The sequence below is a fragment of the Culex pipiens genome, chromosome 3 (assembly GCF_016801865.2).
Source record: "Culex pipiens pallens isolate TS chromosome 3, TS_CPP_V2, whole genome shotgun sequence".
NCBI lineage: Eukaryota > Metazoa > Arthropoda > Insecta > Diptera > Culicidae > Culex > Culex pipiens.
Window position 1 is genome coordinate 21,554,562 of NC_068939.1, and position 144,179 is coordinate 21,698,740.

General features: G+C 34.6%; 2 protein-coding genes and 1 long non-coding RNA gene across 3 annotated transcripts; all 3 read left to right on the top strand.

Moving 5' to 3' along the window:
- Positions 1–216: 216 nt before the first annotated feature.
- Positions 217–66,098, top strand: LOC120412873 (protein bric-a-brac 1-like). The gene is made up of 3 exons (XM_039573504.2): positions 217–458; positions 48,822–49,788; positions 65,317–66,098. Exons 2-3 carry the CDS (start codon positions 48,847–48,849, stop codon positions 65,920–65,922), a joined length of 1,548 nt encoding a protein of 515 aa, XP_039429438.1. The 5' UTR covers positions 217–458; positions 48,822–48,846; the 3' UTR covers positions 65,923–66,098.
- LOC120412872 (uncharacterized) lies at positions 24,889–27,719 on the top strand. The gene is made up of 3 exons (XM_039573503.1): positions 24,889–24,937; positions 25,386–26,411; positions 26,479–27,719. Exons 1-3 carry the CDS (start codon positions 24,889–24,891, stop codon positions 27,717–27,719), a joined length of 2,316 nt encoding a protein of 771 aa, XP_039429437.1.
- Positions 66,099–82,006: 15,908 nt separating the features above from the next.
- LOC120412886 (uncharacterized) lies at positions 82,007–82,534 on the top strand. The gene is made up of 3 exons (XR_005604877.2): positions 82,007–82,093; positions 82,153–82,222; positions 82,282–82,534. It is a non-coding gene; the product is annotated as an uncharacterized LOC120412886 (long non-coding RNA).
- Positions 82,535–144,179: the final 61,645 nt, after the last annotated feature.

Consider the following 144,179-nt stretch of genomic DNA (forward strand, 5'->3'; position numbering starts at 1 on the left):
TAGAACAATTTCTTAACACGTGGTAGTTTTATGATAAAAGAAAAAGCATGTCTAAAAATATCAATTGATACCGTTACCACCTAACCATCTTGACACCGACGACGGTGACGACAGCGCGCCGACGACCCACGACCACGACGACGATGGCAACGTTCTGAGGAGCATCAAGAGAGACAGAGAGGAAAAAAAGAGCAAACAACGCACTGTGGCAGGCGGCGTTTGACGTTGACTCGAGATGCCAGTGTGATAGTGTGCGCGTCGCGAATAGTAGGCGAGTGATGTCAACAGGTGTTTTGGCGTCGTTCGTTCGGGAATTTTGACAGTTTTGAGCGTGCATTCCTGGTGAAATTGCGTGCAAAAGTGGTTATTTTCGTGCGTGACAGTGTGGGCTGCTGTTTTGGAGCGGAAAAGAGCTGAACCGGGGTGGAGAACGTCGGCAAAACATTGAAATTAAGCCGGTAAGTTGTTCTAATTTGATTTTTTATGCGAATGCGCTAATGTCAGTTTGAATTATGCAGATGACTTTCCTCTCGGAGTGGTTAACGTATCAAGTTTGCAATTTATTAAATTCTACCGCATTAAAATGTAAATCAAACTAGTTTTATAGAGTTCAATAATACGCCGATTCTACAGACAAGGCACGACAAGATTCCTTCCAAACATTTATGCTTCTTCCCTCTCGCACACATTAAAACAATTCTGGGTGCAACATATACATATGTAGCGCAACTTAAGGGGGCAGATGCAACGCAACATTTTGGGTCGACCCGAAATAACTTCCTAATTGTTAAAAAAAAATGTAATATTTAATTTTCGGAGTATTTTTTATTTTTTTGAAAAGGTCTAATAAACAAAATTTTTAGTTTTTGATTTTTGGGTGTTTTTAATAGCCCTGACTTAAGGCGGTTTCAATGACACCCAAAAAAAACAAAAAAAAACTGAAAATTTGGTTTATTGGACCTTTTCTAAAAAAAAACTTCTGATTTTTTCAACAGAAGTGTTTTATAACAATTTGGAAATCTAATTAATAAAGTTAAGACGAAATCAATCATTAATTATTACGACAATTCTCCTTGAATTCTGGGTATAGATCTTATTTGTATCTTTTGGGTTCAAACTTTTTTGGGGCCTTCCCTAAGACCAAAGAAACCATTTTGTGACATTCGTTCACCCATGCAAGTATCCATACAATTTTGGCAGCTGTCCATATAAAATGGTACGTCAAAAAATCAAATTTTTAGCTCCATGGAATTCTATTGTGAGATTCCTACTCGAAACTAGGTGTCCAAAAGCTTGAGACAGTGTAATTGTCAAAATTTAAATGTTGAAAAATTAAGCAAACAAAAAAATTCTGATAAAGAAAAATTATACTTGAAATATTGGAATCATGAATTTATTTTGTGTGAAAAGCAAAAAATCGGCCAATTTCGTTGAGCATTTTTCTTTAGAGCATTCTAGGATAATTTGAACTCAACGAATCAAAATGTGACATCCTTTCACTGAAATAAAAAAAAGTAAAAAATTCCTATATTCTACGTATTTTGATTTCTTGGCTTCTTAAATAATTCAAAACTCCAATTACTACTTTGCAACTGCCGTGTTTGTTCATTTTTTTTAATTTATAAGACTATTTTCACATTTCCAATTCGTATAACTTTTCGTGGATCAACTCGGATCTTATTGCACCCTTCGACAAAGTTGCAGAGGATTGAATTTCCTACAAGAATCTCACACTTAGACAAGTTTTGAAGAGATGTTTTTCCCCAAACATTTTTGCGAGTTTCCTTCTATAAACTTCAACGATGAATAGCGACCCCTAAATTTTAACCGAGTTGGCTCAAAGTTGGCACAGTTACTTAGTTTTGCCAAAAGAATTTAAATCGCTTGAGATTTTTTTAAATTGTAAATTTTTCTGGTCACCCTAAAAATTACTCTTACCTTTTTTTGAAAAGGTCCTACAAGCTATTGTGTTTCATATGTTTATGGGAGCTATTCAAAAAAAAAAAAAAAACTCTAGAAATACAGAAGTTTGCAGCAACCGAGAGAACCTTGCATTTTGCTAGTGTTTGCAAATTTCAGCGTAGTTTGTGGTTGCCCCACCATGCTACATTTTCTGTTGTATGCAATGTGTCACACAATGTTGCACACAAGTTAGAAGTTTTTTACCTTGAGTTGAATTTTATTTACAGTTTTGTTAACAAATAATTATCTTTTAAATAGAAGTACAGAAAAAAGCAATGCTATTTTTACTGAATTTTTTAAACATAAACAGTGGCAACGACTTAACGTCTAAAAAATAAGATTTTAACAAATTATTGTGAATTGTTTTAAACCCAAATTGTCTGAAGTAGTGGCGTAATGCTTTTTAAATTAAAATTTTATTTTCATTTTTACAAAAGCAATTACAAACTTTTGCTGTTATGTTTAAGAAATAAACACAAAAGCTATTGTTTATTTATTGAATTAATAATGCTAAAAAATGCAATTTTGAGATTTTAAAATTCGGAACAAGTATTATTTGCTATACATTTTCTCATTGAAATAGCAAAATAAATAAAAAATGTGAACCTTTTTGCTATCAAAAAGCTGACACAAGTGACAGAGCAAATCAGAACCCTTTTTTGGTGCAATTTCCTGTCATATTTTCATCAAAAAGCCTGTCACCCTCTCATCATAAAAGCTCAGCTCAGCAAATCAAACCCAATTCAAGTCGGCAGCGTAGCGCAAGAAAACGAACCAATTATCACAAATACAAAAGAATGTGTCACGCCCTCGCCCTGACGAAGCGACTCGAACCAACGAGCGACGACGGTGGAAAATGCAGTTTTCCCAGGGCTTTTCCCCCCTTGAAACGTGAAAAGAGGAACCTAGGCCAATCAAATATAGCATTGCCGAAATGGGAACGTCACAGGCTCCTTTTTTTGGTATTTTTTCCAAAATTGTGGGTCTATTTTTTGGACCGCGCCATGGTCGTGATGGGCACTTTAGGACCGTGCCCGTGACGCGTACGAAAAATGAAAGATTCTCGTCAAACAACATCCGCTTCCTTTTCAAATAAGTGTCATCGGGGCTTAATGGGGTTGTTAAGGTTGTTGGATGGTTAGTTATAAACAAAATTCTTTTTTATTTTATTTGTTATTTAAATGACTTTGAGTTTCTGTACTTGAATTTATTTCCATTTTACATTTTACATTTTACATTTTACATTTTACATTTTACATTTTACATTTTACATTTTACATTTTACATTTTACATTTTACATTTTACATTTTACATTTTACATTTTACATTTTACATTTTACATTTTACATTTTACATTTTACATTTTACATTTTACATTTTACATTTTACATTTTACATTTTACATTTTACATTTTACATTTTACATTTTACATTTTACATTTTACATTTTACATTTTACATTTTACATTTTACATTTTACATTTTACATTTTACATTTTACATTTTACATTTTACATTTTACATTTTACATTTTACATTTTACATTTTACATTTTACACTTCTTTGAGCTTTTGTTTTTTGAAAAACAACTCTTATCAAAGAATAATTGCTTATTTTAGACATTTCAGTAAAGGGGCGTTCTGTATTCCGCAAAACAGATAAAAAGAAAATTAACATAACAGAAGAGTTTTTTGGAAATCAATTTCAGATAACAGAAAGTGTTTTTTTTTTCTTCAGTTTAGTCTCATCCATACGTAAACCTTTCCCTAGACACCAAATTAATAAAAACAAATCTTAAACATACATCAATTTTTTGATTGTCGCATACCATTTTTGTATGGAATTTTTCATAAATATGTATGGAAAATTACATGCATAAATTGATAGCTTCTTTAGGCATATGGAAGACACTATTAAAATTTCAAAACACGGTTTTTTTTTCAAATGTTATAAATATTAGGGGTTCCCCTATGTCACAAGATTCGAAAAGTGGTCGGTCCAATATTACTGGATATTGACATAAATTTATTTAAAATTTATAAATAATAAAAATATGCTAAGAATTTCTCACAACGCTTTATAAAAGATGTGGAACATACAATTGAATTGATGTTTAGTTTATATAATATTTCTTTTCTGACCGTCCTATTAAGTTACCCCATTATTCAAATCTCAGCGGAGGTGTCCGATACCGTTGCTGCTGCTGCTGCTCAAGTGTGCAGTATGCGTTTTTCGTCGTCGTCGTCGCCGTCATGCGATTGCATGTTTTTGATGTGATGCAAAAGAGACGTATTGTTCCTGCGCCTCGGCCTCGGTCATGCCACGTGTGAAAGCCCCTTCCCTCCCAACCTCCCTTCTCCAAAACTCCTGGAACGATATGTTGATGGTAACACATGTGTCACCTTGCAGAAAATTCTTCTTTTGTCCCTGATGGTGGCACACACGCACACGGCGGTGCTTGTTGAACACTTTCGCGACGACGTCAGGCCAAGTGTTGTTGTTGTTGCTGTGCCTGTGTTGTTGAGAACCAAAAGTCACCGAAAACGGCACCAACGATGACGTCCATCGACTCCGGTCGGAGAGACCGGTTTTGGGGACATGAACGCACACAGGGAAACAGTTTTCCGGGGCCATTTTTCGGGAAACGAGATGACGGGTACTTAGCAAAGCTATCCATCCATCTCCCCAGACGCAGATCTCATCACCAGGAATGCGGCGCTGCGAGCGGACATGTGGACACCACGACCCGGGACAGCAGGACCCGGGGAATGGTCTCAGCGCGCCCCACGAAACAAGTGGCCGAGCTTGAGCTTGAGAAGGGGAATTTCTGGATTTGATTTTTGAAAATGACAATTGGCATTTTTCGTAAAATGTTTTTAGAAACCTAGTTAAAGAATAGTTTCAAGCCTGATTTTGGTTCAAAGAGTTGTAAGTAGTACTCAAATGTTAAAACTTTTGATTCGTGCTTCGAATTAAGTTTAAAATGCAATTTAAATCTATATGTTCATGAAGAGGTTTGAAATATTTTAGGCAAAATTCAGAGTTTTTAACAATCTTACCTAAAATGTATATGTATTTTGTGGAAAAGCTTAAATTCTTAGTTAACTCAATGAAAACATTGTTTTTTTTTTTCTTTAAATTTAAATTTTGCAGAAAAACCTTAGTAATGATACATTTGACAAATAAATAAATTTAGAACACTTTAAACCTGATTTTTTTTTCAAATGGTTTTTATTTACGTTCAAAGCATTACAACATACAGGAAAATTTCAGCTAGCAAATTTTCAAATAATTACTAAAAATCTTCTCAAACAACATTTTATAATTCCATCTTAACTGTCTAATATGTTCCTGAAATTTCGCTACTGTTCCACTCTTCAAATTGCTCAAATTAAAACGCATTGCCTCTGCCACTATCCACGGGTATGAATCTTCAAGCAATTTCAATATGGCGACTTTTATCAGAAGAAAGTGAGGCATTTTCACTAGTTCTCACTGTTCTGTGTTCTGCGTGCACGTCCGCAAATATCGACCACACACATACTAACACAAAGCGCCACCAAGAGGCAAAAGGTAGTTACGAATATTTTTGGCACTTTTGTTAAAAAATATGCGGTTTTGCAAAAACAAATAACAAAACCAACTTTTAAGTGTAGTTCGACTATCAAACTTGTAATTCGTTGCTGATTTGTTGGGATTTTTTTTTTAAATAAATAGTTTTTTTGCAGCACCCCTTTTGGGCGGACATTTCTGTTGTCACCTTTTGGTTCCTTGGATTTGCCATGGATAATTTCACAGTGTAATAAACAGGGCAGCTACCACCACGCGGCGCCACCGTTTTGATTGGGAAAATGATACAGGTTTTTCAGACGAGTTTCAATCCCGTGCACTAACCATGAACAAGCCTTGTGTCTTTGCGATGTTACAATTCTCATTTCTAAGATGTCTTCTGGATCTTCTAAATTTAACTTCAAACGTTTCGAAACTACTTCTACTACCCACTTCCATACTAGCTTTGACTGACTACAATATTTAATTCTATGTTCTGTTGAATCCACAGTTTTGCAAACTTCACAAAGGTTGTCGCTTACACCTTTTATCTTCAGCCTGAACATTTTGGATCTGTTTGGGATTATGTTGTTGTACACCAAAAAAAGCGTTTCTTTGGCATAAGAACTAATAAAGTTCTTACTGATATTTTCCCAAATGTGCTCCCAAAAAAGCTCCGGGTTTTCACACTCTACTTTAGGTACAATTTTCTTTTTTTGGAGCAAATATTCATAAATGATTTTGCAACTATTCAAATAGACTAAATTTAATATATCCGTCGCGAGGTTCAGCCATTCTCGTGCATTTCTTGTGAGTGTTTTACTATGAGACTGTGCTAACATAAAACGATCTGCGGTGTCCGGTTTGTTTAAATCCGCGAAAATTATATTTTTAATAAATAGCGCTTGCATTTTTGTTTCGGGATCCACAAGAGAAAGACCTCCCTTCTCAATAGGAAGATACAACTGGTCACGATTAACTTTAAAAATAGAATTCCAAATAAACCACCCACAACTTTTTTTCAGTTCTGCTATATGCTTATTCGTTGGGGGGAAAACCTGAGCCAAATACCAAATTAGGTTTAAACAAGAACAACTATGAATGGGCATTTAAAATAATAATGCTTAACGCAACATTTGTTTAAACCTTGTGTGACCAACCCAAGTACAGGTATAATATAACAATCTTTAAACAAACATCACCAGTTGAACAAGATGTCAAAATACATCAAAATCCTATCAACCAACTCGTGAAGATCACCTGCAACAGGTAACCCGGCAAAGCTACAAAAAAAACAAATTTTTAAATAAAAAAAAAATCTAAATGAAAAATTAGCTCTCCGAGTTATAGTTGATTCGAAAAGTTCATTAAATTTTCCATTAAATAATTTGTCCTTCTATGTTTTCAGTTAAAATATGGTTTTTTAAACGGTTGCCATTTCCCGTTACAACAACCATATTTTAACTTTTTTTTCGATGAAAAATGCGTTTAGGATTTTGGGTGCGCAACAGGGTTACAAGAAAAATTGAAAATTTAGGAAAATCTTGACAGAATAAAATGAGGGCCTGTGCAAATTTTGAGCCAATTCGGTTCAGGTTTAAGGTGGTAGATGATGTCTTTCACTTTTGGGGCAATGACTGTCAAAGATGGTTCTGAATTCAGAGTCCAAAAATAGTAAATTGAAATGAAATAATTATCACTATAAGTAAAATGCTTTTACAAACATTGAGCAATTCTCAACGAAAAAGGTCTTTTTTCTTCAATTTTAATTTTTGTAATTTTTAATCTGGCTGAAACATTTTTGGTACCTTCGGTATGCTCAAAGAAGCCATTTTGTACCGTTAGTTTGTCCATATAATTTTCCATACAAATTTGGCAGCTGTCTATACAAAAACGATGTGTGAAAATTCAAAAAAAATATCTTTTGAAGGAATTTTTTGATCGATTTGGTGTCTTCGGCAAAGTTGTAGGCATGGATACGGACTACACTGATACACGGTAAAAAAATTTTTGGTGATTTTTTATTTAACTTTTTGTCACTAAAACTTGATTTGCAAAAAAAAACACTATATTTTTTTATATGTTTTAGAGGACATCAAATGCCAACTTTTCAGAAATTTCCAGAATGAGCAAAAAATCTTTGACCGAGTTATGCATTTTTTAAACAATACTGTTTTTTTTCAAAAAATCGAATTATTGGTCGCAAAAATTTGTCCACTTCATTTTTCGATGTAAAATGAAATTTGCAATCAAAAAGAACTAAAGTGAAATTTTGATAAAGTGCACCGTTTTCAAGTTAAATACATTTTAAGGTAACTTTTTGAAAAAAGTCACAGTTTTTCATTTTTTTTAAATTAGTGCGTATGCTTGCCCATTTTTGGAAAAAAACTATTTTTGAAAAGCTGAGAAAATTATCTATATTTTGCTTCTTAGAACTTTATTGATACGGCCCTTAGTTGCTGAGATATTGCCATGCAAAGGTTTAAAAACATGAAAATTGATGTTTTCGAAGTCTCACCCAAACAACCCACAATTTTCTAATGTCGATATCTCAGCAACTAATGGTCTGATTTTCAATGTTAAAATATGAAACATTCGTGAAATTTTGCAATCTTTTCGAAAAAAAAACATTTTCAATTTTCTAAATCAAGACTTACATATCAAAAGAGCGTAATATTGTATGTTTGACCCCTTTGAAATACTAGTCTTGGTTTAAAAAATTTGAAAATATTTTTTTCAAAGAGATCGGAAAATTTCACGAACGTTTCATATTTTAAGATTGAAAATCGGACCATTAGTTGCTGAGATATCGACATTAGAAAATAGTGTGTTGTTTGGGTGGGCCTTAGAAAACATCAATTTTCCTGTTTTAAAACTTTTGCATGGCAATATTTCAGCAACTATGTTCGTATCAACAAAGTTCAAAAGTGAAAAATATTGAAAGTTTTCTCAGCTTTTCATAAATATTTTATTCAAAAGTGGGCAAACATGTGCACTTATTTAAAAAAATGAAAAACTTCGACTATTTTCAAAAAAAATCACCTAAAAATGGATTTAACTTGAAATCGGTGCTCTTTATCAAAAATTCACTGAAGTACTTTTTGATTGCAAATTTGATTTTACATCAAAAATGAAGTTGAAAAAATGTTGCGACCAATTTTTCGATTTTTTGAAAAAATCAGTATTGATTAAAAAATTCATAACTCGCTCAAAGATTTTTGCACAATCTGGAAATTTCTGAAAAGTTGGCATTTGATGTCCTCTAAAACATATCAAAAAATAAAAAAAATAAAAATAGTGTTTTTTGCAAATCAAGTTTCAGTGACAAAAAGTTAAATAAAAAATCACCAAAATTTTTTTTACCGTGTATCATTTTTTTCCAGTGTAGTCTATATCCATACCTACAACTTTGCTGAAGACAACAAATCGATCAAAAAATTCCTTTCAACGATACAGATTTTTGAATTTTCATACATCATTTTTGTATAGCCAGCTGTATGGAGTTTGTATGGAAAATTATATGGACAAACTAATGATGCTAAATGGCTTCTTTGGGCATACCGAAGGCACCAAAAAAGTTTCAGTCGGATTAAAAAATACAAATAAATCGAATGACCGAAATCTGAGAGACTGTAAAATCGTCAACTTTTCATAAAAGTTTTTGATTTAATTTTTTGACAAAATTGGTCAAAATTTTCCCGCAGTTCTAGTAAAAGGTGATTTGAGGTGTTATTGTCTATAAGATCTGCTCGATACTCGATTACAAATATTTTTGTAACTTTTTTGGGGTTGTTTTAATTTAAGTTTACATTTCAGATGTTCATTATTTCTAATAACAAAAACAGATTTTCAACCGGACTTGTTGTACTTCTGATTATTTGCCCATTTTTGTTTACATTGAACCCTATAATTTTGCTAGTGTTTAAATAAATTTAATAGGCATACATTCTAACTAAACACAGCATGGTTTAAAGTACTGTACTTAACATTACCAGCTGTTCACTTTCTCCTTTCCATGCCACCCATCCAAAAGTCACATTCCAGCAGCCATAAGATTAATTAAACTGCATATTTAATGTGGACCAGTCCCGAAAAAAAAATCTCCGCAAAATTCGCCTGATTGTTTCCTTCTCTCACTCACCATTCATTCACGCTGTGAACCCGACAAAAAATCCCTCGAAATCAGATAAAAAGCGGAAATCACACGCCAATCGGCTTAATACATTATAATATTAACGGTGATTCAATAGCATTTTATTGGTGACATAAACTGCTGTAAATGACTGTTCGGCGTGTTTCCCCACCCGCACCGCGGAGGCAGGCATCGCGGGGACAAAAACTGGCCCGAAAAAAAAATACGGGGCAAAAAAAAAGCCCCCGACAGAGATTGACCATGCAACCACATAAACCGATGTTTGGATGCACCGAGGGAATTCGAAATTGGGCTCTCACCCTCGCTCGCGCATGCAAAAATGCACTCACAAAAAAAATTGCAGCACGGGGTTCCAATTGATTGCAATGTAAAATTTGGAGGACACTCCCGCGGCCAGTCAAAAATCACGGGACATGCGGACGGTGGGACCATCGGGATTGTCCGAACATGGTGTTGAGTAGGTGTTATTTTTGATAGCTGGTCCAACACCCATCGTGGGCTCCTGGTCCGGCTGCGCGCTGGTCGTGGAATTGGCCACCGAAAAACTGGTCGATCGGACCAGCAGCCTGACCAGCAGAGAGGGCCACTACTTCATTGTACTGATTCCGGTGGATGCCCTCCAGATTGTATAAGGGGTGCAGCTGTTAGCTTTAGTGAGTTTGGACTAAATTGATTTTCAACCAAATTTTCAAAAATCTTTTTTTTTTCATAAAGTGCATCGTTTTCAAGTTTCAAGCATATAAAGGTAAATTTACGTTGTTTTTGCAATTTAAAAATACTTTACGAAGGAAAAGCACCCCTGCAAAATAATTTATCAAAATGGTGAGGAAATTTCCTACAGGCAGACGTGCATTGGCACGCTCTGCACTGGCACTTCAAATTTAGCACTCACACCAAGTTCAAAGCATACTACTCCAGCCCAGTGCTAGTGCTATTAATTAGCACTCCCATTTAGCACTCATAGGATTTTTTCCTTTTTTAGTGAGTCTTTTTAATAAAAGTTCTCAAGCAAATTTGATCATCGGTCAACGGCGGGAATCTATTACAACTGCAACATACCTTTTTCTAGATTCTTCCATAAAAATTTAATCTCAGGGCCCACAATATCTTCAGAGAATTAAAATTCAAATTCTGATCCCATCAACTGCCAGCCAGGCCACGTCCCTATCAAGTCTCCAGGTCACCTGGAACTGATTTTCGGGTCCTTCACTCCGATAAACTTCATTATTCTTTGCAACTCATTATTTTGATTCCAGGACAATAATCTGCGTTGATAAAAAAATATTGTTACGTTTTATGCTACAGCAAAAAAAAAGTTTACCTTGAAGGGATCTGAACCATGGATCTTCTGCTTTCATTTCTTGAACACTGGCACTGCACCAAATTTACAGATAAATGTTGTTGTTGTTAGTTTCATCACATTCTAGACAATGATGACGGTAAATTTCAAATCAACAAATGAAAAATCAACCTAGTTACCATTTTTGCTCGAGTGCCAGGGCGAGTGCTATGATTGAAAGCGCAGTGCTATCCGTTCAAATAGCACGCGTGCTAACCGCGTGCAGTGCCAATGCATGTCTGCCTACAGGTCCTTTTTTTTGATTTTGTTGTTGGACTACAGGTAGCTGAGGTACAGCTTCTTAAAGTTAACATTAAAATAGTAGTTTATGCAACAAGCTGCAAAAAAGATTTTTTCAGCACGAGTCGTACATTTATCCAACGAGATTTACCGAGTTGGATAAATACGACGAGTGCTGAAAAAATCAACATTTGCAACATTTTTTGCGATTCCAAAAAACGCTTCTTGAATGGAATTTCATGTCAAACATCTAGGGGAAATATGCCCTTTCTAATCAAACACCTATTATCGTCATATTGTGAGTTTGAAGCTCAATTAAAGCTCCAAAAATACTATTTAGGCTATACACTTACCAGCAACAGCACCGCCTCGAGTAAGCAAGCAAATTTAAGCCATTTACGGGCTAAAAAGATCAAATTTAATGCACTTTTGATCATAATTTCTATTTTGCAAGACCATTTCTCATCATTTTGTTGGCACACACATCCACACGCAAGATGAGAGCTTAACTGCTTAACGAAAGTCGCCATCAATATCTTTTCACTTGCGCTAACGTTTTCAAAGCGCTTAAGATATGAAATTGCTTTCAACTACCGGCAACAAGTTCTTTTGACCATAAGTTAGTCACTCACTTGAAAAATAATCCCGAAACATGTAAATAATTAGCAACCGCCACCAAAAAAAAAACAAACGCACCAAGTCTTTTGACGTTTGACTTCTGACGACCCATTCCAATCGAAGGCTGAAGAAAACCGAGCGAGAAGCGAAGGCAAATAAAGAACAAAGGGTGGCCACCAACACCACCAGCAGCGCCTGTTGGAGTGAGCCAGTGATGCCAGGAAACTTTCGCTATAAATGCTACTTTTCGTGAGTGTTCGCTTGAAATTTCATCACAATTGGCAGCACTAAGCAGACCCAAAGAGCGCTGGAAGAAAAAAGAAATAAGCTGAAAATAGGAAAATGGGCGTGGCCCGATGCATTATCGATTGATTAGAATACATTTTGGAAATATTTTTTCAAATGCTTGTAAAAGGAAAAGAATAGCTTGTAGTAAAAGTGGAAATAAACAGAAATGTTCTCAAAAGGTTGCTCTACTTTGGTTTATTTTGTTTTAGTAAATTTCCAGATTATCCAGCATCAATCAAACACGACCGCTTATTAGGCTTAAAATGGGTATATTTCCCCTATGTGTTTAATAAATTCACCGCTCAAAACAATAAAACATTGAAAAATCTTACTTTTCGATACTAGTGTTGAAAAGCTCAACTAGAACTTTTCAGCACTGGTATTAATAGGTATGAATTTTCCATTCTGTTATTTTGGGAAGGAAAAAGTAGGCCGTTTCGTTTCTCAGAAGGACAGGAAAAGTTGACGGTTTGGCAGTGGAATTGCAAAAAAAAATTATCGAAAAGATCTGAAAATTTACCAAAATATTAATTAAAAAATCGAACAAAAAGTTTCCGAGTTATCGCGAGTTGCATGCCTTATTTGATGACACTAAGAAAAACTTACTTTTAACAAAATTTTAACTTCAAGAGAAAACCAGCAGTGCGACCAACAAAGTCTAAAATGGAAAACTGTACGATATTTCTCAAGATATTTCTTCAACCTTACGAACATGTTTGTTGGGGAGTAATTTTCCTCCGTAAAGTATTTTTAAATTGAAAAAATAAACATAACTTTTTCGAAAAATTCCAACATTTTATCATTATTTCTGAGTGGTTTTCTAAGATTTCGCATGCATTCCCTATGCCAAACAAAATCATTTTGCATCATTTGTTAATCTCTTAAGTCTCCATGCAATTTTGGGGCTGGTCATACAAAATGGGTATGAATATGTTTGAAATTCTGTATTTAGAGATGGGATTTTTTATATCTATTTGGTGTCTTCAGCAAAGTTGTAGATTGTTATTAGAGCTTTTCAGAAAAAAAAAACAATTTTATTTAGCTTTTTTTTTTTTTTTTGGAATACGCCATAGTGCATACCAGCACTGGTTTAGGAGATATGCATTTTTGAAAAAAAAAATGATTTTTTGAAATTCTCGAAAATCTGGCCCAAATATTTTTTTTTTAACGAATTTGCAATTGAATGCTACTATATTTTTTTTGTTAATGTATACCGTTTTCAAGATAAAGACTTTTCGGTGTAAAATTCATTTTTTTTTTTGGTTTTTTGGGTTTGAAAAATGATTGTTGAAAAAAGGCACCTCTGAAAAACATATTTTTGAAAAGCTAAGAAGCTTTCATATATTTTTGTCTAAAGCATTTAAAATACAGCCGAACAATGAATTCGAATCCATGAAAATTATTTTTTCTATGTATCAATTAGAATTGTAATTTTCAACTGACGATATCTCCGATTTTCAATGTGAAAAATTTGAACCTTTGTTAAATTGCATTTCAATAAAAATATTTTTCTTATTTGGTCTAAATTATCAAATTGGTAAAATTATCAATTTTTAGGAATGGTTAGGAATGGTTTTGAAATATAAAAAAATACATTGAATATCGGATCAGTTGATAATTAGAGCCTTACGAGTTGACACTTTAAGTAATTTATTCTCATCAATTCGATTTTTTGTGAGGCTGTATCTCAGAATCAAATTTCCTAATTTTTGAAATCACAGAGAAAAAACATGAAAATTTTCTCAGCTCTTTAAAAAAAATCAGGGGTGCTTTTCTTTTATAAAATATTTGTAAGCTCAAAATCTTATAAAAATCGAAAATTTATACCTAAAACGGTCCTTTTGTAAACAAAATTTGATGGTTTTCGAGTACAAATTGAATTTTGCCTTAAAAAAATATTTTTTGTTCGGATTTTCGATATTTTCAAAAAAAATGTAATTCCTTAACTAGCATCATCGCGCACTATGACTCAAAAGATTCATTTTTTCCCTAAATCATGTCAAATCAAATGTAAAATCTTCGTGTGGTATGGATATTAATCGGTATGTTACACACATAACCTGTTTGACAAAGAGCATGCTTAGATAATAATTTTGAAAAATAACGCTTAAGGACAATTTCAGCTCAAATCAGAAATTTTTCTGGTACTTTTGTACCCGACTCTCTCGGATTTCAATGAAACTTTGTAGACATGTTATACTATAACTATATAAGCCATTTTTTGTGTATATGGAGCCAATAGTACTCGAAAATAACATTTGAGGCGTAAGGTATTTAAATATTTTTGTATTTTGTAATTTAAAAATTACTGTATCTCGAAGCCATTGCATCGTATCAAAAAGTGGTCAAAGACAAACTGGTAGAAAATTGGACGGGCTTTCTGAAAAAAAAAATACACTGAAACAAAAATACACGCCAATTCTATGAGATTTTTCAGTTTTTAAGTTAAAAAGTTAAATTTGATGGTGATGTCACGATTTTTTTCGCTCAAATTTTTTGAAGAAATAGCCTTAAATTTTACAAAAAGACGAAAAATGCAGGATGCTATATCTCTCCTGAAAAAATACAAAAATCATTTACTACAACTGTTTTTTTTTTGAAAAGTGGTCTAAACGTCAAAATTTTTCAGAATCGATTTACATAATAGTCTCCATATTGACCATTGTCCTAAGTCCAATCCTTGGGAACATACAGCTGTTTTAAAAATAAAAATGTTGAAAAAAATAGTTTTTTGGTGGTTTTGGCAATTTTTATATGACAGACTTGGTTTTTCTGTCTCGTAAATATTTTTACCAGAAAGCTCGTCCCATTTCCCATAAGTTTGCCTATGACAGCTCTTCAATTTGACTTGTCTTATTATTTACGTAAGCTTATTTACTATAAAGGTTTCTGCCACACTTAAAAAAAATATTCTATTTACAGTTATGAGCAGTGTAATTTAACTTATATCTGTAAGCCCATACATTCAATTGAAATGATGTCAAAGACAAACTTTTAGGAAATTAGACGAGCTTTCCAGTTAAAAAAATTTATGAGACAGAAAAACCAAGTCTGTCATATAAAAATTGCCAAAAACCACAAAAAAACATTTTTTTCAACTTTTTTTTTAAGCCGCTGTATCTTCTCAAGGATTGGACTTATAACAATAGTCTTAATGGAGATTTTTATGTAAATCGATTCTGAATTTTTTTTACGTTTAGACCGCTTTTCAATAAAACAATTGTAGTAAATGATTTTTGTATTTTTTTAGGAGAGACATACCATCCTGCATTTTTCGTGAGTCTTTTTTCTAACATTTAAGGCTACTTCCTCAAAAATTTTGAGCGAAAAAAAATCGTGACATCACCATCAAATTTAACTTTTAAACATAAAAACTGAAAAATCTCATAGAAGTGGCTTGTTTTTTTGTTTCAGTGTATTTTTGTTCAGAAAGCCCGTCCAATTTCCTACAAGTTCGTCTTTGGCCACTTTTTGATACGACGCAACGGCTTCGAGATACAGTAATTTTTAAATTGTAAAATATAAAAATATTTAAATACCTTACGCCCTTCTCAAATGTTATTTTTCAGTTGGTCAAACTGAAAACGTACCAAAATCGTGCGTTTAAATTTCTATGTTCAAGGTTTCGATTTGTTTTATCGTTTAAGGATTTTAAACCGATTTCGAACAAACTAACTTAACTCCACGGTTCCAAATTAGACTACCCGTGATTTTTTTTTCCGGCCCCGCGCACAGAAGCGTTCTTCATCCTGGCGGGGTAAATTGATGTCAGAAGTTCACTTTTTACTATATCCAGAGGTACCTTCTCCCCCGCTGGCCATCGTGGTGCCGGTCGAGCGACGTCCCGGGTGGATAGATTACCCACCAGATCCCGGGGACTTGCTGTCCTCCGTGTTGTTTGCCATTGCAATTTTATATATTAACATGCAGGCCAAGCTGGTCCCGTCCCCGCGGAAAGCCTTCGAAGATCAGCAGTGGCCGTTTGGTCGGAGGAATTTGACAGGGGGGCTGTGGTTTTGTGTGCCCACCAATTTTGACGCGCAATCCCCGCGCCGTTCAACCCGAAAATAGCCAACTCTGCTGGCTTGTCCCGATGCCACTTCAACAATGTTTGGTGGTCTTTTGGAGGGAACGCCTGGGAAAAATTTGTTTGTTGATTAAAGTTAAAAGTTTGACTTGAATAATTTTTTACATGAAATTTCAGAAAACTAAAATCGAATTTTTAATTTAGTTTTTTTTTCTGAATTATTCCTACTTTGCCCCAATCATCTTCCCATACTTTTTTCCCCCACGTGGTCACGTGGGTCCACCACACCCACGTTGGATGCGTGCTGCACCAAGAGGGGGGCCCCATTTCATCCTCCCAGTTGCATCCCAGCAATTGCATCACACCGAAGTTTTTTTTTCGCGGAATGGTTCATTCGATGGAGAAAGACGGACCCGAATTAAGTGCGGGAATTCGGTGCACTTTATTTTCGCGCCGTGATTTGGAGTTCGTGGAGTGCGCGGCGCGGTGTTTGTTTGCTGTGCACTTATTCGGCAATCACATGGCCCCCCACTCCACGTGGTCAAGCCGCACACACACACACACACACACACACACACGAAAAAAAAGGTGCATGTTTTCGAGGATCAACTGAGGCTGTGGCATGCTGGTTGACTCTGCACGGGAACGGACCGGACTCTGTTGACCGCGAACGGCACGTACTTTTTTGTGCAATTTTATGACAATTGATTTTTCATGCAATCTGATACGATAATTCTTTCAGTGGATTATGATCCGTATCAATTACAGCAAATGATGGACGTATGTGTGTGGCTTTTAGTGGGGGGCTATTTCGGGTTTTTGGGGCAGGAAGCTTTTTTGTGCATGTGTGGAAATGAATTACATAACGCCAAACAGTTTCATCTAGTGACTTTATTTTAAGATTTTTTTTTGCTTCCAACTATAATAATTAACAAATAATTCGAAATACCTTGCCTCTCGACGAAATATATATAGTCTCGACTGTTTTTTTTTACAATTCTTGTTCATTTTGCCCCGATTTGCAATTGATGAGTTCTTGAAACTATTGTACTTTTGAGCATGAGCCTGGTTGACTGCAAATGAGCTGCTGCTTCGTTATTGGCAGATCAGGTGAAGTTAAACAATTAATCGAAAATGATCAGTGGGAGCCAACCATCCGTTCACTGTTTAACCCCTGAAGACCCCGACTTTACTCGTCAATACCCAAGAAGCCTGCAGTTCAACAAAAGGGAGGAATGTAAGTCCGATAGTTGAAGCTGCAGACTCATCAAGCACACAGCTTTTCGCTTTATACCTGTTGACACCGCATGAGACTCGGGATATTTTTTTTTAAGTTAGTAGTTAGATGCCTCCCGAGCTCCGATGCTATGGGGATGATTTTCATAATAAACTCGTCGGCGAGCCCTCCGAGCTCCGATGCTATGGGAAGGTCTTTCGCATCAAAACATAGTTCTTTCTCGCGCATAGTTCTTTCATAATAATTGGCACGACGATTACCCGGACGACTAAAACCGACAGCGAGCCTTTCGATCAACGATGACATAGGAAGGACTTTTTTGATTATACCAAACAATTAGCATTACAATCAGCCAACAACATAATCCTGTTCGACTTCCGCGCGATTCAACTTTCCACAACCGACTGAAGCAGCAAAACAATCAACACTAATAACCCACCAAAATGACCCGAAAAACACGAATAATCCTGTTCGGCGTCCACGCGTTCCAACTTTTCACAACCGACTCTGAAACTATTGTTCTTTTATCCTAATGAAACCTCTTTAAAAAAAATCAATTTCCTGAGGTTTGAATATATCTGGAGTTTTTTTTTAAAGGTCCCATAAACCAAACTTTCAGTTTTTGCTTTTTGGGTGTTTTTTTTTAATATCCCTGACTCAAGGCGGTATCAAAAACACCCAAAATGCAAAAACTGGAAATTTGGTTTATTGGACCTTTTAAAAAAAAAAAAACTACAGATACATATCTTCTATTGAAAATTGATAATTATTACACAAACCAAATGTTGATTAGCAGTATTCAAATTATGTGTAAGGATTGATTTGGAGAACAATATGAAATTAAAAGATTGCATGTAATGGAGTACCCGATTCGAATGGTAGAAATGACAGTTCTCCCATAAGGAATACATTGTAGAAAAAAGCAAAAACTGCTCGAATGGAAATGCTCCATTTTCAAAACTTGTTTTCATTGTTTTGTCATGAGTCATGGGGACTCTGGAAAAGCTATAAATATATGACATATTCAATGTATTATTCACCATTGCAGTTGTTTGCAATCATTTTCATTTTAGTGATTTTGGTGATTTTTTGCGGTTTTGGTGATTTTGGTCATTATGGTCATTATGGCCATTATGATCATTTTTGTAATTTTGGTAATTCTGTTCATTTTGGTGGTTTTAGTTAATTTTTGTCATTTTAGAGATTTTAGTGATTCAGGTGATTTTCGTGATTTTGGTTATAGAGGATTTGCAGCAAAGCTAAAAGACACATGTCGCCACCTATAAACAAATAGCGCAAACCTATTTTTTCCTTCATAATCAACATTTTTATAAAATTTATGCCAGATTCCGATGAGAAAAATTATTTCCAACAATTTGGTGTACTTTCCAATATTTGTTTGATTTTTCTATTAGAAAACTGTAAATTTAGAAAAAGATAGTAATTTGGACTATTTGGCCACAAAGTCTGTCAAAAATCAATAAAAATTGTTGAATAAACGTTAACACATCTGTTATCAACTATATAAATGATTATTTCATTGATATATACGGGGAAACTCATTTTTTCGTGTCCCAAAACATGTTTTTTGAAGAAAAAGTTCACAAATTTTTGCGCGCCCAAATATTGATGTTAATTATTTTAAAGCAAACAAGTTTTCTCGTCTTTTGCAACCAGTTTCATTAAGATTGATGCAGGGAATCTTGAGAAATAAGCAATTTTGTTCTTCAATTCAGCAGAAAGGAATACGATTTTTGGCAAGTAACCTCATTTTGGCGCCACCTACATTTGAAACAAAGTCGCGCTGCAAAACCACAATTATGGTTATTTTGGTTAGTTTGGTGATTTTGGTGATTCAGTAGATTTTGTTGATTTCGGTGGTTTTGGTTATTTTGATGATTTCGGCGATTTTTGTGATTTTCTCGATTTAGGTGATTTTGGCGGTTTTGGTTATTTTGATTATTTTGGTGATTTCGGTGATTTTGGTGACTTAGGTGATTTAGGTAATTTATGTGATTTTGGTTATTTTGGTGATTTAGTTGATTTTCGTGATTTTGGTGATTTCGGTGGTTTTGGTTATTTTGGTGATTTCGGTGATTTTTGTGATTTTCTTGATTTAGGTGATTTTGGTGGTTTTGGTTATTTTGGTGATATCGGTGATTTTGGTGTTTTAATGATTTTGATGATTTTAGTGATTTTGGTTATTTTTGTCATTTTGGTGTTTCTTTAAATCTCTGGGATTCCCTATGAATATATGACATTTTTATATAAATGTCAAATAAATGCCATATATATATACTCTAGATATCTAGAGTATTTTTTCAAAACAGCCAATGTGCCATGGGTTCCCTATGTTCATAGGACCTTCTCAAAAAGTAAGCGAGATATTAACTTTTTCTTAACAGTTTGTGATTTGCAATCATTCTTGGAGTAAGAAATATCTATTATTTGAGGTTCTGGAAAAGTTAAAAATTCGAAATTGCGATTTAAGTGGCAATGCAGATCATTGATTTTCTTTTTTTTCTGTTGATTGAAGTTTTAATGTTTTAAAGCCCTAGATTATTGATCGTGATTATTGATTTTATATGGTTAAAAGATAATTAAAAAAAAATTGCTAAAATAATGTTTAAATGAATACATTTGTTTTGCCTTCCTCACTGAGCCACTGGCCATAAACCTGGTCTAAAAATGAACTTTTTGTTAAAAACCCTCCTACATGTATACCTATCGACTCAGAATCACTGTTATTTAGAACTGGATAAACTAATTACAGGGAGAATATGAATTTGCACAAGAATCTCGAAATATTTTGATTAGGTATTCAAATGATGATGAGAATTTCAAAAAAAATCTTCTGGAAAAAAACCCTCTATTTGGAACGCATTCGTCTACGGCTTGAAAGACATTTGAAAACATTAATTAGGCTTCATAAAAGATATTCCTTTAGGCCAATAACGGATCAAAACTAGAAATAATAAACAAAAAAAAAAGTTATTTTATTTTTCTAAATCAAAACACCACCTCTTTCCCAGCATTCCCAGCTGCAACAAGTTATAATTTTATCAGCCGTAGAAAAAATAGGGGGATTGAGTGATTGAAATATCCACCGAAAATCGCCTAAAACGTCGAGGTGTCTCGAAATTTGCCCGCCAGCCATGGCAGCGATGTGCAACGTCTTGCGGTTGCACTCACCGTTTTCCCCTAATGGGCTCTCCTCCACCCCTTTCTGGAGTGCGTAACTGCGGTAGCCAACCGTATTCCCCCTTAATTTCCCCCTGTCGAGGAAAGTCGGCCGAAAAAGGGCCACGAGAAACCGGTTTGACTGTGCCGGCCCCCCTGCGGCACCCAAAGCAAGCCGTGGTTTCGATTTTTTGCGATTATCACATTTTCGGTATATAATAATAAATTTATCAAAAACTCAAGAATGCCCGCCGGTTGCTGGAAACTGCCGAAAAGCGGGCGCGGCGTCGATTTTGAAGCAACTCGGCGCAGAAAAACTGGTCTGGCGTTCGAGGAGGTGAGGCTGGCGGTTGAAATTGATTTCATTTTTTGATATAAATACGAAGCACTGTTATTATGTGTGATGTGGCGCAGAATGATGCTTCTGGTGTTTAGCACTGGAGTGAGGATTTGTTGAAGCTGTTAAATGTTTTGGGGTATCAAGTATCGAACTTTGAAAAATGGAATGAAAAAAATCACTTCATTGTTTGTTGCAACATCGGATTTGAAATCAAAAAGTATTTTACAGATTTTTGGATGAAGTGCCAAAAGGTTAAGCCAAACAAAATTAGATTTTTTAGATTTTTTTGCATACACAGAAAAAAAAGTTGAATTTTGGAATGTTGAAAATTTGGTAGGCTGAATATTACCTCTTTATTTGTGTAATATTACATAAAAAATGTGTAAAAATGTGAACCTGATGAATATTCATCAAAAACTGATGAAAATTCATCATTTTCTGGGGTAAAATTAATCATATTTTTTGCCACAAAATCTGTCACCATTTCCTGATGAATATTACCATCATTTTTTTTTCTGTGTATTTTGCATATTTTTTCCATAGTATTGATGGTTGCCGATGATTGCAAAAACTTGTTTCGATAAGTTCAGAAAACTTCTTATAAATTTGTCTATGAAACTTCGTAGATTGAACCTCTGATTAAATACAGCCACAAAATGAAAAAGTTATATGAATAATTTGGTATATTGGTTATCATACTAGTACAGTCATCCCACAAATTCGGAACACTTTTGTGGTAACTTGTTAATAGGATGCAAAATGCAACTTTTCTATCGGCTCTGCTTTTTTAAGGACCTTTATTTGGACATAATCTAGCTATTTCACTAGAAAAAGTAGTAATTTTTGAACAAAAAACTTCATTTCAAGACTATTTCATCCAGAGCAAATTGCCTGTTCCATGATTGTGGGATGTTATTGTGCCTCCCACAATTGTGGAACACCTGAATTTTACTGATATTTTCACAAAAAAGTCATCAGACCATTCATAAAACATCACAAAGCTTGAGTTTTATTGGTTTCAGAGCGTGAAGTAATTTTTTGTAAAAAAATATTTACCCCTGGAGAGAAATAAAAGTTTGTTTACATCGTAGGAAAAAAGTGTTCCGAATTTGTGGATTTCAAGGGTCAATGTTTTTTTTTTTTAAACTCGATATAAAACGTACAAATGTGCAGCCGGTCTATACATCAACCGAAAGAACTCAAGAAAAGCTTTCACATGAAGGTTAAAGCAAATCATTATGCTCAATTATCGATTTTCTATGATTTGTTGAACATTGGCATATCTGTAAACTGTTCCGAATATGAGGGATGACTGTAGCACAGGGGTGCCCAACCTTTTAGCCTTGCGGGACAGATCTGATTTTTCTAAAACAGTGGCGGGCCGGAACTAATATTTGATAAAAGTTGAAAAAAAAAAGATTTTTAACCATTGGGTTCTTTTAAAGAAAATAAATAGAAGAACTAGTGCTGCAAATAGGATTCATATATCTTGATTTAAAGAATGAAAAACAAAGATAACTTTCAAAAATGTGTTTATTTAACTTATTTCAATTTTTGTTTGTTTAAAATTGAATGGTATAATTAAATGCCTTGATATAATATTAAAAAAAAAACATTCTAATTTTTATGGTCGTTGCAATTTTTGTTAGTTCAATTTCCTCAACACTACAATATAAAAAAAATAGTGAGACATAGTAAAATCTATTCAACCAAAATTTTGATTCGAATATCCTTAACAAAAAAAAAAAAATTTCGCGTTGTTGTGCACCTTAATTCAAATAAAAAAAAAATTGAATGATTAAAAAAAAAACACAAATTTAAAAAAGTATAAAAATAAATCTATATATATAAAAAAAAATTCGACTGTTTAGTTCGAACGCGAATCAATTCAACACGGAACGTCGGATCGAGGTGCTCTTTGTTGCGTTGGGTTCGTATAAGTCCAAGGAAGGTATTTACGCCAAAAAGTTACAACTTTGGCCACTCTGGAACCGATTCCGGAAAACCTGCAGATTCTATGGGAAAAGTTACGTAAAATCAAATTTAGATCATAGGAGGCTCAAGAAGCAAAAAAGTAAAAAAAACGTCAACAAACGAAAAAAAGGCAGAACAAAGTTTGTCGGGTAAGGCTTGTGATTTTATTTTTTTTTACTTTTTTAAATTTGTGTTTTTTTAAACCATTTTAAACATTTTTTTCGCTATTTTTCGAAATCCAAAGCTCATCAAAATATATTTTTTGCTCCCTAATTGCTTGACTCATTTTGAGACATTTTTAAATATTCAGTATGAATAATTTGCATTTTAAAGCTTTTCTCAAACTGAAAAGTTGTTCTGGAAAATACATTAGTTTTGGCTTACATATTTATTTAAAACATAGAAAATAGAAAACAACTTCAATTTAAAAAAAACACAGTTAAAACTGAAAAATATTTAAATTTAGTGTCTTTTTGTACATTTTTAGACAACAATCCAAGTTTTTTCATAAATTTCACAATTTTACGAAATGGACAAGTTTTCAGTTTAATAATAACAATAAAGAAATTATAAGGATTAAATTCAAACATGAAGAATGTTGTATAAATATGTTAAAATTTGATCTCAAGCTTATTTTGTTTATTTCAGACAATCATTTTTTTTTATTTAATATTTCATGAACAGCCTTAAGGACCGTTCATAGAACTATTTTGAAAAGCCGTCGCGGGCCGGATGAAATGGCTTCACGGGCCGGATCCGGCCCGCGGGCCGGACGTTGGGCAGGCCTGTGTAGCACCAAATTTTCAAATGATTATATTTTTGCAACTATTGACCCAATTTTCAATGTCAAAAAATTAGACATCCGTGAAATTTTCTGATCTTTCCGATGAGGGTGAGTTTTCAAAAAGACGTAAGAGCCACCGTGACCTCCAGTACTAATGTTCGTTTTTCTCCAAATTGAAACAATATTTCATTTGTTTTAAGTTTAGGGCGATTGAAGGACGTGTAGATTAACAATCTCAAGCATTTTTAAAATTATTTTTTCGTAAGTAGGTTGAATACCGATGCAGAAAGGTATTTGTTTACCAATGGTCCTTACGTCTTTTTGAAAACTAATCCGAGATTTATTTTTTAAACTCAAGACTCAAAATCGCCCTTTTCAAGGCCCAATTTGACATCTCGAAATCAAAAATAATTATTTTTGGGTCTTTACAAATGTTGAGTATGACATGAGTAAATTGAAAGATTTCAAAAATATGCTCATTCTTTAAAAATTAGTTCTCCTGTCAAAATCAAGATTTTTTCTACAGGTGGTAGAGGACGTTCCAATGCATCTTCTAAAACTTTAAAGTCATTAAGAGCGAGTCCACGAACAGGGCATACCCCTTTGTATGGGACGTCGTTTGGACCTCACCGATCTGCCTGAAATTTTCAAGGGTTGTTTGTACATATAAAACTAGCATCTGGCCAAAATATGAGCACTCTAGGTCAACGGGAAGTGGGGCAAATCGAGACACAAAGATTGAAGGTTCAAAAACGTCAAAAATCTTAAAAAGGCTATAACTTAGGCAAAATTCAAAACTCAAAATCCATCTGAAAGGGCTTCAAAAATGCGAGGGAGTTTTTGTCATTTTTGTGAAAAAACAGCATAATTTTGAAACTCAATATAATTTTGCCTAAGTTACAGCCTTTTAAAGATTTTAGACGTTATTGAACCTTCAAACTTTGTGTCCCGATTAGCCCTACTTCCCGTTGACCTAGAGTGCTCATATTTTGGCCAGAGGCTAGTTTTATATGTACATACAACCCTTGAAAATTTCAGGCAGATCGGTGAGGTCCAAACGACGTCCCATACAAAGGGGTATGCCCTGTTCGTGGACTCGCTCTTAATGACTTTAAAGTTTTAGAAGATGCATTGGAACGTCCTCTACCACCTGTAGAAAAAATCTTGATTTTGACAGGAGAACTAATTTTTAAAGAATGGTCAGCGAACGACTGGACAACGCGTACCATAGGTACATTATGTACCGTAGGTATAAAATAGACCCACCAAGTGGTCCTTTAGCCTCTTGTCCTGTAACTCCGATACCCTGGCCTCCCCGCGGTGCTGGCCGGGATACTAGTAACCATTGCAGAGATCGGGTAACCAACCCCCGGTGGAAACTTTGGTAGTATGCTGACAGGGTAAGGGGGGCTCCACCCTCTTCGGAGGGTGCAGCTGTACCGTTAGGCTTCGAGACAAAAGCCCCCGTTACGGTGTCGAGAGAAAACCGCAGCTGGGTCCCGGAAGCTGCAAGGTGGCAGCCCCACCCCGAGACTAGGTATTCGCAGCCCTGGTTAGGCGGCATACCGAAGTAAATCACCAACTCAGAAAAACGAAAGAAGAAATTCAGGACGGATTAATCGGCATCAGACCAGGCGATGTAAAAAGGACAACGATTGGAAACTCGGTACTTGGAACGTTCGAACTCTCCAAGATCCTGCACGTGCTGGCCTTCTTGCCCGGGAGCTGCACAAGCTGAACGTGCATGTGGCCGCCATCCAGGAAGTGCGATGGCCCGGTCATGGAGAGCGAGAATTCACGGCGGTGGACCCCATCGCCAACACCTCTTTCAAGTACCACATCTACTACAGTGGCGGCGAAAAGGCGATGCACGGAGTCGGTTTCGTAGTGATTGGGGATCAGAAGAACCGAGTCATCAAGTGGAAGGTGGTGAATGACCGGATCTGCGTGTTGAGAATAAAGGGCAAATTCTTCAACTACAGCCTGATCAACATCTACGCTCCGACGAACGACAAGCCCGATGACGAGAAAGACGCTTTCTACGAGCGTCTGGACAAGACCTATGGAGAGTGCCCAAGACACGACGTGAAGATAGTCATCGGAGACGCAAACGCGCAGGTCGGAAGGGAAGCCTTCTTCCATCCTGTCATCGGCAAGGAGAGCCTTCATCCTCGCACGAATGACAACGGCCTACGTTTGGTCAATTTCGCCGCAGCCAGAGGAATGGCTATCTGTAGCACCTTCTTTGCGCGCATGAACATTCGGAAGCACACCTGGCGACACCCGAATGGCGAATCGTGCACACAAATCGATCACGTTTTGGTGGATGGTCGACACTTCTCGGACGTGATGGACGTCCGATCGTACAGAGGACCGAACATCGACTCTGATCACTTCCTGGTAGCGTGTAAAATCCGAGCTAGGCTGTCGAACGTGCTGACCCCGCGGACTGCGAGGGTAGCGCGGTTGAACGTCCAGCGCCTCGCGAGCAGCGACGTTGCTGCAGAGTACAGTCGGAAGCTTGACGAGCGGATCAACGAGGACGCGCCTACGGGTAACCTGGACGAGCAATGGGGAGCCCTCCAGAGCATCGTCAACACAACGGCTACCGAAGTGTTCGGCACGACCAGAGGACGCAAACCCAAAGGGTGGTTCGATGCGGAGTGCCAGCGAGTGACGGACGAGAAGAACGAGGCCAGGAAGCGTATGCTCGTTAAGGGTACGCGCCGAAACTGTGAGCGATACAGTGAGTTGCGAAGAGCAGAGAAACGACCACCGCCGAAAAGAACGGGAGTACGACGAAACGGTACTTGCCGAAGCGGAAGCACAGTACAACGCGAACGATAAGCGGAGGTTTTACGCAACTGTCAACGGTGTAAGAAGGAAAACCACGCCTTCCCCTGTGATGTGCAACGACACGGAAGGCAACCTGTTGACAGACAAGACTGCGGTGGCGGCTAGGTGGAAGGAGCACTTCCAGCAGCTGTTGAACGGTGAGGCACGAGAGGGAATCGTCGAGGACAGGATACACGTTGAGGAAGATGGAAAAGCTGTGGACCCGCCTACGTTGGAGGAAGTAGCTAAGGCTGTTAAAGAGCTCAAGAACGGGAAATCCGCGGGAAAGGACGGACTTCCGGCCGAACTTTTCAAGCACGGGGGTACGCGGATGACCGAGATTCTGCACCAAATCATCCTACGCATTTGGTGCGAAGAACAGCTTCCGACCGACTGGTTAGACGGGCTCGTCACCCCAATCTACAAGAAAGGGCAAAGACTCGATTGTGCCAACTATCGAGGCATCACAATCCTCAACGCAGCGTACAAAGTACTCTCCCGCATCCTGTGGAGCAAGCTGAGACCGATGACCGAGACCTTTGTCGGCGAATACCAGTGCGGTTTTCGAGCGGTTCGGTCAACGACGGATAAGATGTTCACTCTGCGACAAATCCTCGACAAGTTCCGGGAGTACAACCTGCAAACACACCATTTGTTCATCGACTTCAAAGCGGCGTACGATTCGGTCAAAAGAAACAAACTTTGGAAGATTATGGTAGAACACGGCTTTCCGGCGAAGCTTATAAGACTGATTCGTGCAACGCTCGACGGAGCAAAATCAAGCGTGCGAATAGCCAACGAGACATCTGAAGCTTTCGTTACGTTGGATGGATTGAAGCAGGGCGATGCTCTCTCGAACTTACTGTTCATCATAGCGTTGGAGGGTGCTGCGCGAAGGGCAGGCGTGCAAAGAAACGGAACACTCATCACTAAATCGCACATGCTGCTTGGATACGCTGACGACATCGACATCATTGGTATCGACCGTCGTTCAGTGGAGGAGGCGTTCGTCCCTTTCAAGCGGGAAGCTGCGAAGATCGGACTGACCATTAACACTGCCATGACCAAGTATCTGGTTGCTGGCAGAGCGCGTGGCAGTGCAGGTGATGGTGTTTCGGAGGTGGAAATAGATGGAGAAAGATATGAGGTGGTGGATGAATTTGTATATCTTGGTACACTCGTGACGTCCTGAGCTTAGGACTCTGAGTCAAATATGAGCAAAATCGGTCATCATTTACCCAATGATACTCCGAGGTGAAGTTTGTATGGGAAAAATCGAAAAAATGTTTGAAAAACCCAATTTTTTTACGGTTTGGTCTCAGTGTACGCTACTTCCATCAAATTATTTCCAAAAGTGAGATTCCTATTGGAAATTTAATGCTCTACAACTTTGTAGAACATTCCAAAGCTGCATCGAATCGAATCAAATTTTTGTATTTTTTAATCCGGCTGAAACTTTTTTGGTGCCTTCGGTATGCCCAAAGAAGCCATTTTGCATCATTAGTTTGTCCATATAATTTTCCATATAAATTTGGCAGCTGTCCATACAAAAATGATATGTGAAAATTCAAAAATCTGTATCTTTTGAAGGAATTTTTTGATCGATTTGGTGTCTTCGGCAAAGTTGTAGGTATGGATATGGACTACACTGAAAAAAAATGATACACGGTTAAAAAAATTGGTGATTTTTAATTTAACTTTTTGTCACTAAAACTTTATTTGCAAAAAACACTATTTAATTTTTTTTTTATTTTTTGATATATTTTAGAGGACATAAAATGCCAACTTTTCAGAAATTTCCAGAATGGGCAAAAAATCTTTGACCAAGTTATGATTTTTTGAATCAATACTGATTTTTTCAAAAAATCGAAATATTGGTCGCAAAATTTTTTCAACTTCATTTTTCGATGTAAAATCGAATTTGCAATCAAAAAGTACTGAAGTCAATTTTTGATAAACTGCACCGTTTTCAAGTTATAACCATTTTTAGGTAACTTTTTTGAAAAAAAGTTGCAGTTTTTCATTTTTTAAAAATAGTGCCAATGTTTGCCCACCTTTGAAAAAAATATTTTTGAAAAGCTGAGAAAATTCTCTATATTTTGCTTTCTCGAACTTTGTTGATACGGCCCATAGTTGCTGAGATATTGCCATGCAAACGTTAAAAAACAGGAAAATTCATGTTTTCTAAGTCTCACCCAAACAACCCACCATTTTCTCATGTCGATATCTCAGCAACTATAAATCCAATTTCAATGTTAAAACATAAAACATTCGTGAAATTTTTCGATCTTTTCGGAAAAAATACTTTCAAAAATTTTAAATCAGGACTAACATTTCAAACGGGCCAAACATTCAATATTACGCCCATTTAAAATGTTAGTCTTGATTTAAAATTTTTGAAAATATTTTTTTCGGAAAGATCGGAAAATTTCACAAATGTTTCATGTTTTAACGTTGTAAATCGGATTTATAGTTGCTGAGATATCGACAATAGAAAATGTTGGATTGTTTGGGTGAGACTTAGAAAACATGAATTTTCCTGTTTTTTTAACGTTTGCATGGCAATATCTCAGCAACTATGGGTCGTATCAACAAAGTTCGAGAAAGCAAAATATAGAGAATTTTCTCAGCTCTTCAAAAAATTTTTTTCAATGGTGGGCAAACATGGGCACTAATTTAAAAAAAATGAAAAACTGCGACTATTTTCAAAATAGTTACCTAAAAATGGTTATAACTTGAAAACGGTGCAGTTTATCAAAAATTCACTGAAGTACTTTTTGATTGCAAATTCGATTTTACATCGAAAAATGAAGTTGAAAAAATTTTGCGATCAATATTTCGATTTTTTGAAAAAATCAGTATTGATTCAAAAAATCATAACTTGGTCAAAGAATTGCCCATTCTGGAAATTTCTGAAAAGTTGGCATTTTATGTTCTCTAAAACATATCAAAAAATAAAAAAAATTAAATATAGTTTTTTTTGCAAATCAAGTTTTAGTGACAAAAAGTTAAATTAAAAATCACCAAATTTTTTTTACCGTGTATCATTTTTTTCAGTGTAGTCCATATCCATACCTACAACTTTGCCGAAGACACCAAATCGATCAAAAAATTCCTTCAAAAGAAACAGATTTTTGAATTTTCACATATCATTTTTGTATGGACAGCTGCCAAATTATATGGACAAACTAATGATGCAAAATGACTTCTTTGGGCATACCGAAGGCACCAAAAAAGTTTCAGCAGGATTAAAAAATACAAAAAAATCGAATGACCGAAATCTCAGAGAATTGCTCTCCTAAAATAGGTCTAGGAACAATAATCAGCTTGTGGAGGGAGGTTTTGAAAAATAGTCCCATATTTTGGGCACCCTAATATCACAATAATTTTTGTATAAATGTGAATTTCTTTGCTAAGTTAGACACGCAATTGGTTTTTTCCTTAAGATTTTATCTTGAACAAATGGTAAAGAAATAGTAGCAAACACCTTAAACACATAAAGGAAGAAAATGTAGTCGCAGAAGAAAGTTATAACGAATAAGATCTTAAACTTCACTTTTTCTGAATTGATTCGAATTTGTTTCTAAATGAAGGTGGGGAATTGAAGTTCTAGAAACATGCCAAGAGGAGAACAGAACGAAACAAGTGGAGAACCACTGTTCTAGTGAATTGTTCAGTACAAAATTATGCAAATCATCTACTCGTCAAAGTGGTACCAGACTTTCTCGCATTTCATCCATTCACAGCAGCTGCCAATCACTATCCCCTAATATACACAATATAATAATGTAGTTGACCACTTTTGGACAACCGGAGAGTGAGCCGACCAGCCCGGGATAATTATAATCGTTTATTGCCATAATTTATACAAAACACATGACACACAGCCGTCGCCGCCACCACCACCATCATGTTGGGAAGGTGTGACGTCTGTCAAATGATTGTCATTGAGCGCGGGGACTGGCCGTAATAGATCAATGCACGCCGGCACACCTGATTGAATTACCGGTGAAATCTGGAGGGGGGGTTTGTCCTGGTTTCGAGGGAAAGTTGGTAGAGGACGAGTGTTTTAGTGCTAGCTTATGTAGGCCAATTCAGACACTTCACTTGCTGCCAGTGCAATATGGTTGTCTATGCACTAAATAGCCAGACGACAATCGATGTGGCACTATTGCCGGCCAGACAGTGAGCATGGAATGGCAATTTTAATTATAATATTGCTGTAAATATTTGATGATTGGGTATGAACAGTGGAAATTTATTAGCCTGCCGATGATGACGACTGTCTAACGAGCTGGTGTGACAGATGCTTTTTCAATCAGTATAGCTAGTTGCACTGATTAGTGAACCATTTGAAATTATTTTTAGCTTGGTTTCAAATATTTGCAAAATATTCGCAATTTTTTTTTGTCCGCAATCATCAACTCCACTACCGGTGCAAATCATACTGGTCTGACATTTTTAAGCAGGCACAAATTGAGCCCATTAGAGATTGCACCAGCCTCAAGAACACAGTTCTTCAAAGCTCAACTCCGTTGACGTAACAATCGTCAACCGTCACCGTCCTCTGTTTGACATCCTGAGCAGTATCCAGGCTCCGGAAACGATTCCCAGCTCGCAACCTTTTTGCCTGTTTTGTTATTGTATTATATTTTAAAATGGAGAAAACGAATCGAGCCCGAAAAGAACGCAAAGCGCACCGCATCGTCGCATCGTCCAGGGCCAGGATCAACATCGAGAGACGATGCCCGCAAAAGGACGTTCCCTGGCCAGCTCGTCGTCGTTGGATTGGAAATGGAAATTGGAACCCCAGCGGTTCTCCCCGGGTTCGAAATTCGAGGATTTATTGTTTCGTGTGTTTACTCACTTGCAGTGGTGGGTGGGTGGAGGCGGTAGATTTTAGTTCTGATGCCTAAATAGAACTCTGAAAAACGGAAAAGCCGTGCCCTGGCAGTCGACTTGGTCGATTTCGTCGTCGTGGCCAGGGAAAAGCCTTTTTCCTCTTTCTCCTACTGCTGATGGGAGAGGTAGGGGAAATATACCCATTTTAATCACACTAAGCCGTTCGACCAATTCTCATCACTTTTGCCGTTTCTGCTATTAAATCAACATTTTCAGATGTTTCAACAATGGAGAGTTGCTTGCTCACTTTTATTTGAGCTATTTATTACTTTGGAACAGTCAAAAACACTTTATATAAGCTGTAATTCAGGATCAAAGTGCTGATAGGCCGATAATAGAAATAGGCTGAGAAAGGGTATAGTTCCCCTAGATATTTCACCATCGCCATCGTTATTATCAACAAGAGAAAACTAGAAATGCAATGTTGAACGATATGTATGTGTGCAAACAAATATTATACCAATGGGTGCAGGGGGTATAAGGAATGGGAGATTGGGGCCAGAGCATCGCGAAGAACACAATGGTGCAATTTTATGAATTTTGACCAAATTTTACTATGGTCAATCTTGTTTTGATTTTTTGGATTTGTATGCAGCAAATTTCGGTTAAAGTCACTTAAATCCAATAAACAACAACTTAAAATAAGCCTTGGAGAAACTTCATTCGACTACCCAAAATTAATAATATTTGAAAAATATATTTGATTAAGGAGAGTTTTTAAGAACTTCATTTCCCTCATTAATTTTGAACAAATTGGTATTAATGCAGACATATTACAGATAAAGGTTTTATTATTATTTATAGATTAAATTGTTATACAAAACAAAAAAAAACAATGTTATTTGTTTGACCACTGTATTTTAAAAATTTAATGATTTTATTCAACCCGAAAAAATGCCTAAAAAGTTTAAAACTGGCAAATTTTACGAAATATTTTTTCAAACCGCAATAAAATTACATTTGATATTAAGGCAAAATTAAATAAAATAGAAAAGAGGTCATCTGTTCATACTCACTTATTTTTTAAAAACCGTTAAAGCTAAATTTCAAATTTCCTGATGCTTGATTTAAAAAAAAGGCAAATAATATCACGTTGCTTCATACACCTTTACAGTTTTAATACTATCAAAAATAAGCAAAAGAAGGTTAAAAATCTGATGATTATATCTATGTTTTTAAAGAACTGTTCATATTTGAATGAATACAGAGAAACTTTTTTTTTACACAGTAAAACAAATCATAGTTTTATTACATCTAAGAAAGGGAACATCTTTTATGTCAGAAGAAGTGTGTAATTTTATCCCTGAAAATGTGTAATTTTACCACTTTTCACACATTTTTAGTCTAAATTGAGGTAAAATAACATCATAAGAAAGGTAATATTAAACCCTCCCAAAAAAAATCATGTGTAGGCGAAGGCATTTCGCTTTTTATATCGTCGATTTCTTGGAAACGACGAAACATTTTTACAATCTATAAAAAGCTTAACGCCTACGTTTAAAAACAATTTTTTTTGTTCAAAAACTCACATAAATGAATATCAAACATCTTTAAAAAAATATGAACTACAAATTATCAAACAAAGTTTATTTTTTATAAGGACTGCTCGTAATTGAAACAATCTAAAAACTCAAATATATGCTCATTTTTCAAAATCCATAAAATTGCCACTACCAGCGAAAAGTATAACAACTATTGTATAATTCTTATCTGATCTGATCTGTTTCCAAATTTTGAAAATTTTCTATTTACAGGGTGGCTTCTCAAGTCGGGAAATCGGGAAAGTCAAGAAAACGCCGTAATTTGTGATTTTTTTGTCAAAATGTCGAGAAAAATCGGAGATTCTAAGCATACTTTTTTGAAAATTATGTTATAACTCTTGATTAATTTTGTTTTTTTTTATAATTTTACTTGTATTTCATTTACCTCTTTTTTAGCACTTATTTTCAAATTAATTTTTGAGGTTTTTACAAAAACATATGTTTAACGAATTTGTTTCTTTAAACGTTGTCTCAACTGGATTTTTCATTGCAATAAACATTTAAATACTGTAGACTCGATAAATCAATATTCATTTCTTAATATAATATTCAAAAGATAAAAAATTTGAAAGGGAACATGTTGAAACGTTCCACACAAGTTTGAAAATAAATTCTTTAAAAAAAATCTCATCAGAAAAACTCTTTTGGGAATGCAGCCAGATATGTATCTGTTTGATCTAAACTATGAAATAATGAAAATTATCTATTTTAGACCTTTTCAAAAGTTATGCCTGATTTTAGAATTTTGAAATTGACCCGAGCCACAAAAACTTCATGTTTGGCAATCTTCCAAATAAAGCTTTTTTTTTGAATAATATTTCATATTTCAGCTTGTTTCAAATTTTTTTTGAGGTGTACAGACTTTTAAAAACATCATTAAATTGATATTTTATTAAAATATCAACCGAAACTAATTTTGTTGGTCTTCAAATGCTTCAAAACGCAATTTCTGTGGGATTTCCATGACTATAAGTTAATTTATTTGAATTTTAGACGAATTCACAGACATACACAGACTTGTTTACAGACATTCAGAAAAACCAAGAGGTATCCTTGGTATTAGAGTTTATTTTTGTTTGTCAAAAACTAAAATTTTCACACAATACCGTATTTTTTCAATTGGTCAAATTTTCATAATTTGCAATATTGGTATGAAACGAAGCGATATTTTGCATGCTTTGTTTTTTTATAGTTTTGATATGTAAAACATGCACAAAATTCCGTATTTTTTTTCAAAAATACTAAAATGTGGACGTCAAACAAAGCGAAATTTGGTATGCTTATTCACTTCATTAGGGGTTATTATGCTAAAAACTAAAAATTTCACAAAATACCGTATTTTTCAAATATTCTAAAATTGTCAATCCATTTTGTTATTTATGATTTTTTTCCAACAAAATGCGGTATTTTGTGAAAGTTTGAGTCAAAAAAATAGATGAATACAAAGCATTCAAAGTTTTGCTTGGATACCCTAATAAAATGAAAAAGCTTAAAAAATTTATTCGTTTGATGCCCATATTACAAATTATGAAAATTTTAGTATATTTTTAAAATACGGTTTTTTAATGAAAGTTTAGTACAAATTTTTGCTTCGTTTAATATTAATAATGCAAATTTAGAAAATTTAAGTGTTTTCGAAAAATACGTTATTTTGTGATAATTGTAGTTTTTTTCTTTACATCAATAAAGTCAAAAAAGATACAAAATTTTGCACCGTTAGACATCCATATTGCAAATTATGGTTATTATGTTAAAAACTAAAATTTTCACAAAATACCGTATTTTTTCAAATATTCTAAAATTGTCAACCCATTTTCTTATTTATGATTTTTTTGTTTTTTTTTTCTACAAAATACGGTATTTTGTGAAAATTTGAGTCAAAAAAATAGATGAATACAAAGCATTCAAAGGTTTGCTTGGTTACCCATAATGCAAAATAAGAAAATTTGATGGTTTTCGAAAAATGCGTTATTTTGTGAAAATTTTAGTATTTTTTGAGAAACTCTAATGAAATGAAAAAGCATAAAAAATCACTTCGTTTGATACCTATATTACAAATTATGAAAATTTTAGTATTTTTTTTTTAAATACGGTATTTTAATGAAAGTTTAGTATTTCTCAAAAATTCTGATAAAGTGAAAAAGTATACAAAATTTCGCTTCGTAAAAAGTATGTAAAGTATGCAAATTTAGAAAAAATTAGCGTTTTCGAAAAATTCGTTATTTTGTTAAAATTTTAGTATTTTTCTTAACTTCAATAAAGTGAAAAAAAGATACAAAATTTCGCAGTGGACTCTCTCCTTGTCGATATTAAAGGGTTCGTCGAGAGTGAGAGGTAACAAATTATAGATCAAAAAACAAATTATAGATCAAAAAACAAATTATAGATCAAAAACAAAGTTTTTGACAGCTGGACTGCCCATAATTGAAAATTCGGCTATTATGCCAAATCAAGTATTCCGAGAAAAACGCGTTTTAGTGTTTGACACAAAATCTCCGTCAAGGTAATTTCCCATAAGAATGGCATATTAGCCGTTTGGTTTTTCGCATCGGCAGCCAAGTCTAGACACTATTTCAGTAAAATTCAAGTTCCAGAAGATGCGTTGGAACGTCCTCTACCACCTGGTGCTAATATCTCGTTTTTGCCAAAAGTGGATATTAGCCGTTTTTTCAATGGTGGGCAGTGGAGCAATATTGATATCGAGAAGATCGATTTCCAGAGAGTCGACTGTATTTTATGAAATTTTCTAAAAAATTATGGTATTTTGTGAAAATTTTAGTTTAAACAAAAAAAAACTTTAATAAAGCAAAAATGCATACAAAATTATGCTCCGTTTAATACTGATATTGCAAATTATGAAATAACGATTTTCGTATTTTCGAAAATACGGCATTATTTGTAAATTTCTGCATTAAAAAAACTGGTAAAATGAAAAGCATTCTAAATTTCGCTTCGTATTACAAATTCTGAAAATTTTAGTATTTATTTGGTCAATGATAAAAGGCTATAAAATCCTTCAAAAATTGAACTTTGTAAGTTGACCTACCTTCAATTATCAAACAAAGTTTATTTTTTATAAGGACTGCTCGTAATTGAAACAATCTAAAAACTCAAATATATGCTCATTTTTCAAAATCCATAAAATTGCCACTACCAGCGAAAAGTATAACAACTATTGTATAATTCTTATCTGATCTGATCTGTTTCCAAATTTTGAAAATTTTCTATTTACAGGGTGGCTTCTCAAGTCGGGAAATCGGGAAAGTCAAGAAAACGCCGTAATTTGTGATTTTTTTGTCAAAATGTCGAGAAAAATCGGAGATTCTAAGCATACTTTTTTGAAAATTATGTTATAACTCTTGATTAATTTTGTTTTTTTTTTATAATTTTACTTGTATTTCATTTACCTCTTTTTAAGCACTTATTTTCAAATTAATTTTTGAGGTTTTTACAAAAACATATGTTTAACGAATTTGTTTCTTTAAACGTTGTCTCAACTGGATTTTTCATTGCAATAAACATTTAAATACTGAAGACTCGATAAATCAATATTCATTTCTTAATATAATATTCAAAAGATAAAAAATTTGAAAGGGAACATGTTGAAACGTTCCACACAAGTTTGAAAATAAATTCTTTAAAAAAAATCTCATCAGAAAAACTCTTTTGGGAATGCAGCCAGATATGTATCTGTTTGATCTAAACTATGAAATAATGAAAATTATCTATTTTAGACCTTTTCAAAAGTTATGCCTGATTTTAGAATTTTGAAATTGACCCGAGCCACAAAAACTTCATGTTTGGCAATCTTCCAAATAAAGCTTTTTTTTTGAATAATATTTCATATTTCAGCTTGTTTCAAATTTTTTTTGAGGTGTACAGACTTTTAAAAACATCATTAAATTGATATTTTATTAAAATATCAACCGAAACTAATTTTGTTGGTCTTCAAATGCTTCAAAACGCAATTTCTGTGGGATTTCCATGACTATAAGTTAATTTATTTGAATTTTAGACGAATTCACAGACATACACAGACTTGTTTACAGACATTCAGAAAAACCAAGAGGTATCCTTGGTATTAGAGTTTATTTTTGTTTGTCAAAAACTAAAATTTTCACACAATACCGTATTTTTTCAATTGGTCAAATTTTCATAATTTGCAATATTGGTATGAAACGAAGCGATATTTTGCATGCTTTGTTTTTTTATAGTTTTGATATGTAAAACATGCACAAAATTCCGTATTTTTTTTCAAAAATACTAAAATGTGGACGTCAAACAAAGCGAAATTTGGTATGCTTATTCACTTCATTAGGGGTTATTATGCTAAAAACTAAAAATTTCACAAAATACCGTTTTGACCTACCTTCAATTATACATATCGACTCAGAATCAATTGTCTGTGTATATGTGGTGGGATGGATCAAAAAAATTTCACTCGATTATCTCGACATTGGTTGCACCGATTTTGTCCGTTTTGGCCTCATTCGATCCGCCTAGGGGTCGCTATTGAAAATTATGAAACTTAGTTAAGTACTTCAAAGGTTATACAAAAAAACGATTTCAACTTAAGTTTGGAAGATTGCAAAATGGGTGGGTTTTGTAAGGATTCTATTCGATTTTAGAAAGTTATTTAAAAGAGGTATTAAGTTTTAAAAAATCCACGTTTTTATGGATGATCCCTAGGCCAGTTCGTCATTCGAGAGTGACAGGGCAAGAAAATAATTTCTACGCGGATATGCAAAGTATTCATAAAGGAAACTTCGGCCAAAAATTTATTTTAAATGACATCAAGCTTAACATTCAATCTCACAGTGCCTAATCCGTCCGTGAGGAAACGGTCAGCCGTTTTCCACCCCACCCGGAGAAAGCCCGTCCGGGGGCGCCTTTTGGTCGCTTTTTCTGAACGTTTTGGGTGGGTGGTACGTACCACCCTACTCCCTTGCACGCGGTCATCGACGACGACGGTCACTCGTGAGGTCCTCCCTCCCAATTCGATACACGGAGATGTGTTATTTTTCGATGGACAAATTGATTTTAGTTTCCATCTTTCCGGAGAACCCAACCCGCCAGTCCCCGTCGCTCGGAAGACCAGGTTCCGAAAGGCTTTGGCCTTACGCCTCTTTTGGAAAACCAGCGGAAGGCAGCACAAAACATCGTCTGCTGGACGACGACCAAGGCTGTGGCCGGTCAACATGCTGCTGATGGTCGTCGTCGTGTCCCCAGCTGTAGATGGCCCGGACATTGGACACAAGGCACATCAAGGCGGGTGGTGCGTTTTTGTGTGCGAGCCCGAGTTTGTTTCGGATCTCGAAGGCCTATGATTGATTCTTTTCTCTCCGGTTTTTCCGTAGTCTCGCTGTGATGTCTCTCTGTGTTTGTGCGTCCCCAGCTGCTGCGTCGTTTCAATGAATAAATAATTGCTTAAATTGTACACATCATATCTTCTAAGGCACGGGAACCCATCAGGACTTGGCTTAGAACTAGGACGGAGTCCTCGCTCACGGATGTGTGTGTGTGTGTTTGTGATCTTTTGTTTCGTTTTTCGGCCGAATGTCTACAATTCGAATAGCATTTGCTATTTTTATTGAGTTTTTGGCAGGTGGTGCGGGCGCTCGACGGATTTTGCATTTCGAGCTTTCAAATAAGTTTGCGGAATGTTTGTTTTACGGAGCCTAAATTCGCAGCCTCAGAGCCTCGGCTAGAAACGCTCACACATCATAGAAAGGTACCTCTTTGAGTGATGAATACGTAATGGAAATGCTTGCTACCTGCATTTCATGTGACAACCGAGAGAAATCGATTTGGCCTTTCATTTGAAATCAAACGGAATTGATACAACATAGATTGTTCAAAGTTCAAATAGTTACCTTTCAAGACAAAAGGCTTTTCTAAAAAATCATGTCAGATCAGCTTGGACAGATGAACGAACATTCCTTTGCATATCTTAAGAGAACAATCGGTTCCAGTTCTCAAAATAAATAACCTGAGCAATTCTCTACCAAAACCGGAAATGGATTTTATTTGTATTTTTTTATTTGACTCAAACTTTGTGGGGGCCTTCCCTATGACCAAATGAGCTATTTTGCGTCAATGGTTCACCCATACAAGTCTCCATACAATTTTGGCTGCTGTCCATACAAAAATGGTATGTAAATATTCAAACAGCTGTAACTTTTGAGTGAATTTTCTGATCAATTTGGTGTCTTCGGCAAAGTTGTAGGTATTGTTGAGGACAATTGAGAAAAAAATAGGTACACGGAAAAAAAAATTTGCAGATTTTTTTATCAACTTTTTTTTCACTAAAACTCAATTTCCCAAAATACGTATTTTTTGATTTTCGAGATATTTTGATATGTTTTAGGGGACTAAAATCCGCAACTTTTGAGCTATAGAAAAACATGGTCAAAAAATCTGCCGCCAAGTTAAATGGGCGTAATATTCAATGTTTGGCTTTTTTAAAATGTTAGTCTTGATTTATTTTTTTTTCAAAATATTTTTTTCGAAAAGATCGGAAAATTTCACGAATGTTTCATGTTTTAACATTGAAAATCGGACCATTAGTTGCTGAGATATCGACATTAGAAAATGGTGGGTTGTTTTGGTGAGACTTAGAAAACTTCAATTTTCGTGTTTCTTTTTCTTAAAGCGGCTGTATCTCAGCAACCCGAGGTCCAATCTACAATGTCTCTTAGACAATTTTATAGCACATTTTCTGAACTATTCAGAAAATTCAAAACAAATATTTTCAGAAATGGTCGCTCATGGTCACTATTTTTAAAAATCGAAAAACTGCAAATATTTTGCTAAAATCAAACTTTCGGTGGCTATATCTTGAAAACGGAGCCCTTTATAAAAAAATGTAAAGTAGTTTTCGATTGCAAATTCAATTTTGCATTAAAAAATAACTTCAAATTTGTTTTTGCATGAAATTTGGATTTTTTTTTCCAAAAATCACTATTTTTCAAAAATTTATAACTTGGCGGTAGATTTTTTGACCATGTTTTTCTATAGCTCAAAAGTTGCGGATTTTAGTCCCCTAAAACATATCAAAAAATCTCGAAAATAAAAAAATATGTATTTTGGGAAATTGAGTTTTAGTGAAAAAAAAGTTGATAAAAAAATCTGCAAATTTTTTTTTCCGTGTACCTATTTTTTTCTCAATTGTCCTCAACAATACCTACAACTTTGCCGAAGACACCAAATTGATCAGAAAATTCACTCAAAAGTTACAGCTGTTTGAATATTTACATACCATTTTTGTATGGACAGCAGCCAAAATTGTATGGAGACTTGTATGGGTGAACCAATGACACAAAATAGCTTATTTGGTCACAGGGAAGGCCCCCACAAAGTTTGAGTCTAATAAAAAAATACAAAAAATAAAAATGGTCGAAATCGGCCGATTTCGTAGAGAGTTGCTCACCTTCCTAAAGTGTTACACTTATAAATTAACCCTCTACAGCCATTTTTTGTTTTTTTTTTGCGGACCGAAAGTAGATAAAAATTTAAATAAAAATTCAAAATCAATTTCTGTTTTTATTTGAGTCAAGTCAAATAAATTTTTCGACACATTGGCTCAATTCTGATGGCAAATTCAGATTCAGCGGTCTAAATTACATGGAAAAACATATATTTGTACAATTTTCGAATTTCGTTAGGGTGGTCCCATATGGTTTTCCCTTGAAAATAAGACTTTTTCAAGTTTAAAGAAAATCACATCTGAGATTTTTTTCAGCGTATGTAGTGCTGGATCTCCTCTATCAAATGCAACCTGGCGCTCAAAACTTGGCTTGCGCCTTTTCGAGATATTTGAGTTTTTAATTTGCATCTTTTTAACCTTAAAATGCCTGTATTTTTTTACCCTTATGTCCCAATTGACTTGTCAAAAAAAATAAATAAAAATGTTTGTTTTTTAGAGCATCAATATCACTTTTCTCTAAAACTTAGCCCTGCAATGCCACGTTCAAGAAATTGTTTTTTTAAGGTTTGCTCAGATGCTTTCTATAAATTTGCTCGTAGAAGGCGTAGATTAAGAAATACAATTTGGATGTCTAGGAAGACCAACAATTTTTTTGAAGAAAAAAAATCTCAAGAATATTCCTGAATAGTTAGATTTTCAATCAACCTAATCGTGAACCACCTTAATTTTCAACCGAACCGAAATCATGCTCGGAAATTATAAATTATTTTTGAAATTTTAAAATATTTGCAGAATATGTAAATTCTGCACAATTTCTGTAACCAACCGTATTTTTTTAAGATTTCTAAAACATGTTGTGTAATTATTGTAAACATGTGAGATCATATGGCGAAAAAACAAAGTTGAATTGCTCTTCCAAACAAAACGTATATTTGAGATTCTTCTTGTCTATGATGTATGTTTTCATTCAATATCTCATTCGCTCGGATGCAAGAAGCGGTCTAGATTCCAATATCCACCGCTGTGACAGCAACGCTAGTGAGCACCCTATCTTTCTAGCTCGCCAGTTTTTCTAATATTTGAAGAACGGGGCCTGAAAAGCAGGACTTTGGACATCGATCCGCGGACGCTGCATTTATGTACAGCTACTAGCGATGCACACACACAGTCGAATATATTTACGCGCCCCGCTTGGACAGCTCGGACAAATAGAATTTCAAAGGATTAGTTTCTTTGGCCGAAGCTCGGCGATTCTCTTTGGGGACGAAAATTTCCGCGCAGCCTATCGGGCGAAAAAAAAATCACAACTTCAGCAGTGATTTTTCCACTTTTCTTTCCGCTGTTTTTTCCACGTACCGAACATTGTCGATTTATTCCTCCAAGGATAAACATGCCGCCAGGTTTTGGCTCTCCGCTGTAAAGGACTAGAGAAGTGCAAAAGCAGGCCGTGTGTGTTATTTTTCCACGTGTGCTCTCGATGTTTACCTTGGCGATGATAGCGGAAACTGCACACCTGAGCTTGAGGCAGCTCGTGTGCGGAATCGAGCCACAGAAGTGGTGATTTATCGCGATGGTGAGAAGTGCATTTTTGGCGGAGAATATTCCGAGGATGAAGTTATAATAAACACGAATGTTCTCTGACTTTAGAATCGTTTTATTAAAAGCGGAAGGGTCTTTAAAGAATATAGATCAGATAAGACAAAACGGCTTACTTTTAATCGCCTAAAACAGTACTAAAAAGTACTTAAAACTAAAAGCATCCATTTGTGTGCCGAAATGTTCAATATGAAAATTTTGCTCCATTATTAACTCTACTCCAAGATGTCAGCGTGTCTTTTCACCGCGAAAATTTAACACCTTATTCGAAAAATATATACACTATTTACACGACGCCGTGCCTTCCGATCAACGATGATATAGGAAGGGCTTTTAAAATCACAAAACAATTAATTAAGATTACAAAAGCACAAAAACACACCAATTACTCAACAAAAATTACACTCAAGACATGCTCAAGAATTATTGTTTTGATAGGAAAGCGCGTGGCTTCGCCGCCCGCAATCAACTGAAGCAGGAAACACAATTAACACGATTGATCCTGTCAAGCAATCGCGTTGCCCCACTGCCCACAATCGACACACACGATTCACGACCACATTTTACACTTCCATGTTAATTATTGTTTCACTCAGCAATTTCACATGAGAGTTGAAACTTTTAATTATTAATTGGTCCAAAAATTGTCCAAATAATTTGATATTTTATTAATTAATTCGGCCGCTAGGGTGATCAATGCCAATTATTGGTTATTCCAAATATTTTAATTTTCAATAGAGTGGCAAAACATGTTTTCATTCGTCACTGAGGTGAGGCTATAATCCTGCTCGAAAATGAACTTTTCATAAAAACTTCGTAGATCCACTTTCATGTAAACATATCGACTAAGAATCGAAAACTGAGCCAATTTCTGTGTGTATGTATTATATGACCAACAGGCTCCCATAGATCGAGATTTATACAAATTGAAGTTTCGATAAATAGTTCAAAAGTTATGCATAAAAATGTGTTTTATCATAAATCCGGATGTTAGATAAATGGCCAGTAACTGATTCAAAAACACTCATGTTACACATCGTTGGATAGGTAATCGAAAGACCTTTCAACGAGTCCAAAACATTGAAGAATCTGGTAACCCTGTCTCAGGTTATTACCACTCAATCGGCGAAAATTGTTTTTTTTTTGCCAAAAATACGGGTCTAATTATTTCAGCCTAGGATTCCCCGGAAAAAATTGAGCCCGATCGGAGAACTTTTTCTTCGAATCGTGCTGTTTGCGTGGGGAATTGCTGTATGTATGTATGTATGTAACTATGCAAAAAATAATTCATCCGTCAAAACAAAAAACCAAAAGTGTCGTCTACGAAAATCGAACCGGAGACCTTTGACATATAACACAATGACTTATCTGTCTCGGCCACCATAGCTTGGTGAACAGGAGTGGTCAGATTTCGATGTATGACACTTGTTGGAGATTTATTGTTTCAATTAACAAATGAACTCTTTGTTATGGTGGTGTGAGTTGGTAGCATTATTCTCTCGATTTTGGCGCTGAGCCCTCAATAAATTTTGAGGGAACGATTCTCTTGACTCGGAATTTTTGGTGTACACTTTTTTTCGATCAAATGAGCTTTCTAACACGCCCAAATTGTTGAAGATTTTACAACCCCATCAAATGAAAAATATAAACATATCAATGCAATGTAAATTGATTACACAGCAAATAAAGTAGTAATCCAGCTGCGTGTAAAAGGCCTGGGTGTAAAATAAATTTTGCATTATTCTATGAAATTCTGTGTAATATTACACCATGAAATATGTAGCCCATCAGTATGGGAAACCTACTTTATCGAAATGTCAAGCTCACATATACGTTTATCCTTTCCATTTTTTATCGGTCTGATGGCCGAGCGGGCTAAGGCGCCAGTCCTTACTGTAGGTGCTTGGTTTGAGTCCCGTCTGTTGCAACTTTTTTTTGGTGTTTACAAAAATTGTACATGCAGCGTGTAATATTAAGTGTCTTTTTTGACGAAGGTGATGTGCATGCTTTTGCATGCGATTTTACCATCGGATTTTTTGCTGTGTATATAACGTTTTTTAAACATCCCTTTTTATAATTTGGTTTCTTGACGTGTGTTTGCATTTTTTCCGTTTGGTAAACGAAAATTTTCTCTTATTTTCCTTTTTAATTCCCTCAATCACTTCAAACACATATTTCCCCAAAAGAAAAAAATCATCCCCTAGTGGTAACAAACCCGAGCAAGATAAAATTACGTCAACATGAAAATTAAATTTTAAAAATTCAGCAATAAGTGTATGCAAGTTAAAAAATTTAGTTTACCGTCCCCCTGGCGGTCGGTCGGTCGGTTGCACCACGCTGACTTGTATGTGCCAATGCCTTCAGCTTCAAAACCGACCAACAGAATATCTCCGTACAGGAATCGACCACACCTTCCCACAGGGGTCTCTCTTTCGAGCAGACCGAACGCGAAATAAAAAATACGACCGTTGTAGGTTATAATTTATTTAGCTCCATCTGTACATATAGTTTTCCCGACTTGCCCGAAAAATTTCCTCCTCTTTTCCCCCGTTCCCCCCATTTAAAAGTTCTGGGGAGGGAAAAACGTGCGCGCATTTCACGAAACAAATTAGTCAAACGAAGCAGTTTTTTTTCGATCTCTCTCTCTCGTGTTGCAACATTGACTGGCTTGACGGCAGAGCGAATGTGTCGTGTGCTGTCCTTGTAAAAAGGAAAGCTGACCAGCAAAACTTCTAGGAGGAGAACATTCTAAGCGAAATCGAACGTGAATGAGCGGCAGGATAGAAGCTGGAAGAAAACGGAGGGGGGGTAAAGCCAAGTGAGCATCAACCGTTTCTTTCTTCATTTCGAATGGAAAATTTACCATTTTTCAGAACCAATTGAAGGACACTGGCGCTGTTGAAAGAGCCTTGCAGTTAGTAAGGGAGAGTGGGTTAAGTTTAAGAAACTAAATCTAGTCAAATTTAGAAAACAAACATGTTAAAAATTCATATAATAGCTGAACAGAAAAATTGTCAAAAATAAATAAGCAAAATAAAAAAGTAAAATGAAAGTGTAAGAAAAGCCCCATTTCCATTACATTTATACCGAAACAAGTCCACCAACGATTCGAACAGGACAAAATCACCGGGCCGCACGTTGGCGTTGCCTCACAAAAGTGAAGGAAATTGCACACAAAAAGCGTCCGGTAAAATTGAATAAACATCCCTAAACACACCGGGAGGAAGACCATCAGGACAGAGTTCGGGAGAGACGAAAATTTGACAAGAAAACGGAAACCCAGCTCCTCTGAATATTCTATCGACAACACAACCCAGTAATAATATTAAACTGCAATTTTTCATTGAAATCGAATTACTGCGGCTCTCGGAGGGACGAGCGCGAGCGCGAACTCGTTGGAGAGAAAGGTTCTACCTTTGGGCGATTTCTACAGAGGATGATAAAAATTTGGTTATTTTTTGTGTTGCATATTTCCCGGCAATGGAAATAGATTGCTTGAAGTGAATAGTATTTCTGTGGTTGCCTAAACATTTATAGAAAATACTTTCCAGCTCAATAATTGAACACTACGAGACCCACCTACGATCACATCGTCATTGTTGGGCTATCTAGTCGCACGTGCATTTTTGGGACAAATTGAGTTAAGAACGCCATTTTGTGCAGCTCATCATGGTTCACCTTTTGACCTTTACCGATCCCCAAAATTCGCTTTCAATCTCAAAATATTTAATAAAAACCGAAAAAACTCCGTGCATTGTTGTCACTCTTCATATGAAAGAAATTTCAATTTTAGTCGTGCTATCTTGACACAACCTGAAAATTGATGTAAGTGCGACAACTGGCCAATGGTATTACAGATCAGAACGCGTTTGACACACGTACTTGCCCGACTACCGTAAACATTTGTAATTATAACTCGGGACTCCGGCAACTAAATTCAACCAAACTTCGGTACAATACACATAATGATCAACCAAACCAAATTTGTTTGTTATTGTTTACATTGCGTGCGCTTATCAAGGTCAAACATTAAAACGCATTTTTCTCGGAACGTCAAAAAGTGACAGCGTTGACTTATCATTTTTTCACCTGTGCATATAATTGTTTATTTTTAAACTATGAAAAATTCTACTGGTATGCAAGGTTGCCAGGCTACAATAAAAAAAAATGCCAAGTATCGAAAAGAAATGTAGAATAAACTGGCAGACGAAAATCTAACAATTATGAATCAGGACAGCAAGGGAGGATATGAATTAATAAAAAAGCTTGAAAAAAAAAATGATTTTAAATGCAACGCGTTCACTTGAAAAAACAGTTGTTAGAAATTGCAGAAAAATCTGTCGAAATCTGTCAAAATCTTTCACAGAAAATATTTATCCTTTATGACAAATGAAAAATTTGGCATTCTCAGATTTATCTGCTAGAAAGTGCTAAATATGGAAGAAAACGTTTAACAATTTATTTTACCTGATATTTTAAATTGTTGTGGATCTTTTGTTTACTCACATTGTCAGCAATTATTATTTTCTTGTGCTCTAATTCATATCAAATTTGCGTTGGCCTTCTTATGTAATAGGCTGTCAAATTTTGAAGTCATGTCGAGGAATTTTGGGTGTTCACTTCTTAAATGATGGATTATAATTTTAGGAACAATGTTTTCTTAGACAAAAAAAATATATAATACTTTCTCGCACCCTCTCTTCAATATACTGGAAAAAGTAACTTTTTTGAATAAATTTTCTAATACCCGAGCAGACGGAAATAACTTTTGAATAACATTTTTTGATATTTGAAAATACTAGGCCAATAACATGTTATGTTATTTATAACAAGATTTGTAATTCGTCGTTATGGTTTTTCTGTTATTCGATTGTTATTGTAATAACAGAATAGTAACATCTAAAGTTATTCTTCGAACAAATCTTTGTTATTATTTTTTGTTATTTTAACAACTAATCCGATCATCCCAATAACAGTTGGAGGTATTTTTCCATAACAAAAAATGTTATTCCAAAGTTGTTTGGCTTTCAACCAATATCAGACCAATAACAAATTTTGTTATGATAACATAAACTGTTATTAAACTCTTATGTTAAAATTGATTTTTCAAGAAGATTCCATAACAATTTCTATTATTTTAACAGTATTTGTTATTGAAATGGTATGGATTTTGTTATTACCGTCTGCCCGGGTATCGCTTGGGATCAACACAAAAAATATTTCAATTTGGTGTGTATTTTGCTTAAACAATAGGTATTGTCGATAGATTAAGATGCACTATCAATTTTAGATCAAAATTTCAGTTTTTGGCTTCTTCAAAGCTAATTAGGGGAAAGTGGGGCAAGTGTAACAAGCTAAGGAAATGCTCGTTATAACACAATAAAAAATTTAAAAAATCTGTCGGATTTTATTATAATCATCTTAATCTAGGTCTTGACTAAGACTTTGATAAAAAAATGTTTTTAGTAAAATCCTGTTTTTTTATGTAAAAAAATGATTTTAAAACTTTTGATTTTCTGTACGTTCCACTCAACTAGTGGGGCAAGACAAACAACACGTTGGGGCAAGAGGAGCAATGCATGAAAAAACATGTTAATTTGTTAACAATTGAATTATTATTCTTTAAATTTAAGATTAAATAATAATAATTTACAAAAAATTTGATCGTTTTTACGAAAAAAAAAATTACCTGGATGATAAATAGTAAATTTTCATAATATCTCTATATTTTGCATGGTATTTTTTTAACAATTGTTTATCAGTTTTTAAGTATTTTTATGTATATATTTCCCAATAAAATATGTTTTTGCAGCAGCTCGTATTTTTTCCATACTAAAAATCCATATGCCCCACCTGAACAAGATTTTTTTAAATGCTATCAACAAAAATAACCAAAAGTTAAATCATACTTTATAAAAGGTGCAAGTCATTGAAAGGGACACTACAGATCTAGGAAAAAAATAGATAAAATGAGCCTTAACACAAACCCTAAGCCTTATTTTGTACTTTCCAAATATTATAAGAAAACAAAGGTTTTGAAAAAAACTTCATTTAATCTTATACCCCGTGGCATTTGGTAGTAGAATCAGCTAATTGCATTGCTAACAACAATTCCTCATACTAGAAAATAATCAAAATTGTAAAAATTACAGCCGTACGAGCGATTGTTCCTCTTGCCCCATATGTTCATCTTGCCCCCCCTAATGTTGAAAATAAAGGAATTTTTCGAAACTTTTTTTTTCCCTCTGAGAAAACGCAATTTCGACCCTCCAGTGCCGAGATATTTGAGTTTTAATGAGAAAAAAGTGCCAATTTTCAAAATTTCTCAGAATTCAGAAGCAAGGCTTACTAATTACACGATGTTGTAAGCATATGTCTTAAAGGTCAGGGTATGCTTTCTTATAGTAATTTTGGCCGCTGAATCCGAATCTGGAATAAACTTCATGTAAACAGTGATTTTTTGCAGCTACGCCCATTTGGAATGTAATTCGCAGCAAATTAAATCGCTTGCAAGTTCGGTCATACTTTTTTCAGGTTTCGTTCCACTTTGATTGATATTTTACTCACAGAACTTTTTATGTTTATTTTTTCACGTTCATTACAAGCTAAGGTGCAGAAAAAAACAATACCCAGATGTTCAAATGCTTATGTGCCCTTCTCAAATGTTGCTCCAGTTTAAATCAAATTAAAATCAAAGCAATCTTATTGCACTGAGTGTTAGAATCAAAATTTACATTTCTAACAATCAATATCACGTAAATTTAAATTCTTATTTATGAAATTCAGCCTAAAAATAACGAAATCATCTCTTTCGTGTTTTGTTTTGCAGTGACTCCTTGAAATCCTCCTCCGAAATGCCTCTCAACGGCATCAACCTGTTGATACCGTCCCAAACGTTCACCATGACCAACGCCAACGCTGCCTCGATCTTGCCATCCGCCGTCACCACCGCCACCACCATTCAAACCCCGCAGCAGCCGATCCAGCAGCAGCAGTTCTGCCTCCGTTGGACCAACTACCACTCCAACCTGTCAACCGTGTTCGACCAGCTGTACCAGGCGGAATCGTTCGCCGATGTGACGCTAATCAGCGAAGGTCGCCCGATTCGGGCCCACAAAATGGTGCTGGCGGCCAGCAGTCCCTACTTCCAGACGATCTTCAACGAAACTCCGTGCAAACATCCGGTGGTCATCATCAAGGACGTCCGCTTTGAGGAGCTGAAGGCGCTGGTTGACTTTATGTACCGGGGCGAGATCAACGTGGCCCAGGAACACATCCGGCCCCTGCTCAAACTGGCCGAGATGTTCCAGATTCGCGGTCTGACGGAGGTGAGCCACGAGGAGGAAGCGCTGGAAACGACGACCCAGAATGGCGGCGTCCCCGTCGAACAGTTTACGATCTACGCCGCGTTCAGCAACGAAGAAACCGCTCCGGCCGGGAAGAAACGCTCCTCGAAGGAGCGCGAACTGTCGCGCAAGCAAACGCTCGAAACGGTGGACGTGCCCGTCGAGTGGCCCTCGGAGGAGGCTGCTGCTGCGTTGCCCTTCCGAATCAAACCTCCTCGCAAGCGAAAGTCCCAGCCGGAGGCCGAAGTCGACGAAAACGCCATCAACAACTTTGAGCCGAACAACGCATTCCAGAACATGCCGTCGTCGGTCCCGTTGCCAACGGTGATGGTGCAGCCTCCGGCGCCGTCCCCGGTGAAGCTCGAAGTGGCCACTTCCTTTCAGCAGGCGCCACCAGCAGAAGATACCAACGACACCAAGATGAGCTTGCTCGATTCGACCAACGAAGATGTGAGTAATGCCGTTTGACCCCGGATCTTAACGAACCCCCCTGGAAAGTGCATTTCCCTCCTCGAAAAAAAAAGCCGGAAAAGCTCGCATCGAGTGTGGAGGCAAATATTTTATATGCATTCTAGCTGCCGAGCTGCCGAAATTAAACACGCATCGGCTTCAACAATTTTGGGATCCAATTTCGAGGCCCCTCGTCAGGTAGAAAGGAACACCGTTTCGGCGCATTTGCGAATGCATTTGCGTCTTTTGATGGGCTTCGCAGCGGTTTTCTGTTTTTAGAATAGGGGAGCACCGTCCTTCGACGCAAAAGGGGATTTCGGGCGATGAGAATAGAAGTTGTTTAATTGTAAGAGTGAATTCGGAATGCTTTTTTTGGAAAGAGCAGGAAGACTTGAAATCAGGGGTGAAATCTGCTGTTGAAGTTCAATTTTATAGTGATGGTCCTGCAAACAAACCAACTTGGATCAGTCCCTGTCACCGCCCAGCAGGGATTCGCTCGCTCACCATGCCGAACCGTCGTCTTCTTTGGAGCCAGCACCGGTCAACTTCCGGCTAGTCCACCGTGCTCGCTACACACACCGGTGCATCGTGAAGGTGGATGAAAAATTATTCCCCTTTCGGAAATCGGGGCAAGGAATCGCATAAAGTATTTTCGCAGATGTGAAGTGCATTTGGTCGTTGAGTCCCGAGTCTACATGGGGGCCACACCGGTGGTGGGGGGGAGAGAGTGTGTTTCGCATCGTGCATCACCACATATCATCGCCGGGGAAAACATTCCGTGCCGGCTACTGCAATTGGAAAATTGCATGTGAGCCACCCTCGAACCTAAGGAGGGAACACACGGGCCGAGAAACGCATCGCAAAACCACATTCAAATCCTGCTTCCTGCCAGAAACGGACCCAACGACGAGAGTGCAGCGGGCCCTAAGATCCGGGCAAGTAGTGGGTAGTTCAGCGGAAGACCGACCTGCAGCACCGATGGGAAGAAGCCAATATCCTTACCGAAAACGGGTCCGGGAATCCGAAGCGCACAGCCAAATTGGAGGAGGAGATTGTTAGGGGAGAGTTGGGTTTGGTTAGGTTTGGTAAATTATTTCGCGTTTTTTTGATTTTTAATATTTTTTTTTTATTTGGATGAAGCTTTGTCCATACAGCTTTTTCAAATTGGAATGCCAAAATCACGGTGCTCAAAATACCGCTATAATCAAAACAAATTTAATCGGAGATTTTGGTGTCAATCGATTCCTTACACCATAACGCACCTCTGAGCAAAAATGAAAACATTTGCTGATGTAGTTTTCGAGATGCAGCCTTTTCAAGATGTTACGTCCGATTTACAATAAGAATAAAACAATCTATAGAATTTGCGCACTTTACAGAATATGCATTTCGAGATAATGATGGATTTTGCTTCATATGTAGTTTTTGAGACACCGCCATATTAAAATGCAGTGCGTGGCCGAATGGTTACGCTGTCCACTTTGTAAGCGGATGATTCTGGGTTCGATTCCCATCTGCTCCAACCTTCCATCGGATGAGGAAGTAAAATGTCGGTCCCGGCCTTGGTTGTTAGGCCGTCCAGGTGTAGGAGTCTTCTCCATGCCATAAGTACAAACAACACACCAAACCAAGCCTACTCCGGTGGAATCGCTGGCGGCGGTTGGACTCGCAATCCAAAGGTCGTCAGTTCAAACACTGGGGTGGAAGGTTCCTTGGAGTAGAAAGAGGTTTGGGTGCTCTCCCCATTCAAGCCTTCGGACTCCTAGGTTCGAGCAGAAACTTGCAATAGAGACCACAAAAGACCCGGGGGTCGTTAATGTGGATGGTTTGATTTTTCATATTAAAATTTGATTTCCGACTTTGTGTAAGAAAATCTATATAATCGGCGTGAAAAAATCGGAAATAGCGGCTGTATCTCAAAAACTGCATTAGCAAATAATTTGTAACTTGAGCAAGAGATACTTAACAGTCATATGAAGCAAAATCCATCATTATCTCGAAATGCATATTCTGTATAGTGCTCAAATTCTATTGATTGTTTTGGTTTTCTTATTGAAAATCAGCGAATGTTTTCATTTTTTTGCTCAGAGGTGCGTTATGGTGTAGGGAATCGATAGACACCAACATCTCGGCTTGTATATTTTTGTTCATTATAATGGTATTTTGAGCAACGTGCAAAATACGAATTATTTAATTTTTGATTTTTTCTATTTTTTTAAGGCTGGTACAAATTTTATTTAAAGTTTTTGTCCCCCTCATCCCCCTTCAAATGGGCCCGAAAATCAAGAGGCAAAATATTTTTTAGGCTTCAAAATTTCAATGAAAATTAAAGTTCAATCAGCTGAAATCAATTTAAAATGCATTCATTTGCGTCTAGAATCATTTCTAGCATGTTTGGGTTTATTCAAAAATCTCTTGAATTTTTAAAAATTTCCAATGGACAGCACCGCAAAAAAATCGCTAAAATTTTTGTTTTCGTCAAATTTTACATTTTTTGAAAACTAATGATTGCAAAACAACTGAACTAGTGTAAAATTCACTTAAAAACACGTTTTGCAATAAATTGTTGAGACTATGGCTTGATATTAAAATTTTTATATTGCTGAAAAGATTCAAGTTACAAAATAACCTTCGAAAAAGCTTAATTTATACTTACAAAATATTATTTTGTTTTTAATTTTTCACAGCAGCATTTAACTGTGAAAAGGTATAAAGTGGGTCTCGTGGCGCAGGGGTAGCGGCTTCGGCTGCCGATCCCGATGATGCTATGAGACGCGGGTTCGATTCCCGCCTTATCCACTGAGCTTCTATCGGATGGTGAAGTAAAACGTCGGTCCCGGTTTCTCCTGTCTCGTCAGAGGCGCTGGAGCAGAAATCCCACGTTAGAGGAAGGCCATGCCCCGGGGGGCGTAGTGCCAATAGTTTCGTTTTAGTAGTTTATGCAACAAGTTGCAAAAAGAGAATTTTTTCAGCACGAGTCTTACATTTATCCAACGAGGTTCACCGCAATTCCAAAAAACACACACAGAGTGAAATTTTATGTCAAATTTTCATGTATTTTGTCAATAAATCGTTTAAATAAAAAAAATGTTGAAAATTGTCACTTTTCAAAACAAATGCTGAAAAGTTCAACTTTTCAGCACCCAGTTGAGTGCTGAAATAGTAGTTTATGCAACAAGTTGCAAAAAGAGGATTTTTTCAGCACGAGTCGTACATTTATCCAACGAGGTTCACCGAGTTGGATAAATACGAAGAGTGCTGAAAAAATCAAGTTTTGCAACGAGTTCCATACAACATTTTTTGCAATTCTGAAAAACACCCATTGAGTGAAATTTAAAGTCGAATTTTCATGTATTTTGTCAATAAATCGTTTAAATCAAAAAATGTTGAAAAGTGTTACTTTTCGAAACAAGTGCTGAAAAGTTCAACTTTTCAGCACCCATTTCAGTGCTGAAAAGTAGAACTTTTCAGCATTTATTTTGAAAAATGTTGCTATTCGATTCTGTTATTTTTGGTACAGAAAAGTAGGCTATTTCGTCGTTCAAGAATGACAGGAAAAGTGAGTAGTTTCACGACGGAATTGCAAAAATAATATTTTAAGTTTCCAGTAAAAAATATTGAAATTTGATATTTAGGTAGTTTTTATTTTTATTTTCAGGGACAACAACTAAGCTAAAATATTTTCAAAACATTTTTTTTTTTTACATTTTTGACCTCTTTTTTTTAGGTCTAATATTCAAACATTTATTTTTTTCGATAATTCAAAAATATTTTTAGTAATAAAAAGTTGTATGAACAATGTTTTTTTTTTCATGTATCATTTTCCGAATAGTCCTTTTTTGATTTATGTTTTGTGGTTCAGATTAAGTAAGATTAAGATTAAGTAAGTGTCTTATGAATAAATCACTTATGAGCAATTCTCTGAGATTTCGGTCATTCGATTTTTTTTTCGTATTTTTAATCCGGCTTAAACTTTTTCGGTGCCTTTGGTATGTCCAAAGAAGCCATTTTGCATCATTAGTTTGTCCATATAATTTTCCATACAAATTTGGCAGCTTGCCATACAAAAATGGTGTATGAAAATTCAATAATCTGTATCTTTTGATGGAATTTTTTGATCAAGTCTTCTTCAAAATTGTAGGTATGGATATGGACTACACTGGAAAAAATGATATACGGTAAAAAAAAATTGGTGATTTTTTATTTAACTTTTTGCCACTAAAACTTAATTTGCAAAAAACACTATTTTATTTATTTTTTATTTTTGATATGTTTTAGGGAACATCAAATTCCAACTTTTCAGAAATGTCCAGGTTGTGCAAAACATCTTTGACCGAGTTATGAATTTTCGAATCAAGACTAATTTTTTCAAAAAAACCGTAATAGGGGAAAGCCGCTCGACCAATTCTCAACACTTTGCCGTTTTCCGCTATTAAATCAACATTTACCGATATTTCAACAATGTTGCTTGCTCACTTTAATTCGAGCTATTTATAACTTTGGAACAGTCAAAAACACTTTTTGAAAGCCGTAATTCATGAACTAAGTGCTGATAGGCCGATAATAGAAATAGGCTGAAAAAGGGTATAGTTCCTCTATTTGTCGCAAAAAATTTTCAACTTCATTTTCCGATGTAAAACCAAATATGCAATCAAAAAGTACTTTAGTGAAATTTTGATTTTTTTTTTTGTCCGCCTTGTGGGCAGATATTGGGATTAGTTCACCTCGACCGTCCTAGCGACTATCTTTTGTGATTCCCTGTTATACTCTTAAGGCTGCAATTTTTGCTCGAATCTTATTGAGAAGAATCAAGCTATCTGTTTACAGTCTTTTTTCCAATGCACATATACACTGGTAGAGTGCGCCTGAACGCAGTGCGTTGAAGCGTGGTTTGTGCGAAAGGAAGAATTCTCCTCTCGTGTTTTTTGAGTCCGAACACTCTTCGTATCTGTTAGCGCATCTTCGGCTAGTTGGCCAGTCAACTATCTTCCGAAGTGCACAGATCAGCCGAAGCTAAGTAGTTGTAGTTGACCTAGCGAAGGAGAAATGAGCAACTTTTGAAGAATTGTTGTGGCTCGCAGGCTGTTGATGTCCAACTTCAAATGATGAGGACGGACGGGGACTGGAGCGGTCCCTGTTGGCTATTTTTAGATCTCTCCCCTTTGTCATCAGTTTTTTCGGCTCTCTCGTATTGACCCGACTGTCGTCAGTTGGCATTGGAGCTCTTCGCCGAGTAGTCCATTTTTGACTAACTCGAGGTTTCTCCAAAGCGCAGACAGCAGGGAAAGAAAAACCTGTACTGATTTTGCGGGATGACCAAAGCTCCAAAGCTGCCACCCGAGGATTGAACCTCTGACCTTCCGCTTGTTAGGCGGATCCCGTAACCACTCGACCACGGGAGGTTGGAAATTTTGATTACGGGATTGAATGATTAGCTTTTAAGTTGCAACAAATTGCGTTAAAACAATGTTTTACACACAACAAAACTTGGGCAAAAAAGCAGGGAATATAACTTTAATGTAACAGCTTAAATTATTTTTTTTCCAAAACGTTGGTCAAATCACATAAAATTAGTAAAATTACTTAACCCGAGATTTTCTGATTTTTTTGATTTCTCCTTTCACTGAAAAAAAAAACAATTCTCGAAATCGGGAATTAAATTCACGAATGCGAGAGCCACGAAGGAATATATTCACGTTTATAGTGCAAATGCACAATGCACGTTATATTTCTGTGTTTAATAACTTAATTAATTGATTTTTTTTTCTATGTTTATTAACTTTATAAGATTGGAAATCTGTAAAAACAGATTTTTGACGGATTTTTAAGTGACCAATTACTGAAATAATGTTATCTTTCCAAAAGAACAGAGCTCAAAAATGTAATCATTTGTAGAAATTCGAGACTAAACATTCTGCTTTTGTTAGTTACCACACGAACGAATGAGTGCAACGCAAATCCACTCACACAGTCAATGGAATATTAACGCCTCTCTCATTCGCAAAGAGCTCGTTTGTTCTAACTGTAACGCAATTCCGATCACCTTCCCCATGGCTGCTTTCAAATCATTGCTGTTACCACGCTGCACCACACAAGCAAGAACGAGAGAGAGATGAGAAAGAAAGAGAAAGAACATGTGCCTTCGGGTCGCGCGGCTGCTTGGGTGTCGAGCTCTGCATTTGTTCGTTTCAACTTCGTGTGCGTTCTTCGTGATGCCGATCAAGCTCTTTAAAATTTTGGGCAATCACTGTCATTGACCTAGAGGGTGACGAGCGGGAATTCCAGGGAAAAAATTTCTGGGAAATCGACAATTTTTGGACCTCTCGATTCCCGGGAAATTCGGTCGAGACTCCCGGGAAATTTTACACTTATAAATTTCGAAGCAAAATTATATAAACTAATCAGAAAATTATTTGAAAAATTCTAAATTGTTTAGAATATTGGAAGTTCAATGTTCGATGTCCAAGTTCGAATAAACCAATGCTTCTCTGATCTTCTTATTCAGAATGTTTAAAATTTGACTAGTCGAAAATTCCAATAACTATAATTGAGAGAAGCCAAAAAAAAAACATTGGACCTCAAAATTTATCTTGAAACATACTTAGCAGTTACACCCCAGAAATAAAATGCAATATTTTTTTATTGAAATATTTTTATTTATTATTTCTAAGAAGGAAAAGGTTTTTTAAAATAAATTCAATTTCCATATCCTCTCTCGAGCATAGCAGTCCTCATAATCTGTTTTTTTTGTCCCTAGGGTAATTTCGCTGTATCCTTTTATGATGTCAATTAGTCATTTTTTGTTTCACGTCAATAATATTTTGGAAAAAAACACTCTATCAATCTTAGTAAAGTTAAGGTCCACTAATTGTGATAACTGTAAATATTGCTTCAATTAATATTTACAGTTGACCTTTAAAAGAAAAAAAAAACAAGTTTAAATTGTTGTTTTAAGTAGTTGTTTATCATATTGCAAATATCCCGATAGTGGGAAATTTTATATTAGCTATTTTTTTTTACTCCACAAAAATCTAGTTAGTAGTAAATGCAACCAGCTTGTGAAACTTTTGAAAAATCACTCAGTGCGAATAAAGGTTCGTTAACATTTTAAACTACAACTTTGAGTCCCAAATAGCACAAGGAACGATCGTGTATTTGCAGATTCAGAAAATAGAATAAGTATGAATTAAATGTAACTTAATTGATTGAAAAGAAACAATATTATTACATTTCCTTTTAAATTATTGCTACTATTGGCATAGAAAAAAAACTTTTCCCGGGAAATCCCGGGAAATGACCAAATTCAACTCTCGATTCCCGGGAAATTGAAAATCTCGAGAAACGTCTCCCTCTACATTGACCGTTCCCCTTTTGAGCATTGATCAAGACTCAGATTTCAGTTTTTTTAATGAACTTTTTTTCTCAAACTACTTAAATCAACTACGATTCAATAATTGGTTTATATTGTCCCGAAAAGATATGTTCAAGAAAAAATCGCCCAAAAAGCGATGCAAATAAATTTAACCATTTGTTTGTCTTGTTGCTTTGGAAAAATGATTAAACCGAAACCGGTAGTACCGATTAAATCAACCCCAATCTCCCCCGGTGGTCCCAAAACCACCAACCGGGCCTCACACCGGCCTCCATTCCGGACTGTTTTCGGCGATGACGGCTCACGACGGCTCCAATATCCACCTTTTCTGCTGACCCCGGCTGGAGAGAAAGTCAAGCTGAGAATCCTCCAAATACGAACTGCTGTAAGGAGCGAAACCCAACTGCTGCAGTGAGTGCATCCGGGCCCGGATGTTTTAATGTGGTCAGAGTGCGTTTCCGAGTGGGGTTCTGTTGCCACGGAACGGTCTGGCCTGCCCCCCTCTCTAAAACCACTCGAAAATGCGCCTCAATGGGTCCCAGAAGGCATCCGGCGTCGTCGGCGAAAACTTATCGACAGCTTTTGGCCAACATTTATAGACTAGGTTCTTCAATTTCGGGTGCAAACTCGGGCTCCATTTGCCCGTTGCCAAAAGTGGGGCCTTCCGTCATAATGAATTGCAACTCTCCCCGGCAGGATGACGAGTGCTGGGCCTCCTTCCGCAAATACGAGAAAGTGAACATTTTTGTGTGTTTATTACCATGTGTAATGCAATTTGGCTTTCCGGGTTCAAGCTGGGTTTTGGGTTGGTTGGACAAAGTGTGATGAACATGGGGTCTTGATAAAAGATTTGTTATCCGGTGGGGCACTGGGATTTGATGATGGAATGCTTTTTGGTGGAATTGTCGGAATTTGGAATTTATTTCCATAAAGCGTAATGGAATTATGGTATGTGATTGTTTTCATTTAAGCTGAAAAATTGTGGAATTTCATTGAAAAATATTTAAAGAAATATTGAAAAATAATCAAATAAAAAATACAGTCGAGAGAGTCCACTGTATTTCTTTTTTTGTTTTCCTTTTTGAAGTTTTTTTTTTTTCAAAAAAAAAAACATTCATTTAAAAAAACTAACTCTAAAAGTAAATCATCAAATTCAATAAAAATATCCATCAGAAAGATAAAGAAATTGGTGGTAAGAATTTTCTGATCGATTTAGTGTCTTCCGCAAAGTTTAAGGTGTATGTAAGAGCTATTTAGAAAAAAAGAACTGATCTCTTCAAAAATTAAATTTAATTGACTTTTTATTAATAAAAGATGAGTTCCCGAAATTCGCATATTCAGTATTTTTTGTTTGGCCATAAGGGTGAACTACGCCGTGTTAGGGTGGTCAAAAAAATGGCAATTTTCGTAATTTTTCGCAATAACCACTTTTTTTTAAATCATATCTCCGCGCCATTCAATCCGATTTTAGCTGTCTTAGACGCAACAGAATGGTTATTTGTTTGGCTATTTCAAAAATCTAGCTTAATATTTGAAAAGGTCGTAGGAAAATTTAAAATTCTGTTTGGAATTCTAGCAGTCGACTGCTAGAATTTTTTTTCAGAAAATTAACTAAAAATTTCTTGTTTTTAGCTGAAATATTGTGGAATATTCTGTTAAAAACTGGCTGGAACATAGTTTTCAACTATTTTTCAACAATTTTTTTTCATTGTATCAACCGAAATATTTTTGCATGCTGCAAATTATTAGTGGTTTATAACAAAACATTTCTTAATTATCAATAATTTATATATATTTTCTTTAATTATCTAACGGTAAAGGCTGGGCCGAATTTCTAGCTATATTTTAATTAATGTCTTACTTGAATACAGAAAAATATTTGAACATGTAGTCAATAATAAGCTGTTGTTGGCAATATTTTTATTGAATTTGTAGTAAATTTTGTAATAATGCCTCACAAATTAATGGTGAGTGTTTTTATTTTCGCATTTATTCTGCCTAAAAATTTAACGTTTTGTACTAATTTGTTTTTTTTTATATTAATTTGTTTAATTACTGTTAAAAAGCATCAACACAAAACTTTTTTTTAAATGTTGTTATAAAAAATGTTAAGTTTAACTAATGTTTAAAAAAATTACGTTGCATTAATCTAAAAAAATAATATAAAAGCAAACTACAAATTTCTCGTGAATTACTTAAAAAAAGAAACCGAGCAAAATTTTCACCAAGTTTTTAGCTTATATTTTAATTATGGAGCAATTCCACCTCAAATCAGGATTTTTTCTAATACTTTTGTACCCGACCCTTTCCGATTTCAATGAAACTTTTTAGACATGTTATCCCAGGCCTATATAAGCCATTTTTGTGTATATGGAGCCAACAGTACTCGAAAATAACATTTGAGAAGGGCGTAAGGTATTTAAATATTTTTGTATTTTGCAATTTAAAAATTACTGTATCTCGAAGCCATTGCGTCGTATCCAAAAGTGGTCAAAGACAAACTTGTAGGAAATTGGACGGGCTTTCTGAAAAAAATACACTGAAACAAAAATATACGCCACTTCTATGAGATTTTTTGATTTTTAAGTCTAAAACCTAAATTTTAAGGTGTTGTCACGATTTTTTTCGTTCAAAATTTTTGAGGAAATAGCCTAAGATGTTACCAAAAGACTGACGAAAAATGCAAGATGGTATGTCTCCACTAAAAAAAATACAAAAATCATTTACTAAAACTGTTTTTTTTTTTGAAAAGTGGTCTAATCGTCAAAATTTTAAAAACCCCATAGTGGGAATCGATTCCGCAGACAATTTTACTTAAAAGTCTCTATATTGACCATTGTCCTATGTCCAATCTTTGGGAAGATACAGCGGTTTTAAAAATAAAAATGATGAAAAAATGGGTTTTTTGGTGGTTTTTGGCAATTTCTATATGACAGACTTGGTTTTTCAGTCTCGTAAATATTTTTACCGGAAAGCTGGTCCAATTCCCCATAAGTTTGCCTTTGACAGCTTTTTGATTTGACTCGTTTTGATATTTACGTAAGCTAATTTACTATCCAGGTTTGAGTAGTGTGGTGCTTTTCGGGACGCGCAGTTCTGTTTTTTTACCTCCTTTTTTTTCTTTTTTTTTCACTTGCGTTCGTTGGCCGATGAGTTTTTTTTTTTGTGTTGTTCTCTATTTATAGTTTTCTATAAAAACGTACCTATTTTTTTTTTAGACTAGCAAGTCGTATTGCTGGATTAAGCCCTTTCTATATCATTTCAATAATCATTTCGATAAATGAAGCCCTTCCTACATCACCGTTGATCGGAAGGCACGCCGACGGAGAATTTCTGGAGAATCGCGGTCGAATTAATACTATATTTAAATCCCTAGATAGCTATCTTTCCGCAGCCGGCTGCCTAAGATTTTTAAAATTTCAACCGATAAACAAATTGCTTATGGTCGCATCACCTACCACAGTGAATCCTGACCTCATACCCATCTTACTAACCCCTCAAAACTCATGTGATACTTTGTCGGAGACGCAGTCGATTTGGCGGTCCCATCACTCAAGTATCGGACTAACATTCCCATCCACTTCCCCGTGTCTTACCTCTGGTCGTGGCCGGCGTCGGTATTGATCAGCATGATAGGGACCTTTGAAAATTGCGAAGGGGTGATGATTGGTTCCTACTTTTCATCTGTGGTCCACGGAGCAATGTTTGGGGGTCCTGGTCAATAACGAAGTAGCAGCTACGGGTAGACACCAATGCTATGCTATGCTATGCTAATTTACTATCCAGGTTTCTACCACACTGAAAAAAATATTCTCTTTTCAGTTATTAACAATGTAATTAAGCTTATAACTGTAAGCCCTTACATCCAATTGAAATGCTGTCAAAGGCAAACTTTTGGGAAATTGGACGAGCTTTCCGGTAAAAATATTAACGAGACTGAAAAACCAAGTCTGTCATATAGAAATCGCCAAAAACCACCAAAAAACCCATTTTTTCATCATTTTTATTTTCAAAACCGCTGTATCTTCCCAAGGATTGGACATAGGACAATGGTCAATATAGAGACTTTTATGTAAAATTGTCTGGGGAATCGATTCCCACTATGGGGTTTTTTTTTTAAATTTTGACGTTTAGACCACTTTTCAAAAAAACAGTTTTAGTAAATGATTTTTGTATTTTTTTAGGAGAGACATACCATCCTGCATTTTTCGTCAATCTTTTGGTAACATCTTAGGCTATTTCCTCAAAAAATTTGAACGAAAAAAAATCGTGACAACACCTTTAAATTTAAGTTTTAGACTTAAAAATAAAAAATTCTCATAGATGTGGCGTGTATTTTTGTTTCAGTGTATTTTGTTTCAGAATGCCCGTCCAATTTCCTACAACTTTGTCTTTGACCACTTTTTGATACGACGCAATTGCTTCGAGATACACTAATTTTTAAATTGCAAAATACAAAAATATTTAAATACCTTATGCCCTTCTCAAATGTTATTCTCGAGTACTATTGGCTCTATATACACAAAAATGGCTTATATAGGCCTAGGATAACATGTCTACAAAGTTTCATTGAAATCGGAGAGGGTCGGGTACAAAAGTACCAGAAAAATTCCTGATTTGAGCTGGAATTGCTCTATGTTCTTTAAAATTAAGTGTTACCATCACTGTGAAATCATCCGATAAGTCATCATCATCTACAACGGTCTCAGGTTTAGTTATTTTTTTGTGGTGGGACACAGAATTTTCACCAAAGTGAACCTTTTGCTGCAAATAGACATGAGAAATTTATTAGTAATTTTATACAAAATTCTTAACTTCGGCTATAAACTGTAACCGTTGGTCACAATTCTTGACGAAGGAAAGTTTCAATTCAGTATTTTTATTACCATCTCACTACACTTGACAGTGGGATGGGGCAAATCTTTCAGTGTATGCGAGGCTGAAGCCCACCAATTTCCCGGTGGGGTGTCCTGACAGCGCAGCTGTTGACATATTGGGAATTGGTGGGAAAATGGACTCGGGAAAACCGAAAAGAAGGCTCGATCTGGGGAAGATCGGCCTCTTGTGATCAGTGTGAGCGAAGGAGCTCCTCCGACGGCGTCCATCCGGCACGAGAACCAGCTGAGCTGCGCGGTAAGAGTGCCCCAAACCACCTACACTTTACACAACCCACACCCACACAAAACAAATCACCCAATAAAGTGCTGAAGTGGAATCGAAATCGTGTTTTTTCTGTGTGATGAAAGTCTCCCTTGAATCTGCCTAGCAGTAATGCCGACCCTGAGTGATGAGTAGTCAGTAGCTTTGGTCTACGACTACTTGGGAAATGGTCTCAGCCCTGAAAAGGACTTGAGCTAGCCTAAAACCCCTTGATACGGAAGGACAGTTAGTTTCAAAACTGAAAAAAGGAACGTAAATACATGTAATTATAATGAGGAAAGAAGAAATATCATTAATGCTACTTACCAAGCTTGCATTAATTTAACAACTACTTTTGGAAACACACTTTCACTGCATTTGATTCAATTTATTCAAGGTACTCCGATTCCTGAAATAGTAGTTTATGCAACAAGTTGCAAAAAGAGGATTTTTTCAGCACGAGTCGTACATTTATCCAACGAGGTTTACCGAGTAGATAAATTATTGTGCAAAAATAAACCCAAATTTTGTTGGATTAACCAACATTTTGTTTAATTAGCCCGGGCTACTCTATCCCGGCATTTCCCTTCTACTGCCCTCTCATTCCATCAAAAATTCTTATAACGTTTTCAACTCACTCGCATTAGAGGTCCTCATGGCGAAGGTCGTCCTCTTGCTCTTCATATTTTATCACCTGCAAAGAATTCATCAACAAACCTAACGTCATGATTTTAAATCCGGACACTTAGTACCATATTATTTTTGTTATAGCTGGCAAAAAATCATGTAATAAGTTGGAAATGTAAAAATATCATCAGGATGTAGTATAAACAGTCAGTTTTAAGAGAATGCATGCAAAATATGTCTTTTCTAACAATTTTTCATCAGAATTTGAAAATTAAAATGACTTGTTGTGCTTCGAATTCCGGACACTGTTAAAAGCTGATTCGAATTCCGGACACTCGATTTTACTTATGAATCGCAAAAAATTGGACTGAAATGTTAGTGAATGGCATTCTTTAGGTCTCAAATAAGCTGTTAACACCAAAACAATCAATAGTTTATATAAAAAATGGCTAGAATTTAAGAAAATCAAAAACATAAAATTCTGCTTTGCCTTCCTGGTGCTTCGGACGCCTATGAAATATTTCAAGCGAAATGTTTCGCATTTTTGATAAACTTTTAATTCTATTTTATTTAATTGTTTTGGCATTAACTACAGCGTTCAAACAAACTTTAAATGAAAGTTGATGTTAGAATTCATCAAATAACACAGTTTTGACACTCATAATGATAAAATGACACTCCAAATAATTGATAAAACAAGTTGAAGTGTCCGGGTTTCGAAGCGTCCGGGAATTCGAATCATGACGTTACTCACCAATTCACAAACTCAACAAATAAACCGCTCTTGTTTGAATCCTGACTTCAAATGACAGACGTAAACAAACCCAAGTTGGTCTTTTAAATATTTAACCAATTGTTAATTTTATTCTACCAACAAAATTTTTGATTTTCCCAGAACCAAAGCTAACAGTCGAGCACGTTCATTCGAGTTCGGGAAATCTGTTAGCTTATTGCCTTTAGCATTTTCAACAAACAGGTCATTAAATTAATACTGAATTTTGGTTAATTTAACTGAAAATTGGCAGTGACAAGTACGTTTTTGTTAAAATTTACGAAAATAAAATCAACAATTTTAATTGTTAAAATTTCTGGACACAGTCTCTCCGTGAAGGGATACACATTTTTTCAGTGAGCGTTATTATTTTCCTGAGTAGTTCTAACCTATACCTACAACTTTGTCGAAGACTCAAAATCGATCGTAAAATGTCTTTTTTATGCTTCATGTTAGATTACCTTTCAAAGATTAATTCAATACTAATTTACTAATAGCCTGAAAAAAATGCGAGTGAAATTCAAATCAATGCTACGACGACGATTAAACCATCAATTTCTTGGTTGTTGATCCGACACGCTATCAACGCTCCATGGACGCTTGATGAATTGTGAGGGGCAGAGCACCAACATATTGCTCTCTCTGAAGTGTTGCTCGGGGACGCGCCAGCATTATATGTGTAGGTGAGGACTACAGATCGCTGATATATTTACACACGGACAAAAATGATGTACGAGTGAGCTGCAAAATCGAGCATTTTTTGTAGCAAATCAACTATAGCTGATTTTGATGTATTTTTTTTTTCTCTGAGTGTAACAACCGGGGGCAGTCCCGAAAGCCACGAAAGGCACAATAAAAACCCAATTTCGACTGCACTTTTCGATTGCATTTCATCAGCACGTAGGTATATGGAATATGCACTAAGCTCGCCAAATGAATCCATCGCGAGCCCTCATCGAACAGGGTTGTTTGTGGAGTGCCCTTTTTCCGAATATTACATTTCAACATTTTATTCACTCGATTGCGTGGTTCACGCGCGATGCCCCACATTCAATTTGGGATTGTATCCCGCAAAGAGCTGCTCCACGAGTGTCCAACTCCATGCATCGATGAAAGCGAGTGGTTTGGGGCGAAATTTACTTGATATTTTTTGTAATTGAATGCGAGGCTTGAATTGGCAAGGAAGTGCTGACGCGGGAAAAGAGCTTTTTTGCGTTGTTGAGTGGGCTTTTTTATTCAGCCTTGGGTTGATGCTGGTGCCCGCTGCTGCTGCTGCACTTCTCTAGTTGCAACATATTGTCAAAAATAGAGGACTCTATAGTTAGTTTTTGGATAAAGGGGAAAAGCAACAAGGTTGCCATCGAATTTGAGTTAGGCTCTGTAATCGTATTTTATTCATAGTTTCACCTTTCTGGGCTGTTTTTTGTTTTGTGAGAACTAAATTCGTCAAACTTTGTTGCAGAATATAAGGGCTTCGTAAATGGGATTAGAACCGCTCCATGCTGAATTGTAGATTAGTTATCAAAGATTTTTTTTTCTTCTGTAAGATCTTTTGTTTTGATTTTTGTGCATTCCCTTAAATTTTGACATGATTTTCTGTTTCACCCATTGCACCCAGATCTCCGCCGCCAACTCCCCGGACCCCTGGACGGCGTCAACGACGACGACAGAATCTTCGCGCCACCACTCGAACGCGTCCGCCAAGCAGCAAAAGGCCCCCGCCTGGAACTGGTCCCAGCTGCAGGAGGCCATCGCGGCCGTCGTGACGCAGCGGCTGCGCTTCACCCAGGCGTCCGCCAAGTACAACATCCCCAAGGGCACCCTGTACGACAACATCCTCGGCAAGTCGCACCGGATGGCCGTCCTCCAGGAGCTGCCCCTCGACCCGGCCGAAGAAGCGGCCGTGCTGGACTTTTGCTGCGACACGTCGATTTCGCCGTACAACAAGCGCACCAAGAAGTCGCTCAAGAGCATCCTCGAATTTCTGGCCCGGTTCGAGACGTTCCGTGCCAAGGAGGACAAGTTTGGGTTTGGCAGCAAGGGCGGCTTTCGGTGGTGGTGGGCCTTCTGTCGGAAGCACTCGATCGTGTCGCTGTACTTTGAGGGCATGGCCGAGGACGACAAGGGGCACCTGGTGCGGTACGCGTCGGCGTCCAAGAAGAGCCGCAAAAGCGGGGTGGAAGTTGGGGTTGCCGCGGCGGCCGCAGGGCTGGCCGTGAAGTGAGTGCAACGCACGTGACAAGCAGATGATAAAGAAGCAGATGAAAACGTTGATACTCTTTGTGCCTTTTTAGCAATGATTTGTGATTGATACATTCTCGTTAGTGGTAAAACCTTCTTTTACTTTTTTTTTTCTTAGCTGAATAAGATGCAATCGGCTGATTGCAATTAGACTGTAAATTAACTGCGTTTTATTTATGACTGGCTGAGTGAACATTAAAATTGTTTCCAGAGATCAGTGATGGAATCATCTCAATTTTTTTCGCTGGTTTCCATCACACCCGAAGGGAAGAAAGGTTCGACAAAAAAAAGTTGCGGGTTAATCTTTTTTATGAGAATTCAAATTGGTTTCGGTTTGTTTACAAATATTGTTCATTTACATACTGAAGGCCAAGGACTTTTTTTAAATATTTGCGTAAGTTTATTTACTATTCAGGTTTCTACCACACTGAAAAAAATATTCTATTTTCAGTTATGAGCAATATACTTAAGCTTATATCTGTTTGCCCATACATCCAATTGAAAAGCTGTCAAAGGCAAATTGGACAAGTTTTCCGGTAAAAATATTTTCGAGACTGAAAAATCAAGTCTTTATAGAAATTGCCAAAAACCACCAGAAAAACTAATTTTTCGACATTTTAATATTTTAAACCGCTGTATCTTTCCAAGGATTGGACATAGGACAATGGTCAATATGGAGACTTTATGTAAAATTGTCTGTGAAATCGATTCCAACTATCGGTTTTTAAAAATTTTGACGTTTAGACCACTTAAAAAAAACACAATTTTATTAAATGATTTTTGTATTTTTTTAGAAGAGACGTACCATCCTGCATTTTTTGTAACATCTTAGCCTATTTCCTCAAAAATTGCAAACGAAGAAAAACTTTGACATCACTTTAAAATTTGTCTTTTAAACTTAAAAATCAAAAAACCTCATAGAAGTGGCATGTATTTTTATTTCAGTGTATTTTTTCATAAAGCCCGTCCAATTTCCAACAAGTATGTCTTCGACCACTTTTTAATACGATGCAACGGCTTTGAGATACAGTAATTTTTAAAATTGCAAAATACAAAAATATTTAAATAACTTACGCCCTTCTCAAATGTTATTTTCGAGTACAATTGGCTCCATATACACAAAATAGGCTTATATAGAGGCCTAGAATAACATATCTACAAAGTTTCATTGAAATCGGAGAGGGTCGGGTACAACAGTACCAGAAAAATTCCTGATTTAAGCTGGAATTGCTCTGCTATAACACCGGTTTTTTCGTTGAAAAAAAAAAAACATTTAAATACCGACCCTTCGATAAATTGTCATTGATAAAAGAATTTAACAACAAAATCTACATAATTTTAAAGGATACTTGGTAAAAATATATTTTAAACGAATTCATAGATATTTTTTAAATTCTTTGAACGAATAATAACTGTAATCAAGTGTAAAGATATGCAGCAATTCCCCACGAAAACAGCATGGAAAAAAACAAAAGTGCTCGGATCGGGCTCGATACCAAAAGTTGCGTCTTTTAATTACAAAAATTTTGGTACCCAGACATCTATAGGTCATCGCTGAAATTTTTAAGTTATCGCAGTTTTTGTGAAAAAAGTTGATTTTTTGCCAATTTCGTCATTCTCCGGTTTTTGCGCGCGGAGCGTCAAAAAACACGGATTTTATTTTCAAAAAATCATATCTCGGAATCCTGTTAATGAACTCCTCCCATTTTTTAGTATGTTATGTAAAAATGTCCGGGGAATCCGATAAAATTATTTCCAGACATAGGCTCTTTGGTCCAGACACCGTCAAAACGGCATTTTAAAGTTGCATACGCCCTTTTCATATGTTAGGCTAGATTTTTGAAACTTCTTATTATTATCACCTTTCATTTGCGTATAAGACAATTGAAATCGGTTAAAATGGCGAGGAGTTATGATTTTTCGAAAAAAGTGGTTTTTGCGAAAATCGACGAAAATGGCCATTTTTCAGACCACCCTAACACGGCGTAGGTCACCCTAATGGCCAAACAAAAAAATACGGGTCTAATTATTTCGGCCAGGGAACCCCCAGAAAAATTTTGAGCCCGATCCGAGCACTTTTGTTTTTTTTCCATGCTGTTTTCGTGGGGAATTGCTGTATGTAAAGATTTTATAATGAATATAGGTAATCATAACTCAACGAAGTTTCAAAAAAAAAATTTTTTGTTCGGTAATTTTGAAAATTAACATTGAAATAATATGAATTTCGGTTATTTTTCAAAGAATGATTTTTTCCTGAATCAAAATTATGGTTCCATTTTTAAAGTGAAGTATTTCGAAATTTATTATTAAAATTCAAGTTTTGTTTTATTAAAACTGCCAATGATTTTTATAGAAATTTTGTCCGATGGTTTGTATTGATTTTTTATTAAGAGTTTTTGATTTAAAATCATTCTTTAGATAAGAAATTCATACTTTTTAAGATTCTGGAAAAGTCGGGCAAAATTCGGGGATAGGAATATGGGATTTGAGTGGTCACCCTGTCCATTGGACATTTTGCTAGAATTCTTATCTTTTCAAAACTAATATCATATAGGGACGATCGATAAATAAAGTGGACACATTGTGGGTGGGAGGGGGTTCAGCGATTTTTCACGCTCCTTACAAAAATATATTGGTTTTGTATGGAAATTGTCCACGAGATTTCAAAAAGCGTCCACGTGGTTTATGGATGGTCCCTTTATGATATTAGTTTTGAAAAGAAAAGAATGAAATTTTAGCAAAAGGTCCATCAGAGAGAGAGGACGGAAAAAATGGTATCGTAGGAATGTAAAATCATTAATAGTAGTTTATGCAACAAGTGGCAAAAAAAAAAGATTTTTTCAGCATGAGTCGTACATAAATACGAACATTTTTTGCAATTCCAAAAAAACACCCTTTGAATGGAATTGTGAGTCAAATGTCCATGTATTCAGCCAATCAACCGTTTAAACTGAAATAATGTAGAAAAAGATAACTTTTCAAAACAAGTGTTGAAAAGTTCAACTTTTCAGCATCCATTTCGGTGCTGAAAAGTAGAACTTTTCAGTATTTGTTTTGAAAAATGTTTCTATTCGATTTTGTAATTTTTGGTACAGAAAAGTAGGCTGTTTTGTCGTTGGAGAACGACAAGAAAAGTAAGGACCTTCATGACGGAATTGCAAAAAAAAAATTTGTTTGTTTCAAATGCACAAAGGAAATAAAATTTAGATTTGTAACTAAATTCACTGCGTTTACTCAAAATTGATATTTTTTAAGATTATGAATTCAACTGATATTGTTGAAACTCAGCTGAAGCAAGCTTCTTAATATTTGTTTTAATATATGTATTTTGTTCCGGAGTTATTTTATACTTTTGCAAAAAAAGTATTGAAAAAATGAATGACGATTCATCAAGTTGAAAAAAAACCTTGAAAATCATTTCTAATATTTATTTCTACATTTTTTTAATTTAAATCAACAAGAAATCATTTTTAAATGCGTATTAAATAATAAAATCAAGCTGCAGAGCACTACAACCACTATTTGTTTAAGGAAGGTTCAAAATCCAAACTGCAAAACCAGATTGCAGAACAAAAATAAAATAAAAAACAAGATTTTGATGTTTATGAAATCATTTTTTTCTGGTATTTGTTTTTTCTTCCAATTTGCCAAGCTCATTAAAATGCCGAGTTTGAAACAAGACGAATCGAGCATATTTTATATAATTTCAACCTTCCATCAAATAAGGAATTATTTCCGATGGTGAACTAATAAGTTGCCTGTCCGCAGCTAATTTCTTTTTCCCACCGCCAGAATCCTCCACGAATCCAATTGCATCAAGGCCCTTTCAAAGCTCCATTTATCCGCATTATTAATGCAAGGTGATGGACGGTAATCGACATTTTATTTCATATTGATTGTCACATTGCAGGGCTGCACTGCAAATCCCTAGCATCGTTTTAATTGCTAATGTGCTGGCCGCTTTTGGGCAATCTGGATGGGCCACGTGAGTGAGCGAGATGCGGCCTCGATGCCCGAATGTGCACTTTGCATGCCGAAGGTACATATTTTGCGACTCTCCGCCGAATTCGAACCGCCACCCCGGTTTCCTCCCCAACCCCGAAATAATGATATTGAAATTGGCTTTCCCAGAGTTATTATTATGCATTATGCTTTTAAATTAAGCTCTCCACTTCAGGAGCTGTCTGCCGCGCGATTTCTGATGCTTTTCTGTTGTATCTTTTCTGATTTTTGTTTTGCCCACTTTTTTTGTTGCTCTTCCTTTTTTGGAGGGATGGTCCTCGATGGACTGCAGCAAAAACTGAGAAAAAAAGAGCCCTGAAAAAATATGATGGATGCAAAAATGGCAATATTTTACCCCGTCCCTCGAGAGCTCGTTTTGTTTTCGTTCCTTCCACCGCAATTTCACGTAAATATGTAAATTGATCTGATCAATCATAAACCATTGACTAATTATCGACTTCAGGCCGGACTCACTCTGTCGACTTTCGGGGCCGTGTCACACAGTTCATTGATGGCCGTCACACGTGATCCCTCACCCCAAACCTATCCCTCCGGTAGTGCTTCAAGCCACTGAGGTTATCCCCAGCTTCGTGTATCAACATCGTTGCTGTCAAAAGCCGCGGAATGCAGTCGATTGACCGTACACCCCTCGCGGCTGTTCAATGGCCGCAGGTAACGCAGGGCACGTTTTTTGGACCAGGTCAATGCATGCATCCATACGCACCCCCACTAAGCAGCTACGCTAAGTGGTGTCCTTGACACTTTGGATATCAATTTGGGATAGTTAACCCTTACGGAGCAATTTCAAATGTGAATAATTTTATTTTATTTTGTTATCACTTCTAATTTTCCCTTAAACATTACATTAACTTGATTTTAAAATGTTGAAGTACAGCTGATGATACCAGTTAAAACTAGCACGTGGGCAGCCAAGGGATAAGCTCATTGATATCCGCCCGATCGGGGACACGTGAGTGCGTTACCGTTGCGATGTGGAAAGCACGTGCGGAGAACATTTTCACTCGCGTGCGTGGGACTCCACAGAAGGTACCCGTTATGTGATCTAGGTGTTATTACGCGAAAGCAGTAATATACACTAGCGATGAAAGTGAAAGTAGGAGGGTGTTTGATGCCGCATAGATCAAATTTGAAGGTGGATTTTTACAAATCTTATATTAAATGATATTTTGAGTTTTATGATAAATACATTCTTTACGAAATCGCCCGATTTCGACCATTTTTATTTTCAGTTTTTTTTTATTTGGCTCAAACTTTGGTGGGACCTTCCCAATAACCAAAGAAGTTATTTTGTGTCATTGGTTCACCCATACAAGTCTCCATACAATTTTGGCAGCTGTCCATATAAAAATGATACGTAAATATTTAAACAGCTGTAACTTTTGATTGAACTTTCTGATCAATTTGGTGTCTTCGGCAAAGTTGTAGGTATTGCTGAGGACTATTGAGAATAGAAATAGGTACCGTAATCTGGGGAGAATTGGGACTACAGTCTGAATAGGGACAGCCGTTTTTAGAGCACTTAAAGCTTTTAAATTTAGAAATGGATGTACACATTTTGTTGGTCTGAATCTGTTCTATCCGAAACCAACCAGAAAAATCAAAATATTGTGCTCCAACATGGTTAAAACTGCTTTCCGAATTCGCCCCATGTGTCCCGATTGACCCCAGTTTACGGTACATGGAAAAAAATGCATCAACATTTTTTTTTACTTAAACTCAATTTTCCAAAAACGTATTTTTTTGATTTTCGTGATTTTTTTTATAAATTTTATTGGACAAAACCACGAAACTTTTAAGCCATAGAGAAACATGGTCAAAAAATCTGCCACCGAGTTATGAATTTTTGAAACATTAGTAATTTTTGGAAAAAATCGAAATTTTACACAAAAAAAATTGACCTCAATGTTTTATATAAAATTGAATTTGCCACCGAAAAATTGATTTGAACGAAATATTTGCTGTTTTTCGATTTTTAAAAATAGTGACCATGATTAACCATTTCTAAAAATATTTTTTTTGGGCGAGTTCAGAAAATTAGTCTTAGAGACATTGAAGATTGGACCTCTGGTTGTTGAGATACCGATTCCTCAATACTCTCTTGTACTGCTGGTTTCCTATCTAGTTAGCGTAAGAGAGCACAGAGGCATCGATACAGCGGTTTAAAGAAAAAGAAACATGAAGTTGAAACATGAAAATTTAAGTTTTCTAAGTCTCATTCAATCAACCCTCTATTTGCTAATGTTGATATCTCAGCAACTAATGGTCCGATTTTCAATGTTAAAATATGAAATATACATGAAATTTTCCGATCTTTTAGAAAACATTTTTTTTAATCTTTCGAATCAAGACTTACATTTCAAAAGGGCGAAATATTGAATATTTTTAAGAAATGGTCACTCATGGTCACTTTTAAAAAAAATGAAAGACTGCGAATATTTCGTTAAATCAAACATTCGGTAACTATATCTTGAAAACGAAGCCCTTTTTCAAAAATCTGTAAGGTAATTTTCGATTGCAAATTCAATTTTACATAAAAGTCTGAGGTCAAATTTATTTATGGTTTGAAATTTCGATTTTTTTTTCCAAAACTCACCATTTTTTCAAAAAATCATAACACGGTGGCAGTTTTTTTTTACCATATTTCTCTATAGCTCAAAAGTTGCGAGTTTTGTCCCCTAAAACATATCAAAAAATCTCGAAAATTAAAATAATACGTATTTTGGGAAATTGAGTTTTTGTGAAAAAAATGTTAACTAAAAATCGGTAATTTTTTCCATGTACCAATTTTTTCTCAATAGTCCTCAACAATACCTACAACTTTGCCGGAGACAACAAATTAACTAGAAAATTTAATCAAATTGAATATTTATGAGTCATTTTTGTATGGACAGCTGCCAAAATTGTATGGAGACTTGTATGGGTGAACCAATGACACAAAATAGCTTCTTTAGTCATAGGGAAGGCCCCAACAAAGTTTGAGCCAATTATAAAAAAAAATATACGGGGGGGGGGGGGGGGAATAACTAGCCATAATTCGACATATTAATGCAAAAATGTTTTAAAATGCATTTTATACTAGTTAAGTTGTTTTTCAATCATTAGTTTCCAAAAATATAAGCTTTAACGAAAAATCATTTGAGCGAAAAAAAAACTACGATGAGATACTACAAATCGAAATTTTTCAAAAATTCTAATAATTTTTAAATCAACAAAAATAAACAAATAATGATTCTTAACGCAGGAGAATGTATTTTTATTAGATTTCAGCTGATTGATCTCATATTTTCATTGAAATTTTGAAGATTTTTGAGATAATATTTTTTTTGCCCCCTGATTTTTCGGGTCAATTTTAAAAGGGTGAGAATAGGGGGTGGGTGTGTTGACAAAAGCTTTAAATGAAATACGTACCAGCGTGACCAAATGAAAAATCAATGTTGTTTATTTCAACAATTGTAACCAGAAAAAGGCACTTTTAGGCTTTTGCAATTTTGATTTTTAATACTGTCGATTGGAAAAACCTTGGAGAAAAAGTAATTTCTTGAATTCAATGGAATTTTGACATTTTTCTGGTGGTAACATTAATTTTTTAAACGCAAGAAGCATTTTTATTACTTTTTGTTTTAAAATTCATAAAAAGTTGGCTTCAAATTTTAAGTCAAACTTTTTTTACTTAGAATTTTTTTTCAGATTTTTAGTTTCATACAATTTAATCACAATAACAATTTGTGTTTTTTTTTCGAAAGTCCAATAAACAAAACAAAATTGTTTTGCTCTTTTGGTGTTTTATTATACCCTGACCGCAAATAGCAAAAAATGAAAATTTTGATTTCCAGACCTTTAACAAATCTCCAGATTTCAGTTATTATTCTTAAGCGTCCAATGTCCTGTCCTGGGAAAAAAATCCCGGGGGTTTCTCAAAAAGAAAAAAAATCTTGTTCCCCTGCTTTGAGCATGCAGGGAATTAATGGATAATTTATCGTTTAGGCTAATGCAAATATTTTTTTATGTTTATGTCCCTTGACGCTGACCAGTGTTGAGGATGGGGGGAGGGGACATACTTTCAACATTTTAATGAAAAAGGGTTTTGAAATGCTTACCAGTCCAGTTGTTTTGCAATATTTTTTTTTTTTTTTTTCAAAGATATAAGTACCAACGAAAACATTTTCTTTTCGTTAAAAAAATGTGGTGATGTACACAGAAATTTCACAAAAAAACCTAAAAAGTTTCAAACGAGCCCAAACATTCTGAATATTATTATCAACGCGGGGAAAAGGCATTTCAAATAGTTTTTTGGTTTTTTTGGCTTCTGTATCTGTATCTGTATCTGTTTTGAAGTTTTTCCAATATTTTTTTTGCCTCCTGATATTTTGAGCTGATTTTGAGTGACAAAACTTTTGAAAAACATTTGCAACGGCCCTTATTTAATACAACTTTTTGTGCTATGAAAATACTTTTTAATTTAGTAAGTGGAAAACCATTTAAACGTTCCATACCAACGTTGCGAGATTATTTTGCGGGATATCTGTATTTTCTCGAAAATAAATCTGTATTTTATCTGTATCTTGTCGAATTCGAAGCCATAGAAAACATTTTAAAATTTTTAACAACAGATTTAAGCTTTTGTATCATATTAAAGCACAAATTATTTACTAAATTGTTGAAACATTCAACTATAATCATTAGTAAAACATCTGTATATACAGATTTTTGAGATTTTTAAGATCGAAAAATCTGTAAAATATAGATTTATCTGTATATCTGGCATGGCTGTTCCATACAAAAAGAAAAAAAAATCATAATATATTGAAGATGCCCAGTAAATGCAAACATTTTTTTTACAAATTGTCGGTAGCGATCTGATTGAAATGTCTATTCTTTCCTATATTGTTAAAGAGCTGAAACCAGTAAGGCTTCTTTAAAAGGTATTAGTCATGAAAACATCAAGAAATTTTCTGCTTTTTTTTTCTTCTTTGTTTTCATTTCAACTTTAAGTGTAAATATTAATCTTAACTGTCTTCACTCAAACTGGTCAAAGAAAATTTAATGGTTGTGGGGCATGGATTCATTGAATCCCCTGACTACTGTCTTCAAAGTACTGCACATAAAATTAGAAAAATATAATGTTTACAGGGGCGGTTCAGCCTTTAATTGATTCTTACACCTCTTTTGATCATTTCAGTTGCTTTTCTAATTTTGTTAACCCTGGAATTACCAGAAAACTTGTTGAACATATCTAGTTTCCTAGGTTTTTTCTTTCTCCAAAAAATTGGACGTTCTTTATTATCTTACATTGCTAAATAAAAAATATAAACGTAATTTACTGTACATACAAAAATATTGATTCATTTGATGATTAAAGATCGTTTCTAGATTACTTTTTCAAAACAACCAATGCTCCATGGGTTTCCTATGTACATAGGACCTTTTGAAAAAGTAAACGAGGTTTATTAAATAATTTCATTTTTCTTAATCATGCATCCCAAAACTGTCCGCGCACGCATTCAAAACCGCGCGTTCAACCGAAAAATTCAAAACAAAAAAAAAGGGCACCGCCCCCTTCTCCAACATTGAGAAAATTGTACCAACAACAACTAAATTTTGGGAGAGCTCGCCTAGATCAACATTTTATTGCGCTGCGTTGCTCCCCCAAACCCTTTCCATCCTAGCCCGATCGTCATTATTATACCACCATAGCTGCAGTTGGGGTTTAATTCACGGTGTGCATTCACGGTTATTCGATTGAGGTCATTTAGAATTGTACCTAATTTTGAATCATGGCAATTTTTAAATTGTTTTATTAATTTTGATTCAATTGAAATTTAACAATTATTTGTACAAGTTTTCGATAATTTTTTTTATTTTTTGAAATTTTAGGCAAATTATGTATTGAAATAACATAACTTCAACACTTAAATTTTCCATTTCCAATTTTTATAATTTTGAGTAGTTTGACTTTACACCACTGTCCTTCTGCTGATAAATATATATTATGACAGTTTCATCATAATAAAAAGGGTTAATAAATTTAAGAAGACGCGAAGTTTAATTTTACACTGGCAAAATGTTGATTTAAATCAATTATACTTATCTAACTTTCGTGAAATCGTGACTTTCATCTCCCTCCCCCGAAAAAAACGCCAACCGCGTGTGCGTGAGAGAGCCCCCAAACCCTTCCCGAAGAGCATCAAGCACACACTCTCACACGCGATGATTGATGGAGGCCGTCCATAATATTCATGACTTTGAGAGCGAGAGAGAAAGGGGGGGCAACGAGAGCTTTTATGCTCTCGCTCGCTCTCTCTAGTTTAAGTTTGTGGAGGGGGGATCTCAATCATCGTCATCGCGGTTTCCCCCCAAAAGTCATCATCATTGTTAGTCATTATCATTAGAGAGTGATGACGATCATTTTCGTGAGTAGATTGTTAGATTTGAGATTTTGGGAGTTTGAAGAGAGCTTTGAAGTTGGCGAGAGCTTTTCGCTGGTGTGTTGGTGAAGTTCTTATCGCGCCACCAACACCACCGTAGGAAAAACATTTATGTTGAGATTCAAAGTATGTGAGAAAGTGCATTCTTCGTGCAGAAACCAACACAAACGCAGTGACACCAATACAGGGCTGGTCTGTTTTTGCATCAGGACGACTTGAATGGTGTTTTTTTTGCTGGCTCCAAGTCTCTCCCTCCCCCCCTGAAAGCTATTATGGTGGAGAAATTGCGTGTTGGAAGACGCTTTTATGTTGTGTTTTTGTGCAGCTTCTTTTTCTTCTCCATGTTGTTGTTCCACATGTGTGTTATGTTTCATCTCTCAATTATGTCTGGATGTGTACTCGGTCGTTGATAAGGAGGAGGTTGAGAGAAGGGGGTGACATGAAGAAACGATCATCAATGGTCATTTTCTTTTCGCGCGCGGAATGTTTGGATTTGGGAGAGAGAGAGAAGGGGTGATGCAGTGAGCAGCCGATGCAACCCTGCAACTGCACATGCTGGCAGAGAAGATGATGAGTGATGGGTGCCCAGGCTGGGTCGTGTAAACAACAGGAATTCATGCAGCTTTTTCGGGGAACGATTGGTTCGACTGATGATGTTTGGAAGGATTGGATAGGAACTGACTAGGCACAGGTGAAGTGCCGTCGGCAATTTTTGAGTTGATGGTTTGAGTTGAGTTGATGTTTGTTTTAAACTAGCTAGAAGAATACGTTTCGAAATTCTGCGAGTCTGGAAATAGAATAAGTGAAACAAAATGATAAAATTGATTTTTTTATTTTGGATGTCACAAACTCCAAATTAAAACAAATGACTTCAGTAAATCGACGCTTCTGTGCTCTGGTGCTGTGCTTGCTGGTTTTCTTATCTAGTTAGTAAAAGAGATCACAGAGGCATCCGAATGTAGAAAAATAAGTTAAACAACCTTTTTACAGCGTCGCCATCGTGCTTACTTGTCGTACGTACATTTTGTGCCAAATTTAGTTAAGAAGGCCATTTTGTGCTGACCTTCACAGATCCCCAAAATTCGATTTCAATCCTGAGATATTCAACGAAATCCGAAAAAAAATCCGCAATTGATGTAAATGCGACAACTGGCCAAAGGGATTTCAGGTCAGAACGGGTTTGACGCACGTACAAGTTAGACTTCCGTAAACATTTGTAATTATAACTCAAGACTCCAGCAACCAACTTCAACCAAACTTCGGGACAATGACAAACAAAACATGTTTGTTATTGTTTACATTGCGTGCTTTCGGTTTTGTTTATTCGTGGTCAAACATTAAAACGCGTTTTTCTCCGGAACGTCGAAATGGCGGGAGCGACAAGATAGCACGACGACGACGACGTGCATTTGCTAAAATATTCATTTATTTTTAAACAAAACAAAATACACTGTCAAACACATTTCTATTGTATAATATAATAAGTTGAAACTTTTATTTTTCCAGTCTAGCATGAACATGAGCATGAGCATGAGCATGGTTGACTGCCAATGAGCTGCTACTCCGTTATTGACAGATCAGCTGAAGTTAAACAATGAATCAAAAATGATCAGTGGGAGCCAACCATCCGTTCACTGTTTAACCTCTGAAGATCCCTACTTTATTAGTCAATACCGGCGCCCTCCCAAGAAGCCTGCAGATCAACGAAAGGGAGGAATGTTAGTCCGATAGTTGAAGTTGCAGACTCATCAAACATACAGCTTTTCGCTATATACCTGTTGATACCGCATGAGACCGATGAATCCACAGCATCTCCTTCAAGCATCACGTGATTTTTTTTGGTTAGTAGGATAAGGTATTGGCTTTTCGATGCCTCCCGAGCTACGATGCTATGGGAAGGACTTTCATAACAGACCCGTCGGCGAGCCTTCCGAGCAACGATGCTATGGAAAGGGCTTTCTGGTTAACACACAAAATCACTCACACACAGTTATTTTACTCCACTATTATCTAGACTATCCAAAATGTTAGCGCGTCTTTCAATCATATCATTACCCGACGTCGTGCCTTTCGATCAACGTTGATACAGAAAGGGCATTGAAAATCATAAAACAATTAATTAAGATTACACAAGCACATAAAACACAAATTACTCCACGAAAATTACGCTCAAGACTCAAATAAGATAGTAAAACAAGCGCGTGGCCTCGTCGTAGCACACAATTCACGACCAAAAAAAGCGAAACAAAAGGCACACAAAAAAAATCACTTTTTACTACGAATATTTTTTACGACCACAAGCTTCAATCAATCTAAAACATATTTGCAGCGAAAAAAATACTTTAACTGAAAAATCAGCTATCGATATTTTAAAATAAAGTTTTTTTTCGAAATGTTTAGAAAATTTCCAATAAAATTTCCTAAGAATCTCTGGTTGCTTAAATACAGCAAATAAAAGAAAAAGAAACAAGTAAATTGAAATTTTAGAAGTCTTATCCAAACATTACTACATTTTATAATGCTAATACCTCTGCAAAAAATAGTCCTTTTTTGAATGTTAAGGCAGCGAATGACCAAGAAGGTTAAAACTGCCAGTAATAAATTAATTAGCAACAACAGCAATTTTCCAAGTTAAAAAATTCAACATTCGTAATTTTTTTTGATCTTTTCGATAAATATCATTTGAAAACTTTGAAACCAAGTCTAACATTTCAAAATGGCGTAATATTTAACTTTTGTTTTTCTTGCTTAATTTTTTTTTTCAAAAATACATAATTTCAAATGTTTTGATATGTTTAAGGAGAAAAAACCACAACTTTTGAACCAAAATCAAAAAATTAGAGGCCGAGTCAAAAAATTTGTCCGTACTTCACTATGGTTCAAAAGTTTTGGTTTTTTTTTCTCCTTAGGCCGATGCAATATTTAAAAAAGTTTTTGTCCCTCGGCCCTGGCCGCGGTCAAGGGGGGGGGGGGGGCAAAAAAATAAAAAAATATAAAAATTTAAATAACAAGCCATAGTCTTCACATTTAAATGAAAAAAAGTGTTTTAAAATGCATTTTACACTAGTTCAGTTGTTTTGCAATCATTAGTTTTCAAAAAATCTAAGATCTGACAAAAACAAAAATTGTATCGAAAAAAAAAGATTTTGCATCGAAAATTTTCAAAAAATCCTAAGATTTTTTAATAAACCCAAACATGCTAAAAATGATTTTAAACGCAGGAGAATGTATTTTAATTTGATTTCAGCGGGTTGCACTTGAATTTTCATTGAAATTTTGAAGTTTATTGTAAAAATATTTTTTTTGCCCCCTGATTTTTCGGGCCAATTTTGAAGGGGGGGGTGACAAAAACTTTTAAAAATATTTGTACCAGCCTTAAACATATCAAAACATTTATAAAGTTAAAAAGCATGGATTTTCGAAAATAGATTTTTGTTTCAAAAAAAAAAAGTTGGGTTTTAAATCGCAAATTGTTCAACCCGTCCACCTATTTTTTTTCTAAATAGTCCCCATTAGTACCTACAACTTTGTCCAAGACACTAAATCGATCAGAAAAATCCAAAAGTAAAAAGGTGATATTGTCTTTTTTTAAGTTTTCGTTTAATTTTATTTGAATATAGCTATTTTTCCAAATTAGAGGCTTATTTTTACAAAAAATGAAAAGGCTATTTTTGTAAAAACTAGGGCAGCACAAACATAGAATCATTGACATAAAAAAGTGGTTTTCAATTTTGAGTGTGTAACATTTCTATTGAAACAATGAAAATGCTTTTTATGGAGGCGTTTGAGCATGCTTCATGATACATAAGCATTGTCTTCATAAGTTTGAAATTCAAGCACCAAATTTTCCACTAAAGGTGCTTGCATACAGGCCAGACTCGATTATCCGAAGGCCATGACAAAATATCACTTCGGATAATCAAAACTTCGGGTAATCAAAGCTTTGGATAATCGAGTCTGGACTGTGTATATGATTTTAATACATGAAGAATCACATACTAAAATTAATAATTTATTTTTATGATTATATGATTATTATTCATGATGGGCTTGTTATTAAATTTTTGATGACTAACATTGTCAAAATAAAAAGAATTTTCAAATTTCGAAAAAAAAAACTAGTCATTTCTTTGACCTATTCCAATGAATGGAAAAAAACTATCCAGTTGCATCTTTTTTTTAATCTCGAGAATTACTACATACAATAAACTCACCATTATCAACTGCTTGCATAATTTTTGTTTTAAAGTAAACCTTATTTTCTTTGAAGTAGAGGTTAGCATTAGCATTAGCAATAAAGGTCGCACAATTCCGGATGGCTGCACAACGCTTATCTTGCTGTTTAACTGTAATTAAACGTATGATAGCACTAGACTCTCATCCGGTTACAATATTCCAACACGGGAGATACCATGTTTTCCTCTTTAGATGAGCGTGTAATACTATCCAGTAAGATAAGGGGCTCCTGGCCGGTACCTTGCTAACCTCGGGGATTGGAAGGTATGTTAGTAAACATCTATCTAGAATGCGCAGAGATCTCTACGTCACCTAGTGGTATAGATGTTTGTAGGGAGGTGTTGGACGCAATGTTAGTAAATTGAACGTTTGTTTTTTTTTTTAACACCACCACCACCACTACCAAAACCATACCATCACCACAAAAAGCCATGCTAGAATTTAATACAAATACATTACAAAACGAACACAACAATAAAACCATCTTCCTGGCCCTGCTGCCCACACGATACTGACGCGCAATAATATTAATTACCGCAATGACCCCCCACTGCATGCATGACTCGAACATGAACACGAACATAGCACAAAGAGAACACCACAAAAATCCACCTTCCCATCACCACTGCTTGCACGATACTCTATTTTCTTTGAAGTAGAGGTGGGCAAAAAAAAAAGAGCGAGCCGCTCAAAGAGACGGTTCACTTAAAAGAGCGAAAGAACCGTGGCTCACAAAAAAAGAACCGCGGTTCTTTTTTAAACTTCGGTCTGTTGGAAAGTCGGCTCAAGATGGCATGATTTTTGTTATAAATATAATTTATTGAATCTCAAAAAAAAATATAGGTCTAAATTTTGTTTTTGAGAGTTGTAAATGCAACTTCAAATATTTCAAGGCTGATAAAAATTAATTCTAAAAGTAAAAAGTAAACAAAATAAAAAAACTTTTCTTTGTACAACTGATTGTACATTACAGTAGTACCAAAATACAAATTTGAGCATTTCAAATTGCATAATTTGTAAAATATTTTCAAAAATCTACTGAATAGTTGAGAGATTCTGGACAAAATAAATCCTTTTGTCCGATTAAACTTTTGCATTTATAGACTTTATCGATAAATCAGAATGTAGGAAGAGTTCACAAAATGTTTTCTCCAAATGAAATATCAGCATTAGTTCAATTCTTGCAGAAATAAACGCAATTTTAAAATTAAAAGATTTCAGTTTGGATGCCATTCAATTAGTCGAATCTTTAGGTTCGAGTAGAAATCTTGACATACACCGAAAATCCCGATAACACAGATCTGTGTAAAAAATTACACAGTTTGTTGAACATGTTCTAGCTGTCAAAACTGTGTAGATTTATAACACAGATCTGTGTAAAAAATTACACAGATTTCAGTTCAGCTTCCCTTTCAATACTGGGTAAAAAATGTAAAAAAGCTAAGATGGCGTCTTTCATGCAGAACTTTGGTAAGTTTTTTTCTCGTGATTATTTATTGTAATATTATTAAAATACTTTTATTTTTTAGATTTTTAACATGCTGATCATCAATTGGACCGTACACCCACAGGGAGCAGATGGATTCATGAGTTTGTTTCGTAATATATTTCAGCAATATTTGCTTCGCAATTCTAACCTAATTTAATTTTTACTCAAGGTGTCCCACATATATTCTCACGGAAAGGATTGGCTTGATCGGAACCTCGATCCACAATCCATAGTTGAACACCAGCAGAGCATCAGCCCGCGCTTACAATTTCCCGGTTCCGGTTCCAGGCCGGATCTTCCAGAGACAGCACGAGTTAACACTGCGTCGCGTCCAAGTGTTCCAGCTTTTTCGATATTTATTGAATATTGATTTATGTATGAAGCTCAATTTATTGATTAATAAATCTTGAATTTTTTTAATTTATATTGGCCTGGACATTTCAAATCAACAACTGAATTAAAAATATATTGCAATTGTTTACCCAGATTCTGTGTAATATATTACCCAGATCTGTGTAAAATTTTACACAGATAGCTGTTTCAAAATTACACAGATTTGACAGACAACGATTGTACACAGATCTGTGTACAAGGCTTCAACACAGATTCTGTGTATTCCAGGTTTTGGGCGATCTGTGTCAAATTTTACACAGATCTGTGTTATTTGGATTTTGCGTGTAGAGACCGCCAAGACCTATGGTTTTCATGGACTTCTTTTCGTTTTCAGTTTAATTTTTTTATCAATTAATGTGTAAAAGTCCAATGTGAAAAAAACTTATCAAATCACACGATTCTTAGAAAAAACCTTTTCATCCAAATTTAGAAAAAGAGCGGCTCTTTTTTATGAGCGAACGAAAATGAGCGGCTCGTGAAAAAGAGCGGTTTTGCCCACCTCTACTTTGAAGTGTTTTTTTTTTAAATAATGTTTCCAAGTTCTAGCAGAAAAATAAAATAATTACAGGTTGTCAAGCAATTCAAAGAAGACGATTCGGAAAATGTTTTATTAGTATATTTTGTCAAATGAAATAAGTTTCCCAGTAATTGGCTGTATTCTTGAGAAATCAATCTTATAACAAGACTTTTTAAGGACAGTTTATAATTAACAGTTGCTTTGCATATTCTAGGTGGATTCTAGGTATTTTTTCACAACAACAGTTGATTTATAAATCCATGTTATTTCGCAGCTTACCAAAATGTGCAATTTGAAGTTAAGGGTTAATTATGACATTATTTGTTCTCATATATTAAGCTCTGAAACCTGTTAAAAAATATTCATAATTTTTGGATATGTTTCGTCAGATATCCTGAAAAATCATAAAATAAATATTTTCAGCTCGTTGGTCCCGGGACCTTCAAATTCATAAACAAATTTTGATTTGATTTTTTTCATTAGATGTGTAACTGTAGTCAGCTATGTTTTAAATATGTTTTAGATTTTTTAATCAAAACTAACGCAACTAGTCAGCTCTCTGGTCATCAAGGAACTCCCATTCCAAATTCGAACTAAACTGGATCTGTTTCACGCCAAACTTTTTATCTAGATCCCGCTGATTTAACATGATATCACTGTAATCCGAGCCTAAGAAGCCTCCTAAAATCAACTTTTTTCAAATGAGAATAAAACTTCCCCACAAAAAATCGAATAGAGAAGCTAGTTTTCGTTCAATCAAGCTAATATTCGAGTTCAGAAATGTTTAGTTGAATGAATTCTAATGTTTTTGGTTAGTTTTCAAATTTCAAGGTTGAAATTTAAGCTGTTTAAATGTCATTTAAGTTTTAAATAATTTGATACATAAAAAGAAATCTTTGCGGATACATTGCTCTTAAATTTCTTAAGGTTTTTTTTTCTTTCCAGAGCTAACGTTTTTTTGATCACGAGGCATGGCACCTCCCAGTTTCAATTTCAGAGCTTTTTTGCACACGCACGCACACACATCATCGCAGAAAATTGCGAACAGAGCACGCGTTACGCGCGAGAAATGACAGCACCACCCACATCAGCTTGCCTCCCGATACATCTCAAATAATTCCAGCGGCGAATTTTTTCTCCTTTCTCTCGCTCACACTTCCGCGCCACCAATATCGGGGGCATAAAATTTCTCATGTGAGTATCGGCGGAAGGGTTGGGTGATTTTCACCGCCCACTCTCACCCTCCCCCGGATCGCGTTCGCCCAAGTGTGCACCAGATTTTATTTTCACTACTCATTTTTTTTATGCTTCTCTGCCCGCCAGTTTCAACTATTTCGTCCCGAAGCAAAGGATTCGAGTGAAGGAAGGACACAAAAAAAAAATCTCTCGGAAAAATGTCTAAAACCGATGCCTTGCAAACGCGTTCTGGGTTTTTTTCCCCTTTGCACTGAAAAAAGTGGGGGGAAAAGGCGAAGGAGGGAGGATGCGTTTCGTTCGAGGAAATAACAACAAAAAAAAAAGCTCGCGTTCATTTGCCTCCTTTTCCTCATCGGCCAGAGTCCACCTCTGAGCTTAACCGGAGAGCTCTGGCCGCGCCGGGATGTCCTTGCTAGAAGAGTGGATTTTGAGGGTGCAAAAAAATTGTGGAGTTTTCCTGTATGCATCGGAGTGATTTTTTCACTCGGTTTCTTTTTTCGAATGTATGTTTCGGTTTCCTCGAGTCTCGATGCTGAATATAATATAGAGTGCGAGTATATGGTAAAGACTGGCTTGCTAAAAAAATCATATTTGAAATATTATTTGAGTTATACTTATGGAAAGAGTAAATTAGTGAAATATTTTTTCTAAACCTTAAAGAATAAAGTACATGAACATCAAAGACACTTCTCTTATTATTTTAGACAAATACACAAAAATAAAAAATCAAGTCGTCATATAGAAAAAATCAACTCCGTCATATAGAAATTGCCAAAAACCATCAAAAAACCTATTTTTTCAACATTTTTATTTTTAAAACCACTGTAACTTCTCAAGGATTGGACTTAGGACAATGGCAGGGTTGTTACGGACGGCGCGGATCGCGCGGATGGCGCGTTTCGCGCGGATAGCGCGGATTTGGCGCGGATTTGCTGACTAATTTTGCTCAGGCGCGGATTTCGCGCGGATGGCAATTTTGATAAATAAATAGATAAATAGATAGAATTACTTTCAAGTTATTAAGAAAAATATTATCAAGAATTACGAGAATTTGTTTTTTTTTTCATTGAGTGCAATTTCAATTTCTTATTAATAGATTTTTTCTGAAAATGTTTGTTTGCATTTTCTTAATACGAACCGTCGAAAAATTAAGATGAAGATTATGTAAAAATATTTTTTTAAATGTATGGTTGAGAATTTCTTAAATAAAATTATTACTACACTTAACTCACTTCTTAATATATCCGGCTTTGAATATGTAATTTCTTTTCAGTTTAGAGTAATGTTTTTTTAACCTTATTTATTTTTAATTTTATAGTGGATATATTCAATTTGCCTTTGAATTTCAGATGGGATTAACCCGTAGATTTTTTTTCTAAATTTATACATTCTTGGCGAAAAATAAAAAAGACCTGAACATTTAAAAATTTATGCTCCATCATTCAAAATTAAAATTTCAAAAATTCAAAACTTTTTTTATATTTTAAAAGTTTTTTTAATCAAAATTTTAAATATTCAGATAATTTTTTTTCGAATTTCTAAAATTGTAATTTAAAGAAAACTAAATTTCTAAATTCAGAATTTTAAAAATGTGAAATTCAAAACTCCAAAAAACTAAAAAATCAAAAATTAAGAATTTTAAATTATCAAAATATAAAAACTAAAAAAATATTAAATTTAAAACAATTTTGAATACAAAAAATGGAAATCTAAACAATCTCAAATAAAATTTAAATTCTTAGATTCTTAAATTCTCAGATCCTTAAATTCTTAAATTCTTAAATTTCAAAATTCTTAAATTCTTAAATTTTAAAATTCTTAAATTCTTAAATTCTTGAATATTTAAATTCTTAAATTCTTAAATTCTTAAATTCTTATATTCTTAAATTCTTCAATTCTTACATTCTTAAATTCTTAAATTCTTAAATTCTTAAATTCTTAAATTCTTAAATTCTTAAATTCTTAAATTCTTAGATTCTTAAATTCTTAAATTCTTAAATTCTTAAATTCTTAAATTCTTAAATTCTTAAATTCTTAAATTCTTAAATTCTTAAATTCTTAAATTCTTAAATTCTTAAATCCTTAAATTCTTAAATTCTTAAATTCTTAAATTCTTAAATTCTTAAATTCTTAAATTCTTAAATTCTTAAATTCTTAAATTCTTAAATTCTTAAATTCTTAAATTCTTAAATTCTTAAATTCTTAAATTCTTAAATTCTTAAATTCTTAAATTCTTAAATTCTTAAATTCTTAAATTCTTAAATTCTTAAATTCTTAAATTCTTAAATTCTTAAATTCTTAAATTCTTAAATTCTTAAATTCTTAAATTCTTAAATTCTTAAATTCTTAAATTCTTAAATTCTTAAATTCTTAAATTCTTAAATTCTTAAATTCTTAAATTCTTAAATTCTTAAATTCTTAAATTCTTAAATTCTTAAATTCTTAAATTCTTAAATTCTTAAATTCTTAAATTCTTAAATTCTTAAATTCTTAAATTCTTAAATTCTTAAATTCTTAAATTCTTAAATTCTTAAATTCTTAAATTCTTAAATTCTTAAATTCTTAAATTCTTAAATTCTTAAATTCTTAAATTCTTAAATTCTTAAATTCTTAAATTCTTAAATTCTTAAATTCTTAAATTCTTAAATTCTTAAATTCTTAAATTCTTAAATTCTTAAATTCTTAAATTCTTAAATTCTTAAATTCTTAAATTCTTAAATTCTTAAATTCTTAAATTCTTAAATTCTTAAATTCTTAAATTCTTAAATTCTTAAATTCTTAAATTCTTAAATTCTTAAATTCTTAAATTCTTAAATTCTTAAATTCTTAAATTCTTAAATTCTTAAATTCTTAAATTCTTAAATTCTTAAATTCTTAAATTCTTAAATTCTTAAATTCTTAAATTCTTAAATTCTTAAATTCTTAAATTCTTAAATTCTTAAATTCTTAAATTCTTAAATTCTTAAATTCTTAAATTCTTAAATTCTTAAATTCTTAAATTCTTAAATTCTTAAATTCTTAAATTCTTAAATTCTTAAATTCTTAAATTCTTAAATTCTTAAATTCTTAAATTCTTAAATTCTTAAATTCTTAAATTCTTAAATTCTTAAATTCTTAAATTCTTAAATTCTTAAATTCTTAAATTCTTAAATTCTTAAATTCTTAAATTCTTAAATTCTTAAATTCTTAAATTCTTAAATTCTTAAATCCTTAATGTCTTGAATTCTTAGTTTTTCAGAAGAAAATATTTCAAATTTTGGAAATGCAATTTGTTTCGGAATGAAATTCTAGTGAGGAATTTGGAATACAATCGGTATTAAAATTCATAGATTTTGAATTTTTAGAATTTGGAAATCTAAAATGTAGTTTTATTAAAATTTTACATTTTTTTTGAGCTAATATTTTCGAAGTTAAATTTAATTGATTAGATATTTAAAATTTGTTTATATTGTTTTAAAATTTTCTATTCTGTTTACATTGGTCAAAATTATTGTAGTGTCCCTTGAGGTATTTTTATATGGATTTTTTGCTTTCATTCCTTTAAACTTAAAACGAGTTTCATTTTTTTTTTTTATAAAATACTTCGGTATTAGTTTTTTTTTAAATAACATTTCTTAAATGTTGGTCGCGATTTTTTTATATGGCGCGTATTGAGGTTTCGGTCGGCGCGGATTTGGCGCGGATTTTTTTTCGACTTTCTCGTAACAACCCTGCAATGGTCAATATGGAGACTTTTATGTAAAATTGTCTGGAGAATCGATTCCCGTATTCGGCTTTTGAACATTTTGACGTTTAGAGCACTTTTCAAAAAAATAGTTTCAGTAAATGATTTTTGTATTTTTTTAGGTAAGTTGCTCCATCCTGCATTTTTTGTGAGTCTTTTTGTAAGGCTATTTTCACAAAAATTTTGAGCGAAAAAAAATCGTGGGCTTACGTTCAAATTTAACTTTTAAACTGAAAAATCAAAAAAATCTCATAAAAGTGGAGTGTTTTTTTCTTTCAGTGTATTTTTTTCGGAAAGCCCGTCAACTTTCCTACAAGTTTGTCTCTTGTCACTTTTTGATACGATGCAACGGCTTCGAGATACAGCAATATTTAAATTACGAAATACAAAAATATTGAAAACACGTACGCCCTTCTCAAATGTCATTATCGAGTGTTACTGGCTCCATATACACAAAAATGGCTTATATATGCCTAGGATAACATGTCTACAAAGTTTCATTGAAATCGGAGAGGGTCGAGAAAAAAGTACCTAAAAAATTCCTGTTTTGGGCTGGAATTGCTCAATAAGAAAATAAGAAAAAAGAAAATAAAAAAATAAGAAGAAAAAGAAAATAAGAAAATAAAAAAATAAGAAAATAAAAAAATAAGAAAAAAAGAAAATAAGAAAATAAGAAAAAAAGAAAATAAGAAAATAAGAAAATAAGAAAATAAGAAAATAAGAAAATAAGAAAATAAGAAAATAAGAAAATAAGAAAATAAGAAAATAAGAAAATAAGAAAATAAGAAAATTTGAAAATTTGATAATATGAAAATAAGAAAATTAGAAAATTAGAAAATTAGAAAATAAGAAAATAAGAAAATAAGAAAATAAGAAAATAAGAAAATAAGAAAATAAGAAAATAAGAAAATAAGAAAATAAGAAAATAAGAAAATATGAAAATAAGAAAATAAGAAAATAAGAAAATAAAAAAAATGAGAAAATAAGAAAATAAGAAAATAAGAAAATAAGAAAATATGAAAATATGAAAATTTGATAATATGAAAATAAGAAAATTAGAAAATAAGAAAATAAGAAAATAAGAAAATAAGAAAATAAGAAAATAAGAAAATAAGAAAATAAGAAAATAAGAAAATAAGAAAATAAGAAAATATGAAAATAAGAAAATAAGAAAATAAGAAAATAAGAAAATAAGAAAATAAGAAAATAAGAAAATAAGAAAATAAGAAAATAAGAAAATAAGAAAATAAGAAAATAAGAAAATAAGAAAATAAGAAAATAAGAAAATAAGAAAATAAGAAAATAAGAAAATAAGAAAATAAGAAAATAAGAAAATAAGAAAATAAGAAAATAAGAAAATAAGAAAATAAGAAAATAAGAAAATAAGTAAATAAGAAAATAAGAAAATAAGAAAATAAGAAAATAAGAAAATAAGAAAATAAGAAAATAAGAAAATAAGAAAATAAGAAAATAAGAAAATAAGAAAATAAGAAAATAAGAAAATAAGAAAATAAGAAAATAAGAAAATAAGAAAATTAGAAAATTAGAAAATTAGAAAATTAGAAAATTAGAAAATTAGAAAATTAGAAAATTAGAAAATTAGAAAATTAGAAAATTAGAAAATTAGAAAATTAGGAAATTAGAAAATTAGAAAATTAGAAAATTAGAAAATTAGAAAATTAGAAAATTAGAAAATTAGAAAATTAGAAAATTAGAAAATTAGAAAATTAGAAAATTAGAAAATTAGAAAATTAGAAAATTAGAAAATTAGAAAATTAGAAAATTAGAAAATTAGAAAATTAGAAAATAAGAAAATTAGAAAATTAGAAAATTAGAAAATTAGAAAATTAGAAAATTAGAAAATTAGAAAATTAGAAAATTAGAAAATTAGAAAATTAGAAAATTATAAAATTAAAAAATTAGAAAATTAGAAAATTAGAAAATTAGAAAATTAGAAAATTAGAAAATTAGAAAATTAGAAAATTAGAAAATTAGAAAATTAGAAAATTAGAAAATTAGAAAATTAGAAAATTAGAAAATTAGAAAATTAGAAAATTAGAAAATTAGAAAATTAGAAAATTAGAAAATTAGAAAATTAGAAAATTAGAAAATTAGAAAATTAGAAAATTAGAAAATTAGAAAATTAGAAAATTAGAAAATTAGAAAATTAGAAAATTAGAAAATTAGAAAATTAGAAAATTAGAAAATTAGAAAATTAGAAAATTAGAAAATTAGAAAATTAGAAAATTAGAAAATTAGAAAATTAGAAAATTAGAAAATTAGAAAATTAGAAAATTAGAAAATTAGAAAATTAGAAAATTAGAAAATTAGAAAATTAGAAAATTAGAAAATTAGAAAATTAGAAAACTGTTACGATGGTAGACCCACAGGCCTCAACATCCGGGATATCCATGATCATTCCAACATATCAACGAAGTAGTCAACAAAGTAGTCTACCTTACCCACTGAAGCTTTTGGCATATGATCCGGAGTCGAAACCTATCGACCTCTTGCTTATCACGGTAGTAGATCCGCAGGAATCAACTTCAGGGAGTTCTAGATGATCTTGGATATCCTAACATATCAACAAAGTAGTCTACCATACCCACTGAAGCTATTGGCATATGATCCTGGGTCGAAACCTATCGACCTCTTGCTTATTACGGCGGTAGACTCACGGACCTAAACTTCTGGAAGTTCTTGATGACCTAGGATATCTGAACAAATCTACAACATCCGGTTCGAACACGGTTGCTGTGTTTGAAAAGGAATTCGTATACGATTCTAGTTAGATTCCGTTTCAGAATTCGAATTGCATGACTGGTTACCTTGCAACATCAATTTATGTTGCGCGACATTTTTTGGAAGTGTTGGCAAAAATTATGAAAATTGACCAGATTTCGGTTTTAGTGGTACCTTAACTTTGGAAATAAACTGTTTTGCATTTATGAATAATTATTAATTATACGATGAGAGATAATTCAAAATTAATTGATATTTTCAATCTTAAATAAAATCATTAACTTTTAAATTAATTGTCTATGAAATTTTGAGTAATGCCTCATATGTAATGTATTTCTAGACGAAGCATGTATCCCAATATGTAGAAGAGAACACAAACCTTATTTTTTTCATCTCGAATCCAAAATTATCGATTTCCATCACTATTGCGTCAACTTCCCTCCATTGCATCGTACATCACCAAACTAGGCCTTTTCACAAAAACAAAAAAGGAGAAATTCACTAAAAGAAAATGAATCCTTCAGGTCCCGCCCGAAAGCCCAAACCGTGCACATTCGCGATGCATTCCGATCCCGTGGAAAGTGTGTGTAGGTGTGTGTGTGTGCTCTACCCATTCGACCGTCCAAGCCTCGGCCAACTTCGCCCTCGGGGACCACCAACAAGGACGAACCGGCCTGGCCGTGTACGACGCGGAGAAAAACGGACAAGGTGCCAGCAGGCACACACAGGAATCATCAGATATCAACCCTTTGCTCCCACGTTCAGCCTTGTCCACGTGGCCACCACCCGCGCGCGCGAGCTTTCATCTTGTTCGCAACGTGAACTGGCAAAAACGGCCTCTTTTCCTTGCTCGGTGGTGGAAAATCCTCTTGCTGGGCACGACACGGCCGGCGCGTCCGGAGTCCAGGACACAGATGGGCCAGACCTCGCTATATAGCTCTACCACGTGTGTCTCCTCTCCCCTCGGAGGGAGATTCCACCGTCGCGGGTTGCAACGGGTCCACGGAGTTGTGCACTCAAATGTATTTTTTTTTAAATTTAATTTGAAGTTAATTTTTTTTAAATTTCCTAAGATATTTTTCAACATTTTTTGCCTTTTCAGAAAAAAAAATGAACTCACCAAAATAACTGAGTGTTATTAAAACCGTGGACTCTCAGAGGCCCGGGTGCGTTTTTCGTGCATTCGAAAGTTTTCTCGGCCCAGGGCCTCTTGGGCCTGGATCGTGGCGGGACAAGGCGAGGGCAGGGCAACTGCGCTGCGTTGGTCACCATGGAACAGTCAGTGTGTTTATGTGTGACTGTGTGTGTTTTTCTCTTTTACGCGCCACGGTTTCTGTGAAGGAGTTGCGAGCTGTGGGTTGAATATTTCAATTTATGTTTGATCAATGATTTATAATGTAGCAGTTTTATAAAAAGTCTAAATTTAGAAAAAAATTATACCCACTCTATGAGAACCATGTTTTGAGTTGTAGTGAACGTAAGGATGGATGTTTTTATCTCGTTTTGTAATCTTCATATCTTCAAATCTTCAAATCTTCAAAACTTTTTAAATTTTCAAATCTTCAAATCTTCAAAACTTCTAAATTTTTAAATCTTCAAATCTTCAAAACTTTTTAAATTTTCAAATCTTCAAATCTTCAAAACTTAGAATTTTTGAATTATCAAATCTTCAAATCATTGCGTGTTTGAATCATCGAATTTTCAAAACTTGGAATTTTTGGATCATCTTAAAATCGAACCAACAAATCTTCAAATCTGAGCAGTTCTCTAGAATTTCACGAGAGAAATCCTGTTTATTATTTTTTACTTTAATTGTTATTATTTATGTGAAGCTACGACTAAAAACTTTTTTTTGGGAAGTATCGAAAATGCACACATTGCACAGTGGTCCAGAACGCAAAATTAAGTGGAAATAGATTTTCCGAAAAATTGTGACGTTTTGGAGCTTTTGTGTCTTCAGAAGAGTTGTTGCAAATGGAAAAGGGCAACTTTTGGTTTGGTTAAAAATTAGGCTGGTTTTAAAAATCTAACTTTTCAGGAATATTTTTGCGATTTTGTTCGTCTTGCAGAAAGTTGTTGGGCTTGCCAATTCAAGCAACTTTGTCGAAGGCACCCAAATTTTATCTCATAATCTACGCCTTCTACGACCAAATTTAGAAAAAGCATCTGAGCAAAACATCAAAACCAGTTTTTTGAACGTACCAATTCTGGGTCAAGTTTTAGAGAAATGTGTTGTTCGGAGCACATTAAGAACTCTGAAGCACGAACATTTTTATTTTCTGACAAGTAAATTTGGACTTAAGGGTCAACAGTTACAGCCATTTTATGGTAAAAAAATGCAAATTTAAAACTCAAATATCTTGAAATGGGACCAGCCATAAACCACGTGGACACTCTTTTGGGAATCTCAACCCCCCCCCCCCCCCTTCGTAATTGTCCATACAAAAAAACATTTTTGTATGGAGCGTGGACAATCGCAACCCCCCCCCCCCCCCCCCAAAGTGTCCACGTGGTTTATGGATGGTCCAAATAGCACAGTCCAAATTTTAAGCGCTAGGTTGCTGAAATATCTGCATTTGAAAATGTCTAACTTTCAAGGGAAACGTGTAAAGATGTCCAACTATATGATTTTCCATGTAATTTTGCCCGCTGAATAAAAATCTGCCCTCAGAATTGAGTTTATTAGTTTTATTTTTGAAGGTTTGCTCAGATGCTCTCTCTAAATTTGGTCGTAGAAGGCGTAGATTATGAGATCTAATATGGGTGTCTTTGACAAAGTTCTTGAATTTGCAAGCCCAGCAACTTTCTGCAAGACGAAAAAAAATCCCAAAAATATTCCTGAAAACTTAGTTCGTTAGTCTTTTTTTTGTGAACCACCCTAATTTTGAACCAAACCAAAAGTTGCTCTTTTCCATTAGCAACAACTCTTCTGAAGACATCAATGCTCCAAAACTTCACAATTTTGCGGAAAATCCATTTTCCACTGAATTTTGTTTCCTGGATCATTGTGCATTGAAAATACAAAAAGTCATCTTTAGATGTATAATTTAATTATGAATCAAAAAGTACTTCAATAAAATGTTGATTTAGTGCATCGATTTTGAATATTATAAATGTTTAAGGTGAACAACAAGTTATTTTATTTTAAAACTTAAAAAAAAGATTTTTTCAAAGATGTGAAAATCCTTTAGCATTTGTTTTTTTTTTTACATTGTTGTTCCGACCTTTGATTGCATTGAGACATTTGAGACAATGAACAACATTATCATTTAACATTGTAAAATGGTAATGGTAATGTAATGGTTATTGATTTCCGATTAGTGCGCTGACCGCGGGGACACGCTGTCTTGTTTTTGCATGCTCATTTTCATTTCTTTTGTGTCGCTGTTTGTGTGCTTGGGTGCGTGGTTATTATAAATAGGTGAAGGGATTTTATTAAATGATCATTATACTGCATTATTATATTTAATTGATTATATAACCACACTATATTTTACACTTAACACATTATACAAAACACATATGAAACTGTGAACCGGAGCGTTTGGTACGGTATGTCCACGCATCCTTCCTCCCCTGTAGATTCTGTGAAATGTGCTCCGTTCACAGAATCTGTCTCTGCGGTTAATGCAACGCAGTAGGCCTGGCCGCTTTAACTTATGCAATACATCTTCGGGGTTACTCAAGTGTACTGCAATAATTAATATTGACAAGAAAGAACTTGGGGCGTAATCTAACCCCAAGTTCTTCCAGGATGCTTTCTTCGGACTGGCTGCGCTTGTGTTCGATTAGATTAGATAAGATTAATGGTAATGGTTATTGGTTTCCAAGATATCATCGATTGAAAATTGTGATTCAGTTGAGTAGAATTTAAAAAAATAACTGATTATAATTTATTCAAAAATGGCTATAAATTAAAAAAAAAAAAACATAACTTGGCCATAAACTAAACGAACGTTGTACCCTATAACTCAAAACGTGACATTTTTTTGAACATAAGGAATCGATGGTCGAAGATTTATACATATCAAAAATAAAATGAAAAATCCTTTTGCGAAATTCTAGAGAATTGCTCTTCTTCGAATTTTCGAATCTCTTAATTTTTAAATATTCTGTGATTCATGATTTGTTAAAAGAGATACTTATTTTCAAAATTATAAGATCCTCAATTTGTACGGAGAATTGGTGGGGGTGGTGGTTAGTCTTTGCTGGTATCAGGAAGATACCATGTGCACCACAATTTTTAACCAAGCCATGTAGCTAAGTGGTAACGCATCCGCCTCGTAAGAGGTAGATCAAAAGTTCTATCCCCGGCTTTGACCATCACAACTGTTTCCCTTCTGGATTAAATTACCTTACCAAGTAAAAGGAAGGCAATGTCTGGTAGGCTATGTACAATAGCAAGGTTCACGGATATACAGTCGACTCTCTGGTTGTCAATATCCAAGGGACCGTCGAGGAAGAGAATCATCAGCTTACACGGAGAAAAAAGAGTTCCCAAAATCGTGAACAAGCGTTCATGAAAATGGGAACCACGAACAAAGTGTTCAAATTTCATGGTACGTTTTTCAAAATCGTACCATGGGATTAGAACACTTTGTTCGAGGTTCCTATTTTCATGAACGCTTGTTCAAATTTCATGGTACGTTTTTCAAAATCGTACCATGGGATTAGAACACTTTGGTCGAGGTTCCCATTTTCATGAATGCTTATTCACGATTTTGGGAACTCTATTTTCTCCGTGTACAGATCGATGCAAAATGAAGACTCAATTGAAAATACAGGCGACTCTCTGGCTGTCGATCTTCTCGATGTCAATAATTCTCCATCTATCGATGAATTCTTCAGTCCCTTCAATCTGCATACTTCAATTATCTTCATTCCTCGATATTTTCCCTTGCTTGAATGATCTCTTCCTCGACGGTCCCTTGGATTCTGTTTGCTTTAAAAATCTCTTCCGGTTGTCAATAATTTCACTTTCTCATGGCTTGCATAGACATTTTTCTTGGCGAAACGAAGCTTTGAATGGTGTTTGACATTAGTTTGTTTTTGTTTGATGGACGTTGCCATGATTCTCTCCCATAGCTGGGTATCAAGAAAAAAATATTTTCAATCGAGTCTTCATTTTGCATCGTTCTGTAAACTGATGATTCTCTTCCTCGACGGTCCCTTGGATATTGACAACCAGAGAGTCGACTGTATTTTTATCTTGATACCCAGCTATGGGAGAGAATCATGGCAACGTCCATCAAACAAAAACAAACTAATGTCAAACACCCTCGTTTCGCCAAGAAAAATGTCTATGCAAGCCATGAGAAATTGAAATTATTGACAACCGGAAGAGATTTTTAAAGCAAACAGAATCCAAGGGACCGTCGAGGAAGAGATCATTCAAGCAAGGGAAAATATCGAGGAATGAAGATAATTGAAGTATGCAGATTGAAGGGACTGAAGAATTCATCGATAGATGGAGAATTATGGATATCGAGAAGATCGACAGCCAGAGAGTCGACTGTACTAAAAATCAAAAGAGTTTGATTTCGAGCGCATCAGTCTCACCCAAACAACCCACCATTTTCTAATGTCGAAATCTCAGCAACGAATGGTCTGATTTTCAATGTTAAAATATGAAATATTCGTGAAATTTTCCGAACTGTTCCAGACATGCAATATTACACCCTTTTGAAATGTTAGTAGTGAATTAATTTTTTCCAAAATATTAATTTTCAAATGATCGAAAAAATTCACGAATGTTTCATATAACATTGAAATTCGGACCGTTAGTTGCTGAGATATCGACATTTTCTAAATGATGGGTTGTTTGGTTGAGACATAGAAAACATCATTTTTTTAAACCTTTGCATGTGCATGTACACTAATTTAAAAAAAAAAATAACTGCGACTATTTTCAAAAAAGTTCCCTAAAAATGGCTTTAACTTGAAAATGGTGCATTTTATTAAAATTTCACTACAGTGCTTTTTGCTTGCAAATTTGGTTTAACATCGAAAAATGAAGTTGAACAAATTTTGCGAGAATTATAACTCAGTCAAAGAATTTTTGCCCGTTCTGAACATTTCTGAAAAAGTTGGCATTTAATGTCCCCTAAAACATATAAAAAAATAAAAATATTGTTTTTTGCAAATCAAGTTTTAGTGACAAAAAGTGAAATTAAAAATCACCAAAAAAAATTTACCGTGTATCATATTTTTCAGTGTAGTCCTCATCCATACCTATAACTTTGCCGAAGACATCAAATCGAAAAAAAATTACATTAAAAGATACAGATTTTTGAATTTTCATATATCATTTATGTATGGACAGCTGCCAAATTTGTATGGAAAATTATATGAACAAACTAATGATGCAAAATGGCTTCTTTGGCACACCGAAAGCACCAAAAATGTTTCAGCCTGATTCAAAAATAAAAAAATTAAAATAAAAAAAAAGACCGATTTCTTAGAGAACTGCTCTTATAATAAAAATTAAATTATTTAATAAAATTAACTCGTCAAGGGTGTTACCAAAAAGTATGAAAAGTACTTGGATATCCCCTCTATCTGGTGTTACTTCCAGGAACTGAAAACAATTTACTATTTTAATATATCAAAAAAAGATTTGTCGATGTCATTTAGCCCATAGCGCACATCGCGTAACACAAGCCCCGTCTCGAATTGCATTCTTCTTTCTCCCAAAAGCAACCACCCACTCGTGCTATCACCCACCACTCTCAACACAAGATCCTTGCATTCTATCCCATACGCACATACACGCACACACAAGCACACACTTGCTCCGAGGCCGCCGTCATTTCACATTTCGCGATGCTTTTTCGGTGGGTGGCTTTGCCGTCTGTGCGTGGCAAGGACTCCTCCGTCTGTGTCTGTGGGTAGGGTGGGTGGAAAATGTTTTTCCTGGTCTTTTGCGCAAGGCATCTCATACATGATGCACAATTCGGCACATGCATTCGGACCACACCGCAGCGCAGCAGCGGATGCAAGGAAAAGCCGCCGACTCTTCTTTGCTAATGTATTCAAAAATGTATGTAAATAGAATTTTCCCGGTGGTGCTTTTTCGGGGGGTTCTCCTCCCGCCTCCCTCGCCACCACGCACATCGACGTCGACGCTGAAAACAGCAGAAAGCGCCCCCAAAAATGAAATATCATGATTATTATGAATGTTTTAGAAATTGTAGTTCGGCCGACTTCCTTGATCTGCAAGGCAAAAACTGTGCATTGGTATAGGTCTGTGCCACCGAAGGCCGGAGAATCGTGCAATGCCTTTTTCCGGGAGGCCATCGGGGGCTTTTCTCTGGGATTTTTCCCGGGCCCGTGTGTGTGTAGTTTGCGTGCACCCTCATGTTTCTATCTTGGCCACGGTGCAAGGTGTCCATCAGGCAGAAGAAAAATTTTTTTGCTCACACGGTGTTTTCTTTTTTTTTTGAAACCATCACATATTTCAATAAAAAAAACTTACAAACCGTAATGTTAAAAGAAAAAAAGGTATGACTAAAAAATAACAAAAAATTAAAAAATAAATAGCATGTTTAAATCAACTCAAGAGTTATTCTTTATTCTTATGAAATCACTGTGTAAAGCAATTCAGAAATTTATACTGAACTTAGTAATCAGATACATTTCCCAGTTAAATCAAATTTATTTTCTAAAAAAATTCATTTGCAAGATTAGAGACTACAAATTGCTGATCTTTTTCCTTCTTTGGTAGTTGATAATCGGAAAAGTTTAAATCGGCTAACCAAGAATCAAAATGAACAAAACTTTACCGAAAATCTGAAAAAAAAAACAGAATAACAATGAACTAATTTTTTGTAAAAATTGGTGGATTCAAGTTAATCGATCGCTTATATGAAGCACATTTGAAAAAAAAAAATACTTTTAAAAGGATAAATTTATAACAATCTGTTTTTCTGACTCAGTCGAAAAATATATTGGAATAGAAGTTATCCCAGGATCATTTAATAGTGAAATGTTGACCGTCATGTTTTATTGTGTGTTTTTTTTTTGAAATGCGGGATTACTGTTTATTGGTTGTCCTAGATATTTTTAAATTAACACAAATAAGAAATTTGAAAAAAATCTGTGTTTTTTTTAAATTAGGGTTTTTCGATTTGTTTTATAGGAGAAAATCCCACAACTTTTGAGCCATAGAATAGTCCAAACGAATATGTTTGTTGCAGCCAAGTTTTAGGAAAAAACAAATGAAATCTTACTCAAACAAAATGTTGGAAGTTACAAACGAAAAGTATTTTTTGTTGTAAATTATCATCTTCAAGTCAAAGCCATTTTAAGTCTATTAACTTTACGGTTAAGATCATAGTATTTCAGATATTTTTGAATCTTTGTCAATTTCTGATTTATTTTATGTTGCTGAGTTACAGGCTTGCAAGATTTTATTCATATTTTTTAATCAGCTTAAACTTTTTTGGCATTTGTCCATACAAAAATGGTAAATAAAGTAAGAGTTGATTGCAAAATATTAAAAATATGTTTTTCGAATAGATCGGGAAATTTCACAAATGTTTCAGTTCTTAAATTTACAAACAGGACCATTAGTTTCTGCACCATTGGTACTAGAAAATAAAAGGCTGTTCGGATGAGACCTAAATAACCTCAATTTTCTTGTTTTTTACTCATTTATTCGCTTCAATGTTTGTTTAGCAATTTTATTACAAATATTTTCAACTTTTCGAATAAAATATTTTCAGGAGTGAACAATTATGGACATTTAAAAAAATCTAAAAACTGGAATTTTAAAATAAAATTAAACATTATACATACTATTTTATGGCCCAAAAGTTACAATCATGTTGTCTTCTGAAACAAACAATTAAAATTTAAAAAAATTAAAATATGGATTTCGAGAATTTGATTTTTAAAGAAAAAAAAATTAAGGCTGATGCAAATATTTTTCCAAGTTTCTGTCCCTCGGCTCTGGTCGGGGTCGAGGAGGGGGAAGGAGAATTAAAAAAAAAATATTGAAATAACAAGATTCAACAACGCTTATTTGGTCATTGGGAAGCCCTCAAAAATGTTTGAGCCAAATCAAAAAATACAAAAATAAAAATGCACGTGATCGGCCTATTTTGTAAAGAATTTCTCATATTTTTTCTAAGTGTCATTAAATCAAACCTATTTTTTCAACAGACGATTGCTCGTCAACTATTGTCAAATTTGTTTATGTTAAAAAACGGAACAATTAAAAAAAAGTTTTTCACCAAATATTGTTTTACCTTTTTTAAAATCTGGTACTATTTTTTCCAATCGGGCGTTTTTAAATTTATTTAAAAAAATAAAGATTTAATTTTTTTTGTATTCTAGCAATTCCAGCTCAAATCAGGAATTTTTCTGGTACTTTTGTACCCGACCCTCTCCGATTTCAATGAAACTTTGTAGACGTGTTATCCTAGGCCTATATAAGCCATTTTTGTGTATATGGAGCCAATTGCACTCGAAAATGACATTTGAGAAGGGCGTAAATTTTTTAGATATTTTTGCATTCTGTAAGTTAAAAATGACTGTATCTCGAAGCCGTTGCATCGTACCAAAAAGTGGTCAAGACAAACTTGTAGCAAATTGGACAAAAAAAAACGAAACTATTGGCACTACGCCCCCCGGGGCATGGCCTTCCTCTAACGTGGGATTTCTGCTCCAGCGCCTCTGACGAGACAGGAGAAACCAGGACCGACGTTTTACTTCACCATCCGATAGAAGCTCAGTGGATAAGGCGGGAATCGAACCCGCGTCTCATAGCATCATCGGGATCGGCAGCCGAAGCCGCTACCCCTGCGCCACGAGACCCAAATTGGACGGGCTTTCTAAAAAATACACTGAAAGAAAAATACACGCCACTTCTATGGGATTTTTCAATATTTATGTTTGAAACTTAAATTTTAAGAAAGTCACGATTTTTTTTCTTTCAAAATTTTTGAGGAAATAGCCTAAAATATGACCAAAAGACTCACAAAAAATGCAGGATGGCATGTCTCTCCTAAAAAAATACAAAAATCATTTACTAAACCTGTTTATTTCAAAAGTGGTCTAAACGATAAAAGCCAAACTTATGGGAAAAATATTTTTGAGACTGAAAAATCAAGTCTGTCATATAGAAAATGCCAAAAGCCACCAAAAAAGCTGTTTTTTCGACATTTTTATTTTCAAAACCGCTATAACTTCGCAAAGATTGGACTTAGGAAAATGGTCAATAGAGAAACTTTTATGTAAAATTGTCTGGGGAATCGATTCCCACTATCGAATTTTGAAAAAAATTACGTTTAGACCACTTTTCAAAAAACAGTTTCAGTAAATGATTTTTGTATTTTTTTTGGAGAGACATACCATCCTGCATTTTTCGTGAGTCTTTTTGTAACATTTTAGGCTATTTTCTCAAAAAAATTTTGAACGAAAAAAAATCGTGACTTCACCTTAAAATTTAACTTTTACACAAAAAAATTGGAAAATCCCATAGAAGTGGCGTGTTTTTTTCTTTCAGTGTATTTTTTTTTTCAGAATCCCGTCCAATTTGCTACAAGATTGTCTATGATCACTTTTTGGTACGATGCAACGGCATCGAGATACAGTCATATTTAAATTACAGAATACAAAAATATCTATAAAATTTACGCCCTTCTCAAATGTCATTTTCGAGTACTGTTGGCTCCATATGCACAAAAATGGCTTATATAGGCCTAGGATAACATGTCTACAAAGTTTCATTGAAATCGGAGAGGGTCGGGTACAAAAGTACCAGAAAAATTCCTGATTTGAGCTGGAATTGCTCTTTCTTTAATTTACTCAAGAAACCTAGTTTTATAGAACATGAAATTGTGTTCACTCACAAGACTTAGAGTTCCATCCATTCGGTTTCGTGGTCTGTTTAAAATTGTTGACATTTTAAGATATTTGGCATTATTTAATTTTACATGGCCTGAAGCCAAGTTGTGAATTTAGAGACTGATCATAAAATATTGTATAAATTATACTACACTCATAAAAATTATAGAATACCAGAAAATGACTCAGAATCTCATCTCAGAAAGCTTTGTGAATTCTTCTATAATTCATTTAAAATGAGTGAGAATTTTCCGACCTGTTTTGTTAAGGGATGTTTTGATTGCCTTGGCATTTTTTAATTAAAAATTTGTTTTTAATTAATTATTTATTTAAATTATTTAATTATTTATTAATTTATCAATTTTTATTTGAATTTATTTGTTTTTTTTTTATAACGACTCAAACTTAATTTTTCTTGGTTTTGAAAAATATATTTTGAAATAAAAATCATCAATTTTCATGAAAACTGAAAAAATATTTCAAAATAATATTTTTAATAAAGTTTGAACTGAAGTTATAAGTTTAAATAAAGGCCATCCTAAAACAAAATAAATCTGCGATACGACGGAAGGCGTGATCAGACAAATCTCTGTGTGGTAGGCATATCTTGGATGCAACTTGTTTGGCCAGTCTATCTATTTAGGGTCTCTAGGCTACACGCTATAGCGTGCTTGTCGGCATTATGGTTATACCGACAATCCTCCTCGGCAGAATGACAGCTACGCAGAGCGCTTCATTCAGCATCTGTCAGTGTCGCGAGCGCAAGAGGCTCGGTTCAAAGGAGTCGCCGTTCTGGGCGATTCTCTCGCTGGGAAGTGGAATTCCACAATCTCGTCTCGAAAATTGCCACCGGGACCTTTTGGGATCGAACCCAGGCCGACTGGGTGAAAGGCAATCACGCTTACCCCTACACCACGGGTCCCGGCTAAAAATCTTTAAAAATCTATCCTCTGTAAATTATCATAAAACCTTCTTCAAAGTGGACCCACCGTGACCGCACCGCGTCCGACCGCGTTCCGTCAACCTTCGTTCGGAGCCATCATCTGTAGATCGATTCCTCGGTCTCGTCGTCGTCGGCCGTACGTCACGTCGCAAAAATGAAAGAAACGAGACCCAGTGGCCAGTTTTCTGGGACGTCGGTCCGGTCCGGTTGGCGCCCCGACAAGAAGAAAGAAAGAATCCGACGATTGATCCGATTTCGAAATGTGCGCACACACGGAACGAAACGAAACGCAATGAGGGGGCTTCACCAGAACCAGAAACCTCTTCTCCGGACTCGGACGTGGAGGTGGACGCATATGTGCGTGGCTTCGTTTCGGTCATCGGTTCCCAAGCCGGGCTCTGCAGCATCAATTTTAAGATCCTTTTTCCCCGGTGGTGGATGCAAACCGATATGCCACTGTCGGTGGCTTTCGCAAGGCTTCTGAAAGGGGGTGGTGGGGGCAGCTCGAAAACGAACGAGACCTTTTTAATTAATTTAGAAAGAATTCGAGAGCGCCTACAACGGATGGAGTCCGTTCCGGCGAGAATTCCCGGGAAAGTAAATTGGGAATGGCCATGGCCGGGCTGGCTGACTTGGGAAACGACGTCGAGGTCTCCGACGACGACGCAACGATGATGATGCAGTGTGCACTCCGAGATTCGAGGCTTGTGCATATTTGATCATTAATCTTAATGCACTGCTGCACAAAGAGTCTACGCTGAGGATGAGAAGATGCAGGATTCGATTTTTGTGTGCGAATTGGGGAATCCTTTTGAAAGCTGGCTTAATTTGGAGGGAATCAGGCTGAAATTTGCGTTTGCATCACATTTCAAGTATGATTTCAATTGAAACTAAATCTCGCATTTTCAATTACCTGACTGATTGATCAGTGAAATGCCTAGTAAAATTATTTATCGTGCTAGTTTCATTTCATTTCAATATTTTGTCTAACCGCTCACCCTGCATAAATATTTCACAAATAAATGTTGCAGAAATTTATATTTTCATTTAAAAAAAAACCTTATACATGGATGGAACAAACTATTTAATGTTTAGTCATAGTTTTGAATTTTTCAAATCAATTCGAGCAGTGTTGGTTTGAAAACACATAATTTCAAGACCACATATCAGAACTGTACTGTAACTGCTGATTTTTTTTTTTCAAAACGATACCCCTCCTCTCAACGAGCTTCAATCTGAAAATGATCCAAAAATCTCTATATTTAAAAGAGTTTTTAATATTCAAAATGCATTGGAAAGTTTTGGGCTTGATTAATACTGGCTTCAACATTTGGTCAATTGTTTTTGTATGTTTTTGCATCTATTCAACCACAAGTTTTTTTTTTGAAATTAAAAATAGTTTAATCAGTTCTTGCAATTTTCATTTATTTTATGATTTTTTGAATTTTTTTCTAATTTGAACAAAATTGCGAAAATTAATACTGGTTAGTTTTGGCGTTCATTCAATTATGATTTTTTTTACAAAATTATCCAGAATATTTCCTTCAGTTTTGGCATTCTTCCAGACATTAGCATTCCATTGATATTTTTTTGTAATTGTATGTTTTTTGATAAATAAATGAGAATACGAATTACATATCAATCATAAGAATCCTTAAGAGACATTTTTAAAATGTTTAATAAAATGTCGATAAGTCATTCTTTTTAACATTAAAAAGCATTTTCTTAGAGTTCATTCAAAAATCATTTGTCTGAAAATTATGTTAAATCATATTTACTTTTTAATCTGTTTCTTCAATGTGGTTTAAAACTAATGAGCCTTTCGGCTCGATTTTTGATGCTCCAGACCATTTCTTCTTGAAAGCTAAACTTATGGCCTATCGTTTGCGCCCAAGACAGCTTAAATCGGTCGAAATGGAGCGAAGTTATGAATTAAAAAAAAAAATGTTTTTTTTTATGAAAATCAATGAAAAATTACCATTTGAGAATGAAGTATAATGATAACAATAGCTATGCATCTTCAAAATTTTGTTTTTTTAACATGTTTATTTATAGGAGAAGGTAGCTAAAGTGGCACTGCCACTGTGTTTATAGAAAGTAATGATAAAAGTTTTTTATGAACCATTATTGATTTGCAACAGACCTTTACGAAGGTAGAATATTTTTTTTTTTACAAAAAACCCTTTTTTTCGAAAAATCTTAAAACATATATAATTCGCAAAATGGGTATCAAGCGATTCGATATTTTGCATGTTTTTTACCTGTTTTAGAGTTTTTTATTGAAATACTCAAATTTTCACAAAATACCGTATTTTCTGGAAAATACTCAAATTTGTATAAACCGCAATATGAACATTAAACGATTCAAAATTTTACATGCAATTTCAATGATTTATAGTTTTTTGAGTTATATGCACAAATTTTTATGAAATACCGTTTTTTTAAAGTACTCAAATTTTCATGATTTGATATCAAACGAAGCGAAATTTTACCAGATTTTTGATTCAGAAAGCTCTTAAACAGTTAAAATACATGCAAAATTTCAAATCGTTTGATAATTAATTGTGGATTATAATAATTTGAGTATTTTCGAAAAAAAATGCGGTATTTCGTGAAAATTTGAGTGTTTCGTTCAAAAATCTCCAAAACAGTTCAAAACATTTAAAATTTCAAATCGTTTGATACCCATATTGCGAATTATAAAAATTTGAGTATTTTCGAGAAAATACGGTATTTTGTGAAAATTTTACTATTTCCTTCTAAAAACTTCAAAACAGTTAAAATAAATGCAAAATTTCGAATCGTTTGTGGGTGCAAATCATAAAAATTTTAGTGTTTTCGATAAAAAAACGGTATTTAAAAAAATATATCGTATTTCATTTAAAAAAACTATAAACAGTGAAAAGGCATGAAAAACTTCAAATCGTTTCAAACGGTTTGATAACGTCGATGCAAATATTTTTCAAAGTTTTTAGCGAAAAAAAAAACATTTTGTCATAATAAATATTGAAACTTTTCAAAAATTCTATAGATTTTTAAATTAACCCAAACATGCTAAAAGTTATCCTAAACGCAGCGGAATGCATATTGAATTGATTTCAGCTGATCTAGAGCGTCCAATTTCCCGTCCCGGGAAAAAATTCCCGGAAATTCCCGGGATTTCCCGTAAAAAAAATTCATCTATTCCCGGGAAATTTATAAATTTCCCGGGAATTCCCGAAATTTTACCGGATGTATACATTTTCTCAATATTTTTGGAACCATTTTTTGAAAAATGCTCTAGAAAAAATGGAGAAACTCAATTCAATATTTAGAATTATTTCTGATAATTTTGTTTTCTGAAGCAACTGGAAAAATACCTAGCCTAATGAAAATAAACTTTTACAGTTCAGGTAAGCTTTTTGAAGAATAATTGGATACAGAATAAAGAATACGAATAGTTTACGTTTTTGTTTACCATGATTAAATTAGATGAAAATTAATTTGGTTTCATTAAATATTTCAAATTTTAAAGTAAAAGAATTATGAAGCACTGAAAAATGCAAACCTGGTTGAATAACTTGGTCCACATATTTGAAAACATTGAGTTGTTTGAAGTAAAACAAACACGAGAAGTTAGATTTTTAAGGAAAAACTTAACTTGGTTTAGAGAAGTTATTTGTTATGAAAAAAATAATTTCTGAATGATTTTATTCGTTTCAACCTAATGTGTCAAACCATACATTCTCAAACTGGTCACAGAGGCAAGTTTTAAAGAAATTTACGATTGCGGAGTACGGATTCGTTTTACTTATTGTCCAAACACTTTGGTGAAAAAATACTTTTCAACAAAAATACAAGAGATCATTTTTTGATTTATTGTACGATTTGAGCTTAAACAATTAGAAAAAAAGAACATTTTCTTGTAGCTGTATAAATTTTTACATGCAGTCAAGCTATTAGTTGATCTATACAATTATTTTAACCATTAAATTCGCTGTTCTATTCAATTTTGGTGCAAAATATGATTCAGAGCTAAGATTAGAGCAAGCTTCAATAGTTTTAAAATTTCCCGGGAATTCCCGGGAAATTGGTTGAAAATTTCCCGTTTTCCGGGAAATTGGAATCTCTAAGCTGATTGCAATTCAAACTCCATTGAAATTTTGAAATTCTTTGAAAAAAAAATCCTCTGGTTTTTCGGGCCAACTTTGAAGGACTTTCCCCCAGAGACAAAAACTTTATATAAAATTTGTACCAGCCTAATGCAAATTATACAAATTTGATTACTTTAAAAAAATACAATATTTTGTGATTTTTTTGAGTATTCATTCTTTGAACTTACAATAATATCAAAAAAATATTTACCAAGAGGAAGATTGAAAACTTATCGCCTATAGAATTTTCGGAATAATGATAACGATAAATTATCGTTATCGTCCCAACGATAACGATAGAATAATCGTTATCGTTATCGAACCTCGATAATTTTATTATTAACAACATTGGTTTTGAGGTATTTGGCAGAAACTTCATTCTTATTGATATACTCGTAGGTCACTGCCTGACTCTTCGTAGGCGACCTTTTACCTGATTTTTTAACCTGGCAAATCCACATCTTTCTCGTCTCTTAAATTCAAAATGTTCCAATTTTTAAGTTTTTAATAAACTCTGAAAGTATAACACATCACATTTCCCACGTGTCCCAGAAAGTTCCCACGACCCTTCTAATCCCTCCTCGTTACAACAAACACCAAGCCAGTGCCATTCACAGTCCTGCTAGGATAAAAGCCCTAGCGCAACAAGTGCCTTCCGGAGTGAGGTCATCCACAGCATATCCACATGCGGTCCGCTTACCTTAACCAACCATAACCCTACCCGACCACCCCAGCTTGACGACAGCCAGAAGAAGTTGATCCTTCTTGGGGTTTGCAGTTCATCCCTTTGAATAGACCTGTAGCAGAAGCTACAAACTGCAGACGATTAACTGGACCCGACCGTCGGCATGTCCATGGCCCTGGCAGAGAATCTACCCTCAAGCATAAACTTTCTCATTCCTCCTTTTTCTTCGGGCGTGCGGAGTCGAAAAACATAATGATCTATAACAATATTCCAGATTCGACCCTTTTTTGGGCCCGGCATCTTTTGTCGGCATGCTAATTGCCCTTCACACAAACACTTGTGCTCACACACACACACACAGACATGTATTCCAAAGGATTTTCCTGGGCAAGCTGTTGAAAAATCAACACAAAACCAGAGACATGCCTCTGTGCAAACTCTCTCAAGCATAAGGTTCCAACAAGAACGATGGAAGGAGAAAAATCCTTTCACCAGAAATTTGTCTGCTTGGCCGAGGGTTTTCCCCCTTCCTTCTGAGAAATTTCATTCCTTCTAGTTGACCAGTTAAGGGGCACCCTTTTTAATAATCATTCTTAGGTTTTTTTTTCGGATTTTGAAGTTATGAACATTTTGTACAGGAGATTTCGATTTTGTTATGAATTTAACAATGGAATGTTGAAAAGCAAAAAAAAATGTCAAACTAACCATAGCTTACCCCTTAACAAACAGGGTACCCAACTCCGAGTTGAATAAAAGAAAAACTTTTCCTTCTCACCTCTGCTGACCATCGAGAGAGGCCTCGAGTTTGAGGAGCTATTCAAGAATGGCGAGGCAACCTGGCTTGACCCGAACACGGATGATGGAAAATCAGGCGAGTCCCAAGTCAGACTGTAGAAACGAGAGAGTCCTCCCGGTTGGAACACGTGTTTATGTGTTAAATGGGCAAGGGATAATCCTTTTTGTTATTTTTAAGGGTTTACCACGGTCTTTATAAATACAGATTTTGCTCCTCTTGTAGCTGTGGATGTGGAGGCAGCATGGCATTTCACAAGAGCTGTGCAGAGTTTGAGTGTGGGAAAATTTATTCATGGTTTGGAATCTGTGCTGAACAATTTGATGCTAGGTGTGAAAAAGGTTTACCAAGTGTTTGGATTGGCTGGAGATACAGTCGGTTTTGCTGTCTTATTTGAGTACATATTTGAGCCTTATTCATTCCACACTTTCTGCCTTTCATTCAATCGTGCAATCGTAATTTCTCAATTTTTCTATGACCAAAGATGACATTTTGCGTTTTTAGTTCATCCATACAAGTCTTCATAAAATTTTGTTAGCTGTCCATACAAAAAGGCTATTAAAATATTCAAAAATGTGTGTCTTAAGAAATAATTTTCTGATATTCTTGGTAACTTGTGCAAAGTTGTAGGTATTGCTGATGACTTTATCCAAATTTACTCATTTTTTTTATTTTGACTTTTTACACTAAATAATGGATTACGCAAAGTAATACCTATTTTTTAAACTCTCGCTTTGGCACAAGTTAGTCAAAATTCATTTGGCAGTGCTGCCATTTTATCGTAAAAACAATAATTTTCAGAAATATGGAAAATCCGAAAAAATAAGATTTTAATTTTAAATTTAAAAACAACTTTTCAATCAAACAGTTCTTTACATAAATTTCGATATCGTTCATCGTTTTCAAGTTATAGTCTCTCAAACCTGTTTTTTTTTTTTGTTAAATGCGTGACATTTTTTATCTGTCCACGGTTACGACACGACTGTCATCCACATACAAAGCGAGTGAAGTCAAAATTGAACCAAGATCGAACCAAGTTTTTAGCGCGTGGCATTTTCAAATGTCTTGGCGCATCGGGCATAAATAACATAAATAAAAACTTTTTTTCAGTTTTTTTTCTTTACAAAGATTTATGTAAAATCTCAAATTTGAACTAGGGGAACAGCATATAATTTCATCGAGAACCTAATGTTGACATATCAGCACTTTGGTGTTCAGTTACAGCTAGTTTAAAACATTTTAGACAGAAATTTAGTAAGTAATCTGAAACCGTGATTCATTTTAATACAACAGACAGAAAATATCAAACGAACTTTATTTTGTTTCAAGGAAACTGAAGCTATTCAGTTGTTAGTTCAGTTCAGTGTGTTGTGTTGTTTCTCTTGAATGGCCAAGTAGAACTTTGTTTTATTGATCTAATAAATGTAATATGTAAAAAAAATAACGTAATGCTTGCAACTATCTCGCATATATAATATATGCAAAAAACCAAACCTAACAAAAAACATAATTTGAGAAAAAAATATTTATTTATTTCATACGACCTTTTCAAAAACCATACGTAAACAATATTGACAGCGCCTCTGGTGGGGACTTCAGGAAACTGCATGCGTGTTAGATCCCTGTAATCGTTATGACCATGCTATGCTTAACCATCTCTTAATTTTTCTTTAAAATTTCTTAAAAGTCAAAAGTGAAAATTGGAACAATGGTTGTTGATATATAAATAAATGTTTCTATTCAGCACCAACATAGCGTCCGATTCTCAACATAAAAAAAAACAACTTTCGTGATTTTTTTATCTGAATATTTTTATTTAATATTTTCAAAATATGACAATCAGCCCAAACATTTCAAGTAGCCGAAAATTATATTTAAATTATATTTTCTGATAATTTTGAACATCTCGTGCCATATCTTAAACGATGGCATCAAAAATATCAAGAAATGAAATTTTCGAATTTTCAATTTTGTGTGTCAAATTAAAGTCATTTAAAAAAATGATACGATATTTTTTAATATTCAGCTGCAAAATCGTATGGGAATTTAATGGAAGATCTAATGCTGCAAAAAGTCTTCTTTTTGGCTTAGAAAAGATGTTTCATTCAAATACAAAAAAAAAATCAGATAAATTTGATAATTTTAATGAATCTTTTTCTGAAGTCATCTGATTTATTTTTCTTTAAGTGTACAACTGTTCCACCTAATTTTATAAAATTTGTAGAAAATCTCACAAATCAATCTTGCAATGAAACTTGTACTTTGTTTCATGTAAAAAACGCTAGAAGCAATATTTTTTGGCCAATTTTTTGTCAACTTTGACCGAATTAGAACATATATACCCTATATTTATAATAGAATAATTGTAAAGTACAAGTACATAAATACAAGGCTTAAAGCAATAAAATGTGTAAAGAAAACACAAAAAAATATTTGATTGCTTTTTAAATTGAAAAATGCATTTTTTAAATCATTTTACAGTAGTTTTTGAGTGATTTTAAGATCGACCATAAAAATAAGACAACGAAAAACATTTTTTTTTCGTGGTTCGATTATTCGAATATTCGATTATCCGAAGTTCAATTTTCCGAGGCCTTCGTATAATAGAGGCTGGACTGTGTATATAAAAAAATACAAAAATTAAAACCCGAGCAGACGGAAATAACGTGGGAATAACATTTTTTGTTATTTGAAAATACTAGGCCAATAACATTTTATGTTATTAATAACAAAATTTGTTATTCGCCGTTATGATTTTTTTTGTTATTGGATTGTTATTGTAATAACAAACTAATAACATTTTGCGTTATTCTTCGAACAAATCTTTGTTATTCTTTTTTGTTATTTTAACAACTAATCCGATCATCCCAATAACAGTTAGAGTTATTCTTCCATAACAAAAAATGTTATTCCCAAGTTGTTTTGACTATCAACCAAAATCAAACCAATAACAAATTTGGTTATACAGTCAACTCTCTGGTTGTCAATATCCAAGGGACCGTCGAGGAAGAGAAGCATCAGTTTACAGAACGATGCAAAATGAAGACTCGATTGAAAATTGTTTTTTCTTGCTGACCAGCTATAGGAGAGAATCATGGCAACGGCCAGCAAACAAAAACAAATAAATGTCAAACACCCCTCAAAGCTTCATTTCTAAAAAAAATTGTCTATGCAAGCCATGAGAAAGTAAAATTATTGACAACCGGAATAGATATTTAAAGCAAATAGAATCCAAGGAACCGTCGAGGAAAAGATCCTTCAAGCAAGAGAAAATATCGAGGAATAAAGACAATCAAAGTATGCAGTTTGAAGGGACTGAAGAATTCATCGGTACATGGAATATTATTGATATCGAGAAGATCGACAGCCAGAGAGTCGACTGTAATAACATAAACTGTTATTAGGCTCTTATGCAAAAATGAATTTTGCAGGAATATTCCATAACATTTTTTGTTATTTTAACAGTATTTGTTATTGAAATGGCATGAATTTTGTTATTACCGTCTGCCCGGGAAATCACTCCATCATTGAACATTTAAAAAACTCCATCAAAAATTCATAAACTCCAATATAGAATAAATTATACAGCTCTATTACTGTCGTTGCAGTTAAGAGAAAACAAATTGAGATAAAATGTAATAATCATGCCGAAATGAACGGAAATTCCTCTGCCTAATGACTTCCCAACTCTCCCGAATCAGCCGGAAATCGCAGTTGATTTCGATCTTCGCTCAAGCTTCAAAATTTGATTTTCCATTCTAGAATTGGTTTCCACCACCGACCAGGGCCAACGTCATCATCATCGCCCTGCTGGGGCTTCCTTGCGTTCGAAACCCGCTCATTGAGGCTCGCTCAGTCGTCGTCGTCGCTCGAATCAGCCAAATTCAATCAATCAATTTTGCCGAAAAACTCTCCCAAATTGACATAGTTGAATCGTTGATCATTTTACATAAAATACAGTGCAGCGGAGAGAGTTCTAACTGCATCGAAGTTGGTGAAATTGGTCCAAGGGGGTGGGTGAACCGGGAGGAAAAACGGATGTTTTACTAATAGTTTGTTTTGATGGCTGGTACTCGGGCGTGTAGGCATTTTGTTTTTCCCTCCCAAATGTCAGAGAGTCAGAGAGCTTTGGTTGAAGGTAGCAAGCAATGCTGCCGGGAGTTGCCCGTCGTTGCACGCCGCATCGTCCAAAGCTCACCAGGTTCGTCCTGCTCGCCCTCCTCCGCGATGAAGGTTTAGTCCTAATGGAGAAGAGAAATAAATTTGTGATTTGATTTCGAGGGGGAACGCCTGATGGTGTAACAAATCTATATACTGGAGGTTGGCTGATACGAGTCGAGTTGGTACGTTTGAGGCCGATGAAGATAGGAAAAGTGGCCTCTTTCCAAAAAAGCATCGAACGAATGTGCGGAGTACCTGATGCCCCTGCCCCTTCTTCGGAGATGGGGACCGGACTTGGGCCAATTGGTGGAGCGGTGCCGAATTGGCTTGCGAGTCCCAGTTTGGCTCTGGTTGAGGCTAAAAATCATCACTCTATGACTTTCGCGAGTTTGGTAGCTCGTTTTGGTCAGAGTGGTTGCCAAGGGTTTTTGAGTTCAAAATGGTTATGATTTGGAACAAATGTGTACACGGATTCAGGCTCATGTTAAAACCATTTTTTTGGGACTACAAACATGCCTCGGTTTAGCACCGCATATGGGTGATGCAAAACCGAGGCACAGAGCTTATGGGATTTTGGCTATATGGGAGACATTGGCTAAAATCGCATGAAAAATCATGCAAACATCAAAAAATTATAGTGTTTTTGAATCGAGACGATGTCAGCTATCCGTTAAAATTATAATTTCTTTAAAATTTTCACAAAAATACGTGTTTTTCCTGTATTTTGAAAATGCATTGTTTTTTCTCTAAAGAAACCAAAACTATATATTTTAAATGCAATATGAGTATCAAATTATCAGTTTTTTTTCATACATTTCGAATGTTGAATCATTATTTTTTTAATTACTCTAAATTTTCACAAAACTACGTATTTTCGAAAAAATACTCCTAATTTCGGTTTTTACCATATAAGTTTCAAACGATCAGGATTTTTTTTATACATTTCGAATGTTATAACAACATTTTTGAACCTACTCAAAATTTTCACAAAACTTCATATTTAAAAAAAATATTTAAAATTTCAGTTTTTACAATATGGGTATCAAATCATCGGGATTTTTTCATACATTTCGAAAGAAATAACAATTTTTTTTGAAATACTAAAAAAATCAGAAAACTACGATCGTTTGATACCCATTATAGTAAGAATTGAAATTCTGAGTTTTTTTTTGAAAATACGTAGTTTTGTGAAAATTTTGAGTGTTTTCAAAATATAATGTTATTACATTCAAAATGTATGAAAAATCCCGATTGTTTGATACCCACATTGTAAAAACGGAAATTTTGAGTTTTATGTCGAAAATACGTAGTTTTGTGAAAATTTTGATTTTTTTAATACGAAATGTTTGAAAATATCGTGATTGTTTGATACCGATATTGTAAAAACTGAAATTTTTTAAAACCATCTTCCTGGCCCTGCTGTCCACACGATACTGATGCGCAATAATATTAATTACCACAATGACCCCCCACTGCATGCATGACTCGAACATGAACACGAACATAGCACAAAGAGAACACCACAAAAATCCACCTTCCCATCACCAATGCTTGCACGATACTCGTGGTTTTGTGAAAATTTCGAGTGTTTCCAAAATATGTTGTTATTATATTCGAAATGTATGTAAAAATCCCGATCATTTAAAACCGATATTGTAAAAACAGAAATTTTGAGTACATTTTTTTTTCAAAAATACTTATTGTTTTGAAAATTTTGAGTGTTTAAAAAAAAATGTTTATACATTCGAAATGTATGGCAAAAATTCCAATCATTTGACACCCAAATTGCAATAAAAATAATTTTGAGTATTTTTTCGAGAAACATTGCATTTTGAGGATAAAGGAAAAATACAGGATTTTAATTTTTTTTTAAATTTTAATGGAAAGCTGACATCATCCCGATCCCAAAACACTATTTTATTTTGATGTTTGCATGATTTTTCATACGATTAAAGTTAAAGTCTCTCATTTAGCCAAAATTCCATAAGCTCAGTTAGGCAGTGGGCAGTGCAAAACCGAGGCGTGCAAAACTAGGGCATGACTGTATATCTTATTGATCGGAGTCATCTCAGACAAACTTTTTTTTTTTCATAAAAATCATTTTTTCCGTAGAATAAGGATTGGGATTGGGATTGGGATTGGGATTGGGATTGGGATTGGGATTGGGATTGGGATTGGGATTGGGATTGGGATTGGGATTGGGATTGGGATTGGGATTGGGATTGGGATTGGGATTGGGATTGGGATTGGGATTGGGATTGGGATTGGGATTGGGATTGGGATTGGGATTGGGATTGGGATTGGGATTGGGATTGGGATTGGGATTGGGATTGGGATTGGGATTGGGATTGGGATTGGGATTGGGATTGGGATTGGGATTGGGATTGGGATTGGGATTGGGATTGGGATTGGGATTGGGATTGGGATTGGGATTGGGATTGGGATTGGGATTGGGATTGGGATTGGGATTGGGATTGGGATTGGGATTGGGATTGGGATTGGGATTGGGATTGGGATTGGGATTGGGATTGGGATTGGGATTGGGATTGGGATTGGGATTGGGATTGGGATTGGGATTGGGATTGGGATTGGGATTGGGATTGGGATTGGGATTGGGATTGGGATTGGGATTGGGATTGGGATTGGGATTGGGATTGGGATTGGGATTGGGATTGGGATTGGGATTGGGATTGGGATTGGGATTGGGATTGGGATTGGGATTGGGATTGGGATTGGGATTGGGATTGGGATTGGGATTGGGATTGGGATTGGGATTGGGATTGGGATTGGGATTGGGATTGGGATTGGGATTGGGATTGGGATTGGGATTGGGATTGGGATTGGGATTGGGATTGGGATTGGGATTGGGATTGGGATTGGGATTGGGATTGGGATTGGGATTGGGATTGGGATTGGGATTGGGATTGGGATTTTGATTTTGATTTTGATTTTGATTTTGATTTTGATTTTGATTTTGATTTTGATTTTGATTTTGATTTTGATTTTGATTTTGATTTTGATTTTGATTTTGATTTTGATTTTGATATTGACTGTTCTAACAAAAAAAACTTTCTCACAGATAATTGATTTATAAAGAAAGCTTAAACTCAAACCCTGTTGACGTCTCTGGACGGACACACTGCATTACGACAGCGAGTGTAATCGCGTGTACCACACACGGCACAGCCCCAACTGGGCCTACAAATCTGCCCAGTTAGCCGTGCACGAGTTGAGGCCGTCAGATGAGGAGCACATACGCGGCCTATCCTCTGGGAAGATAGCGAATATGAATTTGCAAATTTTTGTTTTTCGTCCCATCGGCGGCAACTAAACGGAGCAACATCGTAGCGAAATCATCCGGGGAAAATGCGGAACCCGGTGCCGAGATTTCGGCCTGCCTAATGCCTTGTACAAACATAGCCGGTGTGTATTTCTATATATTGCAATATTGAACATTTTAATATAGAAATGCTGATAAATCGAGTTCGAGCTGGACGACGCGAAAATGTACACCGTTCGTTGTATTTTCGATGCAATTGCCGACTAAATCAATTTGCAAAACAGAGAATAGAGTTAGCATATTTGATTTACATCTCAGGACTGCCGTCCGCCAGTTTGCCTGTTCTTTCAGAATGGGGAGGGGGATCCTCCCAAAAAATAGTTGGAACGAGTTTTTCGGCAGCGACGACGACGATGATGACGACTTTTAGTCGGGAAATTCTTGCCTGCCAGTTCGTCGAGCCATATTTACATATCGGCAGGTAATTTCCTCTTGTTTTAACGGTGGCGTTCAACTCAATCAATTTCTAATATATTAGAAGTGCAAATTGCCAATCATCGATGTTGATGCTGGAGTGGAGTGGGAAATTTTAGAAAGCAGATTGTGTTGAGGCTAAGTAGGATTTTCCTGTACAAAAAGTGGAAATGAGAAACATAATTCTTGTCAACAGATAGAACATCAATACAAAAATTCATTTCATTTTTGTAATAACTAACATCGATGCTGATGTTGAGTTGATGAAATAAGTTTGATAGATTTCAAGTATGTGTCCATTTTCCACAATGCTTCAAGTATTCTTCAAAAATCCCAACACAAGCGGCCAACCACCATGACGAGAGCCGCCACTTTTAGGAATGTGCAAATGTGCGTGGGCGCTGAACTGTCACCGCACCTCAAGCCCACCTCCTACAAAAAGTGGGGTGTTCCATTTCGTGTGGCATTCACGCACAAATATCCGTTTCCTTTCATCATTCCAGCCGCACCCAAACCATCTCCAGAGGGAGAGAGAGAGAGTGAAGCCCAGCCCGCAACGAAAGTTCCTTTGGATTTTGGACCGTACGAAAACATCAGCCTCCAAAATCTACGGCCCAGGCTGCATTTCCACCCCACCAAAATACTCTGGTAAAAAGTGCAGCACCTTGCCCGGGAAAGTAAACGTGGAAAGTTCGAGGAGGGTAAGACGCGGTGAATGCATTCAAATACAGCACAGAAAGAGAACGAGTCCGGTGGAATCCTGCAGGAAAAGCTGCATCACACGCAATGTTTGAGGAAAATGCTCGCTTCCGAGAGTGGGGACTTGAAGCACGACTAGGGACCGGTTTCTTCGACGGTGTGCTTTGGTGTTAAATTATCACTGATTTTTATTTTTTATCTCACTTAAAATAAATTGCGAAGTTCTTGAAATAATTTGGAAACATTTTTTTTTGTTTTTTTTTTTTTTTTTTGGAAACTCCAATGCACAGCACCCAAATAACACACCGTGTGCACCTTGCACACGCCCCACGGAAACCTTCAACTTTTCGCGCACACACCCTGCAACGGTGCTCGTGTTTTCATGCACGCGGTAAAAGAATCGAATCTCCTGGCCGTCCCGAGAGTCCGACGGGCCCGTTCCGTGCCCGGGTCCAAAAAACATTCCCGTCCAGGTTCCGGGCAAAATGAGCGAAACCGGTCTGCGAAATTAAACAAGCGAAACTATTCTCCGATAACATGCATCTGTCTTTTGCAATCAAAAGAATTTTCCACGCTTTTCACGCAGCTGCATCGGGAAAAACAGCGGAAGACACGGAGTTGGTCGAGGGGAAAGGAAAACGTGGGGAGGGGGCTTTTCCGCTTTTTTGGAGGCCATGCCACGGCCTGAGATGAAATTCTTTTGCTCACAGATCCTTTACTGATCCGTGGATGAGTGTGGCCCGGACGTGCAGTGCATCCTCGAAAGGGGTTTGGATCGCGAGTGGGGGTGTCGAATCATATATTGAACAAAGAGCCCCGTGATGGACGGCTGCCTGATGGATTTGCTGCCAAGGATTCGCGAAAGGAATGCGTTCAATTAGGATTACACGTGCACGCACATATGAGAGGGCCTCACAGATGGTTCGTTGGGGTTTGATGTTGGCATATTTGATTAGAATGTTTTTTGCTTTGTTTATTTTTACAAATAAACAAAAATACAACAAAAAACTAAAATACTGTACCGACGATTTTTTTCAGAAGAAAGCATTTTTTAATAAAGCCAAATCAAAGTTTATGACACGGGGGTTCAAAAACATATTTTGTCAACAAAATTCAAAAGCTTGATGTACATAAGCAGTTCTCTCAGATTTCGGTCATTCGATTTTTTTGTATTTTTCAAACAGGCTGAAACTTTTTTGGTGCCTTCGGTGTGCCCAAAAAAGCCATTTTACATCATTAGTTTGTCCATATAATTTTCCATACAAATTTGGCAGCTGGCCATACAAAAATGATGTATGAAAATTAAAAATCTGTATCTTTTGAAGGAATTTTTTGATTGATTTGGTGTCTTCGGCAAAGTTGTAGGTATGAATACGGACTACACTGAAAAAAATGATGCACGGTAAAAAAAATTTGGTGATTTTTTATTTAACATTTTGTAACTAAAACTTGATCTGCAAAAAAACACTATTTTTATTTTTTTTTATATGTTTTAGAGAACATCAAATGCCAAATTTTCAGAAATATCCAGGTTGTGCAAAAAATCTTTGAGTGAGTTATAAATTTTTGAATCAACAGTGATTTTTTCAAAAAATCGAAAAATTGGTCGCAAATATTTTTCAACTACAATTTATGATGTAAAATCAAATTTGCAAACAAAAAGTTCTTTAGTGAAATTTTGATAAAGTGCCCCGTTTTCAAGTTAAATCCACTTTTAGGTGACTTTTTTGAAAATAGTCGAAGTTTATCATTTTTTTAAAATAAGTGCACATGTTGAAAAAAATATTTTTGAAAAGCAGAGAAAATTCTCTATATTTTGCATTTTTTAACTTTGTTGATACGACCCTTAGTTGCTGAGATATTGCCATGCAAAGGTTTAAAAACAGGAAAATTGATGTTTTCTAAGTCCCACCCACACCATTTTCAAACATTCAATATTACGCCCCTTTAAAATGTAAGTCTTGGTTTAAAAAAATTTAAAATTGAGAACTTTCTCAGCATTTCAAAAATATTTTTTTTTCATCATGTACACTAATTTAAAAAATGAAAAACTTCGACTATTTTCAAAAAAGTCACCTAAAAGTGGATTTAACTTGAAAACGGTGCACTTTATCAAAAATTCACTGAAGTACTTTTTGATAGCAAATTAGCTTTTACATCGAAAAATGAAGTTGAAAAATTTTTGCGACCAATTTTTCGATTTTTTGAAAAAAAACAGTATTGACTCAAAAATTCATAACTCGCTCAAAGATTTTTTGCACAGCCTGGAAATTTCTGAAAAGTTGGCACTTGATGTCCTCTAACACACAAAAATAGTGTTTTTTTGCAAAACATGTTTTAGTGACAAAAAGTTAAATAAAAAATCATCATTTTTTTTTACCGTGTATCATTTTTTTCCAGTGTAGTCCGTATCCATACCTACAACTTTGCCGAAGACACCAAATCGATCAAAAAATTCCTTCAAATGATACAGATTTTTGAATTTTCATACATCATTTTTGTATGGACAGCTGCCAAATTTGTATGGAAAATTATATGCACAAACTAATGATGCAAAATGGCTTCTTTGGGCATACTGAAGGCACCAAAAAAGATTCAGTCGGATTAAAAAATACAAAAATTAAAATTTAAGAAAAAAGACCAATTTCGTAGAGAAGTGCTTACATACAAGTCTTTTACCATCAGAAACCACAATTTTCTAATGTCGATATCTCCGCAACTAATGGTCCGATTTTCAATAATAAAAAATGAAACAGTTGTTTTCCGATCTCTTCGAAAAAAAATAGATTTTTTAAATCAAAACTTACATTTTTAAAGCGCCAAACTTTGAATATTTCGCCCATTTAAAATGCTAGTCTTGATTGCACTTTTTTCGAAACATTTTTTTTCCAAAATGTTCGGAGTATTTCACGAATGTTTCATGTATTAACATTGAAAATCGGAAAAACTTAAATTTTCGTGTTTCTTTTTCTTAAAGCGGCTGTATCTCGGCAGCCAGAGGTCCAATCTTCAATGTCTTTTAGACAATTTTATAGCAAATTTTCTGAACTTTTCAAAAAAATATTTTAAAAAGCAGTCACTTATGGTCACTTTTTTTAAAAATAGAAAAACTGCAAATATTTCGCTAAAATTAAACTTTCGTTCATTTTTTTTTTCAAAAAATCACTATTTTTTTAAATCATAACTCAGCAGCAGATTGTTTGACCATGTTTCTCTAAGGCTCAAAAGTTGTGGGTTTTAGTCTCCTAAAACATATCAAAAAATCTCGAAAATCAAAAAATATGTATTTTGGGAAATTGAGTTTTTGTGAAAAATATTGATTAAAAAATCTGCCAATCCGTGTATCTATTTTTTCTCAATAGTCCTCAAGAATACCTACAACTTTGCCGAAGACACCAAATTGATCAGAAAATTCACTCAAAAGTTACACCTGTTTGAATATTTATGTGTCATTTTGTATGGACTTTGCTCAGTATTGGGACTGATTGTTAATTTACCCAAATTGTTTCAATCACCTTGCATTGTTTAATTTACGGGCTTTATTGGTAGTTTTCGGTGAAATTAAACTCCCAAATTAGAAGAAAGAAATGAAACTGATAGGTGGACCTGATCACACAGGTACGCTTTCTCATATGGCCCTTTCGCTGACTTAGTTTCCGTCCTTTTCAATCTTCTTTTAAGACACTAGTCATCTATCCACCTATCAGTTTCATTTCTTTCTTCTAATTTGTGAGTTTAATTTCACCGAAAACTACCGATAAAGCCCGTAAATTTTGTATGGACAGCTGCCAAAATTGTATGGAGACTTGTATGGGTGAACCAATGACACAAAATAGCATATTTGGTCAGAGGGAAGGCCCAAACAAATTTTGAGCCAAATCAAAAAATACAAAACATAAAAATCGTCGAAATCGGCCGATTTCGTAGAGAGTTGCTCATAAGTAACTCAGAAGGGTAATTTATTCATTTGGATCAAAAATTTTCGTTTTAAAATTTCGTGTTTTTTCTAACTTTGCAGGGTTATTTTTTAGAGTGTAACAATGTTATACAAAATTGAAGAGCAGACAATAATAAAAAAAATAGGGGGAATTACAGGGAAAATGAAAAGGTTTGAGAAAGCTGGTATATCGACTATGGCCGTTCATGGCCACCCGCGACAGACACGAACGACGAAACAAATAGAAACGTAAAAAGTAACTTTTTCAAAACTTTTTTTTAAGTAAAATCGCGATAACTATAGATGATTGCAAGCGAACCCCATATGTTTATAACTCAAAAGTCTTATAATTTTCTGCTCTACAACTTTATAGAACATTATTACACTCTAAAAAATCACCCTGCAAAATTTGAAAAAAACACGAAATTTTAAAATGGAAAATTTTGTACTAAATGAAAAAAAAACCCCTGCTAGGTTAATGTAGATTCGAAAAATACATTAAATTACTCTAAAAAGGAGGACAAAGTTTCACGCAAATCGAAGTGGGGTCGCGGCATCTGCTGTGTGAGTTGGCGGTGAATTACCGGTATACGATTTTCCAAAAATCTACTGTAACAGTGCTGAAAAGTCAAATTCAAAAGCAATTCAAATTTCATAGGCAAACCTCAAGGACCTTCCCGTGTTGGCACTCCGCGACGATGCCCCCAGTTGTGAAAATTCATTCAACTTGTTGCAATTTCCGCGCTAGAAAAGGGGTTCACTCAAGTGTGCGTATTTTTTCATTATTCCAAATTATTTTCTTCTCAAGCCCTCGAATCAAATCAATTCCCGAAATTTGGCCGTTTTCACGAGTGCTCGGTTTGCTGGTTAGTTTAGCGCAAATTTAAAACAGTTTCCCCTCAGGATGTTATGTTCCCCTCCCGTAATTACGTCTCAACGGTTTGGCTTTGGTCGTGATTAAATTGTATTGTTGCTCTACATTTTTTTGTGGTTTCCTCTCATCTCAATCTCTCCTAACAAAGCATAAACATGAAATGAAAACAAGAAATGCAAATTTTAATCGTTTATTTCCTACCGCGATGTCATAAGCAAGACTTTCAACGATAATGTTGTTCCCGGAGGGGGGTTTGTGACCCGGGCAGCAGCAGCAGCAGCTGGCTGGCTGGCTTGATCGTGACTGGGGCTTCTCATTTCGTTGTAGCTTCTGTTTTTTTTTTTGCTTTTTCGAGACCCACGCCGGTGGGTGACCAAATTGCCCTTAAACTCATGCCTCTCTTCGGATGGGCCTTCGGTGACTTATTTCGAAAGCGGCCGAAACCGCCCAAGAAGACACGAATTCGTGCGCTTTTCTGGGACCCGTTTTTCCTCCGGGTGGGGGGCTAACCGATAAATTATAATAATCATATTACGAGTAATATGTTTATTATGGGGCTGCAAAAGTAGTGTAGCAGAAGCTGAATGACAAAACAATGCAAATTGCGGTAGCGAAATCTGGATGGGGAAAAGGTCGCATCGATGGGCAAATAAGCAAATGAAATGATCAGTTGAGGAAGCTCAACTTAGTGGAAATGCTGGGACGTGGGAATGCAATTTAATGAGAATAAATCACGATTTTGTTGGCTTACAATGTAACATAACAAACAGTTGAGTTGTCTTCGTTATTAAACTATTGTTTTTAAATTGAAATTATGGTTGTTATTTGTAAGACAGTCTCAAAATGAAACATGTCAATTTCACCAGTACTGTTTATTTTGTTGTTTTTTTTTTTTTAATACAGGCTCTATCTTCTAAAGACCGAGCCACGTAGCCCAGTGGTAACGCTTCCGCCTCGTAAGCGGTAGATCGGGGTTCAAATCCCGGCTCGGACCAACACAACTGGTGATCTTTTCCCTTCTGGAATCGATTGCTTAGTAAAGGGAAGGTAGTGTATCGTCACAAACTGGACCTTATCACGACACCTTAGGGAGGCGACCTATGGAATGTTAACATTAACCTTAACATGTTAACATTAAGTTGAGAATGAAACTGCCACTGAATCCGCTTTGTAAATGCCGGCCCCGATACTCTTCAAGGGTGTTCCCCTCAGGAACTGGGAAAGATTTACTTTTACTTTACTTCTATCTTCTAAATCAAAGATTTTCAAAAAAAAAAAGATTACGCCGACCAACAAAATTTCTGCGCAGACTCAACTAGAGGGGAAGCTTTGGGATCCCCAGAATCACGTGAATTTTGATTTTTTTTAAATATGACTGAATGGTTTTTCTCCAAAGATTGCATGGAAAACAAGTGCGGTTCGCTCCTATACGGCATGCACTTTCTGGATTGAATCTTTGGAGAACAATCATTCGGCCATATCAAAATATGTTTAAAGAATTCAAAGTGCACGCGGTTTTGGGGACCCCAAAGTTCATGCGCAGTAAGGTTTGTATTTGTTTGTATGCAATTTATCTTCATTTATGATGTGTTTCGATTTAGAGATATTTCGGCAAATGATTCTGAATTCAAATGCCCAATAATTGGCATGCCACGGAATTTATTTTTTTGCCGTGGAAAATCTCTAGCCAAAGTAAAGATTTTGCGTAATTATCTACCAACTCACACGAAACCGGAAAAAGTTTCCTCGACCCCTCTTCAATATTCGTAAAACTTTAATCTAAGCGGTAATTTTTGTTTTTGTTTTTTTTTTTTTTTTTTTTTTTGTTAGGAACAATGTCGGATTCTAGCAATTCACGAATTACAACAATCGTCCAAAGGGTCGTTCTTAAGCAAAATTTGCTGAATTTATCGGAAAAAAATAATTTCAAAGTCACTTAATTGAGTTAAATGGGTTCAAAATTCATAAACTAATCAAATATGATCAAAATTATCACTTTTACATTTTTTTGTAAAGTCCTGATAACTCATAAAGAATACATACAAACCCCTAATGTTTAAATACATATTTTTTTGTTTTTATCTGCTCTACAACTTAGTAAAACATGGTTACACTCTAAAAAAATAACCCTGCAAAAAAGACGTAATTTTAAAATAAAATATTTTGTTCTAAATGAAAAAAATATTTCTAATATTTCTGGGTTATTCCAGATTCGAAAAGAGCGTAAAAATACCTCAAAATGGCGATTATCAAGATTAATGACAGCTTAGTAATGGGAATTGTCTGCGATTTGAAATCTTTTTTTACCAGGCTTTCAAAGCATTAATCAAATTTCGATATTTTGGACCACAGAACAGGAAAAACGTAAGACTCTAGGATATCAAATAAATTAATAAATTCAGTGATATTTTTCCAATTTCTAACAAAAGCATGACTTCAACTTTATTCACTTTAACTATATTCAACATCATGAATAAAGTATTTTGAGACACATTTTGTTTCAAAATTTGAAATTGTTATTTTTTACTTTTTGCTACCCTACCAGAGACGAGGGACAAAAACTTCAAGTACACAGTAAAAAATAATATAATTTTGGAAGGTGTAATTTTGAAAGGTTGAATATTACCTCTTTAATGTTGTAATTTTACCTCAATTTAGACTGAAAAAGTGGAATTACACCAGAAAAGTGGAAAAATTACACATTTTCAGTAGTAAAATAACCCATTTTTTGTGACATAAAAGATGTACCACTTCCCAGATGTAATATCACCATTATTTTTTTACTGTATGAAATTTGCACTTGAGCAATTCTCTACAAAACCGGCCGATTTCGACCATTTTTATTTTTTGTATTTTTTGATTTGGCTCAAACTTTGTGGGGGCCTTCCCTATGACCAAAGAAGCCATTTTGCATCATTAGTTTGTCCATATAAATTTCCATACAAATTTGGCAGCTGTTCATACAAAAATGGTACGTAAATATTCGAAAATCTGTAACTTTTGAAGAAATTTTTTGATCAATTTGGTGTCTTCGGCAAAGTTGTAGGTATTGTTAAGGACTATTTAGAAAAAAATAGGTACACGGAAAAAAAAAATTCCAGATTTTTTTATTAACTTTTTTTTCACAAAAACTCAAATTCCCAAAATACGTATTTTTTGATTTTCGAGATTTTTTGATATGTTTTAAGGGACAAAAATCCGCAACTTTTGAGCTATAGAGAAACATGGTCAAAAAATCTGCCGCCGAGTTACGAATTTTTGAAAAACTGGTGATTTTTGGAAAAAATCGAAATTTCATACATAAAATTTTTCAGACCTCATTTTTTTATGCAAAATTGAATTTGCAATCGAAAATTACTTTACAGATTTTTCGATAAAGGGCCCCGTTTTCAAGATATAGCCACCGAAAGTTTGATTTCAGCGAAATATTTGCAGTTTTTCAATTTTTAAAAATAGTGACCATGAGTGACCATTTCTAAAAAATTTTTTTTGAAAAGTTCAAAAAATTTGCTATAAAATTGTCTAAGAGACATAGAAGATTGAACCCCTGGTTGCTGAGATACAGCGGCTTAAAGAAAAAGAAACACGAAAATTGAAGTTTTTTAAGTCTCACCCAAACAGCCCACCATTTTCTAATGACGATATCTCAGCAATTAATGGTCCGATTTTCAATGTTAATACATGAAACATTCGTGAAATTTTCCGATCTTTTCGAAAAAAATATTTTGAAAAAAATTAAATCAAGACTAACATTTTAAAAGGTCCAAACATTGAATATTATGCCCATTAAAAATGCTAGTATTGATTCAATTTTTTTCAAAATATTTTTTTCGAAAAGATCGGAAAATTTCACGAATGTTTCATATATTAACATTGAAAATCAGACCATTAATTGCTGAGATATCGTCATTAGAAAATGGTGGGCTGTTTGGGTGAGACTTAGAAAATTTCAATTTTCGTGTTTCTTTTTCTTTAAGCCGCTGTATCTCAGCAACCAGAGGTCCAATCTTCTATGTCTCTTAGACAATTTTATAGCAAATTTTCTGAACTTTTCAAAAAAAATATTTTTAGAAATGGTCACTCATGGTCACTATTTTTAAAAATTGAAAAACTACAAATATTTCGCTGAAATCAAACTTTCGGTGGCTATATCTTGAAAACGGGGCCCTTTATCGAAAAATCTGTAAAGTAATTTTCGATTGCAAATTCAATTTTGCATAAAAAAATGAGGTCAAAAAAATTTTATGTATTAAATTTCGTTTTTTTCCAAAAAATCACCAGTTTTTCAAAAATTCGTAACTCGGCGGCAGATTTTTTGACCATGTTTCTCTATAGCTCAAAAGTTGCGGATTTTTGTCCCTTAAAACATATCAAAAAATCTCGAAAATCAAAAAATACGTATTTTGGGAATTTGAGTTTTTGTGAAAAAAAAGTTAATAAAAAAATCTGGAATTTTTTTTTTCCGTGTACCTATTTTTTTCTAAATAGTCCTTAACAATACCTACAACTTTGCCGAAGACACCAAATTGATCAAAAAATTCCTTCAAAAGTTACAGATTTTCGAATATATACGTACCATTTTTGTATGAACAGCTGCCAAATTTGTATGGAAATTTATATGGACAAACTAATGATGCAAAATGGCTTCTTTGGTCATAGGGAAGGCCCCCACAAAGTTTGAGCCAAATCAAAAAATACAAATAAAATCCATTTCCGGTTTTGGTAGAGAATTGCTCACTTGCCATTTTTATTTTCAGTATTTTCTCAAATGATTCTATTTCCAGTGTATTTTTCTATTATCTTTTAGTGAGATTTCAGAAATATCTGAATCTGAAATGCATAGACTTTTGTGTCTTTTTTGGTTCGATTTCATCTCAAGTATTGAAATTATTTTTCTATGCATGTTTATTTGTAACAAAATGAGTGGTAAGATTAGGGTTACCAGCTGTAGGGATTTTTTCGTACCATGCGATTTTTTAACAGTCGGATATTTGTGTGGATTTTTTTTTCGTATCATATGGATTTGGACGGAATTTTAATGACGACAGTAACATTATTTTTATTTACCTGCAATTTTTTATATTGGCTGGTTAGACATTTTTTAAGATGTCACTTTGTTTTTAAAAGGTAAATTCCGATAATTTTCCGGGTTTGCCTCAGCTCAAAATTGATTATCAATAATTTTAGAGTTTTTTAAAGGTCCTTTAAACATATTAAACACAATAGCTAATAAGGCTTCATCCATAAAGTACGTCACGCAAAAATCAGCCAAAATTTACCCCCCCCCCCCCTCTTTGTCACGCTTTTCCTATACTTATCACATGCAATGTCAGACCCTCCCCCCCTTCCTCCCCCCCCCTCCCTCCCTAGAGCGTGACATACTTTATGGATGACGCCTAAGACCATTTTAAGGAAACTCTAGAATTGTTTTTTTTTATATTTCTTTCAAAACATATTTATCCAATAAAAAACATGCAGGTTTTTTAAAGCTTGTGAAAACCTGTAAAAAATGAATTAGCAAATGTTTTAGTGAAAACACTCACCAATATTATTCGTAAAAGCAAACTTGACATTTCGTTTACTTTCTAACGCTTAACAAAAAAAAAGTGGTAAACATTAAGATTTGATTCAGCATTCATTGTTTATTTTGCGAATATTTTTAAACGTGCAAGTCATAAGCACTCTGATAGTATAGTGAAATTTGTAAGCTGTAAACTTGTCTTGATTTACCATGGGGTCATACTGATTTATGCTCAGTAGGAGTTGTTAGCCTAATGCAACAGTCATTTATTAAATATTAAAAAACATGTCAGAAAATTATTATTCAAGCTATAAAAAAATTAATGCGATTTATAAAGAGTTGTTAAAACTGAAAACTAACTCGTTACAGCTGTAAGAAAATTTCTCATTTGGAACCAATTATTGGCACATTTGCATCATTTAGTTCCAACTCATGATTTCCCACCAATGCATAACTGATTCTTCAAACGGAATTTTCAATACTTTTTCCCCTCCGTTCGATTGATGTCTTTATTGGCGTGTTAACTTTTCCACCGCCGGCCCCACTATTATTAGAAAACTTCTTCCAAATAAATATTCAACAGTTTTCCACGCCATTTATGAGCTCGTTCAGAGAGGAGGGGGGGTCGGATTTTCCCGCACATCAGTACGCGCTCCGGACAGGTCCCACGTGTGGCAGCCGCCTGGAAGCAGGAGCAACGTGAAGGTGAAAAATTAATCACGTCCACTTTGCAATTCATTCAAACCACATTGTGACGGATGGACGGATGGCCCGGACCGCGACGAAACGGACACATAGTTGTGTCAGTTAGCCAATTCACGGAAAACCGGCGGGGGTCGTGGGTCAGGGCCTGGCCAAACCTCGCGCACGCCAACCGTTTGTTCATATTTAATCAGCAAACCGCGAAAGGGGTCAACGCGGATCAAACTAATAAAGTAATTAGATTTTTTGCTGCCACGGTGCTGCAGTTTTTGTTGGTTTGGCACCCCTCCCTCCCCCCACATGCACTATGCAAAATGCTATTGTGTGATTGGAGCTGAAATTGGGGTGGTTCTTCTTTGAAATCTAACTATTTGCTTAAATTTCTCTTTACAAAAATAATTCTGCTAATAGAGCAGCAATTTCCTGTAAACAATTGAATCTATTGAGTCATCTGGTTTGAATCTTCCAATTTCGCAGAACCACCCTAGACGTTGCAATTCAAAGAGCGCGTCAATAAATTGAAAAGTTTTACTGACCGGTGTTCACACAGTCAGGGTGCAAAAAAGGGCTAAAATTTATGAAGAAATCCACCTAAAAGAGTATTCCTTCTAAACAACAATTGTGCAATACGTGCATTGTGAGGCCCCCTACCACGTGTGGTCGTGTTGGACGCACTCAAACGGAATAATGTATTAGCCGAGGAGCTTCAATAATTCACGGTGCGCGGTCGGTCCGTGTGGTTTGTTCTTAAACGTGGGTCAGTTTTTTTTTGTTCAAGCGTTCGAATATTTTAAAACCCCACCAGCAGCAGCTCCAAGATATACAACTCAATCAATGCATCGATGCATTTCTGGTACAGGTGGAACGGGGCTAGGAAAAAAAATTTAAAATGGGCGATTAGTTTTGCATCGGTGCAGATGGAAAACGTTTTGTGGAACTTATTTGAATAAAGTTAAGCTGTTGTTTAACTTATTATTGTATTTAGGTGTTGAAAAAAGGTTATATTCATAATTTATACTAACATATTTTATTTTGAAAAGCAAGTCAGACAAGATTAAGTTGACTGTTATAAAATATTTTGCGATAATTATGGATACTGGTTTTGAAATTGATAAAAGAAGGATTTAATCTAATCAAATCTTACCATAGCACCGCAATTGATGTATGTAATCCTTGAGAATGCTTTAGGTTTTTTGGCGCCTAGCATCTTCAGGACATTAATAATAGCTCAATAGCATTAGAATGCAATGAAATATCAAATAAATTAAAGTTATCATGCCTACATTGATTTATATACATACATAAATACATACATACATACATTGATAATTGGCCAAAGATGATTCGTTGAAATTTATTGATTGTGGACAATAGGGTGGGTACGTTTTTTAAAAAGTTCTCGGATCAAGTTTTAGTATGGTTCCTCTTGTAGGGCATACCCATAGGGACTTTCATGCCAAATATCAGCTCATTTGGTTGTAAACTGGCTGCGCGCATCAGGGTTAAAGTTTACATGGGAAATTGTAACTTTTTGTTCAAACGCTCCTACAGGTCTGGGAAAATCACGCGCCAACTTCTGGTATGGTCAGGCCTATAGGGAATGGTCTGGAGAACACTTTTCCCGAAGAGAGCATATGGATTCGTTGTCCCTAGACCTGGCGCATCGGCAAACAATCCGATGTCTCCAGAATCAACGGTTTCCCTCAAAAAGCATCAAATTTTCCTTAGCATGCTATGAAAGCTTGATAAACACCGCTACGCCATATGTCAGACAGCTACCACGTGGGTGAGAAACGGCTGGAATATATAATTGCAAACCTTCTTTCAACTAGAAAATGATCATTTCGAGTAATCCTGATATTATTTAGTCGAATTCAAAATCTTTGCATAGCAAATTTGTATTTTTTTTGCAAATATTTGGACAATGTATGATCAAAATTAGATCACGTTTTTCCAACATGTCCTGGACACTTTTTGCCGTGGTTATTGAATGAAATTTTGTCCATGCATTCCCTTTGTCAACAGATGATTTGCAAAAAAAGTTTTTTGTGAACATTCGAATATCTGTATCTTGAGAAAAGATTTTCTGATCGTTCTAGTACCTTCGATCAAGATTTATGTTATCAGGACTATTGATGGGTCGCATGACGGATCCGGACATCTTTTTGATCGATATACCTGAGATCCGGCCTCAGCTTATTGTATAAAAAAAACAATGAGCTCATAACTTTGATAGGGGTGGGAATGGGTGGATGGTGCAAAATTTGGTATCAGCAAAACAAGTTTTAAAAAAAACATGATTTTTGAAAAAAGAGATTCAAAAATATACAGAAAAAATATGGTAAAAATAATACAAGCAAGAATTGGTGAATTTTCATAAGGTTCACTAGAGGTGGGCAAAAAAAGAGCGAGCCGCTCAAAGAGCCGGTTCACTAAAAAGAGCGAAAGATCCGTGGCTCACAAAAAAAGAAACGCGGTTCTTTTTTAAACTTCCATCTTTTGAAAAATCCGCCTCGAAATGGCATGATTTTTTTTCAAATTGCATAATTTGTAAAATGTTACCAAAAATTTACTGAATAATTTAGAGATTTTGGAAAAAAAATCCTCTTAGCAATTACAGACTTTATTGATTAAATCAGAATGTAGAAAAGAGTTCGCAGAATGTTTTTTTTTTCCAAATAAAATATCAGCATTAGTTCAATTCTTGCAGAAATAAACGCAATTTTAAAATTAAAAGCATTTTTTCCAACATCCTAGATTTAAGTTTGGATGTCATTCAATTACTTGAATGTATAGGTTCGAGTAGAAATCTTGACCTAGAGACCGCCAAGACCTATGGTTTTAAAGGGCATCTTCTCGTTTTCAGTTTTAATTTTTTTTATCAAATTATTTGTTAAAGTCCAATGTCATAAAATGATACGATTTTAGAAAAACCTTTTCATCAAAATTTTGAAAAAGAGTGAAAGAGCCTTTCAAAAGAGCGGGAAAATTATAAAGTTTAGTAAAGTACTTCAAAAGTTATGCTAAAAAAACGATTTTTACAAAAGTCCGGAAGGTTGTAAAAAGGGTGGTTTTTGTAAAAAAAAACTTCGTCATGTTATAACTTTTAAAAAGGTATTCAAAAGACTTTTCCAACGAGTTCAATAGATTGCAGACACAACTACCCTATCAAAAGTTATTGACCGAGCCACGTAGCCCAGTGGTAACGCTTCCGCCTCGTAAGCGGTAGATCAGGGTTCAAATCCCGGCTCGGACCAACACAACTGGTGATCTTTTCCCTTCTGGAATCGATTGCTTAGTAAAGAGAAGGTAGTGTATCGTCACAAACTGGACCTTATCACGACACCATAGGGAGGCGACCTATGGAATGTTAACATTAACCTTAACTTGTTAACATTAAGTTGAGAATGAAAATGCCACTGAATCCACTTTGTAAATGCCGGCTCCGATACTCTTCAAGGGTGTTCCCCTCAGGAACAGGGAAAGATTTACTACTTTTACTTACTTGGAATTACAAATGTGAGAAAAGTCATAACGCTTGAATAATATTTGTAAAATAATTGAAATCATATCAATGTCATGCTGGTTTACAGTATCGAAGTTATGATTTTTTGAAAACATGGTATTAGTTTCAAAAAAATTTACATAACATAAATCTTAATTCATTTTTATATGCAGCATTAAATTTGCAATTGTGTTTAACTAGATTTGTCAGGCTAAAACTTTTTGAAAAATGTTAGTTAATTTTCAAATTAAAAATATTTTACCAGAAATTAAATCGATTTTCAATGTTTAAATTTTTTTTTAATTACCCACTTTTCCGATTAAATATTTTCTGATGCTTTAAATAAGGATTTTTTTTTAATATTTCTCAAAATCTCCGTTAATTGCTATTAAAAAAAATAAATTAAATTAAATATAATGCTTTCTATAACAATTTAATAACATAAATTTCAAAACATTAAATACATACTTTTGGCATTCAATGAGAAGAATTTCCGTAGGAGACCACTCCACACCATAACAAAGCATAAATGACCTGCATGACCCATGGGTTTAACATTTTTGAATTACTGAGTTACTTTATTACTAAGACACAGATACAAATTTAAAGCATATTTACATATAATGAACTTTGTTTCATTACAGAATTAAATCAAATTTAAAACCTTTTTTTAATATTTAAGCAAAAAGAAATTTGACTCAAATAAACAATTTTAAATATTTTTGTCAGTTTTAAACGATAGTTCTCCCGATTACCTATCGATGGGTCGCATGACGGATCCGAACATCTTTTTGATCAATATACGTGAGATCCGGCCTCAGCTAAGTGTATAAAAACAATGTGCTCATAACTTTTGATTGTGTTTCAAGAGGCTTAAAATAATCTCTTACGATTAAGTTTTGGGTGACGCAAAATCTGGTATCGGCAAAATAAGTTAAAAAAAACGAGATTTTTGACAAAAAAAAGACGCAAAAATATTTTTTAAAAAAATGGTAATATTCATCAGGTAAAAGTGACAAAAAAATGTACAATATTACATAAGAATTGGTGAGTTTTCATCAGGTTCACAAATTTATCAATGTAAAATTACTCAAAAAAAGGTCAATTAACACCAAGACAGATAATACAAACAAAAATTTCAACCTTCCAAAATCAACTTTTTTTTTCGGGGAACTTAATGTCAAACTAAATTGCCATTTTGAAGTCTTTTTTTAAGTGCTCATTTTTTAGCTATTTGAAAATACTTTCTGAGAAAACGCACACCTGCAATAAATATTTTCGAAAGGCTGAGAAGATTTCCCAAAAATATTTTTATTTTGCTTTATTTTTCGGACTGTTGCTTGCTAAGATACAATCTCTGAAAGTTTAAATTTTGTCAAAAATGAATTCTCTTTTCAATTAAAATCGCTAAAATTCTCTCCTTTATTTTGCACTCTAAAAAAATCCGAAATTGTTAAATTTTGCTCAACATGTGAAATAAAAAAAAAAATAAGCTCCTTCAATATATTGGTGTTCGTTCTGAACGGAGCAGAAACTTTTACAAGTCCTTTATTTTAAACAATGAAAATCAAACCAAAAGTTTCTGAGAGTCGTGAGCTCAAAATCGAGGGCTAATTAGATGACATTTAAAAATTTGTTTTTTTTTTTCACAAATCCATAGAGTTTTGTTTAAATTTTTTTGAAAATATATTTTTGCTCCATTTTTTAAGATGTTGGGCCTGAAATTTTGAATTTAGTATTTTTTGGTTTGATGATTTCACTAGCTTTCATGTAACTTTGCTCATAATTTATACTAATATCTCTTTCTCTTTATGTCAGAATAAGTATGTTGTAATTTTTGTTGGGTATACCATATTTTGTTTTTCCTTTTGAGGTTGAAACATGAGCAACAAAAAAAAAACACAAAAACAGCATTACATAAAATGATTAGGATTCCAAGAAAGTTTAAACTGGTGCATTCAGTTGAGTCACATGAACCATTTTTTAAGTCAAACTACAGCGTTTTCTCCAGCATCGACACTAGTTTCACTCGGAAACCGTTTCAATGTATGCGCATTATTAATGCACAGGTGATGGACATAATCGGACATTTTATTTTATATCGATTGTCAGATTGTGACTGAAATTCGAGCAGCGTATAATTGCTTATGATTATACTCACAATCGGCGTCACCGTCGCCGAGCATGTCCGGTGGGCCTGGTCCAGGTTTCAAAAGTTCGCAATTCTCCGAGCCAAGGAGGACGGAGGCGCGGAGTGGACGACGTTCGATGGGCTTTTCGTGTGTGTCTCCTCTCTCTCGGACACTCTCCGTTTGGGGGAAATAATGATATTGAAATTGCTTGCACTCCGGGCCCCGGTATTATTATTATGCATTATGCTTTTAAATTAAGTTTCGGGGCTTAATAGTGTGGGCCGGAACCGGCCGCCCGGACAGGCTGAGATCGAAAGCAGGGATTGTTCGCGGAGGAGGAGGGAGTAAGGGCCAATAAGTGGCACGTCCTCATTCTCTTAGTTTATCGATTCCGAATCGAGCTGGCTTAATTTGACAACTTATCTAGACAATGTGTGCGATTGTGGATTGGCTTTGAAATGACAATTTATTTCATTCAATAGTTTTGAACAAAATGTTGTGTCAATTTATTGTTAGATATGAGCCATTATTATTTAAGTTTTCACAAATTTTATATTTAATTTTTGAAGATTATATCCTTTGACTTCGGATCTATTTCCGTTAAAATTTAGTGATTTTAAAAAAAAAAAAAACTTGTTTCGCCCACAAATGTTTCGACTCAAATGAACGACATAAACTTAGAAAAATATTTGCAACGGTTTTAGCTACTTTATTATATATTGTATTTTTTATGGAAAAAAAACAAAGATAAAGTATTTCTTATTTCTTTGTTCTGATAATTTGGGGCATATTCAACACAGAATGAAGAAATGAGTGATATAAACAATAAAAAATAAAAAATTGCACATAGCAATACAACAATTGTAAAGGAAAAAACGTAACAGAAAATCTTAAATTTACTAAAAATAATACAGAGGAATCATCGTTTTGCTCATTTTTTTCAATTTTTCGTCTATTGAATAATACCATTATCATTTAAATTGTAAAAAAAATGCGTAGAGGCAAATTCAGGTACAAAAACATTGAGCAGTTCTCTCAGATTTCGGTCATTCAACTTTTTTTCTATTTTTTTATCCGACTGAAACTTTTTTGGTGCCTTCGGTATGCCCAAAGAAGTCATTTTGCATCATTAGTTTGTCCATATAATTTTCCATACAAATTTGGCAGATGGCCATACAAAAATGATGCATAAAAATTCAAAAATCTGTATCTTTTGAAGGATTTTTTTGATCGATTTGGTGTCTTCGGCAAAATTGTAGGTATGGATATGGGCTACACTGGAATAAATGATACACGGTAAAAAAAATTTGGTGATTTTTTATTTAACTTTTTGGCACTAAAACTAGATTTGCAAAAAAACACTATTTTCATTTTTTTTATATTTTGATGTGTTTTAGAGGACATCAAATGCCAACTTTTCAGAAATTTCCAGGTTGTGCAAAAAATCTTTGAGCGAGTTATAAACTTTTGAATCAATACTGATTTTTTTTAAAAAATCGAAAATTGGTCGCAAAAACTTTTCAACTTCATTTTTTGATGTAAAATCAAATTTGCAATTAAAAAGTACTTCAGTGAAATTTTGATAAAGTGCCCCGTTTTCAAGTTAAATACATTTTTAGGTGACTTTTTTAAAAAAAGTTGTAGTTTTTCATTTTTTTTAAATAAGTGCACATGTATGCCCACCTTTGAAAAAATATTTTTGAAAAGCTGAGAAAATTTTCTATATTTTGCATTTTTGAACTTTGTTGATACGACCCTTAGTTGCTGAAATATTGCCATGCAAAGGTTTAAAAACAGGAAAATTGATGTTTTTTAAGTCCCACCCAAACAATACACCATTTTCTTATGTCGATATCTCAGCAACTAATGGTCCGATTTTCAATGTTAAAATATGAAACATTCGTGAAATTTTCTGATCTTTTCGAAAAAAATATTTTCAAAATTTTTAAACCAAAACTAACATTTCAAAAGCGCTAAACATTCAATATTACGCCTTTTTGAAATGTTAAACTTGATTTCAAAAATTAAAATATTTTTTTTTCGGAGAGATCAGAGAAATTTTACGTATGTTTCATATTTTATTATTGAAAATCGGACCATCAGTTGCTGAGATATCGACATTAGAAAATGGTGGGTTGTTTGGGTGAGACTTCGAACATCAATTTTCCTTTTTTTTAAACCTTTGCATGACAATAACTCAGCAACTAAGGGCCGTATCAACAAAGTTCAAAAATGCAAAATATAGAGAATTTTCTCAGCTTTTCAAAAATATTTTTTTCAAAAGCGGGAAAACATGTGCACTAATTTAAAAAAAATGAAAAACTATGACAATTTTCAAAAAAGTCACCTAAAAATGTTTTTAACTTGAAAACGGTGCACTTTATCAAAATTTCACTAAGTACTTTTTAATTGCAAATTTGATTTTACATCGAAAAATTAAGTTGAAAAATTTTTGCGACCAATTTTTCAATTTTTTAAAAAAATCAGTATTGATTCAAAAATTCATAACTCGTTCAAAGATTTTTTGCACAACCTGGAAATTTCTGAAAAGTTGGCATTTGATGTCCTCTAAAACACATCAAAAATAAAAATATTGTTTTTTCGCAAATCAAATTTTTAGTGACAAAAAGTTAAATAAAAAATCACCAAAGTTTTTTTTACCGTGTATCATTTTTTTCAGTACCTACAACTTTGCCGAAGACATCAAATCGATCAAAAAATTCCTTCAAAAGATACAGATTTTTGAATTTTCATGCATCATTTTTGTATGGCCAGCTGCCAAATTTGTATGAAAAATTATATGGACAAACTAATGATGCAAAATGGCTTCTTTGGGCATACCGAAGGCACCAAAAAAGTTTCAGTCGGATTAAAAAATACAAATATTAAAATTTAAGAAAAAAAGACCGATTTCGTCGAGAATTGCTGCATTGGCAATGACTCATAGGACAAGTTAAGCTTCCAAACCTGACTTTTTTTTAAATTATGCTTTTTTTTTTAAATGCTAAGCATCAAAGCGCTATCTCGTCATCCCGTCAGAATAAAAATTATGAACCACCCTAATGTCTACCATACCAAAAGATGCCCCTATTGACTTTGATCATTTGTCCCGGAGATACCAAAGCTGTACCCCAGAGGCGAAAACATATTATGTAAAGCCTCTTTAATTTTCAATTTAAAAAAACACCAAAGCTGTGGCGGCTATCAATTTTGTCACGCTAGATTTCGGTTTCGGACCACTGTGGAATGTGCTGAAAAATGTTTAACCGAGTTGTGAATTTTTGAATCAATACCTTTTTTTTCAAACATCTAAGTATAGGTCTCGAAAAATTGTCAACTTAATATTCCGATGAAAAATTGAATTCAAAAAGTACTTCTATAATTTTTTTTAAAAAGTGCACCGTTTTCAAGTTATAACCATTTTGAGGTAAGTTTTTCGAAAATAGTTACAGTAATTAAATTTTTTTTAATTTGTGGCCATGAAAAAAACATATTTTGAAATTCTCTATATTTTTTTAAATTGTTTAAAACGATAGTTGCTGAGATATTGCCATGCAAAGATTAAAAAAAAGAACAATAGTTATTTTCAAATTCTCACCGAAACAATCAACATTATCTAATGTCAGTATCTTGGCAACTATCGCAAGTCCGATTTTCAATGTTAAAATACGAAACTTTTTTTTTCTTTTCGAAAACAACGTGTTGGATTTTTTTATTCAAGACTAACATTTCAAAAAGGCGTAATATTGAATGCTTGGCCCTTTTGGAATATTAGTCTTAAATTAAAATGAATTAAAAATATTGCTTTAGAAAAGATTGGAAAAAAATCCCGAATGTTTCATATTTTAACATTGAAAATTAGTCCACTAACTAAGACTTAGCAAACATCAATTGTCCTGTATTTCAATCTTTGCATGGACATGTCCAAGCAATTAAGGGTCGTATCAACAAAGGTCAACAAATATAGAAAAAAATCTCAGCTTTTAATTTTTATTTTTATTTTTATTTAAAAATGGGCAACATTGTGTTAAAAAAATGAATAACTTTTTTGAAAACGGTGCACATTGTCATAATTTTACTAAAGTACCTTCTGATTTCAAATTCGATTTTACATTGAAAAATTAGTTTTGGTACAAAAATTCAAGCTCGGTCAAAGATTTTTTGCCCATTCTGGAAATTTCTGAAAAATTGGCATTTGATGTCCCCTAAAACATATCAAAAAATAAAAATAAAATAAAAAATAGTATTTATTTGCAAATCAAGCTTTAGTGGCAAAAACTGAAATCAAAAATCACAAAAAAATACCTACAACTTTGCCGAAGACACCAAATCGATCAAAAAATTCCTTCAAGAGGTACAGATTTTTGAATTTTCACACATCATTTTTGTATGGACAGCTGCCAAATTTGTATGGAAAAAAACTAATGATGCAAAATGGCTTCTTTGGGCATACCGAAGGCACCAAAAAAGTTTCAGCCAGATTCAAAAATACAAAAAAATATCGAATAACCGAAATCTCAGAGAATTTATCATTAGATTAAACAAAGCATTTTTTTATTCGTTTTAAAATTGACTTGATTCAAGAATGTACATTTTTGTACTTATAAATCCATAAGCAGTAATTAAACGAAATTATTGCCAACCTGTTGACAAACGAAAAAGAAAAAAAACCTGCACCAAGCCAAGGTGCACTTAATGCAGTTTAACATCGTCATCGTGCAACATATTTATGCTGCTGGCAGCAACAGCAGCATGTTGAGGTTCGCGCTGGGAACCGCCCCAAGTTGATCGATTTGGCCAATAGTTGAGTGATTTTTTGCCTTCTCTCACCGTGGTCGTTTCTTCTTCGACTTGGACATATATATTATATAAAATATAAAATAATCGTGCTGCACATTATGCACATGCAATTTTAAGCCACCGTCCATGCTTTTTTTTCTGGGAGTTGCATGCGGTCCGGTCATTTCAGCTGATTGCTGGAAGGTTTGGTCAAGTTTCGTTTCACTCACACTCGTCGTTTTATTTTCCTGCCCCGAGTTAATGAGCTTCAACATGAATGTCCTGGACGTGAGCGAGATGGGGCGAAAAAGGGAAAATACGAGGAGGGTTGTTATTTCTTTTACTATAATAATATGCGAGCAATTTTAAAAATAAATACATGCTTCTCACTCGGAGAAAATGTAACAGAGTTCTCTCGATGTATAATTCAAAAGTCGAAAGCCGCCAAAAACAGGCAAAAAAATAATATGATCTCACTCGAAACAATTATGCATGCACATATCATTTCAGGGCCAGCCGCCAGACAAGTTTTTCGTGTGTTTTATTTTGTAAAAATCCAGTGCATAATGCAAAAATATTTGGATTTATTAACAGGGATTTTTTCATCAATTGGACTAAGAACGTGTATGAAATCACTCAGCTGAACAAAAAAAAAATTGCATTTTAATGTGAAATTCTTACAAAAATTCCTCCAAAACGATTCGAAGAAATCATGGGGAATTTCATGCGCGATAATTCCAACTCTCAGTTCGTCGCCATCGTGCTAACTTGTCGTACGTGCATTTTGGGCCAAATTGAGTTAAGAACGCCATTTTGTGCAGCTCTTTTTTTTTTTTTTTTTTTTTTAATTTATATTTATTCAAATTTCTTTTCCATGTACATTCATTCAGTTAAAATATTATTGAGTGTCCAATCACAAACGATGACTTTTCACCTCAATTTTAAATACTAGCATCTTTCATTTATTCATGAAATATTGTAGCTTTCGCTATTCCGTGATTTCAAATGTAGGAGGTCCTACATGTACAAAAGGGAAAAGGGATACCTTAAAACTAACTTATAAACTATATAAAGAGCGGATCAATGCAGCTGAAGACTGCAATGATTTTTGTCGAAATGCATCAATTATCTTATTGGACATAACATCCAAAGTGTCAACTTCGGCTAATTGATGAAGTTCACTGGTGCTGAACCAGGGAGGAAGTTTCAGAATCATTTTCAGAATTTTGTTCTGAATCCTCTGAAGTTTTTTCTTCCTGGTTAAGCAACAGCTTGTCCAGATCGGCACAGCATAAAGCATGGCAGGTCTGAAAATTTGTTTATAAATTAACAGTTTATTCTTGAGACAAAGTCTAGAATTCCTGTTTATAAGTGGATACAAACATTTAATATATTTGTTACATTTAACCTGGATACTTTCAATGTGATCCTTGTAAGTAAGGTTTTTGTCAAAACCAAGTCCAAGATATTTCACTTGATCCTCCCACTTTAAATTTACCTCATTCATCTTTATAATGTGATGACTTTTTGGTTTAAGAAAATCAGCCCTTGGTTTGTGAGGGAAAATAATAAGTTGAGTTTTTGCAGCATTTGGAGTAATTTTCCATTCTTTCAAATAAGAATTGAAAATATCCAAGCTTTTTTGTAATCTTCTTGTGATGACACGAAGGCTTCTGCCTTTGGCGGAGATGCTTGTGTCATCAGCAAAAAGTGATTTCTGACATCCTGGGGGCAAATCAGGCAAGTCAGAAGTAAAAATATTGTATAAAATTGGACCCAAAATGCTTCCTTGAGGGACGCCAGCACGTACAGGTAGTTGATCAGATTTGCTATTCTGATAACATACCTGCAGAGTACGATCCGTCAAATAATTTTGAATAATTTTCACGATATAAATCGGAAAATTAAACCTTTTCAATTTCGCAATCAAACCTTTATGCCAAACACTGTCAAATGCTTTTTCTATGTCTAGAAGAGCAGCGCCAGTAGAATAGCCCTCAGATTTGTTGCTTCGAATTAAATTTGAAACTCTCAACAACTGATGAGTAGTTGAATGCCCAAGGCGAAATCCAAACTGCTCATCAGCGAAAATTGAATTTTCATTAATGTGCGTCATCATTCTATTAAGAATTATTCTTTCGAATAATTTACTAATAGATGAAAGCAAACTAATGGGCCGATAGCTTGAGGCTTCAGCAGGATTTTTATCCGGTTTCAAAATCGGAATTACTTTGGCATTTTTCCAACTACTGGGAAAATATGCCAAATCAAAACATTTGTTGAAAATTTTTACCAAGCAACTTAAAGTTGCTTCTGGTAATTTTTTAATTAAAATGTAAAAAATGCCATCCTCACCAGGGGCTTTCATATTTTTAAATTTTTTGATAATAGATTTTATTTCATTCAGATCCGTATTAAAAACTTCATCTGATGAAAATTCTTGTTCAACAATATTCTGAAATTCTATTGAAATTTGATTTTCAATAGGACTCAAAACATTCAAGTTGAAATTATGAGCACTCTCAAACTGCTGAGCAAGTTTTTGAGCTTTTTCCCCATTAGTTAATAGAATATTATCACCATCTTTTAAAGAAGGGATGGGTTTTTGAGGTTTCTTAAGAACCTTTGAAAGTTTCCAAAAAGGTTTGGAATAAGGTTTAATTTGTTCGACATCTCTTGCGAACTTTTCATTTCGCAGGAGAGTGAATCTGTGGTCAATAACCTTTTGCAAATCTTTTTGAATTCGCTTCAGTGCAGGATCACGAGAACGTTGATACTGTCTTCGGCGAACATTTTTCAGACGAATCAGAAGCTGAAGATCGTCATCAATAATGGGAGAATCAAATTTGACTTGGACTTTAGGAATAGCAATATTCCTAGCATCCAAAATTGCATTAGTTAAAGATTCCAAGGCTGAATCAATATCAGCTTTGGTTTCTAAAACAAAATCATGATTTAAATTATTCTCAATATGATACTGATACCTGTCCCAATTAGCTTTGTGGTAATTAAACACAGAACTATTGGGTCTGGTAACTGCTTCATGAGAAAGTGAAAAAGTTACTGGAAGGTGATCAGAATCAAAATCAGCATGAGTCACTAAAGGACCACAATACTGACTTTGATTTGTCAAAACCAAATCAATTGTTGATGGATTTCTAACAGAAGAAAAGCAAGTTGGCCCATTCGGGTATAAAACCGAATAAAGACCAGAAGTGCAATCTCTGAACAGAATTTTACCATTGGAATTTACTTTTGAATTATTCCAAGATTGGTGTTTGGCATTAAAATCACCGATGATCAAAAATCGAGATCTATGCCGAGTAAGTTTATTCAAATCCCCTTTGAAATAATTTTTATTTTCCCCAGTGCATTGGAATGGCAAATATGCAGCTGCAATCATAATTTTCCCAAAAGAAGTTTCAAGTTCAATGCCCAAACTTTCAATAACTTTTAACTTAAAGTCACGTAACGTGCTATAAGTCATACTACGGTGGATAACTATTGCAACTCCACCGCCATTTCGATTCATTCGGTTATTAGTTATAACTTTATAATCTGGATCACTTTTCAAATAAGTGCCAGTTTTTAAAAATGTTTCGGTTATAACAGCAACATGCACGTTATGAACTCGTAAAAAGTTGAAAAATTCATTTTCTTTCGCTTTTAAAGAGCGAGCATTAAAATTCATAATATTGATGGAATTACTTAGATCCATGATTAAACTTCAGGGTAAGAACAACATCATTCGCAAATTTTAATCCAATCTGGATTGCTTCCATCATGGATGTAGCATTACTCATTGTTTGAATCAAACCAAACAGTGAGTTTTGCAAAAAAGTCATTTTTTCAAACGTAACATCGCCGAGATCAGAAGATCCCAAAGCGTTGCCAGCAGAAAAATTTTCAAATGAGATTTGAGGTACCTGCCCAATTTCAGAAAGATTGGTAGAGGATTTAAAATTCGTGGATGAACCCGAAACGACGTTAGCATAAGAAATGCTATTGTTGTTACCTAACTTTTCCACGGTAGGGGTATTTCTAGAATTGTTCGAGTGAGACAGCACGAACGTTTGATTTAAAGATGCAGGTACAACCTGACTTTGAGAAAATTTCGGTTTGGATTTCGGCTGATGCTTAGCACGAGAATCCAAAACCTTTTTTCTGATGGGGCAATCCCAAAAATTTGATTTGTGATTTCCACCACAATTTGCACATTTAAATTGGGTGACTTCTTTCACGGGACAATTGTCCTTGTCGTGAGAAGAATCCCCGCAAACCATGCATTTTGGAACCATGGCGCAATGATCAGTACCGTGACCGAATGCCTGGCAACGCCGGCACTGGGTCAGATTCTGGCCATTACCGCCATGTTTCTTAAAATGCTCCCACTTTACCCGTACATGGAACAAAAACTGAACTTTGTCCAAAAGTTTCAAATTGTTGATTTCATTTCTGTTGAAATGAATCAGATAAAATTGTGAAGTCAAACCAAAGCGAGAAATATTCCCGTTTGATTTTTTCTTCATCGGTATTACTTGGGATGGGGCAAAGCCAAGCAACACCTTAAGTTCGTTTTTGATCTCATCCACCGACAAGTCGTTGGAGAGACCTTTCAGGACCGCCTTGAATGGACGAGCATTCTTGGTCTCATACGTGTAGAAATTGTGTTTGTGGTTTTTCAAATAACCAACAAAAGTTTGGTGATCTTGTAAAGATTCCGTCAACAAGCGACATTCTCCTCTTCGGCCAAGCTGGAACGAAACCTTCAAATTGCAAGTTTCCTTGCAATTCTTCAGTTGCGTTCGAAAGCTGGCCAAATCGGAGACGGAAGTCACAACAATTGGCGGAGCCTTTACTCGTTTCTCGACGGCAGAAGGCTCAGTACGAGGAGAAGGTTCCTTGTCATCAGTTTCGGATAAAACACCGAAACTGTTTGTCAATGGAATTGGAGGATTGACCTCACATTCAGAATCAGAATCAGACCTCAGAAGAGGCTGTTTTCTTTTTCTGTTTCCGTTACCCGGTTTAGCGTTCAAACGCTTCACCGACGTAACGACCAAATCTTCAGAAGATTTGCGTTTACCTTTGTTTTGACGCATTTTGCAAGCAAAGTTCTCTTAAAAAGATGGCTTCGTTTGTAAAATACAACAAAATTTCAGGCGGGGTTAGTCTTGAAAAGACTGTTTAGAATTTTGGAAAATAACTCAGGTAGTCTTTAAAAAGACTGTGAATTTTGTTTTGAAATAACTCTGAGCTTAGGTAGTAAAAAATACCGCAGCTCTAGTGTCCGTTCACCACGAAGGTTCGCAAGACACTGGGATTTTGTGCAGCTCACAATGCCTCACCTTTTGACCTTCACAGATCCCCAAAATTCGATTTCAATCCTGAGATATTCAACAAAAACCGAAAAAACTCCGTGCATTTTTGTCACTTTACATATGAAAGTAGTTTCAATCTTGTCGTGCTATCTTGTCACTCCATGAAAATTGATGTAAGTGCGACAAAAGGCCAAAGGGATTTCAGGCCAGGAAAGTCAGGATGCGTTTGTCGCACGTACAAGCTAGACTACCGTAAACATTTGTAATTATAACTCGGGACTCCAGCAACCAACTTCAACCAAACTTCGGGACAATGCACAGAATGGTCAGCCAAACAAAACGTGTTTGTTATTGTTTACATTGCGTGCGCTCGTTTTTAAATATTCAAGGTCAAACATTAAAACGCGTTTTTCTCGGAACGTCAAAATGGCGGGTGCGACAAGATAGCACGACGACGTCGAGTTACTCAACAGGTTTTTTTTTCATGCTTTTCTCAGCAAACGAGTCAGTCGTGAGCGTTTTCTTGCCAGGGCATCCTTCCCTTGGGCTATGTTTATTGTTTTTCGGTGGCGAACAGGAGCAGCAGTAGCAGCCAAGATCAATGAAATGGGATCATTTAGCGGCAAAATGAATTCGAGTGTATACATTTTGAATAAAAATTCGATTAAGGTTGTGGCTTCTGATTTTTTTGTTATTTGCTTCGATGT

What these genes read in the sequence shown, in the direction of transcription:
- LOC120412873 (XM_039573504.2), top strand. Translation starts at nt 48,847, where the DNA reads ATGCCTCTCAACGGCATCAACCTGTTGATACCGTCCCAAACGTTCACC. An exon ending in TCGATTCGACCAACGAAGAT is followed by an intron (nt 49,789 to 65,316) that starts GTGAGTAATGCC and finishes CATTGCACCCAG; the next exon opens with ATCTCCGCCGCCAACTCCCC.
- LOC120412872 (XM_039573503.1), top strand. Translation starts at nt 24,889, where the DNA reads ATGGTCAGCGAACGACTGGACAACGCGTACCATAGGTACATTATGTAC. An exon ending in CCATAGGTACATTATGTACC is followed by an intron (nt 24,938 to 25,385) that starts GTAGGTATAAAA and finishes GAACTCTCCAAG; the next exon opens with ATCCTGCACGTGCTGGCCTT. An exon ending in GAAGCGTATGCTCGTTAAGG is followed by an intron (nt 26,412 to 26,478) that starts GTACGCGCCGAA and finishes ACCGCCGAAAAG; the next exon opens with AACGGGAGTACGACGAAACG.